This window comes from Siphateles boraxobius, unplaced genomic scaffold, assembly GCF_051911475.1.
Source record: "Siphateles boraxobius isolate OS27281-9 unplaced genomic scaffold, OSU_SipBor_1 19, whole genome shotgun sequence".
Lineage (NCBI taxonomy): Eukaryota > Metazoa > Chordata > Actinopteri > Cypriniformes > Leuciscidae > Siphateles > Siphateles boraxobius.
The window spans coordinates 31593363-31737541 of NW_027508799.1; the positions used below are offsets into that span (position 1 = coordinate 31593363).

At 38.0% G+C, this 144179-nt stretch overlaps 2 protein-coding genes across 3 annotated transcripts; one reads left to right on the top strand and one right to left on the bottom strand.

Annotated features, from left to right (window-relative positions):
• Window positions 1–11017: 11017 nt before the first annotated feature.
• On the bottom strand, window positions 11018–118272 carry dock4b (dedicator of cytokinesis 4b). Of its 2 annotated transcripts, XM_077235019.1 has the most exons (53): window positions 118094–118272; window positions 84332–84415; window positions 81135–81175; window positions 80883–80938; window positions 80053–80149; window positions 79654–79802; window positions 75213–75297; window positions 71880–72031; window positions 68550–68631; window positions 68409–68469; window positions 68187–68319; window positions 67217–67305; window positions 64473–64598; window positions 58890–59014; window positions 58528–58690; window positions 57580–57686; window positions 56337–56490; window positions 55932–56029; window positions 55741–55824; window positions 55556–55656; window positions 53170–53251; window positions 52707–52877; window positions 48699–48891; window positions 48484–48611; window positions 47836–47970; window positions 46832–46930; window positions 46644–46738; window positions 44779–44854; window positions 44574–44674; window positions 44166–44224; window positions 43946–44094; window positions 43745–43830; window positions 43131–43157; window positions 42892–42987; window positions 42558–42618; window positions 42055–42148; window positions 40547–40695; window positions 39754–39840; window positions 39303–39407; window positions 39062–39203; window positions 37737–37903; window positions 31569–31655; window positions 30520–30696; window positions 25430–25513; window positions 24668–24787; window positions 24463–24587; window positions 23336–23456; window positions 22850–22931; window positions 20029–20135; window positions 19275–19347; window positions 18175–18270; window positions 17102–17163; window positions 11018–13842 (listed from the first exon to the last, which is right to left on the bottom strand). In XM_077235019.1, exons 1-53 carry the CDS (start codon window positions 118134–118136, stop codon window positions 13420–13422), a joined length of 5889 nt encoding a protein of 1962 aa, XP_077091134.1. In that variant the 5' UTR covers window positions 118137–118272; the 3' UTR covers window positions 11018–13419. The 2 variants fall into 2 exon arrangements, with proteins under 2 accessions (XP_077091134.1, XP_077091135.1); XM_077235020.1 differs by lacking the exon at window positions 43131–43157.
• A 17145-nt stretch (window positions 118273–135417) lies between these two features.
• Window positions 135418–141594, top strand: ifrd1 (interferon-related developmental regulator 1). Its single transcript, XM_077235027.1, has 12 exons — window positions 135418–135669; window positions 137523–137627; window positions 137735–137813; window positions 137928–138052; window positions 138161–138318; window positions 138426–138476; window positions 139233–139411; window positions 139547–139655; window positions 140536–140670; window positions 140756–140884; window positions 140963–141058; window positions 141171–141594. Exons 1-12 carry the CDS (start codon window positions 135639–135641, stop codon window positions 141255–141257), a joined length of 1284 nt encoding a protein of 427 aa, XP_077091142.1. The 5' UTR covers window positions 135418–135638; the 3' UTR covers window positions 141258–141594.
• The last annotated feature ends 2585 nt before the right edge of the window (window positions 141595–144179 follow it).

Below are 144179 nucleotides of genomic sequence, written 5' to 3' on the forward strand. Positions count from 1 at the left end.
CTCGTCCCTTTTCTCAGTGTATGCCGTGGGCGGGAATTATTTGAATGTGTAATATTGTGACGTGTGTGTTGCCAGAAGAAAACTCAAGACTACAATCGAGGCGTTTCAGGAAGTTCAGAAACGGTGTGCACTGATATAGAGAATAACTGTCTTTGGAGTGACTTTGTCCTTTGTAACTTTGCAGACATTTTTCATGCTCAAACAGCAACATTACACACTAAAGAAAGTTGAAAATGTGTAAAGGCATAATAGGACCCCTTTAACACAATAATACACCAACACTCCCCGCTGTATCTCACCCGTCTCTCATCTGCTCGCTGTAGGACATACGCATTATGGGATCTGATACAGTCCGGACAATTGCACACGTCATCTTTCATTTGCCTGCTAAGAAACATGCCTATATCATCAGTACCAATTGTGCAGTAGGAGTTTTTTTATATGACGTTGTTTATTGTGGCGTGACAGCTCCACTTGAGTGCATTATATTGCTTTCTGCAGACGCAGAGTGAGGCCGACAGCACATGTGACAGACTACATTAGAACTTGCAGTATGTCTGCACCAACAGCCACAAACTCTGCATCTCCATTACTCTAACAGTGCTATCGTAAAGCCAATACCTGCAGTGCGATTCCATAAAAGCCCATTCAATGTGAGAGAGAGACAGATAATGCAATGAGATCATGACAATGACATCATTCCACTTCCTGACACTCATGTATGCAACACTGAACGCACATTATGTGATTTAATATAGCTGTACTGTATATCTTACATGAAACCACTTTAAAGGACAAAAATGAAGTGTCATTTGCTCATTAGGAAGATACTGAGAGACAACACGGATGTTTAGGATGGAAATCTCCGAGCACAATCGATGGACTGCGGGTCTAATTAACATTTGTAAGCACTGATTTTATTGGAAACCCCTCTGCCTGGGATCCTGACCTCGGGAAATCGGTGAACGACACGTCACCTCATCTGTTAAGACAGAAAGGCCGGGCTCCACAGCGTGGAGTTAATCACCTCAATGTGGCGGCAAGCTGAGAGAGTGAATTCAGATCAATTCCTCTCAGATTGGAGGAAGAGACTGTGCTCCAGGTTTTTCCCCCTCCTCCAATAGACCTGCTTTTCCTTTTGCTTTCATTCCCAGTTCAAACAACACTTGAGAGACGTTATCCCAGAGTTAATACCTAGTTATAACCAGGTTATTGTAATTGCTATAATAAGTACATAGTATGTACATGGGGAACAGGACTGTAAAATAAAGTGCTACCACATTTTGTATAAATGACTAAAACACTTTAGTCACTTTAGTGCTTTTACAATAATCTTGAGTGTCTTCTTTAAAAAGTGACCAATCTTCGGTTTGTATTCCAAAGCATTCATGAACGTAAATAATTTATTTTTTACGTCTATGCTTAAGGGGGGAGGGGGGGTTCAACAGGTTAAACTCATGTAAAAATATACTCAATTAATTTCTAATTGATATACGTCACATATCGGAATATTATTTCAAGGCAACTTTTGATGGTCATGAATAGCGAATAGAAAAGTTCTCAAATTGTAAATATACTTATCTATAATGTCTAAAACCTTTTAATTCAGAGTGTTTCTTCAATGACAGTGACATAATATGCCTGCTCTGAAAACCTCTACTTGGTGTTCAGATAACATTAGCAAATGCATGAAAATCATGGAAGAGTGTCGGGCAGCCAAGATGAGTTGATTTATCTAATCTACAACTATTCAAGTAATTGCAGGGTATAGACACAGAAACCGGTGAAGACCATGAAGCAGCGTTCAGTCATCTCACGTGCATCTGTATGTGTGCGCATGTGAAAAGTGGTTAAAACGCCAAATGAATGTCATTGAATTTGTAATTTGGTCATGGTTAGTTTTAACTTCTTTTGGTATAATTCATTGTGATATACCATACTACGCAAACATGCTGAATATACTGCACAAATGTTCATTGAAGGAATCATTTCACCAGATTACATTCACAGGCTTGAACAATGGTTTGAATAAGAAATGAATACATAATTATAAATCAATATTAAATGGCACCTATTATGCCCCTTTTTACAAGATGTAATATTGGTCTCGGGTGTCCCAAGAATGTATTTGTGAAGTTTCAGCACAAAATACCCCAAAATCTATTTATTATAACCATTTGAAAATGTCATTTTTGGGGCCTGTTTTAAAAAGAGCTGTTTTGGTGTGTACCACCTTAAATGTAAATGAGCTGCATATCCCCGCCCAGCCTTTGGATGAGGGCGTAACTTGCAAACCTACGGCAATAATCAGTCGGTAGAAGCAGAATGGCTGAGAATGACAAACCCGCTGTTTTGTATGGCATTCAGCCGTACATCTTGGAACCGGAATCAGACCCAGATGATGAAGAGACTCCGGCAGAAGAAACACAAATGAGAATGGACCAGGACGTCTCGGAATGGTTATTTGATACATGTATGTACTTCTAGAGTTGTAATCGCATCCCCTTTGCAATTATGGATGTGCAACACACACACAGACACACACAAAATGTGATAACGTTGGCGCAATTTTTTGAAACTATAAACACAAATAGCCTACTGTGATAACGTTTGCTACGTACAAACGAAATTACATTTATGCGAGGAACCTGTTGCGTCATGTTTACATTACTTGTCGTACAGGTGCTTATGTGGCAAATGTGAGAAGATGGCTACAGAACAAGAAAATATATGCTGCAGGGAGATAGAGCAGGTATTATTTTTTTTCACATTTGTAATTGTTGCAAAAAATAATACGTGACATAAAACTGTCTGACGCTATTTGTTGTATGGAAGGTTACAAGGCGGATGAAACAGCAATTTTGATGTCTTGTCTTTACAGAAAACATGCACAGTTTTTAATACAATATCTTTAAAAAAATATATTTATAAACGTGTGGTTACACACTATACAAACTATGTTAAAATTATTACACAGACATCCTACGACGACGACAACAACTTTAGACGCATTTGTTGTTGAATTGGCTGACATCGACTGAAATGACTATTTGCTCAAAAATCATAAATACACTTACTTTTACTGGAGGTGACGTTGGATCACGAACAGTAGGCAACGATCCACACTTGAGGATTAACTTTGAAGCAAGACCTGCTTTGAATTGACCCTCGTTCACAAAACAGTCTGTCAGAAAATGATTTGAGCAAACATAAACGTATTTTGGAAGTTTAAGTGGCGCCTTTCCTTCCTAAATAAAATCCATCCACTGCGTATTCAGTGGCTCTGATGTCAGTAAGTGAAAACTACTATGAACATTATTACATCCCACAACAGAACAGTTATGTTTCTTAGGAGACATTTTCGACAAGGCAGCACAAATCGTTAGAACAAACACCGGCTGTCATTGAAACAATGGAGGATGGTGAACAGATCACCGAGGGCCGGGTCTATGCCAAAACCACAGTGTAAATCAAACCACGTCGGTGGGGCTTGCTCAATTCTACGTCACACTGAGCCGAATCTTAGAACAGCTCGTTCTGAGACAGTGCTTATGATTTATTGAGATTGTAAAAAAAACACTGGGTGGATTTTTATCATTCCAGGGTGGTTTTGCTCACATACTGCCAACACACATGTATGTTCAAACACCATGTAAAGGTGAATTTTGCATAATAGTTGCCCTTTAACACTATGAGTTAAATTCAATCAATCAATGCATTTAATTTTCATGGTCAGATCAATGCATTTTATACTCTGCTATTCTGCAACCACTGAACTTCAATCTTTTAAGTCACACAATTCAAAAATGAATGCCCTGAGCAATATTTAAACAGAGTATTCCTGCTGTGGTTCAGATATCCACTGGTCTGGGCCATTAGGACCATCTGTAGAGCCACATCTACCTTTAAGTGCTTTTAAATTCAGACAAGCTGTTTGTGCCGTGAATGTTTTTCCTGAGAAACATCAAGGTAATGTTGTTTACCAAGAAAAGTGCTGACGCGCTTGAGTCAAAGAAATCACTGAATGTTCCCCCACTGCAGCGTCTGATCCTCTTCTTCAAGCCAGTCCTGATGAAAGCCAACAGAGCAGCGAGAACGATCTCCAGCATACAGCAACCCTCTCTCAGTGCCGAAACAGGCCTCGGGCAAGGCCAGAAGAGCTCTATGGTCAGCTTTAAACTATAGCATGAAAACACCCAAAGTATCAGAGGTATTTTCATGCGTCAAAGGAGCTCGGAAACAGTGAAAATACACGACTCCAGGAGTGAATGGCTAGAAAGTGGTGAAACACATACGTACCGAAGGAGTGATGACCGACTGAACAACAGAGTAACTTATTCAACAAGAGGAGAAAGAGGGCACAATAATGATCCCAATATGATAATCACTGTTGTCTCTTATTTTAGCTCGATAAAAGTCTGCCTCAGGAAGGAAAAGATGATAGATTCACTTTGTTTTTATGTGTGCTTTGATGCACTTTCTGTTGTAGGTCAGAAGGATGTGCATCCATTCAACAGTCCTCTTCCATTTACAGAGCTGAAATTATGGTAAATAGACACAGATTGTCATATATCGCCAATTATTGGCACAGATTTTGCTATTAACCAAGTCTGTAAAGCTTTGTTTGATTCTTTATAAGAAATAAACATTAGACAAATACTGTAACGCATCACAAACACAAAAACCGAAATAAAATATTCAACACAGTTTGAGATTGGTTAACATGTATAGTATTGGTGTTTTAAAAGTTTGGCTAAACCACTTTTTTTATTACAGTTGTTTCTAGGTTTAAATCTAACTGCAACCAAAAATTATAGAAAAGGTCACTGAATGATTAAAGGCGGCATGGAACGAAAGTTGCGATAGTCTTTGCTTCCCTTTTGTGATGTATATCCGAGTGACGGCTTCTCAAATGAGAAATAAATGCAAGGCTTTATTTTGCCCATCAGGAATTGTTTAGATTGTTGTGTTTAGCTATTGGTCGATCTCATGTGAGTGACAGGTTACCCCGCCCTCACGCCAGTAAACGTCATCAGAGAAGAGATGTCACTGCAAGAGACGAAGATATTTTAGTTAAAGATTACAAGGGCACATGAATAAAAAAAAAATATTGATGGATACATTTTTTATACGCAATATTCCATTCAAAAAATAGAACCTTTTTGGTGAAAAAGAAAGAATCAAAGTTAGATGAACTAACATCACTACTAATAGAAAGAAGCATTGCAGCAGTTCCTAGTAAAAAATGATCCATTTTAACACAGCGTGGTGTAAATATTTCAAAGAGCACAGTTGGTGGTGGTCAGCGGGAAAGAGTCTCGGCAGCTGGTGCCTGGCAGGGCTCCGCCACGGACGCTTCTTCCTCGTGTAAAGACAGATGGAGGGGGTGAGTGACCCGGCACACAACTTCTAGATAGATATTCATTATTACTAGACTGCCATTAGCAAAACCTGTGGTTATGAACTACTAGCTACACTAAATGCACGTACTGAATTACAAAGTCAAAAAAATACACTTTAAAGTCACCATTAAATATTTTAATTTAATAAAAAAATGTTTTATTAATGTGCCCACATATTATTTAATCAAAATAACTTCCCTCCATCTTCCAGCGACATCTCTTCTCTTCACTGATGATGCGTTTACTGGCGAGAGGGCGGAGCAACCGGTCACTCACATGAGATCGACCAATAGCAAACCACAACCATCTAGTCATTTCGTGATGGGCAAAATCTAATCCCACTCTACATTTCTTCTTGCTTGAGAAGCCGTTTCTCTTAGAAATACATCACAATAGAGTAGAAAAGACTATCACAACTTCCGTTTCCTGACAGCTATTAAAAATGGCTTAATTTGCTCTCCATTTAAATTACAATTCTGTCTAGGATGAACTACTGAGATATCAAGGAAGTATTCTTTCGTACAGGCTCATCTGAGATCGGACGTCCTTACATTAATAATGAAAATATGCCAAAGGGTGCTAAATTTATACTCAACAATAACAAAAAAGAAGGAAAAACTGCCATTTATTTTGTTCCACTGTTCCAAAACAAGACAAAAAAGTTTGAGAAAAAGGAAACCGAAAAAAATACCTCCCATTATAATCATAGCTGAAAGGCGAAGCAAAAATTGCTGCATCCTCATTAAATCACAGTGTCTGTTATTCGGTTAATTTACTGAGAAACATAATTAAGTTTAAAACAAAAAAAAGGCATTTTAAGAGTTTTCTCTACAGTGGTGCACACTAATGAAAGCTCTTCACAGCGAGATTGTCTCATTTGCTCTTTCGTGCCCTAGGAGGGCTGCCAATGGCAAATTGATATCAACACAAATGACATCAAGTTACAAGGCGGCATTGTCCTCGGCAGTCAGACAAACGACAGGGAGGACGGATGGAGTCGCCTCGTGTGAATACGGGATCGATCTTACGGTCACATCGGGGGAGCAAGAGAGGGATAGAGGCAGAGCAGAACGGATTGATTTAGGCTGATGTGTGCTTAATTAAGAAGAGGAATCTTCCACAGACGGGCTTGCGGGTCCTCGCCGACTGCCTGTGTAATTATAAGTCAGCTTCAGTGCTTCCACACCTCCTGTATTCAAGAGCGGGGAAAACAGAGGCAGTATCGACTCAATACAGACAAGACTATCCTCTAATTAGTGAGAGAATTCAAGAAAAGAATAATAAGGCTCAGGTACAGCCGCAGTCACAGCTGCTGGCTGGAATTTACAGGGATAAAAATCTCACGAGGATGGAGGAGGAAAAAAGGCTGTTGACGGGTCATGATTCTGACCACACAACATGGGCCAGAATGCAGAAAATCAATATGAGTGGTGTAGGTGGCTCCCTGAGGTGCTCACAAACACAGATACTCTATAGGCTACCGTGGCAATACCCACGGAGAAATTAATGAAGTCACTGTCTCTGTCAGCAGCTACAGCCAGAGTCACTATTATACAACGACCTTCAGGCAGGAAGACACTTCAATTTGAGCTAAACATGTTTATATTATCAGTGTTGGGAAAGTTCACTTTCTACATGAACTAGTTCAAAGTTCAGTTCACAGATTTTAAAATGAACTAACATTAGTTCAGTTCATACTTTAAAATTTAGAACTAGTTAATCGTTCTTTTTTTTCCATATGTTGATGCAAGCTATTATTTTTCAAAATTATTGCCACAGCCCATATAGAGCCACAGACAGCAATTAGGCTATTTTATTGGCGGGCAAAGTTTGAACAGGAATGTAAGATTTTTCCCATCCTCACCGAAATTGTAATGAAACTTGTTTAAATGATCATACGACGCCTCCTTGCTGCTTTTTGTTTTGATGACGCATGTGGCGGTGCGTCACTGGTGGCTGGTGTTGACAGATTGGGTTTTTTTTCCCGCTACATATTAAGGCCTGAAGCCAGTTGCATAAACATAGCCATTATGTTAAGACTGTTAAGAACTAGGCTATTATGAACAACTCGCATTAGTAGAGAGGTAATCAATAGGTAGGTAGACCAATACGTTTTTATGTCTTGAAACAGTTATGAACGGTCTTAAAGAAAACAATTGATGACTAACTTGTAAGACTAGTCTTAGCAGTTTATGCATTTTAAGTTACAACAGTTTATTTGTTTTAGCCGGGTTTTCGCCTGGAAGGCTCTATAAATCTGGCACCCTATTGAACGAAGTTAAGGCTGATTTATACTTCTGCGTCGGACATACGCCGGAGCCTCTACGCCCTAGACTACGCATTGGTTTTATTTTATACCTCTGCGCAGTTTTCCGATTTGACGCACGCAGAGGGAGCATGTGAAACCCGAGGGAGCGGTTTGAGCAGACCAATCACAGCGCTTGCGTCCGCGTAGAATTGACACGTTGTTAAATTTTTGGAGAGGTGCACGTCAGGGTACGCCAAAGGGTACGCGCGCTACGCACAGCCTACGACGTAGCTACGGCGTAAGTTCGAGGCAGAAGTATAAATTGGGCTTAAGTTCGACGCAGAAGTATAAATTGGGCTATAAACTGAGAAAGCGTGCCGTTCAAAGACACCAGAATGAACAAGTTCACAGTAACGTTCATCAGGCAGTAATACAGTAGGTTCAGTTCACGTTCGCCCAAAATATGAACGCGTTCAGGCACAACGCTGTGTATTATACATTGACTGTGATGGGTGAAAATTTATAACGAATTTTTTACCAACAAACAACATATTAGGCTGATGCTCATAATGTTTTTTCTCATCTGTGTACACTGTATATAATGATGTATATAATACATTATCTTGTATATGTTGAAATATGGCCCAGACAGGTTTAACAGGTTATTTTCTCACATACATTTACTCAAATTTACTTCATCTAATATATTTTAGGAATCCTAATCACACAAATGTGTCATTTTATGTATTTTCTCACTTTTAACTCATTAGCTTTAATCCATGTACACTAAGCAGTCTACTCTAGCTTTGATCTGCTGCTTATTGCCTACAAACAAATTCTGTCTGATAAAGTGTCAGTGCTTTTTTGAGAAAGCAAATCAATTCCTTACAATAGTTTGGTGTTAGCATTTGTTGCTAAGCTAACAATACAATGCAGAAACAAAATATTTAACACACTTCAAATACTGCAAAACAATTTCAAACTATTTACCATTTTCCAACTAAAGGTTATTGTGACAGCATCTAGAATGACCATGTGTACAATTCACTTTTGAACCAAATGATTGTCAGCATATAGTAAAGTGTTATCCATTGTTTGTTTTGAAATGCTTACCGTGAAATCTCTGCTACATGTAGGCCTATGCTATAGCAGAAAGGAGATGCACACTTTCAGTCGCCACGGTAAGAGTATAATTGCAGATAACAGACCCTCTGCACTAACAGTCGGGAAGGAAAAAAAGACTGAGCTAAAGATCCTGCTGTTGAAATAACAATCAAATGCCAGCATGACCGTGGAGGACGTGCTGTTAAGAGTCGGGGTCGCTGACAAGAGCATGCATGCCGTCGAGGTTGCATATGAGCCGCCTAAGGCAAATTGCTTCAACCTTTAGCATTCTCTACCCACAACCACCCACCACTGGCAGTGAAGTACAGATCAACACTTAGGAAGGCAAAAATGCCGACTGTTAAATAGGAGTCCACAACGAAGTGGTGATCTGTCAGGGAAGAGTTGACATCAAAAGAATTGCCATTTTAATGTAGCTTGAGGTAAAACTGAGGAGGGCCATGCAAATGTCTGCATATGCACAACTGGAGGAAGGATGAAGAAGGCCTCTTTAAATTATTGGAATACATAAATGGACCATGACTCGAGTGCCTCAATCTTATATAGCAATTCCTCAATCGATTGCACCATAGTGTCCACATAACTGTAGCATTTCCACTCAGCCTGATGATGGGCAGTTCACTCAAGTGTTTCAATGTCATGGCCTGGTCAGCAGATTTCTCTCTGTCCTTTTTGTCTCCTCGAAACCCGTCAAACTAGTAGGATACAACTGTTAGAATCACATTAAGGGCATTGGAGATGGTCTAAATCATAGTAGGCTACCTATATAGACAGAATCCAAGCTGAAAGAGAATTTCTCTCGACTTGTCAGCCATCTTGGATAAATACAGTGCATTCTGGGATTGTATTTTTTTTTCTTGGAGAGATACATGCTGCTTTATATTTCGCTAAAATGTTGCTGCTTACCATTTGGAACAAACCTTTTGTCTGTAACGTACCTTTGACGCCTGAAACAGCTCACTAGTTTTTGGAACTGAGCCCCATAAAGTACCTACAATATAACATTCGGTGGTCAAACGATAACGCAGGACTTTCAATTGGATTGGTGGTGCTCTAGGATGTTTAAACATTTGTGTTGTATACTATGCAGTTTACCATTTAAAAAAAAACGATGATCTGTGGTGTGGACAGCAGTCGAAGCATCCAAGTTCAAAAACACAGTTCAAATCAAAGGTTCTCACATTGAGGAAGGTATGTGAGATACGGTTGCCTACATCAATCCTTCGTTTGATGTTCTGTGGAAAATCCCCATACGACATCTGCAAGAGTCCTCTACGAGGTCATAACACAGAAAACAACAAACCAACAGAGAGTAAGAGAAGGTGGGTAAAGCCTATGGGCAAATCTCAATCAGCCGAAAGCATAACAGCAGTGATACAGGAAATCAAGGGATAAAACAGGAAATCTATTATCCATAAGCTGTTTGAAATCTGTCTCTGCTGAAGAACCTCAGTCCCAGATGGAAACTCTGTGTTCTTTAGAGTTTCCTGAAGCAGAAAAACACCTTGAGCTTGTGCTATGAAAAGCTCAGCCAAGGTAAGGCAACATTAAGTCCTGCCTTTCTCCTTCCCCAGCCTTTGACCTTGCCAATAAATTTACAATTCCATGGGTGTTTAGCATCTAAATGAGACACACTTTGGTGGAACAGTTTGCAAAAGTCTTGAAGGGAACATAAAAGAATGGAACAGCAAAGGCTTGGAAAATTCACTCTTGCTTGAGCCCTTCATACACGTCAAGATTTCCCTGGTCCGGAAGACTTCCCAATTACAATTACAGTTTTACCTTTCATATAAACTGTGAATTTCCTTGGAAAAATCCTTGGTTCTTCGGGTTCTCAGACTGGGAACAAACTTACCATGACAGCAAGGAGTCTTCAAACATCCCACCACAGCAAGATTGTATTACGTGTGCAAATACAGGTCTTACTGAACAGAGAAAAAACACATGAATAATGCAACCAGCTCACAGCACCTGGAGGAATAACAATGAGCTTCCTACTTTTCTGCCGTTATGATCCTTATTAGAGGTCCAATTGGCTGTCATAGAGCTTAATCTGTAAAATACACATACTTTACATACATATATAAGCTCCATTTACATTTCAAGACTACTGAAGAATATACACAACTTGGTTTGTTAGCATATCCAGCCTGTTAACCTGCACTGAATAAAGGGAAAATGGTTCCATACAGACATGAGTTAACCTTTCGAGAAAGGAACGCAATGAGCTGTTGAATCAAAATGTTGCTGGAAATGTTTATTAGACAGGAAGTCATTAGAATGTAAATGTGTTAGGTGCTTTCTCAACCTCATTTTCCCTACGCTCACAAAATACATAAATATTTGACATTTATCATCTTAATTTGCTGTTCAAACATTCAAAGCTGTAAATTTGTTATAGCTACACTTCTTCGGTTAAAAACATGTTATGTACAATAGACAAGATATTGCATTTGGCATAATTACAACAATTTTGTTATTTAATTTACAATTTTCTTAATAACTGATTTTCGTGAATTCCATCATCATCATCTAGCTTTCACAACAAGCCCGAGTCTCATAAAATGTGACCGTAAAAAGGAGAAAATAAAAATCATACTCAAGTTAATTTAATAATTAATAAGAAAGAGGACATTGTACTGCGTTAGACTATCACATTTTCCACTAAAACAAAACAATAACTGGTCTCTCCACTTCCATATTCGCTGGGATTTCATTTGCAGGGCCGTACAGAATTGTAAACTTGGCAACATGTGGACAACAAATGAAATTAGCATGCAACATTTCTAAACACTTCTGCAGATTTTACACTGCTATGCACCGATCAACTGTGTTGGAATCTACAGAAGCGTTTATACATGTGTAATAATCATTCAAAAAGGTTGTAGATGGTCCCTCTACCTCCATTTCGTACAGGTAAATGAAACATGAGGTCAGGGAAGTTGCAGTCCAGAGGTACCAATCCAGATTCGACTGGAACGCATCAATTCAGATTAAAAGTGGCAGCCCTTATTGCCTGATGGCAGCTTGAGTCTCTGTAATGCCCTAGGTAGATCAAATACCTTTTAAATGAAGCTTTTTACCAGGATATAACACTTTGTCTCACTGTCTTTCAGACAGCCAGCAGCCGTACGGTAACGCAGTGCCGTAAAGTGATCCGGTGCACCGTTGAGTCCTTACAGTGAAGTCTATTACAAAGGATGTCTAACGCTCCATTTGCATCCTAATAAAGCATCTTCGAGTTCAAGACATCCATTTTCCTTACAGCCGACCTGTTCCTTTGGCACAACACTTGGCAAAACTCCACAAAAGTATATCTCCATTTACACTGCGTGGGCATGTGCACTTGTTAGGAATTATTCGGACCACCTACACAGGTTCTAATCATTCAGACCCCAAACTCCAAAGTAACCTAAAGAAACTATCAATGCTTTAGGGCTCCGAAAAGCCCAAATAGACTCGCCCACAACTGCGCTCCAATTACACAAATGGGACGGAGGTACTACTCTTGATTACACTCACATTAATTTCACATTAGTCAATGCAAAGGTGACAGTTCATATGGTGAAAGTTTTCAGATTTGACCATGAGAGCTCTTTGCGTGTGGATTTTGGACTATGGTAACTTGGTAATGGTAACAAAAGCAGAGACCTTTCTAAAGGCCTATTCACACCAAGTGCAAACTTTTTAAACGGAGCAGTTTTTTTTTCTTTCTTCGGACTGCAAAGAAAACTGACCTGTCAATGATACAAGCATTTTGTGTTTCCAGAGCCACCACTGCACCCGCACAGTTTAGCACATTTAGTGAACCGGTGTAATGCTATTGGACATAGGACTAATGTCATCTCTGTACATCTTTGTAAAATGACATACTAGTTCATGAACCCTTTCTACTACAAACATAAACACAGTTTCCTTTGATTGAAAGTCTACTAATAAAATATGTGCATATATAATAAATGTGCATAAACATAAAATCACAGGGCAGACAGAGATTTGTGCAAAAGCGTTGTTTAAATCGTCTCATGCACTATATGCCAATCGATATAATTTCCCCCACATATTATGGACTTAATTTCCAAAGCTTCAGATTCACGAGGCTGTACTTTCTTCTCAACCCACTTTAGTAATGTTCTAATATTTTACCACATATTTTCTCTATCATTTGGTGTGAATAGGCCTTATACTCAAAGGAAAATGTAACCTTGAACATTTTGTGCTAACATTAATATAGAGGACTTCTAGCACCTTTGTCTATTTAAAAGTACAAAGTACTTTTAATTGTGCATTTGTCATTGATAAAAACACTCTTAAGGCAAAACATGTCTTGAATCAACCACTATAAATACACATTAGCATTGATAAATTATGAAAAATCTGAGAAAATACCATAGTACTAAGTTCTGTTTAGAGTTAATTTAGGGGCTTGGGTAATTTGACAAGCGAACTTATAATTTCGAACCTAAAAAGTGCATAAAATGCAGTCATACCCCTGCAAACCCTCTTTCACTCAATATATATTTATATATTAAAAATATTCCACAGTCTATTTATTTTATAACTGGGAGATTAGGGAATAATCGTAAACCCGTAGAGGTTAAGTGTAAAAGTGCAAATGGTGGGGCTGGTGGGAGGGGCACAGCGTTAGAGCTGTGACACTTTCCTAGGAATGGGACGGGGTCTGGGAAACTGGTCGGGTCGGCGTGGTTCAGTATTTTGTCTTCGAATCTGGTGCGGTTTGGGCGGAATGGGTGGCGCGTCAATGCTTGGAGGAATCGACAAGCTTGGTGGAAGCGGGACTTGCCTGCGGGGGTTGTTCCGCTCATGTATGCTGTAAGGAGGCGGGGTCTTGTTCTCCCGTCGAATGAGCTCGTCTGAGCCGCTGGAGGCGGAGTTTGGGAGGGCGTGCTCAGTGGGTGTGTTCTCAGTTCCAGAGGCCTCAGATACACTACAGCGACTGAGAGATGAGATGCCGCTGCTGTAGCTTCCAGAAAGCACCGGAGAATTTGACACCAACCCTGTAGTTTGGCACTCTGTGGGCGAAGGGGTGAATGGAGGTGCAGAGATCTACAAATACAAAACGCATACAGATCAAAAGAGAAAAGTGTAACTGCCACAATACAGTTAGCACAAGATAAGTTGCCTCTATCTAGTAGCAGGAATAAATAAATTCTTATAACAAAGCCATCAGCTACAACAGAAGCAAAAGTCCTGCCTCAAAATCAAATCGGAAGGCCAAAGCACAATATTATGCAATTTTGCCTCTATTATTTTAAGGCAATACAGTCTCTTTTCATTACGAAAATAATTTATAAGCAATTCAATCACAGCTAAGGCTTTAGCTGTTTCTAGGACTTCATTTCACTGAACATAGCATATTTAATCTGATTGTACTCTGGAGAGATCTTCAAACACAACATTTCCGCTAAGATAATTCCGTTTTGTGGAGTCGATAATGGTGGACCTCAGTACAATTAAATTTTTCTTTTTACTGAAAAAGCTACATTTCTTCGGATGACAATATATTGGTAGCAGATTGATTATTGACCAATATTAAAACAGAAAATGTGTTGGTATAATTTGATGTTGGATGTACATTGGATATTTTAATCCCGAATTTCCTTTAAAAAAAACATTTTTTTATCACTGTAAAATGCTAATCTTTAGCAAATCTCAAAATGAATATACTGAATACTGTACATATTAATGTTGTGATGCCTAAATTCACTAATTTTTTTATTTAGGCAATATGGTATAGAATTTTAATATTGGTATGTTATCAGTTAGCAGCGATGATTATAAATAATCAGCAGTTTTACTATAAATGTGTGATTCCACTGTTATCAGATTGCATATATCACCTGCTGAATAAAATATCAAATTGATGCATGTTTCATAGATTTTATACTACTACTACTGGATAACATAAAATAGCCTGGACCAGCATGAAAATTTGTGCTGTTTAAAGCTGGTTTTGCCGGATGTAACTGACTGTGGAATCTATATTCATGTGTGTACTTGGTCATGCTTGTGTGTGATGTGTCACATGGTATAGCTTCAGGCATTAGACTATTTCTGGGGCAAACAACCGTACACAGGTGTTCACGCAGGTTAGGCTTTTGCTTTCTGACCCGCTGACTGCACTTCCTTTAGGAAATTCACCAGCACTAGTGCTGATATCTCCTCCCATCCGAAACTCGCTCTCTGCTTTGTTCTCCTGAGTAGCTTGACAGATTTCAGCATTTCCGATTTCCAGAAGGAGTAATGATTTGATTTCTATGCATTCTCTAAATGAAAACAGAAAGAGTTTGGATTCTAGAGTTTTATAAGATGATTGGAACGCATGTGCTTTGCTGAATACTAGGTGACGAATCGATATGCGGCACGAGACGAGAATTCAAGGAAGTGGCAAGGAATGTCAACAAGATGAGATGAATGAGGCAGCGTCGTATAGGAGTTTCTGAGAAGCCATTATAGCGGTGCTCTGCCTTTAAGGGCTGTTACTTTCAATGAATGAGCTTTTATTTAAAACCTGAATACACTCACTGCAACTTAAAAGAGAAATGGCATAAAGGTACATTGATGACTACAGCTCCAACCTTTTTCAAGGTCTGTGACCCTTTTATACACTATTATACCTTTTGAAAGAAAAATACTGTGGTTTCTGGTACTCTGCAAAATGGACACCTGCATTTTCAGTAAAGCTCCATAATTTAATAATAATAATCTAAAAATTTAAGCTAATACATTAAACGTACAGTATAGTTGGACTGACAGCATGAAGGTAACATGTTTAATATTTTATTATGCACTATTAATAACATACAGGACACTAAAGCTGGTCAATAAGGCATCATAAAACATGCATTATACATTATTTAAAAAAATAATCATGTAAAATATGTAGATTGGATGAGAGATAAAATAGTGGTCAAAAGTGATGCCCGGAGTGGATATTTGATTTTTAAGACCCTACAAGTTCAATTAAACCATTAACATACAAAATATTTAATATTTTTTAAATAGGCCTTGGTTAAGGTATTTATCTGAATATTATTTGGCAAATAAAGGCAAACTACAGCTACAGATTTAATTTTACGATGCAAAAATTAAATAAAATGCATAGAATAACAAAAAAAAAAGCATAGATTGACTTCAACATAATCAGTTATTAAATGTAGCATGTGTCATTGCATTATCACAAATAAACATTTGACTCCATTCACAACTACACAATATGCTTATAAAATCTTTTTTAATTTTTATATTATTTGAATAAAGGGTGAAGATGTCAATCACTTTTGACCTCTAAATATAAATATTCTAAATATATATATATATATATATATATATATATATATATATATATATATATAGTAGTAATTTTAGAGGTTCTTATTTCAGTTAAAATGTCATTATTTAAATGAATGGTTTATGTTGCTTCAAAAAAGCCTGTATAAGAAAATATCGTGAAACATTTATAGTGCATGTTTAACATTTTTGAGCATCGTATATATACAATGCATGGAATAATTGTTTGATATTGTACATAAGCACAGTGTTGGACCCAGAAATAATGATCCAGGGAAATAAAACGAGCGAAATTCGAAAAAAGATATTTTTTTGTTTTAGTTTTTGAAAGAAGTCTCTTATGCTCACTAAGGCTGCATTTATTTGGTAAAACATACAGTAAAAACTGTATGTCTATTGTGTAGTATTACAATTGAACATATCTGTTTTTAGTGTCACATGATCCTTATAAAAACATTCTAATATACTGATTTGAAACTTGAAAACAGTTTCAACATTATGATAAAACAATATTTCTTTCTGGATTCTTTGATGAATAGAAAGTTCAGAAGAAAGTTTATTATTTGAAAAAATAAATCTTTTGTAACAATAAATTGATCATAAGTGACAGGAAAGACATTTTTAATGTGTACTTGGTGAATAAAGTAATTACTTACTGACCCCAAACTTTTGAATGGTAGTGTAAATATTGTGTTGCTTTCCACTGTTGTTACCAGAGTTATCTGATAAACACAATCTTGCAGTAAAATGATTGTGCCACCATTGAGAAGAAAGAGTTTGAGATCGATTAGTGAATTCTGCACTGGATCACTGCCATGCACATGAGCCAACCGTGCTGTTCAGGACTGGAGCGAACACACAAACAGTGTCTCTCTGTCTAATCATGGGCCCAGTTGGATTGACTAGAGCCTGACCCAGTTTAGACATCCTGGATTGAGTCCCGAGACACTACAGTAAACACTGTACATCAAAGGTCACTTCACAAAACACCCTAGACAACAAGAAAAGGTCATACCTTCTGAGGCGAGCGTGATGTCATCACAGGGGACTGTGATCGTGTAGTTTTGGCAGGAGATCCTATTAAAGGACACAAAAAGTCAATCTACTTCACTTGATACAGGAGCTTGGGACAGTATACATGGTCATGAGTGTCTATTAATCAGGGAAACGCTTTGCCAAGGTCGGTCGCTAATGCAAAACAGTTTAACCATTCGGTACCAGTTCTTTTCCAGGACAACACCCTCAATTACAGTCCACTGATGTACACGCGTAAAAGGGTCACTTCATACATTTTTATTATGCAATTTGTTTTCTGAGGTACACTTACAATGTTAGAGAAGTTTGGAGTGCCAAAAATTTAATTTAATTTAATTTAGACTAGTTATAGTTCTGAAAGTTACTTCATACTAACAACAATTAGGTTACATTAAAACAATTTAATAAATTATAAAAGAATAAAAATATATAATAAATACATGACATATATAGTAAATAGTATACAATGTATAGTAAATATATATATATATATATATATATATATATATATATATATATATATATATATATATATAATTTACACACCTAACAAAAATAGTAAATATAGCTATAAAATATAGTAAGCATACTAGTTATAATTATAGTTCTGAAAATAACTTGTTTCATATAAAAATTAATAAAATGTAGAAGAATAAAATAAACATATAACTAATTAAATAAACTAAATAAAAAAATGATATTAGACAATGCAGAAAAGAGAATGCAGACCTATCTAAAAGGTAATGAAGCAGCAATGGTGCAGATTGAGGTTTAAAGAGACGTCATGCAGTTTAAAGAAAGAAATGCAGCGAGAAAGCTCATCAAGAATGATTATAAATAAAAGAGTGTGTGAGAAGGATCCCGCTGCTTTTTTCTCATTATCAAATGATGCGTCCGACCGGCAGCCCTCATGATACAGGGTGATGTAGGAAATAAGATGAGCAAGAAACCAGGAGACTTTAGAGCAGAAGAGTGGAAGATCTGAGAGTTAAAAGGCTCAGGAAACATCTATGTCAGTCTATAGGATCGGGCGATGCAGATTTCTTTCTTTACCTGTGTATGGTGGTCTAGGAGGAACAGGGGGGACCTTTCCATTTAAATCAGAGAGCTGCATGTCTAGACTCCAGCTACTAGGTGCAGGCTTCACCACTTTCACACACAAAACATGCATTTCAGGTATATTCAGTCAGCTCAACTCAAAATACAATGTCCAGTAGCGTTGTATGACTGACTATAGGATATAGCAAATCAGGGTTTGGCAGGACTAGGGTGTAAAAGCATGGACACTGTCCCACTACAACTTCCCGTCACAACAACAGGAAATATGCCAACTGAGGCAGCTATTTTCAATGAATTATACAGAACAAAATATCCAAATATTACATATCCAAAACCTTTCAGACTTTTTTTCCCTCGAAAATTAAACACATTTAAAGGGGAAGTTTACCCAAAATTGAAAATTCTGTCATCATTTACTCACCCTCAAGTTGTTCCAAACATGTATGAGTTTCTTTCTTCTGTTGAACACAAAAGAACATATTTTAAAGAATGTCGGTAATCAGACTGTTGACGGTAGCCATTGACTTCTATAGAATTATTTTTCCTATGGAAGTCAATGTTTTTCCTATGGAAGTCAATGGCTACCATTTGATTACCAACATTCTTTAAAATATCTTCTTTTGTGTTCAACAGAAGAAAGAAACTTGGTTTGGAACAACATGATGTTGTGTAAATGATGACAAAATGTTCATTTTTGGGTAACCTATCCCTTTTATATTGGATATTGCAATATTGCAATAGCTCACTGGGCATTTTTCGGGATGATCAAAACACCCTGTATATATACATTTTGTAAATAAATCACAGGAAGGAAAAACTAAAAGTTGCCAATGTCTTTGCAAGTAGATTTAAATAACTTGGGTGAACATATGATGAAGCCTCCTCAACATATCCCTGTCAATCAGAATAAACATAAGTCGGTTTGTGAAGCTCTTTGGTGGTCCAGTCACAGCTGTCACAACACACAGGAGCGGTGAACTGTCGGTTAGCATCAGATCTAGCGCGCTGACCGCGAGACCCCCGTCATTTCAGACCACCTTCTTCACAGCAGGACGGCAGACTGAAGATTCATACGCTCACATGCACATGCTCACCTTTGTCGGGGGTAGAGATGTTGGGGTCACTGCGAGGTAAGGAGGCATCACCCGCTGGGTGTGGGACCGGCCTCTGTGAAAGACATTCACATCACATCAATGCGCTTGAGATTTCTCAATGAGAAATGTTCAGTGATTACAGTAGGTTACTGAAGGTTTGCTATAGGCTATTGGTTTACAATGAAAATATCTGTTACATTGCTCTCGTTTCTATTTTATATATAAGTATATATATATATATATATTTATACACTTTCGCTATCATTATTTGCCACTTTAACAGTAATAAAAAATGCGTTCTGGGAAAGTCTTCTTCCACCCTGGTGGCCGTGGTTAAATATGAATAAATATATAAACTAAACACAAACTTCTATAGGTGGCATTACAATAAAACAGAGATATGTTTATATTAGACATTAACGTTCATAATAGATACGATTGTGAAAGCTTCTTACCCAGTAAATGCTTAATTTATGATGATTTTACATTAGTATGTAATTTATCTCCCTATTAAAATGTACTGACATGAGTATGAGAAATGAGTCTTCTGCATAGATACTTTACCTCACTTCTCGTTTCTTGACAAATAATATTACTGAGACATTTTCATCTGGTCGTTTTTCAAGTTGTGGTAAACGCAAGTCTTACAATGAAAAGAAGGCTGAGAGAAGTAAACCCACCAGTACACATCAACTGAAGATTGTTTGACATCCGAGGAATATTAAAAACACTGATACTATAATCATCTTCATACCTGTGTGGGATCCAAGGGGTTTGGATATATGGCGCTGCAGGGTCTCTCTCTCGACGAGATGCAGTTCTCTCGGGAATGCTTTTGTTTATCTGACAACTGTGGAGAACCTGCGAAGGGTGAGGAGGTGTAAGCAAGGGTGTGATTTCAGTAACAAACCAATATGAATGCTCAAATATGTGCCCCCACACACACATAAAAAAGACATAGATCTTGCTCTCATTTCTTTGCTAACCAGCCAGCACATGAAATAAAGGCTCCTCCTCGTCTCTCCCTCCTGCTAGGGTGAGAATTGTGCTGTTGGGGTGACAGACAGCTATTTCGAGGGAAGAGATAGACTATCAGGCCTGAACCTGCACAGAACACTAACATCCTCCTCCAGGACAGGACAGAAGGCCATGGCTCCCTTATGATAGCTATCATCAGTCTAGAGTTCTTCACGAAGTATTTTATGCCTTCTGTAATTCTACAGGAGCGCCTCCTGTCTGCCGCTGCTTTATGGGGGTCTCTATGCAAGGCAATAAGGGCTGCCAAGGGGAGACTATAAGATTACATAAATGTCTCCATACATATTCCCATTTTTATGACCTGTGTCCGCAAGTAAACACATGCTGGATGGAGGGAGATAAGTGGCCGAGGAAGAGCGGAGAAGAGAGAGGAAGAGAGGGGAGAGTTCTGCAATATATCAGGACACCAGCTTTCTGTATTCCACAGTAAAACAGCATTAAATGGGCCATAAACTTCACTTCGGTAGCATGTTATTTTTAACTCAGAAATCTGTTTATTATGGAGGCCTGTTTCTGAATCAGAGTAAAAAATAATAAAAAGCAATTGTAAGAAAATGCTTAAAATCAAAGTTAAGAGTCAAAGTTGCAATTATAGCAAATAAGAACAATCATAATTTACCACGATTGAACATACCTTAAATAACATACCAGGACAAAGTCATACATCATAAGAAATCATTCCATTTTATGATATAAAGTCACAAATTTGAGATATCGCATTGTGAAATATGAAGACCCGAGAAATCTAATTTATAAAAAATAGCTAGAAATAAAGAATCAAACAGAAGAAATGAAGTTGCAGAAAAGCAGACGCAATTAAAAGAAATAGTCCAAATTGTGTTTTAAAGGTACAATATGTAAGATTTTTGTAATAAAATATCCTAAAATCACGTGCACAATGTGATATATTTTCTGCAGTTGTGTACTTGCAATATCCCAAAAGTTCCCAAAGATTTTTAATTTCAGAGAAATTCCAATTTTAAATAATGGCTCGTCGTTCATTTTCGCCTGTCAATGACGTTACATCCGCGTTATCCCTGGTTTCCGCTTGTACTGCCATAGTAACCATGGCGACAGACGTGGACAACTGCGTTACATCTAGCAGCACGCTCACACTGTTGTTGTTTCGTTCAAACATTATGGACCATGGCAAGCAGACTTTGGGACAAAAGGAGAAATAAAACGAGGATCAATATCGGCGTGGCGTTTTTGAGATGCCGAGAGCTCCACGTCCGTGACTAACTTCGACTTGACAGAGACACCGCTCTTGCATGTACTTTATTAGATAGGTGAGCAAATGTACATAAAACTAATCGATGTTATATAGCTCAACATGATGAAAACTAATCAATGTTATATAGCTCAACATGATGAAATGTTAGAATATGTAAAGTATGTTATTCTAATGTTGATCTAGCTTACTGCTGGTCTCATACAGCCAACAAACAAACACACAGAATAACATTATAACTTTAAACACACTCAAATGCAGTTTAGTATGATAGTGTAGACCAAGTGAAACAGCGCTGCGTTACCTCACAAGTTTAATTCGTCAAATAAACTGACCTGTGTGATTAGTAATTCAGCACTTGCGGGTAAGTTAGGTAGAATGAAATGTCCTTATTCCTTTATATCCGCGGGACTCGCGTGTGGTGCTGATATCTCTTATTAGCAATCACGCCCTGCTTCATTCCACAGTCATGTTAAAAACATCAATGTATTCACTCATCCATAAACATTATTAGATCCATCGGCATGATGACAAGTTTCATGATTCCGCTTATGCATCATCAACCTACGCCCTTTGTTATTGTAAGAGGTTAGAGACCCCTAGCGGCGAAAACAAATCACATATTGTAGCTTTAAAGTTGCAAATCCAATGTCGCAATCACTCTGTTATGAGAAATGTACATGTACAAGTACATGTAGTAAATTATTATTACTCAGTACATGTATAATGTAACACTGTAACACAGACACCTTAAAATAAAGTGTAACCAAAATTCGCAATTATAAGTCCAAAATCTAAGAAGTCAAAAATGAGAAATAACATGAACATTTTGATATGAAGTTGCAAATATGAATCACACTGTGAAATACGAAGACTCAATTATGAGAAATATGCTTACAATTATGAGTCCAAATTGTAATATAATGTTACAAAAAGGGAGATAATGTTGCATTGTGAAATATAAAGTCTCAAATACTAGAAATAAAGTCACAATTATGATAAATAAAGTCTACTTGTGTACTTATACATTTTTACTTAAGGCATCTTGTAACAAAAAAAATTGTTTTAAATGTACCCTTTCTAACCCTGTCAAAAATGCTTCATGCAAGTATAAAATTAAAGAAAATGATTGGTCAATGCACTGCAAGCACACAGTCCGTTGTACATATTTAACACGTGGTATTGTGCCACATCAAACCTCAGCAGCTTTGCTGTATGAACATTGCAGTATGTCTACATCAAGCTTTTATTTCAAAAGAGCAAAGGTTTGGTATGGCTGCTCTGAGAGTGGACAGACTCTTCTCACCTCTGGCACTGGACGGAGCCGAGCTGGTTACGTTGGGAGAGGCCGAGTGATTGGAGCTGAGACTTGAGCTAGACAGACTTGGCTGAAAAGAGAAGAAAACGTGAGAAACATAAGAAAGAGATCACAATTTTCTATACTTTGTTCATGGTTTATAATATTAACAGGTTGTAAAATAATCATTCGGTCTGGGATAAAAGAAAAAAGTTAAATGATCTGTCCATCCAGTCTATAATTCACCTTCAAATCCGATTCTCACAGTGAGAGAAAAGACAGAGCGAGACAGGAAGGATTAAGTGGGGATGTGTGAGACAGATGAAAACAGAGAGAGGGCAAATAGGAAGGAAAAAGAAGCAAGGAAAAAGAACAAGAAAAAAGAGGGAGATTAGGAGGAAATATGAAAGACAGCGAGAGAGAATAGAGGTTCTGCCGGTGTGTGTGTGTGTGTGTGTGTGTGTGTGTGTGACAGTGGCAGTCCTGTGCACTCACCTGCATGTTGAAGACTTCATCAGAGCTCTCTGATTGGCCTGTGATGTTGCTCACTTCATTGGACGCCTGCGATGACAGCGAGGATGAAGAGTAGCGGTTGACTGCTGGGTAGCTTAGGGGACTAAATAACACAATAAAAACACAATAAGAATGACTTCATAACAAGTAGTATCAATTTCTGGTGACAATTAGAGTAGAATGTACTAGAAGATTAGTAAAGTTCTGATTATTAAAAGCGTAGAAAGAAATTAGTCATCAATCAGCCAATATTCTGACATTATCTACATTTGCTAGTAATCATTATTGAATGACTGGTCGATTAATAGTTTTAATAGTTAATACATTAATAGTTTAAACATTTTCTGCTTTCAAATATCTTGAATAAATTTTGTGTAAACAAAGGTTTAGTTGCAAAACAGTTGTCTGTGTCATCATTATAATAAAATGTTTTATGTAAATATTACAATTGGGGAGTTTAAGAAGACAAAAAATCTAAATAAATTGTCTATTATTACAATTTTTAAATTGGCTTTTTGACATAAAATCATCATTATACTACAAAATATAATAAAATAAAAAATACTCTATCAGTATTTCATTCGTTCATTATAACTATTAGTACTATTAATGAGTAAATAAATAAATAAATAAATAAATAAAGAGGAGTCAGTGGAACAAATACGAGCATATAATACTATCCACAGCAAGTGAGAAAAAAATATTCACAATATATTTTTTTTCCATCTCTAATTATATTACATAAGGACATTATGGCTGCTATTAGCTATTCTGTTCCCTAGATATCAGCACTAACCAATGAAAAAACCCTATTGGTTGACCCGAAAAGGGTTACACTTTATTTTGATGGTCCCCTTTAGACATTCTGTTAACTTTTTGGGGGTGCATTTGCACCTACATGTCAACTAACTCTCATTAGGGTATTAGTAAGATATTAGTAGACTGTTAGGGTTCGGGTTAGTAGAATACATTAATATGTACTTGGAAAATTACTATTAAGCAGACAGTCTAATATTCGAATGAGAGTTAATTAAAGTAGGTGTAATGTTACTTTTAATCAACAGAATATCTAAACGGGGACATCAAAATCCCCAGAAAGAGTTTCTCACCTGCGGCGTGACACCACACGCGCTCCTCCCTCTGGACTCATTATATTGGGCGCTGAGTTTCTTCCAGCTCGAGGGCTTCCATTGGTGAAGTGGATCGGGCTGGCTCGCACATAGGCCGGAAATTCCTTCAGGCCATAAGAGAGAGAGAAAAATTAGCGCACAAGGAACGGCTTGGGAACCCGACTGTAGTTACTCTGATTTGTACCTGTATGCCGAGGCTGGATTTCATGAGATGAAACTGATCCACCAGTTTCTTGTGCAGGGGCCGCATGTCCTGAGGTACAAACTTCTCATGTACTGTCAAACCAAACTCCAGTATGTGAGCCTGATGGAGAAACGATGAGCCTTTAAAGACAATAGTACTCACAATGCATTTAACCTCCGTGATGTGACTCATTTCAGTAAAACAGAATATTTAGTGCTGAATAATGTAGGGAGGAGACTTGACTTTATCCATTATTGGCTAATATTTTTCCCTGCCCATGAACTTGGGCTTTAAACATCAGCAGGATAGTAAAAGTCGCTACATTTTGATTGAAAACTATAAAAATGTTCAACGTTCTTTAAAATAACATACTGACAAATCAAGAGCAATAAGATGAAAGACATTTATTAAAGAAGCAAACAGCATCCATTATTCTTACACGTTGTCTTTAAAACTGCTTGCTTCATAATTAAATGATCAGCAAAATATTTTTCCCCCTTCAGTCTTTAAAAGTTCACTTTCATGCTTGTAACTGGCTTATATCCATGGTTACTGTCTAGACATCAGCATCATGTGCTCAGCTCTGGAGAGTTTCTGGTTACTAAGCAGCACGAGCATGTAGGGAAGAAGTGACACCTACAGAAACCAGGCTTGTGTAGAACGTAACGGCTAAATCCCAAACATGAGTGGAAAATTGATGACAATAAAACATAAATGTGTGTGAAATCTGGTGTAGATTAGATTTGGTTTCTTGAGACAAACCTGCTCAAACATGAGCTCTCGGAGACGACCAATTTTGTCTCCATCTTCGGGGTGATTCATGATGTAGTCCTTCACGAAAAACGCCTGTGAGAAACACAGAATTGCACTGTTTAAACAATGCATTGTGCCTCACCAGCCTCCACATTTTGTGGTGTGAGTTATATTTACCTTCAGCAAACAATATCATGCATGTTTTCACCGATTAGTCAAATTATAACTTGATTAACTTTCTGTTTTTCAGTTAAATGGGGAATAAGAGCTGCAACCAAATAAAAAGCAAAATTTGAGCTTAAAAACATCCATGTCTTCAGATCTTCTAAGAAAAAGGGGGAAGGAGAGAGAACAGACAGTGTATCTGTGTCCGATCTGTTCAAAGGAAGATGTGCGGGTATCTCCAAAGAGACAGTGGGAGAGCAGAGGCTTCAGGAGGGAAACTCTCAGACTTCAAAGATTCCACCATGCAGATTTTCCCATTGCCCTGAACATGACATTTGCCCTTAAGGCCAAGGGAATGCTACCGGCAGATGCACAATGTAATTGCAGATGCACGCTATGCCTGCCGATCACTGAAGGAGTTCACACTGTCAGTGGTTTTTTAGCAACAAAGGGACCAGCATATTTGAGTTATGGGATCTTTTGAGAGAACGTCTGTGAGTTTTTAGGAAGGGAATGAAATAAAATACAAATAAAAAATGGCTTACAAAAGCCAGGCATACACAGTATGATTTTTGATGTCGTACGAGCTTGCAGGCGATTTTTTTTTCTCTGGAGAAATCGCGTGAAAATCGTTGATGCTCGTATGGTCGCGGCTCGCATTGTGTAAGAGAAATTATGACCACCTCCTGAACTCCTGATAATTTTTATACAAATTCAGGGAGTCAGCCCAGTTTTGACCAGTGCATTGGCTGTCTCCTATTGCCAAATCATACACAATCATGTCACATACGCTATATCCATGACTATTATTACAGCCCATGTGGCTGCAACCACAATGTGCGCATACACACACACACACACACACACATCCGAAGATAAAGCATTAATATTGAAAGTGCCAGTGTACCGTGTTTAGCGCGAAATTAGTCGCTAACACACCTCTTGATGTCAGGTTTAAACGAACAGCAATTACTGGCCTACATTACACTCACCCCCCAAACCTCACTCCCATCCGGGTCACGGCACCAACTGTAACTGGTCCTACTCAACCCGCTCCGAGAAGGATTCGAACCGTGGTGCTAACAAGGACACTAAAGACCGCAGCATTTAGCGTCAGTTGCTAGCGTGCCTCTTGAGACCAGAGGAGTGAGGTTTACACCCACATCACTTACTGTCCTATGTTACACGATTGCCTTGCCTTGCCTTGAAGTACAGCCGTGCCGTGTTCCAGCTGCTTTGACATGATTACCATGTTCACTGACTCACAACATGTGCAATGGCTCACGTCCTCCCGAGTGTCTGAAATCGCACAGTGTACGCCAGCAACAACACAAAATTTAACACAAATTTCTCTCTGAACAAAACACCGACCAAACGCTACGGGAAAATGTTATTGTGGCTGCCTGTATTGCTGCAGATTGCCAGTAGACGAACATCATTTGAATTTGATGAGCTCAGGAGCAATTCACCCTTCACAGGGACTTTGATTGACAGGCGATCTGACCAATCATAATCCGCCATCCGCCAAATCCACCATTTTTGTCCGACAAAGCATTCAGGAGAGTTAGTAGATTAACCCTCTGAGGTCTAAGGGGTTTTCGGGGTCCTTGAGGTGACATGCTCTGACATTTGTGCTTTTTTCAGTTATTTATAAACATGTTAATGGAAAAGGTGTAAATTCACTCTATATAGCACAAACGGGGCTACCGTAATATGTGAGCAACATGTATGTACATGTTTGTATTTTTTAGAGAATAATGTTTATGCGTGGTTATTGAAAAAAAATAAAACTTAAAGTGTAAAATAAGGCAACAAAACACATACTAAATATGTGTCCACAAGACTTTTGACTAATGGGTGTTGTTGCCTAGAATTTTTGCTTCAAAATGATCTGAAAATCATCCTGCCTAATCATTTACACAAAACAATACATTGATTTACATTTTATAAGACACCTTTTGTTTGGAAAGGCAATATGCGTGGAGGCGTGTTCACACCTGAGAAGACAAAGGCCGGATAATGTGCCACATACATAATGAGCTGCATATTAATTAGCCCTTTCACACAGGTGTGTCACTGGGTCCCAAAGAATGCAAGGACAAAAGAAATTATCTATATATACATATTTTACAATTAGAAATTGTAACCAATTACAAATAGGTTACAATTACAACAACAATTACAATTTTAACAATATTTCAAGTGTACTTCTTTGTAAAAACTATACATTTTTTCATACGCATTAAAAAAGGTAAGGATTCATTAGTTTGAATATTGGAACAAACACTATAATAACATCTTAGTTGATAATTCAATATACCTACTTTATTTTTGACAAAACATCATACTATAGTATATTTAAATATGAGCAGAAATTGGTGAACAAAAGCGTAACTATTTAATGTGACAGTAGTCTTTTTTTACAGTCAAAACTTTATAATCTATCCAAAACTAATCACAAAATCTTGTCTAAACATTCATATTTAGTCTTTGTTACAAAATTTGTAACATATTGTGTATGATATATTAGCATATACATGTGAATTTGCAGTTTGTTGCTTATACAGACATTTTATTTCAACATATTTCAGTCTATTTTTACTCATCTTAGTAGGCTATAGCAATATAGTTTGGATGTGTTCATGTAAACATAACGTTTACTAATGTAGGTGCGAGAGTTAATGAACGGCACAGAAACGCACTGTATAACTGTAGTAAACAAAGCGCGCACACGCCTGTGCCGTTCATTCATCATTTAGCCTACACACAGACACGCAATTCATATTTAAATAGTCTTTTTGCGGTTTACAGTCAGACACTATTCAATATCGCGATTAGAACAAAGCACTTAAGAATAAATGACTTACTACATCAGCTGGATCCGTTGCTCCGCGAAATGAAACTACCAGCACTTCTGATACATTTTCCAGGGTTATTAGATAGTATTATTCCTCACAGCGTAGGGATACACTGTGTACACAGCTCTAGTAAGATACTTACTGAACACGATGCGTTTTATAATCCAGCAGGTGGGCGTTGGCATGTTTGAATGGCGTGCCTTAGATCATTTGCGTTTGAATACCGCGCGCTCTCCGTGGGCGTGGCACATTAACACGTAATCAGGTATAATGAGCTGGAAAGAAAAAGACTGACATTTCTCTCTTTTCATACAGATTACATAAACTGAGAATACTTGTTTTTTTATATAAATTAATTTATTTAAAAGAAGAGAGTTCAAGCTTCATTATGGAAAAACACTCTTGCCTGTATGACAAGTATTCGCGGAATTACAGTTAATTTTCGGACGTGTTCCAGAATGGACTTAACTGACAGAGAGAAGGCAGAACGCGCATCATGTTTGTTTTTCTTTATTTGGCGACAAGCACAACACTTTATTTTTATTGTGAGTATCCACAAAAAAAATAGACACTTATCAGGATCTAATGATGTACAACACTTAATATGTAAGATCAAAATCAACAGAGTATATTGAGTTTCTTTTGCACTGATAAGAAAAAAAGCGAGACTATCGCGCGCCGACCTCAGAGGGTTAATGTCGGTGGATTTGAAATTGAAATACTGAGTGTACTGATGTCTTTCCGTATTTATTTATCGTTTAAATTTCTTTAAAAAAATGACTAAATTTGAAAGTTGAGACTTTGTTTTATATCAAAAGTAACCTGGTCTGTCCTGTCTGTCAGCACGTTGTACATTTACATTTACATTTATTCATTTAGCTGACGCTTTTATCCAAAGCGACTTACAATTGCTAGATATGTCAGAGGTCGCACGCCTCTGGAGCAACTAGGGGTTAAGTGTCTTGCTCAGGGACACATTGGTGTCTCACAGTGGATTCGAACCTGGGTCTCCCACACCAAAGGCATGTGTCTTATCCACTGCGCCATCACCACCCCCATCTTGTCTTGTCTTGATCTTGTCAGTGTCCTCAGCTCCGCAATGTATTTTTCACTGTGTGAAAACATGGTGTGTGGCGTAAGAGCGGCGTGGCTTGTCGGACATGGCAACAGTAACTAAAGGGGGCGGGTCTTGGCGAACGGTCAATAACAGGTGTACTTGTGAATTGTTTTTGCGATAATTTAAGGAATGGAATACACATACCTCTGCCCTACTAAAACAAATCTTTCCTTGAGCTTCTAAAGAAGACACAGATGTCAAGAAGGTTTAAAAAAACGGTAGGGGATGAGCTAATTAAGAGCTAGATCTTGAAATTGAGAGGAATTTTAGAGTGGAATTTCCTTGAGGGCTGACCTTAAAGTGCAGAAACACAAGCAAATATTAATGCCAACAGCTGGAACGCTCAATAAACAACTAATTGGTAATTCTGTCATGTTTGCGATCCAAAAACATTAACTGCTGCTCATACCATGACCCTTCGCCTCAGGACACTCGGCGAGGGCGGTATCTGAACAGCCTACATGAAAAGAATTTAACGCAAACGTACTTTCTGGAACATGTACAAACACAAACCTTGCATGTATACAGTCGACTATCTTCTTTATAGCTGCTCTACCAGTCTATCAAGGTAAAATCTGCAGTGACACTAAAGCAAGGTTGCTATGCAACAAGCCATTCATACAATCTGGAAAGATCTGTTGTATTCGCACAGCATATGACTTCTTTGAGATTATATAGATTTTTTTTCCAGGGTTTCACAAGGGGAATGATTCTTATTTCAATGCTGCTGTTTCTGTAGTTATGTAAGATATTCCCTTTCGGACAAGCTAAACTCTCAAGGTATTCCAGAATTCCCTTCGGCCATCTGAAGGCTCTGTGTTCTCTGACAGAGGACACCGAGAGACAACCTTGAGAGAGTGTGTATACATTTTTTAAAACGTGAGGTGATCTTACATCAGTGGGGATATGGAATACATATAATATACAGTGAATTAGTGCAATTTAACAAGAAAACAAACCTCCTGATAGCGAGCGAGACCTCCGTTGACAGCGGCGTCGATGACTCCGTTGAGACACATGGTCAAGGGGTTGATGTTCTGCATCTGCCGTGTTTGACACTGCGTAATCAACGTCCGCAACTGCAGGTTCTTGTTCTCGATGACCTCAATAGCGTTCTCTAGCGGACTCACCTCCACCTGTAGCCAAAAAAAAAAAAAACAGGGAAGTTCACCAACAAACTAAGAAACAGTGGTTGAAAAAAACTTTCATTCAATGTTTGGAGAACTTTGGAAGAGCAACAAATTAATTTTGTACAGCTGAAACATACTCTGCTCAAGCATGGGAGTGTAAAAGCTTCTAGTTTAAAAAATATTATTGTGATTGTTATTGATTTCCTTTTTTTTAAATCAGTAATATGCAGAACCAATTTTTTCCATTGGCTTTTTGACACACTACCATTCAAAAATAATAGTTTCAGCAAGGATGCATTAAATTTACTCCACAGGTATACAATATATCAAAAGAAACAACAGAGCCTCTGCTTTAAACAAAAAACAAATATATATTTTATTCTAGCTTCATGCATTATTTTTTTATCATAACTTGAATGTGGGCAAGTTTCATAAAAAAAATATGATGCATTTTAATTGTGATGCAGATTATTATTATTATAGATTAGTAGGAGTAGTAGTGCCATCATTTTAATGAGTAATTTTGTGATCTAATTAAATATGTTTATTTTGCAATACATTAAGTTAAGGTTCTGCTTAGTGACCCACCTAATGGTGTCATTTATTGGTAGAATAATTAATTAATTAGGTTAAAAAGTGTGAATATTGATAAAAATATCATTCAAACAATTAATAGTCTATGTCTACTTTGAAAGTACACTCCCCAGTGTATTGAGTTTTTCTACCAAAAACGCACAATAAGTACATAATACAAGAACACACACACACACACAATCCATTGGCTAAGCATTTGAGTATTTGCTAGAGTTTGTCTCTGACCTAAAGCAGTGAGTGTGAGAACCATACAAAAGGTCAAGTTTAATGGGAGATCTCCTTACCAGTTCCCTCCTCTCCACTTCAAACCAGCGGGAGATTCCTGGGAGACTCTGAACAAGCGTTAATGTCGTTCTTTCTACCCACAGGCTCTGAAATTCAAAAGCAAACGCTCATTGACACACATTGGAGTTCAAACCCGTCAGAGAAAGTCCAAGAGATCCCATAATGCAAAGTGACTACAACATATTCCAAGGAACGGGTGACTTTCCTCCTTCAGTATGTATAATACATATCATTAAATCTACACTTTAAACAGCTCATTCTCAGGAACATAGTCTGTTTATCAACCCACACTGCTCCACATATTAAATTTCACATTCATAAATTCATTTCCCATCCAGCACAGCCTGAGAATTAACCTGAGCTGGCGCATGTATAACGGAGGAAGCTCTGTCAGAACTTCAGATGCTTGATTGTGATATTCAAAACCTCCTCAGTCCAATATAATCGTATCATATGGATAGCGTCTCAGCCGAAGTTTACCTCTAAATGAGATTTTCAGACATTATTACTGGGCGGTAAGTGGACCGGGGTGGTGAGTACCCCCGGTGTCTCTGAAAATATAATATCTGGCAGGCTAAACAGTTTATTTCAAACACGGTAACCACCGGAGGTTGGGGGAAATCTAACCCTGCGGTGGATCGAATCCGCGGCGAGGCTATGATTGTCTGGGCTGGATATATTGAGTGAGAGGGGAAGGGAAATGATATTTGGAAGGAGCGGGTCTCTCAGCTCCTAAAACTTTAATTAGCCTCTCTGGACCGAGGCTGTGAATAATGCAGCATGTGAGAGAACACCTGAGCTCTACACACACACACACAATGGCCACCAGACGCTAGAAGTGAAGGAATGAATACACAAGAGAGAAGAGGAAGAGTGATACGCAAGAGATGAAAACAAAAAGATGGAATAGTCCACCCCAGAATGAAAAACTTGCACATTATTTACTCACCCTCATTACTTTTTTCTACCATCGACACATTTTGAATGTAATGGTCATTTTTGCTCATGCATTTACAATGAACGTAGACAGGAGCATTCAAGCTTCAAATGGACAGCACCATAAAAGTGGTTCATATGACGACTTGTGCACTAAATTACAAACACTAAAAAGTCAAAAAATAGCTTTGTGTAAGAATCAGATGGAAATTTAAGTTGTTATTCACTGAATCGATACTCGGTTACTAACGTAACCTCGGTTCTCTCTAGAGAGGGAACGAGTATTGCGTAAGTTTAGCTTACGCTACGGGAAAGATTCATCTTCTCGAGATACTGAAGCCAAAAAATTATCCTTAATTTTGTATTCCTTGTCAACGCAGTGCAGCAGCTAGCAGACCTAGAGCAGGCCATCTCGTGTGCTCATTGGCTGCCCTGCGGGCAACTGCTGCAGCCTACCAGTGAGCCCGGCGTGACGTCACGCCCAATGAAGGGCGCCCGCGCCTTCATAGCGTCACAGCCCGCCAGAATGGGCGTGGCTTAGCGTATAACACTAGGGGCTGTAGGCTGAATTCCCTGGTTTTCGTCGACTGAAGCGAAGTCGCTCGTGGCGCGAGCACAGCCGGTTACGCAATACTCGTTCCCTCTCTAGAGAGAACCGAGGTTACGTTAGTAACCGAGTATCGTTCTCTTACGAGAGGTTCTCTCGTATTGCGTAAGTTTAGCTTACGCTACGGGAACACTTTGTCAACGCCGTGCGCGCCAAGCATCCACATGAGACCATCCACAGCAGCTGCGCGTCGGTGAGGAGAGGCGGGGGGTGTTGAAGGCTTCGAGTCGAGCCCGCAGGGTCGACAGCGGAATCGCTTCACAGCCGGAAGTGCGAGGCGTCTTAAAAAAGACACTCGCTGCTCTTTTAGAATAGGTTTTAGAATAGGTTTTAGCAAGGTAAAGGATACGTCGCCGGATAGCATAGCTCGCACGGATGGCTGAAGGTGGCGAAGACGGCCGGCTTCCTCAGCGCTCTCCTAAGCTGGCTGTCCGCTGTTCGACGGCGGCGGTGGCTTCTCTCAGATCCAGCGATGCGAAGAGCTCGCTGAAGAGACGAAAATCAGGGAATTCAGCCTACAGCCCCTAGCGTTATACGCTAAGCCACGCCCATTCTGGCGGGCTGTGACGCTATGAAGGCGCGGGCGCCCTTCATTGGGCGTGACGTCACGCCGGGCTCACTGGTAGGCTGCAGCAGTTGCCCGCAGGGCAGCCAATGAGCACGCGAGATGGCCTGCTCTAGGTCTGCTAGCTGCTGCACTGCGTTGACAAGGAATACAAAATTAAGGATAATTTTTTGGCTTCAGTATCTCGAGAAGATGAATCTTTCCCGTAGCGTAAGCTAAACTTACGCAATACGAGAGAACCTCTCGTAAGAGAACTATTTGCAAGCAGCCCAGATTTACTTGGTACATTCTTGAAAGTTCATGTAGTGATGTAAAAAAAAAACAGGTATTAATGAATGAACAAATCAGAATGACCCAGTTCTCAAGTTCAACTCTCTGATTCAACAATCATTCAACAATTTGCTGCAGTTCACTAGAGGTCTGTTTATCACACAAAGCTCTTAAATGACTTCAGAACTATTGGAATATTAGTAGTGTAGAACATTATATAGAAACTGTGTCTATTCCTCGCTTAGTGAGGCCAAACAATAAATCTAGTGTAGGATCTAGCAAAAATCTTATTGTAATTAAACCAGAAAATCTAAATATCAGTGAACAAAAACAATTTCTAAAGCTAGGTCTTCTAAACATTAGATCGCTCACACCTAAGGCGGTTATTGTAAATGAAATGGTCACAGATAATAGTTTCGATGTACTTTGCCTTACTGAAACCTGGCTTAAACCAAATGATTATTTCGGTCTAAATGAGTCTACTCCACCAGGATACTGTTATAAGCATGAGCCCCGTCTGATCGTTCGTGGCGGCGGGGTTGCAACAATCTATAGAGATATTCTTAATGTTACTCAGAAAACAGGTCACAGGTTTAATTCGTTTGAAGTACTTGTGCTAAATGTTACGCTCTTAGATGCAAGAAACAAATCCATATTATCTCTAGCCTTGGCTACCCTATATAGACCTCCAGGGCCCTATGCTGACTTCCTAAAAGAGTTTGCATACTTTCTCTCAGATCTATTGGTCAATGTCGATAAAGCAATAATTGTTGGAGACTTTAACATACACGTAGATAACACAAATGATGCGTTAGGGACTGCGTTTACAGATTTATTAAACTCCTTTGGGGTCACGCAAAACGTCAGCGGTCCCACTCATCGTCTAAATCATACACTAGATTTAATTATATCATATGGAACCAATCCAACTGATATAAATATTATACCGCAAAGTGATGATCTCACTGATCATTACATGGTAACTTGTATAATACGTACTGCTGAAATTTGTCACGTTGCGCCACGTTATAGACCAGGCAGAACAATCCTTCCAACCACTATAGATAGATTCTCAAATAGCTTACCTGATCTATCTCAGCTGCGCAGTGCACCCAAACAAACAGATGAACTAGAGGAAATGACTAGCAGTTTGAGCACCATGTTCTCTAGTACACTAGATATTGTTCCACCAATTAGATTAAAAAAGGTAAGAGAGAAAACTAAAGCACCATGGTACAACAGTGCTACGCATGCAATCAAGAGAGAAACTCGTAACTTAGAGCGTAAATGGAAACAAACTAATTTAGAGGTCTTTAGAATCGCGTGGAAAGACAGTATGTCACGTTATAAAAAGGCTCTAAAAGCAGCAAGGGCTGAGCATCTCCGCAAACTAATAGAAAATAACCAAAATAATCCAAGGTTTTTATTCAACACCGTGGCTAGACTAACAAATAAACAAACATCACCAGAGCAAAATATTCCATTACAATATAGTAGTAATGATTTTATGAATTACTTCAATGAGAAAATAGAAAGCATCCGAAACACAATTGTAAATATACAATCCTCTATGATGTCTTATGATTCAGCCTCAATTATGGCCCCTCTAGAACAACTACACCGATTTACAACTATAGGACAGGAAGAGCTAAATAAACTTATCATTGCATCGAAACCAACAACATGTTTATTAGATCCAATACCCACTAAACTACTGAAAGAAGTGTTACCTGTAGTCGAAGAGCCTCTTCTTAATATTATTAACTCGTCTTTATTTTTAGGTCATGTTCCAAAAATATTCAAGCTGGCAGTAATAAAACCTCTCATTAAGAAACCGCAATTAGATCCAAATAACTTAGCAAATTACAGACCCATCTCAAATCTTCCATTTATGTCTAAAATACTAGAAAAAATTGTGTCCGCTCAATTGTGCTCTTTCTTACAAGAAAATGATATCTATGAAAAATTCCAGTCGGGATTCAGACCGCATCATAGCACAGAAACTGCGCTAGTTAAAATTACAAATGATTTACTTTTAGCTTCTGACCAAGGCTGTATCTCAATACTAGTTCTACTCGATCTAAGCGCTGCGTTCGACACTATCGATCATAAAATACTCCTGGATCGACTACAAAACTACACTGGTGTTCAGGGACAGGCATTAAGCTGGTTTAGATCTTACTTATCAGACCGTTACCATTTTGTCTGTCTAAATGGGGAAAAATCAAAGATAACGTCAGTAGACTATGGAGTGCCGCAAGGATCGGTGTTAGGCCCTCTGCTATTCTCAATATATATGCTGCCACTTGGTAATATTATAAGAAAACATGGAATTAATTTCCACTGTTATGCTGATGACACTCAATTATATATCTCATCACGACCAGATGAAAACACTAACTTATCTAAATTGACAGAGTGTCTAAATGATATAAAATGCTGGATGACGTGTAATTTCCTGCTATTAAATTCAGATAAAACGGAGGTACTACTTATTGGTCCAAAAAACTACCCACAAAATCCCTTACAATACAACTTTAATTTAGAAGGATGTCCTGTTACTTTGTCCACTACAGTAAAAGACCTGGGTGTTATACTAGACCGCAACTTGACTTTCGAAAATCATATTTCATATATTACAAGAACAGCCTTTTTCCACCTTAGAAACATTGCTAAGCTACGCAACATGCTATCTGTTTCTGATGCAGAACAGTTAGTTCATACTTTCATGACCTCGAGACTAGATTACTGTAATGCTTTATTAGCTGGCTGTCCTACATCCTCAATTAACAAGCTACAGTTAGTGCAAAATGCAGCTGCTAGAGTTCTTACTAGATCAAGAAAATATGATCATATAACACCTATTTTATCATCTCTACACTGGTTACCTATTAAGTTACGTATCAATTACAAAGTATTCCTACTGACCTATAAAGCCCTAAATGGTTTAGCTCCTGTGTATTTAACAGACCTTCTATCGCCATACAATCCATCGCGCTCTTTAAGATCACTAAATTCGAGGCTTCTGGTCATTCCTAGGATATCTAAGTCCACTAAAGGAGGGAGGGCGTTCTCGCATTTAGCTCCTAAACTCTGGAATAGCCTTCCTGATATTGTACGAGCCTCAGACTCGCTGTCCCAGTTTAAAACTAGATTAAAGACGCATCTCTTTAACCAAGCATTCACTTAATGCTTAACCTTTGATACTGCTGAATCAGTTCGAATGCATTAACATTATGAACATCAGCTATGCTAATTATTTCCCATCTGCCTTTCTGCTGTTATCTCGGGACGCTAGTCCCGAGGTAAATAGCGTTCGTCAGCTCCAGTTTGTATCCAGCCTCTCACGGAGACTTCAGATGCCCCAACGCCTGTGAAGAGACGACTCGACGCCTGTGAAGAGACGACTCAAAGCCGGCGATATGTTATGCCATAAATTAATACTTGATTAACTAACTGTATTTTTCTATGTACATTTCCGAAATGCAATTTCTGTAAAGCTGCTTTGAGACAATGTGTATTGTGAAAAGCGCTATACAAATAAATTTGAATTGAATTGAATTGAATTGAATATAGTCATATGAGCAACTTTAATGGTACCTTTATGGCAGTTTTGTATCTTATTTCGAAGCTTTATTAAGCATTAATGGAAACTGCATGGAAAACAGCAACCAGCACATTCTTCAAAATGTCTCCTTTTGCGTCCCACAGCAGAAAGACAGCCATACAGATTTATAATGATATAAAGGTTAATAAATTGTGAAAGAACTAAATGATGACAGAACTCACCTTAAACTCGTTCTCTTTGTCTTTGGTGCCCTTGTGAAACGGCCGGTCGTAGCGAAACCTCCAGATGTGGTTGACCTTATAGAAGCTCTTGATGTTGTCGGGAACGCCGTCACGCTGCAGGACGTCCTGGCTGTCTGGGATTGGTGTGACAGCATAGATTTGCAGATCTGCATGAAGGTTGGTCAAGGAACAAGCAACGTGTCGTTTGAACACAAACACATTTGAATAACATTACTATAATGATATGATATAATATATGATGTTTGATTTGAGATAATATACTGTATAACTGTATAAAAATGAAACAGACTTTGCTGTGGTATCACCTATTTCACACCCAGTCCAAATGCAGACAGTACAGTAGGGAATCATCCCCCACAAATGTTTAAATATCCAACATCTTGTGCCTTACAGACATGAGGTCTCATCAGCACATAAATATGAATCAAACAGGCCAGACGTCAAAGAAGACCAATGATTAATCGCTGGCTTGGATAACAAAACGCTGTGCTCGTGTAGTTTGACCGGCCCTGTCTGATCTAATTGTGCTGAAGGGGACGTCACATATTCACTGAGCGCCTGGCCTACAGGTACATGTCTCATCAACTGAACAAACGCTCTCCTGTGACCCGCCGTCTCTACGCCTGATGTGTGTTCTGGGGATCGATTTTCAGCCACGTGGACATGTTTTTAAAGTGGGCAAACTCTGGCCTTGTGCTTGTTCTGAAAAACCTTGTCGTAGTGCTTTCTCTCTGACACTGTTACGGCACTGTATTATAGAAAATAGCACATTGAAAACCACTTTTGTGTATAGAAAAGTGGTTATTACGCTGAATTTTTACTTTTATACATTTTTAATAGTTATCGTTAGTGTGCTATTAAGAATTATTACTAACATCCTCATCATGAAATCTATTTTACACAAGTTAGGGTGTCACATTTGCTAATTTATTTCACCCCAAATGGAATTCAAACCCCAAAATTTCAGCATAAACTGCCTAAATCATCAGGATTCTGCCAGATTTACTGAATGGAAACAGTTTGTGCACACTAAAGTGTAATACTTTGTGTTAGGGGATTGTTCAAATTCGTAACTCTAAATATGTGCAATAGTAATAATGGTGACTAATGCATGCATATAGCTAATAGTAAAATGAGTAAATCAGTTAGTAATGGCAAATGGATGTGACTAACGAGGAATTAGGACAATATCTATACAATGCAAGAGAACGACTCTTCAAAAAAATGTAAGCCTGCAGGTGTAAGACTCTTTGGCATGCTAGTGTTTGAGTGATTGGGAAAGACAAGAGATATCTGGAGGATACACTGGGCTTCAGCCTGGTAGATGGTCTGGTCAGGCTGGTTGGCGTGTTGCATTGCGATGGCATGAGGAAACTCATTGAGCATGCGCTGCTGGAACGCCTCCAGACGCTCGTAGTCATGACCACGGCACACAAACTCCTTATTCTGTACAACACACGTCCTGGTTAATACTGACACCAAGTGGACTTCAGAGTTACTGACAGTGACATCTAATATACTGCAGGATGTCAGGATGACACATACCCGTAGAAAAAAGGGGAATTTCTTGCCGTAGAAGCCCACTCTGAAGAACTCTGGCTCCAGCCGCTGTTGGTCCATTATTTTATCATAAAATGAAGCTTCCATCATCTGTGATTTGAAATCATATTATTAGCAAAAATTACACTATGTAAATATCTGGGTTTTCAGTTAAAAGAGACATATTCTACAAATTTGTGGTGATTAATCAACTGAAAGTGAAAGTTTCTTGCACTAAAAAATGTATTAAATTAATTGTGGATGATTTTCTCAGAAAATTTGAATTGAATACAATTTTGTTGTAACTTTAAGAGTAATGCAAAAAACCTAAAGTTGCCAATTGATATGTAAATGTGGGTGGTCTTATGTTAACGAGACTGATTTCCATGATATGACCCCTTTAAGAACTGGCAAAATGCAAAGAACTGTCATAATCACACAAAGAGTTGTAACTCACCCTCATTTTGCTGAGGTTTCTGTAATCGTAGTAGGATTCGTACTGGTCCGCTAACTCTCTGCACAGGATGATGCCATTCTCCCAACACTTTGGGGGGTGTAGAGAGGTGTTCTTTAATTCACATGCAGTTTGATAATTCAGCAGTAGGAGTCACTACAGCATCATTAACACTTTGAGGACCAAGGCTGGCTGCTTTTCTTCAATGTCTAGCCCAACATTGATCAATTAAATTATATTAAATTTGAAAAAAGTACACAGACACACACACACACACACACACACACACACACACACACACACACACACACACACACACACACACACACACACACACACACACACACACACACACACACACACACACACACACACACACACATATATATATACACACTTTTTAATGTGATGATGCCATGTCTTTTGTATTCATTTATGCTTTTTAACTGCAACATATATCGTCTAAAAAACTGTCAATGTCATCTGTCAAATATCCATGTATTTTTTCTGAGGTATATTGTTTCTAAAGTGGATTCGTTTCAGTCCAATTGCCTTCTAAATCCACCAGTACAACAGATGGCTCCAGCCATGAGGAGAGCAGACAACAAACGCACTGATTTTTATTCTCATCAAATGATTAAGTGATTGAGGTAGCACTTAGTCATAAAGGATAACTACTCAGAATACAATCACCCTTGATAATCTGATAGTGGGCTGAGAGGAGCCACGTGAGGAGAAGCCAAAGGGGCCTGGAAACGTGAAACAAAAAAAGGGGGAGACAGCAGAAAATTCAGACCTTTCCACGGTCGAAGTTCTGGATGATGGTGAGATGCAGATACTCCTTCCTCTGCCACTCGCTCTGCATTGGGTAACTCAGAAACTCCCGCAGTGGTCTCTCGGACCATTCCAGAAGCTCGTCGTACAGAAGAAGTGTATACGAGGCCTCTGCACACACATAAATACGTCAAGAAAATATATCCGATAACCGTAGCCTCAAACTACAGGGCTCCACACTAATATTTGAGAGCAGTGGCACCAGTGCCATGAAGTTCTATAGATGGAAGCGCTGAGGTGAGTGAGTTGTTAATCACAAAGGCAATTTAATCATAAATTACTATTGGTTTGCATTAATAAGTGCAGTTGCTAATAATATTAAGTTTACTTCTTAAAAAATAAACAGTAAAGCACTGAGGTTAAGATAGGGTTTGATAAAAAATTTAACAACAACAAAAAATATTAATATTCTACTCTTATTAAATATACCATTGTTGTTCTGTAGTATCATACTGCACTTCAGTGATTATATAAGGAGTGCTCTTAACTTGCTTTGTGTAATTCTTTGCAATTTTAAGTTCTTGTTTTCCGTGAGACTTCTTGACTTTTCATACTTCAGTACAAAAAGTGCCAAACTTTGACAAAAATGTATTTATTGATTATTTGTTTTATTAAAGGGATTCAATAATATCTAAATATAAATTAAAAGCAAAATATGCGGGAAAAAACTATTAGGGAGTGGAAATGGCTAACAAGTCAATAAGCGCTCCTCTGCTGCCATCTATTGGTTACCATACCATGTATAGTGGTAATCTATAGTGGTCATTTCTAAATTATTAAATAAATAATACCTTTTTCCAATTAAGTGTTTGTTTGACTCGTGTTAGCTTGACTCGTGTTAGCTTTCCTACATCTTGAAATTTTTTGATTGAGAAATGGGGACAATCTTTGATAGATGAACAAATAATGTTTTTGATCATCACATTTAAAATAGCATTTAAATTGGATAATATTTAGAGCTCTGAAGTGCTGGAAAAAGTGTGAAGCACTTGAAAGTCCTTGAAAAGTGCTTAAATTTCACTCTCAAAGGTTGTACAAACCCTAAAATTAATAATTTAAAAACATTCAACTTTTTCTGCCACAAACCCATGGTTACAGTTAGCGTTACTACATTAAATTCATGGAAAATGTTGATGATTTGTGGACTGAAAAGCCTCCTTTGAATTGTCGATCATAGCACAATGTTTCTTCTGGTTTCACATCGGCGCTGTTCGATCTGATATCTATGGTTTATAATTGTCTATTATTGCTTCGAGCTGAAAAACGATCCGCGCAGCACAGCTCAAACAAGTAGCAAAGTTTTGTTTCGCTTTCATTTCGTTTGCCATTTGATGTTTCTCATGCAACTGAAAAGGCAGCTCAGTTGGGCAAATTTGGTTTAGTTGCACTGGAAGGAAAAATTTGGTCTCAAACCATTTGGTCGCAGTCTGGATCCCTGAACTACATCTGGTTCATGTCATGCTCATGTACCTGTGTAATTCTGTGCTTTCAGATGCAGGTCATACAGCTTGTGAATGTAGCGGATGTACATTTCCTCTTTATTCAGCTCCGTTTTGTAGAAGTTCTGCAGAAAAGAGACAAAGAGTGGTGGAGTGTGGATATGAAGTGCTTTAAAGTGCTTTTTTCAGCACTTATTTTAAAGTGTCGTTCTGGTTGCTATGAACGGATTCATACGGCTAAACCACGGAGACTTGGAGAAGAGCAGCAGAATGCAGGAAATCACTTCAGCACTAGGTCGTTCTCAATACAGCCCTCAGCAGTGAAAAGACTTGTGTTTCCGCCATGAATTAAAGTGCTAAATCACTTCTCTTGTTAACACTCCAGTCTTGAACTAAGCACCAAACTGACACTATTCACAAAACAGACCACCAGCTTGTGTAAACCGGCAGGTACAGGGTGAATAATACTGACATGAAGTGACAAAGAATGGTTTATTTAAAAAAAGATTATTTAAAAAAAAATAAAAAACATACCAGGAGACTGACTGTGCAGCCAATTTTTTTCCCATCAACTTCACCCAACTTCATACAGTCTCTGTAAAACAGAAAGAGTGTAATTTTTATCCATATGCCAAAAGTAGTGACTAGAGTAAAAATGCATCATGATCTGACGATAAAGAATTTAATAATTTTAAACGTGGGAAGAACTTTAGGTTAGATCGAAGTTTTTTTCCACAAATATAGCATGAAGAAGTCAATATATTTTGAGCGCTGATATGGGTTTCCACAAATCAATGCGCAGCATTTTCGTTTTGTCTGGCTACAGTCTCCAACTGCTGTGTTTCTGTGTGCATCTGCTCCATGTCACCTGTAGTCCAGCAGTCGCTCCATCAGCCGTGTGACCGTGGCTATGAGGGATATCCCGCTCTCTCTCCACGTCTCCCTTTCGATCTTCTTCAACAGACTGACAGAGAAAACAAAAAAAGCAGACAACGAGTCATACAGCTGCCCACCATATGATCCATCATTCCCTGCACACTCTCACAGCACGCTCTCACATCATGCCCATGTTCTCTCCCGTAGAACAGTGATTACTGATCATCTTACCTAGGATATGGACCGAACAGAGGAATTCTAGTCCAGAGCAGCATAAACAAAACAAATTCATATTAATAGATTAATGTCAACAACAGCCACTCAGACTCAGTTAGTTAATATGGTTAGTAGAAAGCAGAAAAATGAAAAAACTGTTTGATTCTCGATTTTTAGACCAATTATCATAATATGCATAAAATTGTCCCTTCACGAAGTCCCTAAACCTTAAATATTTTTATTCAAAGATGGAAGATAGCAGAATTGCAACTTTAAACACACACAAAAAAAAACACACACCAAACCTATATGTCTATTTTACCACCCCTACCATAATCTTCAATGAAATCAGACCTTATACAATGTTAAAAATGTGCATATGAATTCAGATGAGGGGGAGCAAACACTTTTTCACGGCCAAACACAAACCCAAACACACAGCCAGAAAAACCACACATGAACACAATTACAGGTTGGTCCACTCACTATCACACAGATGAGTGAGATCTGACCTGTATAAATACTTACCGTCTAATTGCTTTGCTCTAATCTCAAATTTTCTCAATAAACTAAAGTTCAGCCCACAAAGGACTGCATCCGTTTATTTGTGTATATGTCCTCTCACTCACATGCTGTTGAAGAGCTCTCTGTATGTTTCATCTCCTTTTCCCTCTGACAACAGGCTGTCCAGCTTGTCGATAAGTTTTGCCTCCACCTATTACAAATAAAAATTATGTCAAATATACTGTATTTCACATGCTATGGAGTCAGATAATTGCATGTACTATAAGTGACCAGAAGGGGGCGCTAGGTGACCTGTTTGAAGTTACCTGTTTGAAGTTGCCGCTTCTGCGCTGCTCCCAGTCCATCATGTCGTGAAAGATCGGGATCATCACGTTCCTCAGGTCTGGCTGAGGCACCAGCGTCACCTCCAGAAACGGGCCGATCATTGCTGGGATGAAGTTCAGCTTGTGTTCTCCTGCAAGACAAGAAACTTTCGTCTCCCATACGAGGAGGAGTAAAGCTTTCGGATAACTGGGAATGTCCTACCTAAATTCTGCCACATGCTGAAAATCTCACATCCCATCATGACACGCATGTCTCCGTACCTAAACACAAACAAAGCGCAAAATGCTGTTTAAATAAGCCGTCCTATGTCAGTTTAGTGTTCGAAATATAACTAAGATATTTGTAGGCTGACTTCCTGAAGAACGTAAACACTGTAGCCACATCTGAAATCATGTACTGTCCGAATATGTACTGCATTTGATGAAGAACTCACTTCTGCACCAGTAATGAAATACGCAAATATCAATTGTAAATGAAACAAACAAAAAATAAAAAATTCAAACCCATAATAGCCTTATGAATTCAGACATACTATTCATTTGACGTACGACTTTTGGCATACTCTATAATAGAGAAGTATGAAAATTCAGAGGGGTTGCAGGAACTCACTTTTCCAGTATTTTCTTCCTCTTTGATGCAGAGAAGGTCTCGAGCTGAAGGCAGGGCTGGTTGATGAAGATAACAGACAGGCAGAAGTATGAATCCCACACCTACAAGGAAACGGAGAGTTTAGAGGCTGCACCACAGAGAAAATAAACAGATCGACTGAGATGTTTTACTGATGAATTCAAACTGAAGTGGACGGAGGACAAACCTTGTAGTCAAACTTATCACTGAGGAAGTTTTTTCTTAAAGCATCTGACAGGTAGAGCACAGTGGTGATGATGATGCTGTAAATCAAACATGATCACACATCAGAACACAATTTCAATACTCTGAAAAGGGCCGTAACCACTACAGACACTGAGGGGGACAAGTCCCCTCCAATAATTAGAAATGGCCAAATTGTCCCCCCAATATTTGAAATTCTTGCTTGCTCTGCTCTACTTCATTACGCAGCGCACTGTTTATTGTTAGGATGACAAAAATATTGAAAAGTAAAATTTTTAGTCTAGTCTGACTCAGCAGTCCAACAACGCTCGTCAATGTCAAAATGATTGAGACGGCCAATTAAATCAAAGTAGGTGGGGTTTACTGTTCCCAGAAGCACAGGCGAATTCCAGCGTGAAGCGCCAGTGTAACATTGAAAGAGAGTGAGGTAAGATGTAAATAGCGAAACATTCTAACTTTTACGATAGAAATGTTAAAGGGGTGGTAAAACACGATTTCACTTTTCTAACTTTAGCTAGTGTTTAATGTTGCTGTTTGAGCATAAACAACATCTGCAAAGTTACAGGGCTCAAAGTTCAAAGCAAAGGGAGATATTTGCTTTTAAAAAATTCAGTTTCTAAGGACTACAGCAAACGACCGTTTTTGGACTACACGACATTCCTCCGGGTTTGCTGACGTCAGCAAATCCCATTATTTACACAATCCCCTCCTCCGAGAATACTTAATAAGTGGGGCGAGGCCATTTTATATTGCTGTTTTGGAGATGAGTTGTCGCAATGCAGTCGAAACACTGCTGTTATTTTCATCCCGGTTGCAGGTCCACTTTGTTCAGCCTTCCGAGGGACGAGGGAGTTAGGGATCAATGGTTACAATTAATTTTTAATACGGTCCCTCATAATTATGACCCAAATCTCGCTCTCTGTGCTGCACATTTTACGGAGGAAAGCTTCCACAATCTTTGCAAGCTCAATGCAGGATTCGCACATCGGTTTGTCCTGAAAGATGGAGCAAATCCAACTTTAAGAACAGAAGCTTTTGTTTACGGGCCACAACCTGTAAGTATGATTTATTTTTCGTCGATGTGTTTTCCTGTAATAGTTCGTATTGTTAATTGTACGTTGTAGCGAGGAAGTAAACAAATGACAACGCTGTTTGGCTCTGCTGGTTTGTTAAATGCTCATTCATACTTAACGTTATCCGACAAACACCTAATGTTACAAACTTTTTTTTAATCTCAACAGCGAACTTGGAATTAGTGTAAATTATTCTTTGATTAGAGCTTTGATGTTTATCTACATGCTTGTTTATCTACAGGCATGCTAAACATGGTTCTGTGTTTGATTTGGCAGCCGATGTTTAGTGTTCGTTTTGGGTTAATAGTTCTGTCGACAAATATTTGTCTACAATCGTTCTAAAAATACAAAAGTAACGGTGGCATACAGTCAGAAATGATCACAAGGAGGGGCAGAGCAGTGTAGAATAAAAGTAAAATATATGAAAAATAATGCAATTTAAAAAAACGAAGCATGAACACATGTTACAGTCCACCCCACAAATACAATCAAGCCTTTGAAAAAATGCGTTTTACCACCCCTTTAAACCACCGACAGTAACATCCAGTGGTGCAAACTACTCTTTTATTAGGCATAGAAATTAAAGTACATGTGTGCATATTTTAATGCAAAAGTATTATTTCTAATAGAATTAGACCTAGAATTTCCTTCACTGTTCTATTTCTTTATGCTCCCTAAAAAATGTGTCCCCCCACTGCCCAATGTTCAAGACATGGTTACGACCTTGACTCTAAAAACCACCATGTAAAATTGGACGAGGAAAGAAGCATCTAACTTGTTGGTGACGAGCCTCATGACCGCCCAGTCTTTGGGGAACATCTCTGGTCTTATCAGGATCCGAAACACAGTGAAGATATGCAGGAGAAAGTCCTGAGAGAGAGAGAGAAGAAGAGGATGTTTCACATGTTTCTTAGTGAGTATAAAGAACTGATGCCAATAAGACAAAGTTGATAATTGACTCACCCGCAGGTCGTCTTTACTGGTGAACCTCTGCAGGAGTTGCTGGTAGTGTCTGTCCTTCATATGCCTCAACAGAGCCAAAAGACACGAGACAAACTCCCCCTGAAAAAGAGACACATTCAACATATGCTATACGTAGGAACAAAAAGAGAAAAAAAACTTAACGTACTTTTACAGAAAAATCAATAAATCCGGTATTTAAAATAGCTATACTCTATTTGAATATATTTTTTCCTGTGATGAATTTCCAGTATCATTTCCAGTATCATTACTCCCGTCTTCTTGCACTGGGGGCCCTTCAAATATTGTCTTTGAAAATTGGAGTCAAAAATTGAGAACCACTGGTTCGGAGAGACTTAATCCTTGATCAAACCGTTTCACACACAGTGAGAAAAGAGATGATCCAGCAAAGTATAGTATGAGAAAATTAAACTGTTTTATGACCTTGGATGAATGTGGGAGACTCCAAAACAAATTAGGAGCCTTTAAAATAGCAGAATAGGGGCACTTTAATGCAACTTGTATATATAAAACTTACATTCAGAATTTTCAACATATATTTTTCCACACAATCAGCACAAAAACATCCAAAAATCAGATTTCATGTTGGTCTAGCTGTACATTGCTCATATAAATTCATTTGTATAACACTAACATTGTCTAAAAAAAAACAGAAAAACAACAAAGAATATTTAATTCCCATATTGATTTGCATCATGAAACCTTTAATAAATCTGAGTATGTGCGAAAATGTGTGAATAAAACGGAGTTGAAATGAGGTACGGCAAGGTTTACATCCACAAAAGCCTTGGGGCGCTGGGGAATACGTCACATCTTGCAGGAATGCTGCCAGAATTCACATGCTGCTTGTGTGGAGAGACTTTGATGTGTAAAACGCTGTGACTGCTGGGCTGTAATTACCTCGCCCTCCGGGCCTGTTTCTGTCTTTTTCTGACACTTTTTTGCACGTTTCACTTTGTAAAGCCTTTTTATTTGTTTCTTCTTACCGTAACGTCTTGAACTTGGGGTCGTAGTGTAGGTCCTGTTGGTTGGGGCCGGTTAGCAACTTCCAGTATGGTCCGCAGTAACACAGCCAAAACACTCTCCACAATCAGATCGACCTCTTCGGATGCGGTCGGCTCCTGCATACACAGGCACATCTGTAAGGGTGCGCCCTTGCAAGAGGTCAACGTGATTTTATGCATACTTTCTGACAGGGTACTAATGGTGAAGCAGTCGTGAAAGTTTCAGCTGTCATTTCAGTTTATACATGTATTGGAGGAAACCAGTGTGGCTGATGCACATTGGTCTTTTTCTGTTTGTGAGAGCCGTCATTTGACTTCTTTAAGGTCAGACAGGATGTCTACATTTAGACCAGCATCAGCATTTTCACAAGACAAGTTTCCCGTGGTCTACTTCAAAGCAGAAGTCAACACAAATTGGGGTTGTGCAAACCTTCTAGGTTGAATTAATGACAAGTCAATCTTCAGGAAGTCTTGCATAATTAGGAACGTTTAGGTTCACATTCTGAGGAATCGTGAGATATTCAACACTTTATTATAGGGTCCAATTCTCAGTTTGTTGGTAATCTCATCCACGCAGTTGGTGGCACATTTTCAGAGCACTGTCCGAGAGTTGTGCGAGTGTTATCTTACCGCGTCGTCCTTCTTGAGGAGAGACAGCATGCAGGTGAGTATGTGAGCACACATGATGAGATCTCGCTGCTCCTGCAGGTGAGCCTGGAGCAAACGCAATACCACTGGGAGCAGAATACATCTAGACTCTGATACAAACACACAAACATTGAACAAACAGACTCTAAAATTAGGTATAGCAATCTTTATTATCATCATCAAGTGAGCGTGTTTACCAGGGTTGATGTAGATTTGGCTCTCTACGGTTTTCGTGATGCAGTGCAGCTTGACGGCCTCTAGGGGACAGTCTGCCTGAGAGGCGGTGGGGAGGCTGCCCAACGTCTCCCGTACAAACGCGGCCACTTCCCTGACCGTAAAGAGCTTCAACAACTCCCCGTACACTGCCGGGAATTGCTGCAGAAACACTGCCTGTGAATTCAAGTGCACAATCAATCACCAATTGATCACATGGATTCAGATTCAGATTATTTTATTTAATGCCATGTCAGCATTCAAAGCTATTTTAATGGCAAAAATTCAATTACAAAAATACAAATATCATTTAAATACAATAAAAACAAATACAAAAACAGTAAGTCATATTATTCAAGATTCTATAAATTAACATATGATAAAAAATCCAAAACAGTTTCAGGCATAATCTTATTAAATATGTCCTTAAGTGAAGTAAATCCACTGTATTGTACTAAGTCCAGGACAATCCAATAAAATATGTTTGACAGATAAGGGAATCTTACAAAACATGCATAAAGTTGGGTCTTCTGATCACATGGAAATATAAAAGGAATATGTGAAAACAAAACTGTAACTTTAAACTCACATACTACATGAAAACCATGAAAACTACAAGTGAGAAAAAAGTGAACTAAAATAAAAAGAAAAGTGCAAACGTGCAAAAAAATACAAATCAGTGGGGATTGCAAATAAACCGAACTAAACTGCCACTATATTAAACTACAAGCAACAACGAAAACCTACCAGTGAACATGTATAAAAAACAAAAACAATGCAAATATAATGTGCAATACAATGATGAAAACCAGTGAAAAACATTTAAATAAAATACAAAACATACTTTTGAGTACAAGAATTAGACAGCAACTATATACAAATGGTTAACTATACTAAAAAAAGGCAAGTATGTAAAAAAGAAAAGAAAAAAGAAAGTCTAAATAAATTACAATGTCAACTTAAACTGTAAATATCGGCAGCCAGTAACCGTTTTTACCACTACTAACCCACGGCCTATGAAGGAATCTCAAACACAAGAAGAACATGGCCTGAAGACTGAAGAGAGAATGGGGCCAACCCTCAACACATAATCCTGCTGTGAGGGGCCAGTGTGGAGTTTATAGAGGGACGGGGGGGATTATGGGGGATTAGAACAGCTCTGGCCTGCATTCTATCACTGCCTTTGTTCTGCTCTCCATGAAGATTAAAACCTCCAAACGGCAGTCAGTCCAACACAGGGTAATGAATCGTGTGAGATGAATATATATCTATAGACATATTCTGCAGTATAATACCCTATTGAGCTCTATTAACTATTCATTTTAAAACAATCCAGAGTGTTAAATGATACTAGCCTTAGATTTATCCTATGGAGCCTACGGCACAATGATGGCTAGAACTAGCTAGAAGTGCCCCTATTATGCTATTTTAAAGGTTTCTACTTTTGTGTTGGAGGTCTCCTTCAATAGGTTTACATTCATCCACGGTCATAAACACTTTAATTTTCTCATAATACACACTGAAAAATCACCTTTTTTTCTCAAAGAGAAAAGTATTTGAAACTATTTGATAAAGGATTCAGTGCATCTAAACTCCTCCTTTCCGCAAAGCTACTCTGCTCTGATTGGTCAAAAGGCCCAGTCTGTTGTGATTGGTCTACCACTTACAGTGCATGTCAGAAACTAAACCTTTCTAGGTTGGTTCGAGCAAGTCTGAGAAAGATGTATCACCAGATTTGTTAAACTTTGTAAGGTTAGTGATATCAAACTTTTACAAAATACTAATACTTGTATTCTAAATTAGTATAAGTATACTGAAATATTAAGCAAGTAAACTAGACATGCATGAGCAGAACTGTATTTTACACTTTGTTGTTGAGTTACATATGTGAAATAATTAGCACGTAATACATTTAAATCAGCAGAACTTCTGCTCACACACATTACCATCAAATTCTTTGGCAAAATAACAGACGGTTGCGACTGACACAGCAGTATAAGTTTACTTTTTTCGCACACCGTGTTATATCATATAACAAAAAAAACGTTGACTGGTTGCTTTACGCATCTTTTAAATAATAATATTTCTGTGTAAGTGCACTGGTCTTGGTCAGGAACAGCTGCCAAGTGGGCCAGACTTTATGCTGATAGTCAAAAGTCTGGGTATGTGAAATTACGAAATAAAGCAGTCTGACGTTTTGAAAGCTGGATTTGCAACCAAAACGTGCAATACATGCCCCATCACTGATGCTGTGGAAAAAAGACCAGTTCTGTCTAGAGTCTTCCCTAGAGTTTCTTATAATCTTGTTGCACCTTTATTATCTCACTTTTTTTCCATCCTAATTAATTCTTTTCATCCTTATCCTCTATATTCATTTAAAATGTTTTTTTTTTCTCTCATTAAATCCCAAAGCAATCCTTTCTTTGGACGTATTGGTCTTTCTCTTTCAAAGGGCGCGTATGGGCTGCCGTCCACAGTCTGAGGCTCTTTGTTGAACACGGCAGAACATCAAAACAAACTCACACCAAGGCTTGAACAAAAGCTAGAGTGACGGGCAATAGAAAACGCTCTCGCATTCAGCTCAGGGAAGTCGGAAATATTTGCGGGAGACTTCAAATGCTCTGCCTGAATTTAGGGGGGAGCATTCAAAACCACCTTTGTACGACATTCTCCATGAAATATGAAAGATCCAACTTTAAAGGGTGAAATGTGTTTCAAAATCATCCTTCCCTCACACTCATTTTTATAATATTTTTTTCTATTTTTAAATGAAAATTTATTTTACTCGCATTGAAAATGTGTTCATACGAAATATGAAGCTCACGTCATATCTGTGTGCAGTCTGCATAGTGACTGACTGATTTTTATTTGAAAAATGTGTGTGTGTGTGTGTGTGTGTGTGTGTGTGTGTGTGTGTGTGTGTGTGTGTGTGTGTGTGTGTGTGTGTGTGTGTGTGTGTGTGTGTGTGTGTGTGTGTGTGTGTGTGTGTGGTTCTATTTGTTCTACAGACTCATGCCTTCATTTGTGTGTGTTTGTTCTGGATCGTGCCAGATTTTTAATTTATTTTTTATATATAAAATATACACAGGTGAAACTCGAAATTTTTGAATATCGTGCAACAGTTCATGTATTTCAGTAATTCAAATTAAAAGGTGAAACTAATATATTTAGTATAAATAACTATATACATATGCATGATTATACTTTTCAGAAGGCCGACATTTCTGTATTTAAAATCCTTTTTTTTTTTATTGATTTCATGCAATATTCTAATTTTCTGAGATTTCGAATTTGGGGTTTTCATAAGCTGTAAGCCATAATCATCAAAATTATAACTTTTTCATGATATTCTAATTTTTCGAGTTTCACCTGTATATAACATGTGCCATATTTTTTTATATATATAACAAATCCTCACATTCCATTCATTCATACGGGGATCAAATTGACCCCTGAGGGTAGGATTCATTACTTTTTTTATTTCAACCACATAAACTCTTTGAATCTAGTCAATGCTTTTTTTTCTATTCCAAGTTCAAGTGTGACAAAAGTCCTAAGGTCTTGCACCACTCAGATGAACACCCAATTTAAAAAAAAAAAAGTGTTAATATTAATTTTAGGTCAAAATGACCCGAGGGTGAGGGTTTAAAGACATTTCTCTAGCAAATAAATGCTTAATACAGCAAATGTGCCTTCTAAACACCTCCTGATTTAAGGAAATGATTTTACTAGAGAATAAAAATAATTGTTTAATTTTTGTTTTAATAAAAATAATAAATATAAAAAAGTAAAAAAGATAATTACATTTTTATTAAAACACAAAATTATTTTATTTAATTATTTTTATGTATCGGTGGAAGAAAAGAATGAGGAATGTTGCGTGCTAGACTCAAACCTGTGTCACCCATATGAGCACCACAGCATGTTACGAACCATCGCTCAACTGTACAATTTAAATAGTTTTTCAATATAAACAGATCGCATTCTCTCACCTGTGTCTGTGTGATTGGCCGCGAGCCCTTGTTCTCCTGCGAGAGGAAGAAGCGGATGGACATGAAAAGCTCATGCATACAGCAACGGAACTCCTCCTCGCTCTGTCCGCCTGTGGCGAGGGCAAACAACCGGCGCGACTGGATAATGTACTTAAAAATATACTCTGTCGCCTAGGAATGCAAGAGAACAGCAGATCTGAGCACAGAACGCAACATAAAAGCAGTGTATTGAAGAATGCATGGGCTCTGTGAACTAATGTGATGTGGAAGTCGTAGCGGCCCAGAGCTAAGCATCACAGAAATTAAATAATCAGTACATTGCGAATATAAATTGTATTTGTGGTTGCACAAAATCAGGAGATGGAGGACAGTAATGACAGACTCTAAATAATCATCATGAAAAGCAGAGAGTTAGAAAAGACGTGTAGTCTGAAGTAGGGAAGGATTTTGCAAGGGCTCTCACCTTTAGCACCTGTTGGATGTGTTCCTGGCGGTCCGCTTCAATAATGCGGTCCACGTACCACTTCAACACCTTGATCAGATCCCTGGCAGAAACACAAAATTGTGCAAAACTAACCATCTACAGTATATAGATCTATTTTGTTTGGTATAATTGAAAGCATTTATGGAGAGATTCATAACCGAAACCAATCGGACCTTTTTCTGAATAAGATTTATAGCGCTATTGGCAAATTAACTAATGTACTAGGTCTACTGTATAACAACTGGGGTTTTTTGCCATTTTTATGGATAAAAAAAGAAAGGAAGTGGTGGCAGAAAATGATTGCAAGCAGAAGTAGGGTGCAATGAGCAAATGTTGCAATCAGGATTCAAACTTGCGTTGTCTGTATGAGCACCGCAGCTCAGTGCAACCACTAAGCCATGGGTCTGATAAGCATCATTCGTGTTTTGTGTCTTTTTTTTTCAAAGCATTAGCATTCTAGACAAGCACTTGGCTTAATTTTTTAATTTTAAATAATTAGTACGTATAGGAACACATAAAATGCTATTTAAAGTGATGCCATAATACTGCAGGAAAATAAAATAAACTTGTGTATCACAGTGTATCGCGTTAGCTTATGTACTGTAACACATTAAAAAAAGTAATGCAATAGAATCATACAGTGGGATCCCTGGTAATTTCCATTGCGATTTCCTAGCATTGCAGTGAGAAGTAGAAAGAAAGTGACGTTCACTGCAGTGGAGCAAATTAAGTACGAGAAGAAAGATCCTGTGCTGATCTTCTATTGTTCTGCAAGTATGCGGTTACATGCTTTTTCAGAGACTAAAAATCACAACAAAAGCAGAACTGAAAATCAGAACGGAAGAAATTTTAAACGAAAGAGCATGACGCAACACATTTGCACCAGTGAGCAAGAAAAAAAGGAATTAAAAGATGCATCTAAAGACCCCATGAAACTGCAGCTTTGTGGGCCATGTCAATTAGCTTTGATGCTAATCTATATAACAAAATTAACTTTTTGCACATAAACATTTGTAAAATGTACGGTCTCATTTTATTTTGTGATCTTATGGCTGTGTTTTATCCTGTCCAGTTTTGAAGTTAATTGGTTGCGTAATATGCATATTGGACAACTGTGTAGGCTGTAATGTTGGCTGATCTCTAACCCAAATGAATGAACATGCAGTAAAATTGAGTGTTTATCGAGTGAAGAATCAGCGCTGTACTGGCTGAGAGTCAGGTTTCAAGAGAGCTGTGAACAAAAGTTCTGTTTTCTGTGTGGACAAAAACAAACTATACAATGACCCTAAAAAATTATTTCGGCTCTTCAGCCACATTTATCAAATATCTTGCATAACCTAACAAAACATTAAACCAAGTGGCAATTGTTTAAATGAAAAACAGCACAAGCACACTTCACAAGCATTTCACAAAAACATGTATGAAATTTTCACATTTTAAGTGTATTTACATAAATTGTGAAGTTTCAATTTCAAATCGATGGCTCTTATTCGGACATCCTGACCAGTATGCATTACAAGTAACATGCATTAAGTAATCAGATAACTTTTTTAATTCTGTTTAATTAACTCTTTCGCTGCCACTGATGGAATTATCCTGGCTTTCCATATTTTACTGTTATATAATAGGGGACGCTATTACGCGTCTTCTGAAAGCCTACTGAATATCCAGATCAAAAGGAGCAGAAATAAGCGATAAAACATTGCATATGCACATTGTAGTCTTTGAAAAAAATAGGATTTTATCAGCTTTTTGTTTAAAATATTGCTTTTTTTATGAAACCTACCCACATTCAAGTGTTGATAAAAAAGTATGCATGAAGCTAGAATAAAACAACATTTTCTTTCTTTTGATATATTGCATGTTTAGATATTCATACAACAAAATATTCTGGGGGCCATGAAATGTTTGTGAAAATGATCAAAAATGCTGGCAGTGGCGGGCAACTTAAAAAAAAAAGTGGTGGGGAAATAGTTAATTTGCTTACACATTTTTTTAAACTACTGTATTAAAATTCTCTTTTCCTCCATAAAAAGTACAAAATAAACGAACACATTACATTCAACTTTCAATAAAAATAGTTGTACAGTAGGTAATATAACCCATAATGTTAAGAGATCTTTAGTATGACATACAAAGCTTTAGGGGAACAGGAAATATTCTAAGTAGACTGTATATAATGTAAAAATACTCTAAATGTGTTTTTTAAAAGAAAATGAAGGTCTATGTTATAGTAGATATATTTTTTAGGGAGTTACACAATATTGTAAAACATAACTTTTTAAATGTAACTTTCCCCAACACTGATCCTGACAGTTTGCTTTAAATTTCTGGACAGAGTGAAACACTGAGTGTTTAATGTTACCTGTATGACAGGGCTCCTGCAAAGTGGCCTTCAATGTAGGTGTCCATGACTGGTTTAAAATGCTGGAACTTGCTATCCTGGAGCAAGTTTATAATGTGCACCTAAAATCAAAAATGCATATGGACAATAAGCAAAATGTAATTTCATTGACCTGTATTGTGCCAGAAATTAGGGTATTTACCTACCAGAGAATCAAACACCTTTAGTGCATATTTCTGTGAGCTCTCGTCCAAAATGCCGAAAAGCGTGTCCAGTGTATCCTGTAAAAACTGATAAAGGATATTTGACTGTATTAGTAAAGTGCACCAATTAGGGCAAATGTTACTATGATTGACATGTTTATTAACCAACAGCATTGCTCTGAAGTGCAGCTGACCTTAACTATTTCTGAGCCATCGATCTCTTTGAGTTTAGAGAGGCTGTCACTGATTCTCTCCGGATGGGCTCTCCACTTCAGTAAGTCCAGCATGTCACCTGCAGGAAAAATTATTATTGTTATGACATGCCTTTTTTTATTTTGTCAGGAAACAGACTTTGCCAAACACTGCTTGCAACAGCCCAAATATTCCCATGTTCTGTGATGAATCAGGTTGGGTGTTGCTAATATCAGCTATTATGCCAAGAAAACTTACAAATAGGCAATAATAAAGTATCCCGAATGGCGAGAGACACACACACACACACACACACACACACACACACACACACACACACACACACACACACACACACACACACACACACACACACACACACACACACACACACACACACACATTACCGTTCTGTGTGAGTTTGGTAGAACAAAGGAATGAAGTGATCCACAGGGATTCCTTAGTGCCTTTCACAGTTTGGTTGTTGCCAGGCAGATTTGATTTCGAGAAGGGCAGTTTGAGGTAGCGAGCACAGTCTTGCAGGTTAGCGTTCTCCTCACACTGTAAAACATGCATGAAAAAAGATACTACTTAGTTCACCTAAAAGGGCAGCTTGAACATTTTGCAAAGCATATTCGTTTTTTGTTCCACAGAAGGCATAAAGTCATAGGGGATTTCAAAAAATTACGACATTAGTTTTATTTTTGGATGGACCATTTCTTTAATTAGCATCATGCAATCGCTCCACATTCAGTCAGCAGTTCTTTTGCCTCTAGCGGAAATGCAAACAGCTGACTTATTATTTCTTTTTTGTATCATTTATCTTACTCAAAGTGCTACACGCAAGTGGTCAGCAGAACTGAAAGCAAATACACAAGGACCGTATGCTGTACATGACCAGTAACACTGCACAGCAGTGATCTCCAGTGTGCTGCATTAAGACTTTTGTGTAAACACTGAAACAAACCGCCCTATTTTAGCATGTGTAAATAGGCCACGAGTAGCTCCTAGTGTCATAGTGGGCCTGTATGTATGGACTAAGCCTCTCAAATATTATTTCATAAATACTCATTTATTACATGTGTTCTACATGGTTAGATTTAAATAGGGCATTTAGAAAATGGGATTTTAATTGCTATTTTTAAATAAAAGATAACATAGACATTACTAAGCTGCAAAAATGAGCTTTTCGGAAATTGTCACATTATCATTATCGTTATAATACATGTCTTTTATTCATTCAGAGGCTTCTTGAATGAATTAATGTTTATAACTACTACTAATGAAGTGTGAGGGGTGAAAGGTACAACATGACACAAATAACAGCATCACTTTGCATGTGCATGTGTGTTTGTGTTTGTGACCTCTTTTAAGGCTGTTAAATGCAGAAACACTTCAACAGTCTGCAATTACCAGAGCTATGCCCGAAGCATGCTCTTAAATTGGGTGTGCCTCAGGGATGTGTGCTCCGACACGGTTATTTAACTCTTACAATTTTTAACAAGGAAGCACCTTTTAAATTCAAAGCTTTTTATTAGCCTCAAAGGAACATGCAGAATGAAATGCATTTCAGTCAGGACAATTTAACATACTGTGGCTCTTGAAATTGCATTTGTTGCAGAAGTCAATGAGACATTTTGACAGCTGTACCTTATGAACTATAAGCTCATGGGTGCCGTCGGGCAGAGTCCGACCGTCTTCCTGCATTAGAGGAACGAATGAGAATCCGAAGAGCTTCTTCTCCCCCTTGTCTTTCGCTGGAGAACACAAACACTGTACATTACATGTCAACTTATTATTTTAAATCATACTCGATGCTCACTAGGGTTGCCAGATTGATGACAGGCAATAGGAACAAGCACAATTGACAATGGAAAGTGACGAGCCTTACACTGTAAGCATACTCACTCACTCACTCACTCACTCGCTCGACCACTCACTCGCTCGCCCACTCACCCGCTCGCTCGCTCGCCCGCCCGCTCACCCGCTCACTTGCTCACTCACTCGCCCGCTCACCCACTCACCCACCCATTCAATCACTCACCCACCCATTCAATCACTCACCCGTTCGCCCACTCGCTCACTAACTCGGCTCCAGTGTATTCTGAATAAGAACCAACTCTTGATTTTAAACCCTACACCAACACCAAAACCAGCATAAACCAGTCTGGAAAGACATGCTGGTCTATCAGCAGGCAAGATCAATAGATTTATTGCAGATGATTTGAGGTGTATTGGTGTACAAGAAGTCTATACATATGATGAATAAAGCACTGGCTCAAGCACATATCTCTATGCTTAACTTGGATGTATTTGCATCAAAAATGTCCCATATTTATCAAAAATACCCCTTGGTGATTATACTTGCCCATTTTAAGGTCCCATTAGTGATCTGACTCACACAGTTCACTGTTATCCTCCTGCACTTTCATTATTCATTTGAAATACAGCTAATTTAACTTCCTCCCTCAAGCTCTGCATCTACTAAGAGTGGGACATACTGTCTTCTCTCAGTCGTATGTATTATGTGAATATCAAAAGCATCATAAACTGAGGAACAAAAAGAACAATGTCTTTTCTCAGCAGACTCGGACTTACTGGAACAGTGGCGGAACTCGAAACGGACGTGAGAGCCGCGGAACATGTCGACAGGGATGGGAAGCTTGATTAGCTCTGCCCATCGCGGGCTGTTGTTGTGGTAAAGCACGAAAGTGTGATACTCGTCTCCGCCCGGCTCACCCGAACCCACGGCCACAAACCCCTGGAGAGAGAGTCAACAGACACGCAGTGAGTAAGGGAGGATACGGAAAACCACAGACCTCTCACCTCAATGGCAGTTTGCTAGAAAACAATCTATGTCAGACTTTGATCAGCTTTTCACTTTATATTACCTGGTCTCCAAGATCATGTCTATGTATACGTAATCAAGAAGAACAAGGAACATTTATCCGCTTAAAAACCTTGAGAATTTGTCCATCGATGTCCAGCGCGTAGGCGGTGACTTCCACGTTTCTCGCCACGCTCTTCCCTCCCTTCTCAAACTCGCCCTTCTCCAGTGTGATGTATAGATCATTTCGCATCTCACCTTTAGGAAAAGAAAAGAAAGAACAGTTTTATGTTGCCATAAACTTACTATTTGTCAGTCTTTACATCTGTACTTTGGATATGCAAATTATTAACCAATGAAAAGTATTACAAAAAAAAAAACATGTGATTAAACCTCGTATCTCCATTGGATCTTCAAACTGTCAGTTAAACCTCATAACTCCACCTGCTTCTATTGTGAATTAAGTGCCACACACAGTTTGGACCGTCTCTGCTTGTTTGCAATGCAAGGGTACACGCATTTCCGAAATTCTCTGTCCAAAAACTTAGTAACTCCGTTTGAGCTTAATTTTGGTAAAATGTAAAGTCGCAATTTTAGACACACAAGGATTCGACAGCGATGACATATATAATTTTTTTTTATAAGAAGTTGAGACAGTTTTTCTAGAGTAACTCTGGGTTAAAGGCTTTGGTCAGTGACTCTCAGTGTCACTTTAACTGGGTTCAAACCTGCAACTGTTCGCAATCTAGATCCCACATAAAGATTTGCGCAAAGAGTGCATTTTCGGCATGGATTTTCAATGTTAAAATGAAACAATGTGTCCCAATGAATGCCTTCACACAGATCTAATGACTTTTTACCATGTACATTGATTTAATGTTGTTTGCTCAGCAGAATAACCCACAGACCAAAAAGCTTTTTCTCATGTTTCTGGAACTCGAATTGATCCTGAAATGAAAATGCTTTTTTGACATCAATTGAATGGAAATGCAAAAACACTTCTCTCCTCAACAAGCAACATGATTTGAGTCGTAGCACAATTGGTGCAGGTTTAATATAACACTTTTTCCTCCGGTTTCACATACAAGGCTTAAGATAGTCCAAGACTAAAATGCATATTTGAGCTGTTTTAACTGAAAGCAACTTGCACTGACACCTAGAATCAGAATCAGAAAGAGCTTTATTGCCAAGTGTGCTTGCACACACAATGAATTTGTTTTGGTACTGAGGCTTCCAGTGGACATATACAAATACAAATACAACAAGAAACATAATACCACAAATTATAAGAATAAAAAATAAAAATATAAATATATGAGAATAAAAGTATCACAGTTGGGTTTAGTCAGAATAGACATTTTCAGATTTACAGATTATGAACATAATTATGGTGTTTTGAATATTATAAATAAATAAATCTACATATAAGTATCACCTGAGTTGTAGGATATTGCACAAAACAGTGGGAGCATTGCACTTAAAGGCATATGCCTTGGGAGGTGTGTTAACTGTTCAGGAGGGAAATGGTCTGTGGGAAGAAACTGTTCCTGTGCCGAGATGTTCTTGTGGCCAGTGATCTGAGTCGCCGTCTTGACGGTAACAGTTCAAACAGGTGGTGTCCAGGGTGAGTGGAGTCTGTGGTGATTTTACCTGCTCTCTTCCTCATTCTGGAAGAGTACAGGTCCTGGAGGTTTGGCAGGGGGGCACCAATGATCCTCTCCGCAGTCCGGACTGTCCGTTGTAGTCTCCTGATGTCTGATTTGGTAGCTGAACCAAACCAGACAGTGATGTAAGTGCATAAGACAGACTCAATGACAGCTGAGTAGAACTGAATCAGCAGCTCCTGTGGCAAGTTGAACTTCCTCAGCTGACGAAGGAAGTACATTCTCTGCTGGGCTTTTTTCACAATGGAGTCTATGTGATTGTCCCACTTCAGGTCATGAGAGATGATAGTGCCCAGGAACCTGAATGACTCCACTGCTTCCACAGTGCTGTTAATGACGGTGAGTGGGGGGAGTGCTGGGCTTTTCCTCCTGAAGTCCACGATCATCTCCACTGTTTTGAGCGTGTTCAGCTCAAGGTTGTTATAACTGCACCAGACAATCAATTGTTCAACCTCCAGTCTGTAAGCAGACTCGTCACCGTTTCGGATGAGGCCAATGACAGTGGTGTTGTCGGCAAATTTCAGGAGCTTGACAGTGGGGTCTTTAGAAGTGCAGTCATTAGTGTACAGGGAGAAGAGCAGTGGGGAGAGAACGCACCCTTGGGGGGCACCAGTGCTGGTGGTGAGAGTCCTGGATGTGAGTTTCCCCAGTCTCACTCGCTGCTGCCGGTCCGTCAGGAAGCTGGTGATCCACTAACAGATCGAGGATGGTATGGAGAGCTGGTTCAATTTGGCTGTGAGAAGACCAGGCATGATAGTATTTTAGGCCGAACTGAAGTCCACAAAGATGATGCTTGCATAAGTCCCTGGTCTGTCGAGATGTTGCAGGATATAATGCAGTCCCATGTTGACTGCATCATCCACAGACCTGTTTGCTCTGTAAGCAAACTGAAAGGGATCCAGCAGGGGTCCGGTGATGTCCTTCAGGTGGGCCAACATCAGTCTTTCAAACGACTTCATGACCACAGACGTGAGAGCGACAGGTCTGTAGTCATTAAGTCCAGTGATTTTGGGTTTTTTGGGGAAAGGAATGATAGTGGAGCGTTTGAAGCAGCAGGGAACTTCACACTGCTCCAATGATCTATTGAAGATCTGCGTGAAGACCGGGGCCAGTTGGTCAGCGCAGGCTTTTAAACAAGCAGATGAGATGCCGTCTGGGCCTGAGGCTTTCCTAGTCTTCTGTTTTTTGAAGACTCTGCTCACGTCCTCCACACAGACCTTAAGCTCAGGTTGGATGGCAGGAGGGGGGAGTAATGGGAGTGCAGGAGGTGATGGTGAATGTGTGAAGTGCAGGTCAGAGCCGGTGTGTGGTGTGAATTAGGGCTTTTCAAACCTGCAATAAAATGAGTTTGAATCATCAGCCAGGTGTTGATTGTCCACAGATCGGGGGGATGGTGACTTGTAGTTGGTGATGTTCCTCAGGCCATTCCAGCCTGATGATGGGTAGTTGGATTTAAACTGGTTTTTCAGTTTTTCAGAGTAGCTTCTTTTAGCAACTCTGATCTCCTTTGTCAGTCTGTTTCAGGCCTGGTTATACAAGATTTTATCCCCACTTCTGTAGGCATCCTCTATGGCATGACGAAGGTGTTTGAGTTTCCCATTAAACCATGGTTTAGCATTAGTAAATGATAAGAATGTCCTGTTAGGAATGCATGTATCCTCACAGAAACTTATATATGATGTTACAGAATCTGTGAGTTCATCCAGATCGTTGGTAGCAGCTTCAAAAATAGTCCAATCAGTGCAATCAAAGCAGGCTTGTAGATTCTGCTCTGCTTCATTAGTACATCTTTTTACAGTCCTTATTACAGGTTTAGCTGATTTCAGTTTCTGCCTGTAGGTCGGTATGACATGAACCAAACAGTGATCAGAGAGCCCCAAAGCTGCTCGTGAGACGGAGTGATACGCATTTTTTATTGTGGTGTAACAGTGGTCCAGTATATTACTGTCTCTGGTGGGACATGTAACGTGCTATCGGTATTGTGGTAGTTCATGGGAAAGATTTGCTTTGTTAAAATCCACAAGAATGATTAAAAGAGAGTCAGGATACCTTTGTTCTGTTTCAGCTATTTGTTCAGCCAGCTGTTGTAGCGCCGCGCTCACGCACGCGTCTGGAGGGATGTATACATTCACGAGAATGAAAGAGGAAAACTCCCGAGGCGAGTAGAAAGGTTTACAGTTTATGAAATGTGCCTCTAAATTAGGAGAGCACATCTTCTTCAGTGTTCTTACATCTGAACACCAACTTTCGTCAACCACCTCTTGTTTTCCCGTTAGCTCCACGATGCGATCCGCTCGGAACAGCTGGAAGCCCGGCAGATGTATTGCGTTGTCCGGTATGGCTTCACTCAGCCAGGTTTCAGTGAAGCACAGAGCAGCAGAGTTTAAAAAATCCTTGTTAGTGCAGGTGAGGAGAAGAAGTTCGTCTGTTTTGTTAGGAAGGGATCGGAAATTTGCGAGATGAATACTGGAGAGTGCAGTGCGCAGGCCGCGCTCGCGGAGTTTAACCAGAGCGCCGGCTCGCTTCCCACGTTTGCGTCTGACCGCGCGTTTAAACAACAACGCTGCCCCTCCGACGAGAATGTCCTGCAAGACGTGCGAATAATCAAAAACTGTAGAAAAGTTATCTGGTGTGTGTTTCCTAATGTCCAGTAGTTCGTCTTTGGTGAAACTGATAGGAAAAGAATGACTAAACGCAGAACAAACTAACAAAAACAACACAATAGCTGGAGAGCCCCACACCGAGGCAGCCGTCTGCGGCGCCATCTTGGATATTTTATGAAGTTCATCCCTCCCAAACATCCTCAGCAGGTGCATCCTGCGACTTGTGGATCAGACTGCTAATGAATGATTACCAAAAACACACATATTCTCTATCACAAAGGAAATGCAACTACATATTTTTACCTTGTCATTTTTCATCGACTGTCTGTGCCTCGACAACCACGTGCATGCACATTTTCACATTTGTAGAAATGCAAATGTTACTGCCAACAGTAGGTCACAACCACATTTCATGATGTACCAGTTCTTATTCAAGAACAAGTACATTTCCTGAAACTCTGTTGGATTATTTTGTGGACCTTAACTCTAGAAAAGGTGCATGATTTGTCCCTGGCAGCGTGGTTTGAAAATGCACAGTGAACTGTGGTACACATTTTAAAGCATTGCAGCTTTTGCAAATAAAGAGGACAAAGAGCTTCCGCCACCTAAACCACCAAGCGGAAGAAGTCGTGGTTCCTGTGTGTGTGTGTGTGTGTGTGTGTGTGTGTGTGTGTGTGTGTGTGTGTGTGTGTGTGTGTGTGTGTGTGTGTGTGTGTGTGTGTGTGTGTGTGTGTGTGTACGTGTAATGCAATTAAGTGTGTGCAGTCCTACTTCAAGACGCAACTTCAAACCAGTAGTCATGCCAACTAATGTCCATATAACAGTTGCTGTGGCAACAATCAGATATATATATATATATATATATATATATATATATATAAAAAATAAAATAAAAATCACAGTGAATTTCCTGGAAGATCAGAAACAGAACTGGTGAATGAGAATGACCTGGAATATGCACAACCACACACACACACAAACACGCAAGCGTGCATGCGCGAAAAAAGAGGGAAGATCAGCCTACAGCAAAGGACTAATAATAAATCCGGCAACCATAAGGCACAGTTACTGCAAGTGATGGCACATTCATCCAGGAGACAGGCTGCTTGTGCAACCAAAACATCTGGGTCAGTTGTGGAAAGACGGAGAGTGAAAAATAGTCTCAGACACATACAGACTGTCTGATGCATGCTGCATAAAACACAGCAAGATCTTCTCAAACTTGCAAGCTATAATCTGATTGGTTGGCTTTGTACAACTTCTGAGAGTCAAGGTGTGTTGAATTTTATCAGTCTGACAAAAAAAGTCACATTTGTCAAAGTACTACGTATGCCAAGAAGAGCAAATCAGCATGCAGGCTAACGTTTGTAGCAAATATTTGAGATTTGTCGCAACAGAGCCTTACTAGAATATAAAGACTAGGTAAGTGAGTTATTGTTTTATTTTCACCTGGCATGATGACATCAGAGAAGCCCAGTTTTTTGGTTATGGACACTCCTCTAGTGAAAAGGACCATATATTCTCTCCGCAGCTGTTCAATGTCGCCGTGCAGCAACTGAAGTGCCACCGCCAGACCTGGATTGAACACACACATCAAATATTCATATTTATTCTTAAACAAAGAGAGCATAGAATGAGATAATTACAGATGATTATTCACAGCTTTCTCAAATTACTTAATTAATGGATCTTCACCCAACAGACTAACGCTGAGAAAACTTCAATACTGCACATAATGAATATTCACAGGTATTCACTGAAGAGGACATGATAAATATTCATTAGAAAGCTCTGGATATAATAATCATCCCACATTCTACTCTCTCAGTTTGACAGGATGTGATGCTAAATGTCAATTTTGTGTTTTTTTTTTTTTTTGGGGAGATTTAGCAAAGTTTCTGTTTCACATTTAAAAGGTTTATATTTCAGTAAACTGAAGTTCTGCTTTTTTGACAATTGTATTGTGAAAGCTATGTGAAAGAATCCAGAATATGCTTTCTGTCACACTTCTAACCACATGAAACAGAAATCGATACATCGCTATCATCGTATCATCATCTCACAAGTCATTTCCAACAACCTATTTTCCTAATTTTCCAAAAGATTACTTGACTTCTCTGTCCAGATTCGAGTTTTACTGAGCTTTGGAGAACTAGACGGCTTAGGATGGAAAACAATCTAATAGCCCATTGGTACATGACAGTACAATGATTAAGCAAACATGTATCAGGCTCTGTGCTATTGCAGCTCTTAATGATGTTCTGAAGCAGTGCCGAGGTTGATCATGAACTGTCTGGCACATACTCAATGGCAATGGCTTTATGCTGTATAATCGCTGTTTGATGGCACAGGGTCAGAGAAGTGCTGTTGGAGAATTATTCAATTACTGAGCTCGCACAAAGTCTCCATTAATCACACAGACATATTCAGATCGTGTACATGGGAATTGAGCCAAACTAAACCTACCCAAATAGAAACATTACCATCAATAACCATCACACACTTTGCAGCGATTAGAAGACTATGATTAATAAAACTTTCCATGCAAATGATTTACATCTGAATGCAGTCACAATATAAGCAAGATTCATTTATGGGTGTCAAGGTTAAACATAAAACGATTGCAAATTTTAAAATAAAATAATAAAAAATAAAAAAACAGGAGTTTGACAAGCACTAGACACCATATTATTTACTGATATGTAATGTAACATAGCATCTTCATTTTAATCCAATTATAGTTTCAAGCCATTATCATAATCACTGTTTAAAAGGGTCTTGATAAAGCGGTTTCTTTGTCCTGTTCAGCATAACTGATGTGGTAGAGATTAATCTTAAATAAAAAAAAAATACATAAAAAAACAGCATGGCTGATGAGTGTGTATCATAGTGAGGATGTGATCTCATCTCTCAGTGCATGAGCAAGCGTTTAACAAACCTGCATTGAATAATTTCATATATTAGAAGAAATCATATCTTCATTGATTCAGATAAAATTTAGCAATATGGTACTTTTGTGAGCATTATTGTTCATTGTCCGTTGTGCTGAAGAACGTGTCGAATAAATTAAATAATTGATGTATTCCCTGGCTTTGCAGTGTGATTACTCAACATCTAACGGATGTGGAGGTGCTGCGTGCAATTACGAGCTCTTCACGGAAAATGCAGAAATCGCAAAAAAAAACTGCAAATCAACCATCTGGATACTTGTGCTTCTTTATGTGCAAATCTTTTTTTTCCCCGTCGAAATGAAATGTATTACCATTTTTGGATAAGCCACCCTGAGGGGCTTTTCATGCGTCTTTAGATCTAAAATTATTAACTTCGAAGTCATCATGCAAATTAGGTTTCTGGGAGAGCCAAGCATCTTTATACCACCGCCAGATATGCTGGCAAACCGCGTACACAAGCATTATGCTGAAAATGTGGTTATTTAATTTAATGGAAAATACACTTTTGAAGATTTTATTTTCCCTAAAGTCAAGTCACCTTCATTTATATAGCACTTTTAACAATATGGACTGTTTCAAATCAGCTCTACAGTGATAAAAGGAAATTAAAGTAACAGAGATTGTTTTGGCTTTACAACAGCTCTAGAATAAAGTTATCAGCTAAAGATAGTTTGGATTGATTCACTTCCGTTGCAAAGATCATTAATTGTTAACTTAGCTAACACGACACCATTCTAACAGAAGACCCTTAACGCGCTCCGGCCCGCTCATTCGCACAACAACAATGCCTAGTTGCTCGAGAATGCAAACCATAAAATAGTATCCATGGTGCAAGCCCTTAAATAAATATATATATATATATATTTTTTTTTTTTAACAAAAGTTCTCAAGTCCATTTATCATGTTTATTAACATTTCTTGCACCAATAACAGTCTTCATTGGAGTTTATGACCATTTTCCAGCCTCTCTCTGACATTTAAAGGCTACTTGTTACTGTACCTTTAAGACCATAATGCAAATGACCTCTGTTATAATTGGCTAACCTATTTTGTATGTATGGTTTTGAGTCCCCAACCAAGTCACTGGATATTAAATTAGGTGTTGATATGCAACCATGGGCAGTCTTATGTTAATGTGGTTGTAATTGTGAGGTCATAACAATGGTGATTTCTGATCAGTTTATGCAGATTGTTTTCAATAAGTGACTTGACTCAATCTCAAGGTTGTGGCAGCTTCATTACCTGTGTTGGAGCCTGAAAGGTTGTATCTGGAGTTGACTTTTTTAATGATGTTGTCGTGAGTTTGACTCCAATCACTCTCTGTGTTGCAACTGCAAAAAACAAAACAACAGAGGACAATCAGCGTACTGGATTCAATCACACAGCCACACAGATATAAAGAACAGCAATCACATTAACAGCTCAAAGGACTGGCCACGAGCCAGCTGATAATGTGTGAGTGTCAACCATCAAAGATCTAGAGCCAAACACATCTGTCTGTGTCTGCCCTCCAAAGTAGGCCACACTATTGCATTTGTATTTCAGGCACCAATTCTTTAGATAAAAATCATTACACTTGTAAATACAAATTTCTCCCAAAACACAGAAAACGTCCTCAAATTTTAATGGGGAATGGCGATATATAATAATATAATTAATATAATATAATAATATAATATAATATAATATAATATAATATAATATAATATAATATAATATAATATAATATAATATAATATAATATAATATAATATAATATAATATAATATAATATTGACTTCTTCAGCAATGTACACGGCTATTTATGTACAGCTTTAACACAGCTAAGACTATTTTCATGTCAAATTCTATAATTGTTAGGCCTGGAAATCAAAATTTTTAAATTCCCTTATAAGTACAGGGTTTTCATTATTGTAGAAATTAATTGGTAGAGCATATTAAAAATGATGGTGACGAGGCAACCTCAACCAATCAGGGAAAAGAGTTGGTCTGAATCCAAGAAGTGAGACTTGGCTGTTTTCACTGTCTTTCGGTGGTATATTGTGTGTGTGTGTGTGTGTGTGTGTGTGTGTGTGTGTGTGTGTGTGTGTGTGTGTGTGTGTGTGTGTGTGTGTGTGTGTGTGTGTGTGTGTGTGTGTGTGTGTGTGTGTGTGTGTGTGTGTGTGTGTGTGTGTGTGTGTGTGTGTGTGTGTGTGTGTGTGTGGTCACTTACGCATAGACTTTCAGCAGGTGGTCGTCTTTGGAGTCAGCAGTGAGGAGATCAGCGATGCTGACCACAGCGCAGCCGAACGGACGCCTGTATTGCACATTACACGTGTTCTTCTTCTCTCCTGCACCCATCCTCCCTACACACACGAAACAATCAGCGCTCATCACATGCCTGCAGGGTCTTTGGCATCAGTAATTATTCTGTGGAGACAATATCGGCTTTTACCAATCCTAATGATGTGTACAACAATATACACGTCTTTTCTCAGGTCGCCGCTCCCCAGATCCTGAATAAAACAAACAAAATTTAATCAACACCGATTACTCCGCATGATTAGTCTGGGAGTGATTTAATCTCAACACTCACCACAAAAAGTGTGCATTGTCTCTCGGTCTTCTCGGGAAACTTGGGCAGACCATTTTTATTTAGTTTAACAAAGAATCTTTCACTGCAAAACAAAGAGAGAGCGAGAGGAATACTTTCAGTTTAAACACTGAGTACATTATATACAAATGCAGTTTAAAAACACAAAGAATTAAATTAAAAGAAAAGAACACAAAGAATTAGATTTTCAAGGACAAAATACAGTGTGTAATATTTTTGGAACCGATTCAAAAATTAAAAAAGGCAAATTCCCTTTGCCTAATCAAATATTTAACAAGCAGATCTCCTACATAAAACGGTTCATCATAACAGATGTTGAACTGTCAATGAAACCAGACAAACTTTCAATACCATGCTTTTGTAACATTGAAATTTTGAACTATGCACTACAATAATACCATGTATACCATGATAATATGTATAAAATGTATGATAAATATGATAAAATGTTTTTTGCATATACAATGGCATTATCCTGATCTTGGTTATGTACAAATAAAATAAAATTCATGGTATTACCACAATAATATCATGTTTTTTTGGAAAAGTACCATGGGGTTTAAACATAAAAAAATTAATTAAAAAAAGGTACAAAACATGTTTAAATGAACCAAAAAAAAAAAAAAACTCAAACACCACCACATTTTTTTTTAATAATAACAATGGTAATACAAAGTTTACTGGACACATACCATGCTAATACTATAGTTGTTTTTTTCCGGGACATCTACCATGGTATCTGATACAACCATGGTGTCACAATAATTTTTTGTAATTAAAATATATATATATATTTGTGTGGTTCCCGAGGTAACACCATCAAGATACTTTATTTTAAGTAACTCCAGTTCTGCTGTGAACATTTGTATCCAGCAAATTAAATAAATGTAGTGCAAACCATGAGGGAATCTGCCAGCTGTCAATACAAGGCAATAATGGGACAGACACATATGTCCGTAACCGACCGACCTCATAAATCCAGTTACATGACTTTCACAGCTTCATGATAAAAAGAAGAGCGGCCCTATAATGTATCCCAACAGGAACAATAGCTGGCAATAGAGATTGAACAAAACTTACGCATACAACTCGCTCAGGAAAATACACGCATTCATACACACACTTGTATAAAACCGGACCTTCACACAAACACCATGTTAATTAACTCAGCATTGTTGCGATCCCAGCGTCCCATCACCAGAGGCAGGAGCACAAAGGCTGTTTTGGCCTTTGACACACAGCTGCAGGGCTGCGATCGCTTTCTGAAGAGGCGTCTGTGGACACTGGGATATTCCTTTCGTCAGACATCACGCCAGTATTTCAATGACACACAGACGGGCGGCTTTCTTTCACTCTCGCCTGGCACATCACAGAGAATTTGATATTTCCTCCCTTGATGCCAGGGATTTTAACACGACAAGTTCAAATGGGACACCGATACGACCCCCACGCCTCCCTCCGGACACGGCTGGATAAATCGACACGGATGGAAACGTGATCCCTGTATGTCTGGCTGGATAAATTAACCATGCCACAAAACGGTCCCATGGGAACGAAGGGGGAGCCGTTACCCAGAAGGCTGTCAATCAGCACTTTGTACACATCCTGTGGCACAAATGAGGAGAAACACAGATAGACTCTCTCTCACACACACACACACACACACACACACGCACAAACAAAAGCTGAACACAAACAGCAACCTCGTCTTTTTGTAACAGTGCTCGCTGTCCGTCCACCACTAGACAAAATGGGCATAACTGGTAACATGAGCTGCCTAACACCAGGACTGATACTGAATCACTCGACTCAAAGAAATGCTGTGGGATCAGTACAAGTTAAGCTACATGAAAAATTAATAAATGAAAAAGAAAGAAAAAAAAAAGAAAAAAAAGAAAAGAATTCCACATTGACCATGTAATAATTACTTTAAATGATGATAATAATAATAATAATAATTATTATTATTATTATTATTATTATTATTATTATCATCATTATTCTGTATGCATATACTGTATTATTATTATTATTATTAAAATAAAAGCATACATTTACATGTGTAATGAAACCATATAGTTAGTTGGCAAGGATTATGCATCCAAAATCATAGTACACCAAAAATAGAATTTCAAAAATTAAACAGTTTGTGATTTTTGACATTTGACAGTGATAATTTTAATTAAAGAAAAATGCCAAAGGATGTATTAAAAAACAAAAACAAAAAAAAACGATTACCGGTAGGTTAAATATGTTAACCAAAAAGTATTATTTAGCAAGATGCTAAATTACAGACACATGTAAAGAAAATATAAGGATAAGTATGCAAAACATGGTAAATCTCCAAATATATTCCTATAGTTTTATTACATACTCAGAAGTGTGTACTTTCTCCATCAACAGCACATTACATTACAGTGTCAAATATTCAAATTGGGATACAGCCCCAGTGATTCCCTATTCACTGCAGTTGTGCGAATCTGGGCAGCAGTGTGATTAAATCCACAGGACCGGTCATTGCTGGGTCAGGATAGTCTGAAAAAAAGTGAGTGCCACCCTTCCATATGGAAACAAATAAAGACAAATAATTAACTGGAAAACAGCCATCTAACCAGGTAGGAAAATCGTTGATGGATCAGGACGACATTAATATTCTCCTTCATAACTATAGAGTGATGGAAAAACTCCAATCAATGAATAGAGGGAAAACACGGAGACAATTTTTGTGAGCAAACGCCACAGCTTTTGAGACGGTTAGAGACTGTACATAACCATTAGATGATATAAACAGGTACACACAAACACACACACACACACACACACACAAACACACACACAAACACACACACAAACACACACACACACACACACAATCTGAAGGCTCTCACAGCCTCAACTGCAGGTGTGTTTCCCTGATGAAAACTGTTTATGTGTTTTTCATCTGTCTGGCAGTGGCCGGGACAAACGCAGGAGGAAGCCTGCGTAATGAGGTTATGATTGAAGAGCACATCCTGGTTCAGGACACAAACAGGACATTTTTTCAACAAAAGGAAGATTTTTCTTTACAACAACGCTCCAAAAACTGCTTCAAATAAATAACTAATACATTTATTTATCAAAGAATCTTGAAGAAAAAATATCATGGTTTCCACAAAAAATATTAAGCAGTGCAACTGATAAGAAATGTTTCTTGAGCAGCAAATCAGTATATTAAAGAAAACATTAAACAATCTTACAAACCCTAAAACTTTTAACGGTAGTGTATGAGCTAACAAATCACACAACCATATAAATGAATAGTTGGATGCTCACCTGAGCGGTTTGTTCTCTCGACTATCATAGATAAAGAAGAAGACCTCCAGTTCTTCACCCAGGTTTGAGCTCATCAGACTCTTCAATTGGACAAACATGTGATGTGTGCTGACAGGAGTCGGAGTTTCTTTCTTCCGGTGCCGATGCTCCATCTATCCATTCCAATACATAGAGATTATTACATGTGATGCAACCATTTTTAATAGAGCAAGAGAGAAAAAAGCATTCACAATGCATGTAAACACCAAATAAAGCTCTAACTTTGCATTATGTCTATTTAATACCCAGAAAAAGCAGGGAAAGCTGTGCATAACATAAGCATAAATGCATTGAATATTCCATTGAATTCCAGTAGCTCCATGTTCACAGCACGGCTCCTTTACAGCCGGCCAAATCTAATTTGCTTCAGTATTTATGCTTCTTTCTTTGCAATGACACCACAGAGAGCAATGTCAAATGTGCGCACACACACACACACACACAAATACACGTGCATGCACATCACTGCACACATGCTCATTTTAAGTGCACATTCACACCGTTGTGGTGTAACAAACACACTCCTCACTTGCGATTGAGTAGTCGTTCGTTGAATCGCACTCTGTGTGAGGACACCGAGGTGTGAACAGGTGATGATGTCAAATATAAAAAGGCCAACGGGGCAGTGCATATGCTCTCTCTGTGATGCTGTGTGTATGCATGAGGACGACATAGATAGACACACTCACTTTAATTTAAAAACGTTTAATACTAATGGTGTAACCTTGAAGCATTCCTCACTTAATTAGCATTGGAAGATTTAAAAGCAATTATTTAAGTAAATAAGCAGTCTATCTTCTTTCTAACTAATAACTAATATTTTTTCTTTCTTTCTGACTTTCTTTGTTTCTTTCTTTCTTTCTATATCTATCTATCCATCTATCTTTCTTTATTTCCAACTAATCTTGATGATCTGTCCATCCATCCATGGTCATGTTAAAACATGCTAAATCATGCTAAATCACGTGTTAAACCATGTGAAATCATGCTAGCAATGTGGTAAACCATACTAGAAACATGGTAAATCATGTTAAACCATGCTAGAACATTTTAAGGCTTTTTCAAGCCAACTTAAAGTTTGTCTAAGAACTTCACAATCTAGTTACAATGAATGTCTCACAAATCATGTTAAAAACAGAATTTATTTTACTTTATTTTAAGGTGACGTAGTTACATTGTACTTACTCAAATAAGTGCAATGTTGTTGTTTTTTTACAGCTGTAGCTACATTAGTAGTTTTTAAATGCATGTACAAAAGTAATCATGCATTTTAAGGTAACGTATTTAGCAAGATGCTAACATGAAATAGTTGTATCTTCACAATACATGGTATGTTAAAATGTTAAAAACTTCAATTGCATCCACAAATTGGGTTTCAATTGATTGTAAGGTGACGTGTGATTTAAAACAGAAGCATTTAAGTACATTTAAGTCACCATGAAATGGGAAAATATTCCATTTTTATGGAATACTGCAGTATTTATTATAAATGATATATCTGTGTACATCATTATTTTTAATTCAGGTGCCCTCATAATGTTTAATCTGAATAACTTCCCCTCACTCTCGCTGTCAGGGTTGTGTTTGTTTTTGATCGGGTTCCCTGTTTTGTTCATGTCTGAGTTTCACAAGTTACTTTGTTCAGTTTCCATGGTTACCGTCCATTACATTATTAGTTCATTGGTTTCAGCTGTGTGTCATTTATTAGCTGTGTTTGCACTGCCTGTTTGCTTGCTTTTGAGTAAGAATTAAACTTATTAGTTTTTTCTGAGAACCTCAATCTTCTGTTTTCGGCTTCCCTGCATGCATTGTTACACTCGCAGCCTCTCGTCTCTGATGACATGTATACTGACGCGAGGCGGAGCAACCTGTCAGTCACATGAGATCGACCAATAGCAAAACATAACCATCCAATCAATTCCCGATGGACAAAAGCCAGTCCAGAGCCCTACATTTTTTTTTTTTCTCGAGAAGCCATTTCACTCGGATATACGTTACAATAGGGGAAAAAAGACTATCACAACTTCCCTTTCATCCCAACTTTAATAAATGAAGAAAGAGAACCAAAGAGAGCAGCATTTCCTCCTTTACAAAAAATTATGTTAACCGAAGCTTTTAATGGGCATGCATAGGCTAAAAAGATAAAGCACTGGAATTTCAATAAAGACTTCATTACCCGTTTGGCAGGTCGAGTCAGATTACGGAAGGTTCTAGACTTCTTAAACCGCTTACTTTCACATCAAGAACTCCAAACAAAGACCACATTTGTCCTGATCAAGCGTGTGTGGGGTAATAATTATCATGAGCAATCAACCAGACCAAACCAAAGAGTAAGGACAAACTCAATGACAATGTGGCATTAAAAAGTGAAGGCAACAATGGTTGTCCAATTTATTGTGTATTCATTGTTCTTGGCTAGGTTTTCCCACTCCCAATCTCCCAGTTTCTTTCACAAACACACACATTTGTGGTAATGTCTAAATCCTCAAGACCAATTAAAGTGTGTGTGGTGAGACTGGGTGACCTGATTCACTCCCACACTATTCATCACAGCACATTGGGTATGTGTCAAGGTAATAAGCTCTGTCTAAACACACACAAAACGCCATCCTGTTGAGCCTGCTATTCAATCACAGCTAAACTAGACCATCATAACACAAAATAAATCAATAACCGTTGCCAAGAACTCATTTAACCCCCCGATTTTAGCTTCGACAGTCATTCATCTAATTTTAAATAAAACCTTAAAGATCTTTTAATAAAGCTGTTACGACTTTTGAGATTCGTGCTCAAATAAATATTTTTTGGGCCGTCAGCAAATTGCATGTTGCAAACATCCACCTTGTGTTTAATCTCACACGCAGCTGATTGCAAAAGTGTGTGTGCCCGCCACATAAACCACAGACAGGGAGCGGTAATGGAGTCCGTCTGGCAGCGGACAGTTATTACATTACATTACACAGTATGGGGACGTTTCAGGTCACATTTAGCCTAAGTAATGCTCCAATGTGCTTCGCATAGCTCAATTATATCACAGCAGAGACTCCCCGCTGTCAACAACCCCTCTGGCTGGCAACCAGATTTCCACATCCATGACGACTGTAATTTTCTGCGGCGTATCTTGTCAGTGCATCTCAGAATTACTGTCATTTTCCCCATAGGGCCTGTTACTCGAGCTGATGGTAGAGCATGAGGCTTTCATCTCGTGCCTCTTACGTTTAATGAAACTTTCTGACACGATAAACTCTTGAGTTTGGAACGTGATCGTATGGTTACGCAGCAAAACAGACGTACCAGTCGATAGAGCTCAGTGACACTGATTTCATCCGGGTCCACCATGCTGAACTCTCTCCTGGGTACCAGGTCCAAACCCAGCTGCCTGTGAAAGGACAGAAACCATACAGCATTAACAGACTGTGTACAACATATTTCTTTGTTAAAGCCTGTTCACATCAAGGACGATAACTGTAACAATAAAGGCCCTGTTTACAGCTGGTATTAAGCATTTAGTGCATTTTGGTCGATCGGACACATTCCCATTTTCTCCTTTGTCCACTTTCAATCACTTATGTCCTTATTTCTTCGAGGGGAGATTCTATGGGCGGGTAAATGTATGGGCTTTTTCAGATCTTTCGATCTAGTGGACAAAATAAGCTCATGCAATTTACATATGAACGTGCAAGGAGACGACGGAAAAACATACGGCGAGCAGCAGCTTTTATTTCTGCTCTGAAAGCAGCAAGACCACGACAAACGCAGTGTGTTAGAAATCAGGAATGGTGAGAGAACAATGTGCTTCGTAAGCTCTTCAAACCAAACTTGGGTCTTCAGCCGACAAAGTTTAAATCCCGTCTGGCTAGCACACTTCCCATAACGTTTACACATAAGGTCAGTAGACGGAGAGTAGACGGCCTTTTGTGGCTGTTCGAACGAATTCGATTACATTAACGTTTACACTATGAAAGCAATCCGGTCAAATCTGTTTTTGACTACCTATGGAAGTAATAGAGAGCGGACAAGCTCAAAACGTTTTAGTCCCCTTTTAAACCTGTTTAGTGTCATCCACTTGTGATCCAATCAACCAAAATGCATCTCAATTCCAGGTGTAAACAGGGTCAAAGATATAGTTTATAGAAGCATAGCAGAGTCCAGACCACAATTATAACAATAATGCCACAGAGAAACAATATCGTTGGAATCATTTTCAGAATGATTTTTTTTCCAACTGATGAACGATAAAAATATTGACACCCGATCAGAATCCATCCTGCTTTAAAGAGCTTGAACATTTAAAAGGCAGACGACAAACCTGCAACACATGCTTATAATAAACAATGAAATTGTGCGTTGGTCACTGGAATAAATTATATATAAACTACATCTTAAAATATAGTACAGTAGAAAACTCGTATTTTAAATTGTAATAAAATAAAAAAAATATTGCTGTTTTTTTATTACTGTTTTTACAGTATATTATTATTTTAATTGTATGCAGCCTTGGTGAGTATAAGAAACTTTAAACAATGTTCAACACTTTTACAGACCCCAAACTTTTGAACAGTAGGGAAATTAATATTGATTTATTAGTATTCATAAAAATATATTACTTTTTTTTTTTTTAAATTATGGTCTCAAAATGTGGGGGGAATTACAATAAGAGAAATTTAAAGCAATTATTTTCTTTATGTAGAATAAAATAGAATATTTTTTTTCATATTTGTGTGAAGGCTGCAAAGCCAACTCCGTGTTACAAGTATGTTAGACCTATCACTTCTGCCAATAAAGATTGCTTTATCAATAATCTTCCTAATCAGTTTCATCGTCTCAGCATCCCAGATAGCTTAGAAGAACTTGATATTGCAACAGAAACTTTTAACTCTCTCCTTTCCAGCACTTTAGACACAGTTGCTCCGTTGCGCTTAAAGAAGATTAAAGAAAATAGTCCAACGCCGTGGTACAACGAGCACACCCGGGCTCTTAAGAGAGCAGCCAGAAAAATGGAGCGCAACTGGAAGAAAACAAAACTAGAGGTATTTCGGATTTCATGGAAGGAGAGTTCGATTGCTTACAGAGAGGCTTTAAAAGCTGCAAGATCTGCTTATTTTTCAACCCTATTAAAAGAAAATAAACATAATCCAAGGTATTTATTTGAAAAAGTGGCTACACTAACAAAAAAGAAAGCTTCAAGCCCAGAAGTTTCCAAGAAACACAGCAGTAATGACTTTATGAACTTCTTCACTTATAAGATTGATAATATTAGGGACAAAATTATAACTATGCAACCGTCTACTACAGCATCACATCAGGGAGTGCATTATAGTCTCCCTGTGGTAAAATTTGATTCATTTGTTGCCATAGGAGAGGAAGAATTTTGCAAACTCATTAATTCATCTAAATCGACAACATGTATGTTAGACCCTATACCACAGAAACTACTGAAAGAGATGCCTCCAGAAGTCATAGATCCTCTTCTTAACATCATTAATTCGTCTTTGTCTCTACGATACGTACCAAAAACCTTTAAGCTGGCTATGATTAAAACCGCTTTTTAAAAAAACGCAACTTGATCCTACAGAATTAGTCAATTACAGGCCGATCTCAAATCTACCTTTTCTGGCAAAGATACTAGAAAAGGCAGTATCCTCACAACTGTGTTCCTTTCTTGAAAGAAATGTTATCTGCGAGGATTTCCAGTCAGGATTTAGACCGCACCATAGCACTCAGACAGCTCTCATTAGAGTCACAAATGATTTGCTCTTTATCATCCGATCGTGGTTGTATCTCTCTATTAGTGTTACTTGATCTTAGTGCTGCATTTGACACCATTGACCACAACATTCTCTTAAATAGATTAGAAAACTATGTTTGCATTAGTGGAATTGCATTAGCATGGTTTAAATCATATTTATCTGACCGCTATCAGTTTGTAGCAGTAAATGAAGAGATGTCTTATCGGTCAAAAGTTCAGTATGGCGTACCACAAGGCTCAGTACTAGGACCGCTGCTGTTCACTCTGTACATGCTACCTTTAGGAGATATCATTAGGAAACATGGAATTAGCTTTCACTGTTATGCTGATGATACTCAGCTCTATATTTCTTCCAAACCTAACGAAACTCACCAATTCACAAAATTATCGGAATGCATAGTTGATATCAAAAATTGGATGACTAGTAATTTCCTACTACTAAATTCTGAAAAAACAGAGATTCTAATTATTGGACAAAAAAATTCCACACGTAATAACCTAGAATACCGTCTAACACTTGATGGCTGCTCTGTCAAGTCTTCGTCGTCAGTTAGGAACCTGGGTATGCTCTTTGATACCAATCTTTCATTTGAAAGTCACGTGTCTAGTGTCTGTAAAACCGCATTTTTCCATCTTAAAAATATATCTAAATTACGTCATATGCTCTCATTGACAAATGCGGAACAACTAGTTCATGCGTTCATGACATCAAGGCTAGATTATTGTAATGCTCTACTGGGTGGTTGCCCTGCACTTTTAAGAAACAAACTACAGCTAGTTCAAAACACAGCCGCTAGAGTTCTTACCAGAACCAGGAAGTACGACCATATTAGCCCGGTTCTGTCAACACTGCATTGGCTCCCTATTAAACATCGTATACATTTTAAAATATTGCTGATTACTTACAAAGCACTAAATGGTTTAGCTCCCCAATACTTGAGCGAGCTCTTAACGCATTATAGTCCTTCACGTCTATTGCGATCTCAAAGTTCTGGCCAGTTGATAATACCTAGAATATCTAAATCGACTGCTGACGGTAGATCCTTTTCCTATTTAGCACCAAAACTTTGGAACAATCTTCCTAACATTGTCCGGGAAGCAGACACAGTCTGTCAGTTCAAAGCTAGACTAAAAACACATCTCTTTGACCTAGCATTCACATAACACTCTATAGACTTCTATAATTCAATATTAGGCTGCTTAGATTAGGTCAGCCGGAACTGGGAACACTTCCCTTAAATCCTGATGTACTCGTTACATCATAAGAAGAATGGCATCTACGCTAATTTTAGTCTTTGTTTATCCCGAGGTTTTCCCGCAGCCTGCTGGATCCAGGCCATTTCCATATCTGACGAAGGACTTTTGCCTGGACCTGATGACAATGCAGTGCTGAAGTGCCAACTAGCCTCTCCCTATGGAGGATCCCTATACCACTCTACAGATAAAGCGTTGTGGAATATTTCGGTTCGCGTACCTACCCAAAGTGATAAGATAAAATAAAATTCTGCATCAAAATTTATAGACAAGACAAGTAGTTTGTTTAGGCATGGTTTGTAAGGAATTACAAACCTGCGCACATATATTCAAACGCACATAACTATAGAATCAATTCTTAATGCGCATGTGAACGCCATCAGCGTCTATCAAAGGTTCACGTTTAAAGTCTGTTTGGAGAGAACGGTGTCGTCTTAGCGGCCCCTAATTTAATAACAAATGATCATTTAGACGGAAGTGAATCAATCAAAACTAACTTTAGCTGGAAAAAACATTTTTCAAGAACCACTATAAAACCAAACCAATCTCTGTTGCCTTAAATGATATGTTTATCTCTGTAAAGCTGCTTTGAAACAATCTACATTGTTAAAAGCGCTATATAAATGAGGATGAGTTGCATTGACTTGAAATATGACTTGAGCATGTTCATGATGGGTGTTTTGAGATTCAACCTGTCGCTTTATTATATCACACAAGAGATGCAGTACTCACTCATTGCCCCAGTCCAGACGTGCAGTGATGTGCTGTTTGACATCCCTCATGCGATCGTGGGTCAGGTGACCCACCAAAACCTGCCGCCTGAGGTCCAAAATCTCATTCATCACATGCCACAGTCTGTGAAACAGATCTCCTTCGTTTTTCTATTAGCGTAAACAAAAGGAAAGGAAAGAGCCACTGAAATGTTGAAGTTGCAGCTTTAATAATGGGCTATATTGATGTAACACTGATATATAATGACCTGGTGTAGAAATAATTCAAATACAGTTTCCCCCGCATCAGCAGCTAAAATTCATATAATATATTCCGCCCATCAGCATCTGCGCACCCAGAGTTCACGTAGGCAGTGTGTGGCTGTGGGCGGACTGCTGTGTTTGCCCAAACAGTATTTACCACAAAGAGCTGCTTCCACATGGCGCCCCAGTCCCTAAGGGTGGACGTCATCTCCGTAATGACAGAGTCTTCAGTCGGCACCACCGTCTCAAACTGCCTGTGAGTCAAATGTGGGCGACAAACAGAGCACAACAGATATGAGATGCACCTCATCTGGTTCTGCGCTTGTTATACTGTTTGTTAATCAAAGGAAAAGGCAGATGTATAGTGGAGCGCTGGCGTTTTCCTTCTGTTCGCCGTCGCTACATTCATTTAACATTATGTTCAGGCAGCCTGGTCTCAGATATCCGTACACCAATAAAAAAAAACGTTTTGACCAAACTTTGCTTATATTGCATGGATGCAGAATACAGAAGTAGGCAAAACAATAACATTGCCAGATATGTATGAATTGCATGAGTTCTCATAGGTTTGATTGCCATTCACTCTGAATTTAACAAGCTAACACAAAGGATTGCACTCATTGCAGTAATCAAGCTAACACACTGTCAATCTAATATGTCACACTGAACGTTTGTGAAAACGGACTGTTTAGTGGAGCAACACAAAAATCATTGGAATTACTTTTTTTGTAGACTGCAAACGGTTCAGGTGGCTTTATTGCAGTAACCAACATGTGTAAATGTGCATGTTTGCACTTTATACAGAGATGCTGGATATCTGCAAGTAGGCAAATGTTATTAATATCACCGAAACTCCAGTTTAAAGTTTCCATAGGGGGAGATTTACTAAAGTAAAGTAAGAGTAAAAACAGAAATGGCAGATTAACCAAGCTGAATTCTCTGCTATTTGGAGGGTCTGAATGTCTGCCATCCTCTCCTTCAACTCACCCCTTATTCTTGATGTGTGCATTCTTTAGATGGATGTAGTTGCCTGGGAAAATGCCCTAAAAAGAAAGAGATAAACAAATCAAAATAAAGTAAATAAGTCTACTAATAATCAGGGAACAAAAAGACAGAAATAAAGAGAGACTGGCTTTGATCCGTGCGTTTCGTCTGACAGTGTCGCTGTGATATTTCAGCAACTGAAAATAGCATCCGACACTGACAGACCTGATAAAAGACAAAGAGACAGTTGCTTACCTTGACATTCGGGTTCTTGAGGATGAATCCTCTGTACCAACCTGAAACACAAAACATTTCTGTGACTTTCATCTTTAATATCGGCCTAATGTGTCTTGACTGAAGCCTTTTCAAAGGACATTATCTAACAAAACACAGTAGGTAATGTTGGAAATGTTCTCTTTGAAAGAAAGGACAACTGCATGTGCAAATGCAGTGAAAATAACATTTAAAATTCTTATTTCCACTGAAAGTCAGATATTGAATATCCCAATCATATTCTGTATCACTGAATACGGCATCTTAAGAAACAAATTGGCAATTGTAGCATTTGTTTTGCTGAAGATTTACCATGTACAATAAACACAACTCTAAACATGTTTTATTATCACATACTGTAGGAACCTGGTGGCATATTTTATTTTATTTACTATACTGAACTTAGTCTCATTTTAAGACCTGTAGATTGTTTGGTTCGTTCCAAAACAGCTTTTTAAAATTGTAACAATGTTGCAATGAGATTTGTTAATACAAGTCACGTGAAAGTAAACCGTCCTCTCATTGGTCAGAGTGCACCGGTTTTTGTTTCCATTCATAGATGTCATGTCATCTGTCAGGATTAAATCAGAAGATTAAAGACTATATTTTGTAGATGCTCCCTAAACACCTGTATTGTTATGTGTTTTGGACCGTAGTTATGAAAAATGTTAGTCAGCCCAAATTTCAATTAGGCATTTAACTTTGTCTTTTAAATCTAGTTGCATCACACACAAAGGGAAACATTTTACAGCAAGTACTGAAGTAATCAGTCATAATCAATCCTAAATATTAAACATGTTTGATATTATCGGGTTGGCCCTGATGTGCTCAGACACATCGGGGCCAACCCGATCATATCAAACATATTTTAGTTTTGATCTGTAAGCGACTCGCATAGATAATCTGGTCTGAACATCGTAACCGCCCAAGGTGCTGGACAATATTCACCCCCAGATGGTCCCACTTTATATTAAGTGGCTTTAAGTACTATGTACTAACATTAAAATTAATAATTTAATACAATGGACTTAATACAATGGACTTAATGAACATACATGTTTTTACGTTGTACTTATATTTTAAAAATACCTGCATGTAATTACATCTGTAATTAATTTATGTAATTACATTTGTAATCACACTGTTGACCCTTCCCTTACACCTTAACCCAGCCTTAGACCTACCCATACCACCACACCTGACCCTAACCTTACCCGTATCACACCTCAATAACAGCAGAAGTAGTTTACAATACAACATGAACCATCATATAAGGAGAAATGTATTAAATGATTGCATAATACGTTCATATTTAACAGGTTATTCTGTGCTCTATTCATAAAATTTAATTATGATTAAAAATTAATTAAAACAAAAATAATTCATTATAATTAAATCCATTAAAGTATCCCATGATGGGAGGCCCTAAAAGGTTCTATATGAAGTGCCTGACAGAATCTTTAAAGTCCCCATGAACCAGAAGTTGCAACCGACTTTTCTCCAGTGCTCTTGACTTAGTCCAAGTGAAAAGGAATATTGAATAGTTTCACTTTAGTGCACCTCCTCTCCATCCCTCGACCATAGAAAACTGGGCATTTGGGGGGGAGTGGTTAAGGATATTTAACCCAAGCTGTCAAACTGACTTCATCAGAACGGGAACACTATTCCAGAGCAGATGCAAATGGTCAGATTATGATTAAAGATTACCACGACAAACTAATTTTTTTCTGTTTATTAATTTGTACAGATTAATTGTTCACCACAAGACTAGTAATGTGCACTAACAAAGTAAATAGGGTAAATTTTGATTTCATGATGACTTTAAGGTTCTATATAGAACCTTTACTTAGTGTATTGACACTAAGTAATGATTTGACCAATAAGTTACTTTCAACACCAGCTTCACTTTGACTCACTGACGGCCAGCACTACCACTGTCATCTAATCATCTCCAGCACCTATTTAACTTCTGCCCATTGCAAACCAGCCCACAAACTACTGTGCTTCCTGGCAAAAAGCCGAGAAAAAAAGGTGTGAAAAACAGGGGGCCTGTATCACCTCGGCACTTACGGTAAAGAGTGTAATAGCTGCTAAATACAGAAACACGACCCCTCATCTGATAATTGTAGCACCTACAGTCAGTCAGGAACTAATGATCATGTAGTTTCATATCTACTGTTTAAGATTCTCCATTACAATGTTACTGGGTGTTCTCCAACTGAAACCGGCTTTCTTACTCAAAAAAACAGGAAACGAGTGCACCCAGAGAACAAAGGAGTGTGTCTTCAAAGGGTGGAAACAGGAAACGAAGGAGTCGAGTGTGGGTCACAAAATAAAGACTGGTTTGAAATCCTCCCGTTTGAGAGGTGGTACAGGTGTTTGTGTCAGCAGTTTATCAAATCAAGCCAACCCTGGTGAAAAGACCATCTTAGACTAGAATGACTTACCACGCTAGTTTATTTTGACTTGTTATAGCTGATTTCTCTATTTGTAACGTTACATACACAAGCCCTCTCATATAAATAGATTTTTATGTAGTTCATTGAAGGTCAGTAAACAGTATTTCCATAAATTGGTTTCACTGCAGTATTATTTTAGGATACAACAGCATACTATTAGAATACAATTACTATATAGGTTTAATTTTATTTCAGTTTAACCTTTAGTTCAGATTTACTACATTTCAGATTAGTCAAAAAACTAAATAATAGTTAGTTTTAGCCCTACTTGGCTTATGAAGCCATTCAACCTGCATGGTTGAGTTCCTGGTAAAGCTAGTTTAAAAAGGAAGTCCTGCTGGTTAAGCGAATTAAGAAGCCTGGTGGGAACACACCATCGTCCAAAACAACACATACTGGTGACCAACATTATCCTCAAGCAGCCCTGCTGAAATGCAAAAACAACCTATACCAGCTAAGCCTAATCAGCTTACATTTCCTGTTAAAACCATCATTCTGAATGACCAGAATAATGTTTGGTTTTGGCACTTTCATGTTGGGCAAGTTAGTCTACCTGTGACAATAACCTCCTTGTGCAAGTAATAGAACAGCATTGTCCATCTTAACCATTTAGCAATTTAAACTGGGCCAATCTGGTGTAAACACTGGGGTTTATACTAATGAAATAATGTAAAAGATGATTTTGAGGACAGTGGCTGGCATCAGCACTCATGTATTCACCTTCACATTTCTCCAGGATCTGCACCGTGTCACCGATCTCCAAAGGCAAGCCATGCTGCACCGTTCCTCGAAAACTGGCCAGCACTGCAACACAACAAAATGACAATCATATATAACGATAACTCATCAGTCTTTTCCACTGTCAGTATTGGGGGTAATGCATTACAAGTAACATTTATGTAATCAGATTACTTTTTAAGCAACGCATTACTTTATAAATTTACACATTTGAGTAACTTTTTTATGAACATTACTTGGGTTAGAAAAGTAACAACCATTAGCCAACTTTTCAATTTCAATATTATTATTTTGCTTAAACATATTTAAAACTACTGAATTAAAATGTATTTAAATATGCACACTTCATGCATACATCGGAACAAACAAAAATAACAAAACATTACTTTCAACTAACTTTTCAAGCAATATACTGTAATTAGTTACATTTTTAGGGAGAAACAGAATTTTGCAATGGATTACTTTCACATTACATTTTCATTTAGTTTAAAGGTGCAGTAAGCGATTTCTGAGAAACACTGTGTAAAGTGGATCGGACCGAGCAGCACAACACACTTGTAACCAATGAACAGTTGGGGAGTGTCTACTCGTGATAGGGGAGGAGAAAGTAAGCCAATCAGCAGTAGGGGGAGTGTCAACTCATGATAGAGGAGGAGAGAGTGAGCCAGTCAGTAGTAGGGGGAGTGTCCACTCATGCTAGGGGAGGAGAGAGTGAGCCAATCAGCAGTAGGGGGAGTGTCCACTCATGATAGAGGAGGAGAGAGTGAGCCAATCAGTAGTAGGGGGAGTGTCAACTCATGATAGAGGAGGAGAGAGTGAGCCAATCAGTAGTAGGGGGAGTGTCCACTCATGATAGAGGAGGAGAGAGTGAGCCAATCAGTAGTAGGGGGAGTGTCAACTCATGATAGAGGAGGAGAGAGTGAGCCAATCAGTAGTAGGGGGAGTGTCAACTCATGATAGAGGAGGAGAGAGTGAGCCAATCAGTAGTAGGGGGAGTGTCCACTCATGATAGGAGAGGAGAGAGTGAGCCAATCAGCAGTAGGGGGAGTGTCCACTCATGCTAGGGGAGGAGAGAGTGAGCCAATCAGCAGTAGGGGGAGTGTCCACTCATGATAGGGTAGGAGAAAGAGTGATCAAGAGGGAGATTTGAAGAAAGACTGTAGAAAGAGAGATGGCTGAGAGACTTTACAAAAGAGAAAGGTGAGAGGAATATTAGGCAATATCTTTAGGACTCATGTATATATTAGAAAACAATGCAGCGGTTGTGTTGTTTCTAGGTATGTAACGATACACTTTCAACCGGTTGAAAATCGATAAAAATGTGTGACGATTCAAGTTGGTTGAAATGTTAAACTAATCGCGATACACGTTTTAAGCAGGGGCGTTTACTGTAGCCTACTGTGAAGTTGTGAACCTCGCTTTACAGGCACAATAGCAACAAGCACACACTGGTGCGAAGCTAGCGAGTGTTTTCACTTCATTCATGGAACTTGAGCTTGTGTGAGCCAAGCTCAACTTCTATAGGAATGGACTGAAAACGCTCGGTTTGCTCCGCTCGCTCCGCGCCAGTGTGTGCCTCACTCGTGTGCACGCGCCGTCAAACACATGGCGACGACAAGCGTAGATATTGACTCATTCAAATCGGAGATGTGGCGGCATTTTGACTTTCCGTAGACTAATAATAATCACCACCGTGAGAAGCACAAGTCACGTCCGTTTTCATGTAAAAGGCATTAATACGACAAGTGCGAGAGCCACGGAGATCACAAGGTGCATCAGTGTTTCCGTGGCAACCAGGTGTTATATTTATTTTACGATCTCTTTCTCTAAATGTGTACATGGATATATATATTTTTTATATATATAATTTATTGATGGTTATGGCATATTTTTCTAAATGTGTGATTTTTTGTTTTACTCTTGCAAGTGTAATGATACAAATTATAACAAAATTAAAACCCCTCTAAATGTGGTACTAATTTTACATAGTCTTTTACTTAGTGTGGGAAGGTACCCGTGTCCACCCTCTTGACCGACAGAAAGACTGATTTTTTTTTAAATTTCAATGTAGTTTTTTTATTTGACAAATATATTTCAAAATGAAAAAGAAATGTGCAGCATTTTGTCTGAGAAATAATAAAAGGGACACTTTTCCATTTATAATTTCTTAAATTAATCACTTGTTAAGAAAATTGTGAGAAAATCGTATCGTGAAACCAGTATAGTGAATCGTATCGCATCGTGAGTTGAGTGAATCGTTACATCCCTAGTTGTTTCTGCTCCATATGTGAGTAACATTGGTTTTTCTGTTCCACAGAACCAGAATCACCCTAGGCAATTAACAACCAACTCTTGCTTCTACTCTTGTGTACTGCATGTTCATTTTATTTCCTTCCTTGTCGTTCGTCCTTCAGCTACGCTTTATTTTTCGTCAAGCATTATTTTGCTTCGCTTCAGCTATGATAAAGAGACATCAGATGCATTGTTTTCATGCATTTTGGGTGGCGGAGCAATGAAGGGAGGGGTGTGTTTGTTTGGGTTGATTTCAAATATTTGTTTACTGCAACTTTAATTTGATGTACTAAAATAACTAAAACTGATATAAAAATATAAAAAACTATATATAGATATATATTTTTTAAAAGTAATAAAAAAATACACTTAAATAAAACTGGTGACATGACATTTCAAAACCATGTCATCATGACATTTATATGATGAATATAATCAAGAGAACACTGAAGAAAACAAACAAAAAAACTGCTCCATTCCCTTCCATCCATACACATTTGATCAGCTATGAACCAAAGCTGTAGTCCGGCAAACACTGTGCTGCAAAATTGCATAGTGCAAAGATATTTGATGTATAGAATTTAAACGTCAGAGATTGACCTTTTTGGCTGAATTCAAAGAGCTCACAAACCCAAAAGCTGTCTTTTTTGCAGTGTTGTGGGGTTTGAAGTAATTTCAGATGTTCAAAGCCTAGCGTGACCACAGCTTAAGCTAATAAGGGCAGGGTTGCCAGATTTACTCTGAAGTTCAGCACCGTGAGAAGGTTTAATAAAAGTAACGTGTCTCTCTTCTTTAAGCACTCAACAGAGAGACTCACCTGAGGAGACTCGCTTTGATGAGCATGTACGCTAAGAGCCTTTGAAGAAGTCAAGGCTCCCTGAGCCAAGAAAAGTAAAGAAATAGAGCAGAAATTAAGAATATGGAGACTAAACGATGGTGAAAGACATACAAGAAGAAAAGAAGAAGTAACAGACTGGAAAATTATGAAAAAGTAATATGTCTTGTAATCAGCGTTCCTCACACAAACAGCCACCATGACAGCTCTCAAATCTTTTACAATGAAGTCATCATTGCCCACTCCACTCACAGAGGATTATGGGATATGTGTGTTAAATCAGGTTATCTCACCTGCCTGAGAAGAATCAGAGATGATTTGTGGGGTGGATTTCATAGTTTTATGGGACATAGGCCAATCTGGGATACTAACAAAGAGGCTCTGACCCATGTGAGAACCTCTGTGTGCGTGATGTAAGACTTTAAAAGATTATACAAAGTCATCCTAAGATGCACAGAGCACCCAGAAAGTCACAAATTCCCAATCAAATCATTATTGGCAGTCAGTTCTTTTTAGAGAAGCAAAAAACAAAGTCAAATCAGTGTGTCCAACTGATTCCAAAAAGAATGACTCCTATGAGTTGAATCTTTTTGGTGAATCAAAAACATTCAGTTTGACCAGTGAAATCCAGCTATTCCCAAAAGAATGACTCCAATGTGTCGATTCTAGCGTATCAAAAACATAGCAATCGGTGCAGTCTCAAAAGAACAACTCTGAGTCGAATCTTGTTAGTGAATCTAAAACATTCAACATGATCATGTAAACTAATCGGCAAATGAGTCTTATAGGTTGGTTGACTTAGTTCTTTTAGTAAATCAAAAGCATAGAGTGCGACCAGTATATATACCAGTGTAACTGATTCCCAAATAAATGAATCCAATGAGTTGATTCTTTTGAGTGAATCAAAAACAAAGGAAATCTAATCTTATGATTGATTGGAATGAGTCTTAGGAGTTTTAGTGTGTGTGTGTGTGTGTGTGTGTGTGTGTGTGTGTGTGTGTGTGTGTGTGTGTGTGTGTGTGTGTGTGTGTGTGTGTGTGTGTGTGTGTGTGTGTGTGTGTGTGTGTGTGTGAATTAAAAAAAGGAACTAATGGGCCACAATTCCTTACAATTCCCATCCTTACACATAACAACCACCCAGAATAACCTAGCAACCGCATCGCAACACCTTGGCAACCACTAAAGAGGAGTTTTGCACAGACAAGCAACACTTATATTTTCCTCTAAAAATGTACAATTACATTTTACATTTCATGCAATTGTAAACTGGTAAACTGAACCACTAAAATTGTAAAACCTGGATCTAACTGAATATTTTTTACCCTAGAACCATCCTTGAGTTCAGTGCATCTCCTTGAAACACTCATTCGATCACAATCCCGATGTCCAAAATTTCTGTTCATCCAAAAAGTTTCACAATTCAAGTTGTCCCTGAGTTTTGAAGGCAGCTGTATCCTATCTGTGTGATTTGACTTTTAAATATGGAAGGCAAAATAACACAGTAGGTCCGTTGAATTAATTATACAGGTTTTCAGCAGCAGCACATTAAATTATTCATCTTGGATGCGGAGTCCTTGACAGAGCTCAAATCCTTCCCCGGTAACCGTACGGCAGCTGTTAACTGAGCTGGAGCATCGCCAAAGAGAACTCAAACCTGTTCAGTGACCGGAAAATACTTTCAGTGTTTTTTAATTACCTGAAGAAAGTAAAAGAACAAGATTGTGAGGAAGAGAGACACCCTCACCTCTCCAAAAAGGTAAACTACCAATTTTAAAAACTTAATGGCAAACATGCTTTCAAAAGTTCAACCACAGTGCTCCCAAAAAGTATTTGGACACACTTAATTTCACTGCATAAAATGTAGATGATTTTCATTGGATGTATGAAGACTTGTTGGTCCAAAACTGATAATTGCCACAGCAATAAATGAGAAAACAAATTATTGCAGTTCTGCTCATGGATAATTAGTTTCCTTGCAACCAAGGGCCTCAAATTAAATAGTATCTTTTTAAAGATTTGATGCCAAACTGTGGCAAATCCAGTGATTATTTCAACCTTAAATAACCCCTTACTTTAACCCAGTATGTTGATGACACAATGTCTTAATTGTAAAACATGAATAATATTTCACAACATTTATAACTAAATCCATATTTATAGTAGATTGCCAGATTTCCAGAGACAGATTAACCCTGGAACTAAATTAAAATCTCATCAGTAATTCTGCACTGAAAATCCTTTTTAGCACTATCCCTAATCGGTGTTTGGGACACTAGCCCATAGTGTCTTGCAAAAAAAATCATCGGTGAATACATTTACACACTACTATTCATTTATACTAATATTTTACTAATATTTCATGTGTAATGTTAATATATTTTATTTATAATACTTCATTATACAGTTGCTCTTGACTCCATCCATTATCTTGGATAAAACATTTTGTGTTGCACTGCATTCTGGGATTGTCTGATAAATGAAATGCTTTGATTTTGTCCTAAAATATATTTTGTTAGGTTGCATAATTTTGCACACTGTCGAAGGAGCCTTTGTGTGCGTGTATGATGCCTAAACATTAGGACAGGGTTGAAAATATTGATTTTAATCAATTTCTCTTTTTGATGAACCGATATCTATTATTATATCCCAAGAATTTTTCTTTTAGTCGATGATGTTTCCTGTTAATGTGTGAACAACACTTCACTTGATTTCACATGATTTGTACCGCCTCTCATCCAATAAACTGCAATAAGCTTTGGGCTTTGATACACTTGATATGAAAAAGTCTTGGCTTTCAAAAATCTGAATTTATTATGAAATTCAAAAAATAAATACCGGTTTGGTGCTCTTTAATGTTGTGTGACAGATTGCTGTAGCCACTTTATGAGCCAATGATCTCTTTCTCTTTACTACTAGTTATAGCACAAAATAAATATAAAATGAACATCAGAAGGTATGTTGAAAGATACAGTACAACTTACAGAAAAGTATCATGTGACATGTAATTGCTCAATCAACGGAAAGACTTCAATAAAACAGCTTGTGAACAATATGTCACGTAACGTTATGTTTACCTCAAGAAAGCTATTCAATGTCTATAGTTTGATGATAAGCTAGAAAAATTAACAATTGACATGTACTGTACATGATCCAAATTAATATATTTTGAATTGATCTGAATCAAAATCAGAATTGAATCGTTAAATGCGTTTCGGTGCCTAGCTCTAATAAAAATCTTTATAAGTTGGCAGCAAAGTCAAAGCAACTTTGATTTTAACTGATGGCATGTGCATTGTGGGAATGTGGCAGAGAAGCAAACACACAGTCCAATCCTCAGCAGGGTGGCATGCTCTCGCATCCTATAATCCCGCTGGGCTGACACAGACCTACGACAGTGAGCCTCATCCCTTTGGCTCAGACATCGAAATAGAGAACTCAACACAAGACACTGTTTGTGCGGATTAACTGCAGATCTCGTTTAGGTCTGCTACTTGGTTTCAGGTCTGCGGAGGGTGTGATGCTACAGTTGGGTAGTCTAAGCTCTTTACAGCACGACATAGAGCTCAGGATGATGGGTTTACCCTCGCCGCTCAAGTTCTGGCCAAGTGACATGTGTATCTGCCTCAGTGCTTCCAGGAAACAGAAACAGAGCTCAGAAGATTGATTGTGTGGAGTGTGGAAGAATCCGATGGTTTGGAGTCTTTTAAACTAAATATTACATGCTAATCAAAAGCAGGCAATTAGGTAATAGCATTACATTTACAACAAGAGTTTCAAAAAGTAGCCTAAACATATTGTAAATGCTCAAAGTAGTCATTTTCAGCAGAAATCCCAATACCTAGACAATATGGTGGCCAATATACTGCTGATATATTAAAAATATCAAATAATATATCAAATGTCGGCGCCAATGGTCTGGTGGGCAGTGCACCGACATATTAGCGCCGTTGCGTTTCGGGCAACCCGAGTTCGACCCCTCTCTCTCCCACCTCATTTCCTGTCCACCCTATGGTGTCCTATCATAATAAAGGCAAAAATCATAAATAAATAAAAATCTTTAAATAATATATAAAATAATATTAATAATATTAATAATAATAATAATAATGACAATAATTTGTATAATCCAAACTACACAAATATAATTAATTTAATTGTCTTTCATTGTAAACTTCATAATTAAACTGAATACAAAATACACAAATACATATTGTACGTATCAAATATTTTTTCTGCCAGAATGAAAATAAAAAACTGCTTTAAGTCAAAATCACTGTAATAAATATACTCAAATATATAATACATTAGCAATTATGAAATCATTTATAGAATATATTACTATTAGAATACTATATATAATAATAGCAATATAAAATATGTTACAATATTTTATAATTTGTTTCTTTAATTATATATCCTATATAATTAATTGTATACAAAATAAACAAACACATTGATAGACATTTAGACCCTACTATAAGAACGCATTAAAACAGCAAAAATAGATATTCGGCCATTAGCCATCATGCACCGAAAAAAAAAAATGATGCTATTCCAACAGTATCAACATGCAGTTCACTAAAAATTGTTTCAAAAGGATCCCCTAACGTGCATTTACCCTCACTTAAAGAACTTTGCCCCTACTGATTTGTGATCCACCCATGAACCTGACAGCTAATCAACCTCTAGATTCATTAATTATTCATTACCACATTAATATGCATATGTACACTGGGTTCTGTGTTGTCCATGACCGTGTTGCCAAATGAGACTGAATTATTAACACAATATTTAGGTCTAAACATTGAGCATCCTGCAGCGAAAAGCAGATAAATTATGCAGAAACTGGGAATATTTAGTTTGTTGGGGATCAAGAAGTAGCAAAACAATTAGTCAAGAGATTGTACTAAAGCATTTAGTACAAGTAAAACCGTTTTCTTCCTGTACAAAAAAGGATTTAGGGCATGTAATCGCCTGTGATACTAACAGGCAATTAAATTCGATACACTCCACGACTTTAGAGACCAAAGATGTGCAATTACAATCCAGAAAATTGAACACAACCCAATATGCCTTTCAACCACAGTAAATGACTTATGATATGGACGTAAATAGCTCTTCCACTCCACATGCAAAATCAAAAACCTTTTCCCTTTCTTAGCAATGCAGAGAATCTCGCCAAAACTATCTCAACGCAGTTAGACTCAACCGCACTGTATGATGTAAAAATCTGAATCTATCGCCAGTCTGTCAGACCAGCAATTCATCTGTGCTTCATAACAGGAGCTCGGGGTTCTTTGGCACGGCTCTTGGTACGCTTGTGCCAAAGCAGCGGCCACTGTGGAAATCATTCATTACCGCAGCTGCTGAAGAGGAAGACGCTGTTGATGGTAATGTGAATGCAAGTGATGGATTCATGTGCTGACAGAGAGCAAGTCTGTTAATTAATGAGCTCATTTAGACATTCCTTAGCCTGGACAGTGACACCAGAACACACTTAACCCTTCGGTCTGCTACGGATCTGAAGGCGCAAGGATAATTGAAAACTACAAGAGGTGGAAATTAAAATGTCAATATCTGAAACAGAGCTACAAGAAGGTTAGCAGATGGAGTAGAGCAGTATGAATAAGGGATGGATGGAGTAGACTAGTTTGAATGATGGATGGATGGAGTAGACTAGTTTGAATGATGGATGGATGGAGTAGACTAGTTTGAATAAGGGATGGATGGAGTAGAATAGTTTGAATAAGGGATGGATGGAGTAGACTAGTTTGAATAAGGGATGGATGGAGTAGACTAGTTTGAATAAGGGATGGATGGAGTAGACTAGTTTGAATAAGGGATGGATGGAGAAGAGCAGTTTGAATAAGGGATGGATGGAGTAGAATAGTTTGAATAATGGATGGATGGAGAAGAGCAGTTTGAATAAGGGATGGATGGAGTAGAATAGTTTGAATAAGGGATGGATGGAGAAGAGTAGTTTGAATAAGGGATGGATGGAGTAGACTAGTTTGAATAAGGGATGGATGGAGTAGACTAGTTTGAATAAGGGATGGATGGAGTAGACTAGTTTGAATGATGGATGGATGGAGTAGACTAGTTTGAATAAGGGATGGATGGAGTAGACTAGTTTGAATAAGGGATGGATGGAGTAGAATAGTTTGAATAAGGGATGGATGGAGAAGAGCAGTTTGAATAAGGGATGGATGGAGTAGACTAGTTTGAATAATGGATGGATGGAGTAGACTAGTTTGAATAAGGGATGGATGGAGTAGACTAGTTTGAATAATGGATGGATGGAGTAGAGCAGTTTGAATAAGGGATGGATGGAGTAGACTAGTTTGAATAAGGGATGGATGGAGTAGACTAGTTTGAATGATGGATGGATGGAGTAGACTAGTTTGAATAAGGGATGGATGGAGTAGACTAGTTTGAATAAGGGATGGATTGAGTAGACTAGTTTGAATAAGGGATGGATGGAGTAGACTAGTTTGAATGATGGATGGATGGAGTAGACTAGTTTGAATAAGGGATGGATGGAGTAGACTAGTTTGAATAAGGGATGGATGAGTAGACTAGTTTGAATAAGGGATGGATGGAGTAGACTAGTTTGAATGATGGATGGATGGAGTAGACTAGTTTGAATAAGGGATGGATGGAGTAGACTAGTTTGAATAAGGGATGGATGGAGTAGACTAGTTTGAATAAGGGATGGATGGAGTAGACTAGTTTGAATGATGGATGGATGGAGTAGACTAGTTTGAATAAGGGATGGATGGAGTAGACTAGTTTGAATAAGGGATGGATGGAGTAGAATAGTTTGAATAAGGGATGGATGGAGAAGAGCAGTTTGAATAAGGGATGGATGGAGTAGACTAGTTTGAATAATGGATGGATGGAGTAGACTAGTTTGAATAAGGGATGGATGGAGTAGACTAGTTTGAATAATGGATGGATGGAGTAGAGCAGTTTGAATAAGGGATGGATGGAGTAGACTAGTTTGAATAAGGGATGGATGGAGTAGACTAGTTTGAATGATGGATGGATGGAGTAGACTAGTTTGAATAATGGATGGATGGAGTAGAGCAGTTTGAATAAGGGATGGATGGAGTAGACTAGTTTGAATAAGGGATGGATGGAGTAGACTAGTTTGAATGATGGATGGATGGAGTAGACTAGTTTGAATAAGGGATGGATGGAGTAGACTAGTTTGAATAAGGGATGGATGGAGTAGACTAGTTTGAATGATGGATGGATGGAGTAGACTAGTTTGAATAAGGGATGGATGGAGTAGACTAGTTTGAATAAGGGATGGATGGAGTAGACTAGTTTGAATAAGGGATGGATGGAGTAGACTAGTTTGAATAATGGATGGATGGAGTAGACTAGTTTGAATAAGGGATAGATGGATGGATGGATATTATACAATAAATAAAAGGAAAATGTAATAAATATAAATAAAAGAAAAATGAAATAAAATGTAATACAATATAAATATGATGAAATTATGTAATAACGAAATAAAGGTAAAATAAAGAGTAAAATAAAACAAATAAATAATAAAAATAAAATATAGATGAAATAAAACGTAATAAAATAAAAAAATAAAATATAATAAAATAAAGGCTCAAATAAAATAATCTAAAAAAATATAATTAAAATAAAATAAAGGCTCAAATAAAATAATCTAAAAATATATAATTAAAATAAAATAAAATAAAATCTCACTGAAAATTTTAATTGAATTAAATCTAATAAAAAATCTGGAGCTTCACAACACTTAAAGTCAGCAGAGCTTGTCTGCCTGTCAGTAGCTCATGTACTGCTTCACAGAATAAAGACAACAGATGCAGACAAAGCCACACACACACACATTTTTTTTATTTAGCAATAATCTGAGTCACAGCCCTCCTGAGACTGCACACTTCTCAGCCCTCCTCCAGACATTAGGTATTTGGCACCTTTGTAAGCTGTGCCTTCACTCAAAAGATTGGCGGGCTTTAAAGAATAGATCTGCTCTGGTGGTTTATCAGAAATAAGTGAAGCCATTTGGTGTTGGCCATTGGCTGAGAATTGCCTGTTATCCGTGTTTCAGATATCTAAAGGTCAGAGAAATATCATTTGGTGTCTCACAAAGAGAATTATCATAGAGTCTCCTCTTTCTTCAAACACAGACGGATGAGGAGAAAAAGTCAAGCGTGAGATGAGCAGTGTTTTGAGCGTATGCGTTGTACCTCTCCAAGCACAGATATCTGAAGACCACCAAGTGCATCATATTATTTTTCTGCCCTGAATGAAATACTTCAAGGAGGAAAAAAATGACAGTCAATCATACAGTATATATATATATATATATATATATATATATATATATATATAAAACATTTTAATCAATTTAAGGCGAGACACGGCAGGCAAAAACATCGGTTTTTTTTCAGTGGTCAATTTTGAGATTTTGGGATATTTGTCTTCAATATCATGTCTTCTTTCAGACTTGTGGTGAAAAAAAGTCCAAAATACACATTTAGGTCTTTATTTTACTACACTTTTTCTGTTTGCGTCTCTAGATTTATCATAAATTCATCAAAAGTTGTCGTTATAAATCATCCCTCTGCTCCGCGATCGTGATCTGCATCCTGTCATCACACACACCGTTAGAAAGCTCTCTCTCTCTCCTGAACAATACAGCCGGATCCAAATATGGTCATTTCCTTTTTATCAGCAACCAATCACAAAAGTAAAAGGGGGGATTTTACTCTAAATGCACGATCTCATTGGCTGATGCTAAATCTTTAAAGCCCGTTTTCTCAAAATGACTTTTCTCTCTCACTCCATGTCCGAAATCTCCAGTATAGTAGCACCTATGTATAGCCTATACACCAAACTTTCCAGTCTTGTACCTAGTTATATTATGAAGACATTTACAGAGGGATTTGTAAATATATTATTCCTAGCCTGATTTATATAACATTTTATTCCAAAAAACATGTCGAAAATCATTTTTTTAAGGCTATTGGCAGTATATTCTGATTTAAAGGATAACAAAAGTAGATATCCCGCTGTAATATTTTTCCCATCTAATATGTAAACACAATGAAAAAATAATTTTGAAACTGTCTTTATCCAATACTCAGATTTCATTTTTTTAAAAATATGCAGATTAGCGCATATTTAATTAGATAATGTTTTTAATTAGATAATGTTCATTTGCATATTTAAACATTCAATTACAGAAAACTTGTAATAAATTTTTTTCTCATCTTAATGTAGGTAGGAGGAGCAGTGAGAGTGTGTTTTAATGGGCTTTACATGGTTGTCCAACATACTTCATGTTCATGCCCTTATAAAGTAATCAACTGGCAAAGTTTCATGGTGATATCTGCTAGTTAAAAAAATACCCTATTCACCTGTATTGTCTCGCCTTAATTAAAACACTGAAGCTTTTAATTCCCTTCCAGCTTTACACGTCTTTCATTCTTGATTCAGGAGAGACGCCCACCTTGCAGAAGCTGTAAAACGTTTGTTTTTCAGTCTATAAGTGCTGTGAAGTAAAGTCTATAAGTGAAGGAGACGAAGCGAGTAGTGTCTCCGCAGGCCAAATCATATATGACTCTGATTAAATGTGAATATAGGTCAGACTTGTTAAGCTGCCCACTTCACCTCATTCTGCGCCATAATCGGCTCTCTGATTCTTGTGTCCCGTGTGCGTGTGTGTGTGTGTGTGTGTGTGTGTGTGTGTGTGTGTGTGTGTGTGTGTGTGTGTGTGTGTGTGTGTGTGTGTGTGTGTGGAGGGATTGCGATGCGATCCGCTGCCGTAATGTTAGATAAAAGCTTTTAAATACTTAGAGCAGGAAAAGCACTGCTGGATAATTCATTCTGATTTCACACTGGAGTTTCTTTGATTCATTTCTAAACTCACTATAACCTATGTAGAATCCTCTGTCATTGTTATGTGTGCTTTTCTCGTGATGTTTAGTCACTGTGCTCTGACAAAGAGCTCAAATAACCAATCCCTCATCAAGCCGTTTTTCTTCGTACAGTTCCTTCAATTGAGGAGCAAATGGTTTCGCTTCTCTATTCTTCTATTTTCCTCAACACTCTCCTAATACTTGTCATCTTTCTTATAAGAGGAATCCAGCCATACGAAACTGATGTCCTCAGACCTGAACTACAGATTTACAGAAAATAAACCGATTTTTGAGCCATATCACCATCTCCAGCACCAGAAATAGAGGACCAGACAGTAAGCAACATGCTTAACACTTCCTCTGTGGACAACAGCTGGAGAAACATACAAACCGTATCTTCATCTTCACAGTTAAGGGATTGTGAGTGATGCTAAATTAAGTACAGTCAAACAGATAAGCACGTCCATTTCCTAAACATTCCCTGAACAGTCAATAAAAAATAATCAATACTTCCTTTCATCAATAGTCTGATTAATCAAAAGGTCCATATTGCATGCAGTAAACAGATTATAAAAAAAAAATTATAGAAAAGTATTGTTATTATTATTGGTACTTTTATACTTTATTTACTTTTTCAGTTCTTTTTTCTACAGCAGATCTCAAAAGGTATACTTATCAATACAAAATTATATAAATAATTATATATATAGTATAATATAAAATAATATAAAAAAATTATAATATATATTTTTTTAAATAAAATAAAAGCATTTGTGACAAGACTGCCAAAATAATGCAAGTTCAACTTCAAACTGTGGCAGCCCGTAGACGAGCAGAAATCTCCCTCAGGGTTTCAGCGTCACACTTTCATCCAGTTGAAAAGGCCACAAACTCCATTTCATACGGTCAGTAGTACTGACAGTCACATGACTTTTCTAGTGTTTACAGACTTTCCGCACCAGACAACAGCTTTTGTTTACCAAGGGAAGGCTAAAAAGTAAAGGTTTAAAGCTTTCATGTGGCCTTCGACATTGGTCAAAACAGTCTTTCTGGCATAATAAATGTTTTACTATGACCAGAAACATTTCCACCACTGTGGTGACCTTGTTTGACACACGTTCATCTATGAACCAGAGCGACAGCCACACCCAAACGGAGAATACAGACCGCATCAGTCGTCTCACTAAATCCCCCACACTGCCTTGAGCTGTTAACACAAACACTAAACAGAGGAAGGAATCCATATATCATCATTTTCATTCACAGTCATTATCAACACCATTTTTATCTTCACATCTGTGCAGCTCTATTATTACAAACATCAGTGACTTGTCTCAACCCAGAGGACTGAAGAACAAATGAATGGCCAATTGCCCATCAGGTTAAAATATCAAGCAAAATGAATTAGGTGACACAACAGAGCTATATGATGATATTGCAAAATATCATATACAGAAAGTAGCTGGATTGCATTTACACCATTCAATGTGGTCAGAATCTGTCCCTAAACCAGCTCTGAAGGTGGTTTCAATCATCTGATAAAATATTTTAAATATAAATAAAATGAAATGTAAAATATATATAAAATTATGTTGAAAAAAAATATTTAAAAATAAAAAAAAAAAATATTGAAAAGTAAAAAAACAAAATAAAATAATTCCTGAGTATCTGAGCATTTGTGTCGAGTGTCTAAAGATATATTTTAGCCTAAAAACACCCTAAAAAAAGGGGGGGAGCGGGGTGGTAATCTAAGGCTATGTTTACACGGAAACGATCTGAAGAGAAAACGCAAAAGCGGCGTTGCCTTATCACTTTTTATTCTGCGTTTAGACTAGCATTATGGGGGGGGGAATCCACGTGCATATGGTGACGCAAAAGTGTGTGAAATTCGATGTAGTATGCACTCCAGGCGGCTAGGTGGCAATGTGAAGCACTGCCACACAACAACAACAATATCTGAGAATATTTTGTACAAATCTGCTGAAAAGACTCTTGTACGTTTATCAGAGCTGCTAGGGCAACTTGAAGGTCCGACGTATGGAAATAATCCGACATGTTGGTTGTTACTTTCCTGTACTGGCGCATGCCTGTGAGGTAAACACGTACGCGACGAGAGCCACCGTGAGCAGATTTGCATTTTTACCCTTTAGACAGGAACACAATGGTTGAGAGTTTTTAAGATATCCACTCTGGAGGGTGGGTAAGCCCCCAAAACGCCATCGGCGTGTAAACGAAAGGCACATCCGATAAAATATTTTTACGTTTTCACCCGGAATCGTTCTCGTTTAAACAGGGCCTAATATGTAGTCACTGTTCAATGCCGAAGTATTTTTTTGCCGCGAGAAATCAATCACTCCTTTACGACTGGCTGACTGCTTATTCACTGAGCTCTCAAGTTGGCTGCTGCAACTTGCGCTCTCTTCACGACTCAACCTCCACGGACAGTTTTTAATGTTTTAGCAGACAATAACTACTAAAGATTTTGCTTTAGTAAAATTTTCGGGACAATCAGGGCCGGATTCGGGACAACATCTTAGATTTCGGGACTGTCCCGAATTTTTCGGACCAGGACACTTAGAGGCCACAAGCTCCCTTTCATATGGTAAATATTGATGGTCACATGACTTTTCTCATGTTAGCTTGCTTTCTACGCCAGACAACATGTTTTTTTCCTAAGGGAAGTCTGAAAGTATTGCATCTTTTGTGTACTTCTATCTGCATTTTAATGTGCTATGAAATAATAATCTGATCAACAAAAACATATAAACAGAAAGTGTAGGGTGATTGCCACAAAAAAATGAAAGAAAAGCGATCAATCTCAAACTAATTATAATACTGTGATGCAACGCACTGTATGAGCCTCAAAATCAGATTTGATTGAGCCAATCAAACTACTCACACAAATGACTGACATGCTATATATCCAATCAGCTGTAAAGTAGAGTGATGTCACTGAAAGGAGAACAGAAAGAGAAAAAAACCTCTGATGAGTGATACAGATTCACTTCACAAACACACACCTGAATCCAGACAAACACACACCACTCGCTTCATAAAGCAGTGCAACACCAAAGGAAAAAGTAGAGTGAGACAGCACTGAACAGCATGTCTGTCTGTCTCTCTCTCTCTCTGTCTCTCTCTCTCTCTGTCTCTCTCTCCCTCTGTCTCTCTCTCTCTCTCTCTCTGTCTCTCTCTCTCTCTCTCTGTCTCTCTCTCTCTCTCTCTCTCTGTCTCTCTCTCTCTGTCTCTCTCTCTCTCTGTCTCTCTCTCTCTCTGTCTCTCTCTCTGTCTCTCTCTCTGTCTCTCTCTCTGTCTCTCTCTCTGTCTCTCTCTCTCTGTCTCTCTCTCTGTCTCTCTCTCTGTCTCTCTCTCTGTCTCTCTCTCTGTCTCTGTCTCTCTGTCTCTGTCTCTCTGTCTCTGTCTCTCTGTCTCTGTCTCTCTGTCTCTGTCTCTCTGTCTCTGTCTCTCTGTCTCTGTCTCTGTCTCTCTCTCTGTCTCTGTCTCTCTCTCTGTCTCTCTCTTTGTCTATGTCTCTGTCTCTCTCTCTGTCTCTGTCTCAGCCCCAGATGGTGGACCACAGCACAAAGTCTTCACAGCGGAGGCCTTGAGACCCGCTGGTGCATGAATCATCAGCGCAAGAAGCCTCCAAACTGAATGAATCTGTGATTATTTTTAAAAAAAGCAATCGTCCATGTTCTTGGACAACAAAACAAGAGACTCTTTACCAAGCCAACGTGGTGCCCAAGTCAGCTCAAATCAAATCCACTACTACTAGTCAGACTCGAGGCTGCTGGTGTGGAACACGGCTGTAACAGGTGAACTCATCAGTCATGTGAAGCGCTCGGCCGTCCATATGTCCAGCAACAGGCCGCACAGCCAGTGTGGTGGTGTGAGGCTGGCGGGCAGCATGTGTTTGGACTGCAACACTGCCAATTACTCGAAGGACAGCTGTCCCGGTTATGGGTCAGAACAAACTATACACTTTCAACGTCAACATGAACCACACTGGAAAAACAAACAGAGCGGCATACTTGCATGCAGACAGACAACAGGTTAAGTAATATAGATTTTTATATTCACTAAAAAAAATTAATTGTGAAGTTGGCCTCAAGAAGCCAATTAATATTACTAAAGTTAGGCTAAATCCCCCAATGCAGTAGAATCTAGACTTGTAATTTTTCTATTGTGACAAAGATGACTCCTGTAAAGGAGGAAGGGAGGCAGAATGAGTGTTTTGTGGTTGGCTGGCAGCTGTAATTTGTGTTATCTGTATATTTTAACTCCAGGCCTTTCCAGAGTGATGATCAGACAGCCGCGTGCTGCTGTTAACCCATCCATGAGCAACAGCGAGAGAGAGGGAAAACATGAAGCATCATCAGTCACGCATCAGCTAGTCTTATTATCACAATGTGATCCGCCCGCTACTGTATGCCCGTTCAGCATTTGTTTGTTTTGGCATTACACGCTCGTTCTGTCAGGAAGAAGTGCAAGTGTCCAGAGCGCAGGCAAAACAGCCGGCTCAAAATGTTTCTGCAGATCGATACGGATCAGAGGACTTTGCTCTGTCCAAACAAGTCACAAAAATACAAACAGAGTGACGTACGGGCATGCAAATTAATAAAAAACAATATACTTACATTTACTGAACACAACAGATGGTAAAAAATGACTAGTTAGTTAGTTAGATAGTTGTATTTCACATGCGATAATGTGTTTCACATAGGGATGTGCCCCAAGCTGAATTCCCAATTCAAAGCCCGTAAAGGGACATGGTTAGGTTAAAGTATAGTAAAGTATAGGTTAAAGGATAGTACATCAGATATCACTTATCATGTGAAGAGAGTAAGGAGAGATGACTGACAGGAGAATGGCAGAAGATTTCTGTCATTAACAAATATCTTATCTTGTAAAATGTGTGATCTATTCGCATCAGCATCTGCCTATACGGCTGTCACAGTTAAAATTATTCACGCTTCGGTTTGTATCACAGTGTAAAAGTCACAAATTCGGTACAGTTTGTGCTATGTTCAGGAGAACCATGTATTATTCACATGCTGTTAGAGACACGGCTTTCTGTGTGTATGCTCCCAATGTGTGCGCCCGTGCGAGTTCTCTTTCGCATCTTCTTGTGCTTGAATGTTTAAATTGGCAAGACTTAGAGTTAATGTTAATTAGACAATAAATTATAAAATTTTGTGATGCATAACGGCCCCGATCGAGACCGTGACAGTCCCATTAACGTTCCTCGGGCCATCAGGCAGTCCTTACTGTTAAGCCCTGCCTTGTGCCTGTCCGAATTAGCATTGAGTGCCTGTTTAAACAGAATGCAGTGTGTGATGTTTCGGTCTCACCTGGGCGATGGCGGCATAAATGACTGGTCAAGTTATAGCATACGGCACTCGCATCGAACAAAGTATTCAAAAAGTGACTGTTTTATCTGTTTTTGACAAACAGTGTTGTAATGTATCGGGAAGCCAGAATGTTCCCAGACAGGAGATTTATATGAGTCTCTATCAAAATATATTAGCGGAACTCTGTCTGCCCGTTTATGCGTTGTTGTTTTTCAACAAGCCATATTATAGATGAATCAGCAGATTTGAGATTAACCGCGATGCAAGTGCATGCCGTACCGTGAGGGTAGAACAGTAGTACGGTTGACTATTTTACCGAGAACTCTTACACTCCTTCTATACACAGAGTACACGTGATTTCGAATTCGAAACCACGCATATTGATATGCCCACAAATTGTATACAATATAATAATGCAGAAGCATTTAAAACATGTTTTCCTCCTATCTCTTCACCGTGTCCCTTTAGGGGCTCCTTAGAATCCGTTATCTCCTTTCCAAAATCGGAATTCGGCTTCGGACACATCCATGTCTAATGATAAATGACACAACTTAGTCTGAAAAGCATCAAATAAAATATGGATAATTTGGATAATTAACTACTTTTTAAATGGTTAGCATAACAATTAGACAGCCCAAAATAATTGTTGTTGTTGTTGTTGTTTATAAAATAATAATAGCTTATTATTATTATTATTATTATATACAAAAATAAAAACATGTATTATGCATATTTTCAAAAAGGCAAAAAAAGGAGGCAGCTGCTTCTGGTATATCTGGGCTAAATATGTAACACTGGGTTTAAGTTTCCAACAAATTCCGAGAGGAACACCACAGTCATCCACAATTGCATTCCGAGGCCGATTTATGTTCAAAACATCTTATTCTTTTCCAAGTTGAGCTGTAAAGAGGAGTGGTGTTAAAAGCATGCCTAATGGACTTCACACACACTCATTTTTTTCCCTTTTGTGGAGAATTTTTCATCCCACATCATCCTAAGCCACTGTCATGCCAGGAGCGACCGGGACATCTGCTTTAGCTTAAGAGAATCAATAACTGCCCCCTTCCAGACTCCTATACGTCATAATATTCCTGAGCTCTCTGGGGCGCAGGAATAATATAACGGGCAAATACAGACATTTCCTGCTGGGTCACTCCAAACAAATCTATCTGATTCAGGATTATGCCTCCATGAAACCCACAGTGTTTGTTTTTCAAACCTTTCCCGAAAGTGGCAGGAAAGAATGAGTCTAAGGTGTATGCAGATGAAAACAAGCTACAGAAATCTCTGCATGTTAAAGCTGACCTCTGAATGATGCACGTGGTTTCAAATTCCACTCAAACTGAGAGATTTGAATGCCTGGTTGTTTTGCCAAGCGCCGTATGCTGTTTATGGATCATGTAGGATTACTGCACAAGGTTGAAGAACGACGCACAGCCTAAGTAAATTGATAACGCTCGTTTTTCCCCTGAGTGACCAAATTTCCTGATTCCATCAGGGAATGAGAGTGTGACAACTCACCCAGGTACTTTTCATAATGTACAATTACAAATTACAATTAAATAGAAACTTAGTCTGCTTTACAAATTTTTTGTGTGTGAAATCCAGTCATTCCAATAGGAATCCACACAATTGTGAGTTTTGGCACGAGGGTGAAAAAGCATCATGTGAATACGCCAGGTTGACCAACAGAAACCTGCTTGGTTTGAAAGTGAATTTATCTTAAACACGCGTTTCTGCAGGCCTAATTTCGACAGTGCCTTCAAATGCAACTAGCTTGACTAATTTATTCATCCTAGCCTTCGTATTAACTGATTTGATAGAGAGGAGCAAATGAAGGCTGAAAAAAAAGTGTCCCAGTTTCTGGCCCGAAGTGGGTCAACAGCAGCCATTTACACCCTATAAACACATCTGTAATTAAATAAAGCTGACAGAAAACACTGTGGAGCCTGACAGGCAAGGTGTGAAGGGTGTAAAAGCTGGCCGATTAATGGAAAAGAGGAAAGAATATATGTGGGGGGGGGGGTGGTCTGTTTTACTCCTCCCCATCACAACAGCAAAGCCTCTTCTGTGCAGGCATTTTCACCTTGCCAGACCTGGTGCATTATGGGAATTAAAGCTTTAGTAAGCTAATGTACTGTGAGTGCACCCAAAACAATGGAGTAAACACACTTGCATAACTAACAGCTGTGGTTGGGCCAGTCTCACAAAGCCAGACCTTTTCCCAGATAGACAGAAAGCCCAACTGTCCCAGAATTCCTCTTGGGCAATGAACTAGAATGCCAAATTAACCTATAGTCCAGTCAGGAAGGCAACTAAAACCAAATACTCCACGTCCAGATGGGAAGATGTGGTTAGTCTCTCCTCTGTAATCCAGTAGGATTTTCCCAGGTAATGCCTGGTAGGGGCCATCCTAAACACAGCTTTCCCTTTGAGGGTATGGGGTGGTCATGGAGCATAATGGTAATGTTCAAAATAAAAATTTGCGTTGAAGAAAATAATATTTTTGTATGCTGTCAATTTTAGTTCTTAGAAAGAAAATCAGAATCAGCTAAAATCTGGAACTGGAATCAACTGTTGCAAATTGCAATCGGTGCATCTCTACTTCTATCTACTTTATTTGTTTACATGCATTGTCAGTCCAAATAAACATTAGCCTCCCACACATTTAGTTATCAGAGTAATATTAATACAAAACTTTGAATATGGCTAAATAAAATATGACACAGCAATTTCGCAGCAGATATAATTGCAGCAAAATAAAGACAATGCTTCCAATTGAGGTGGTCTAAATTTAACAGTTGTTTCAAAGAAAACAAAATACAGTGTGGTTTAGCACCAACTGTTATTTAGAGATGTCAAGCATATGTGACACGCAGCGTGCTCCATTTACATTCAAGTATTTATAGCATCTTTGCTCCAGTGTTAATTTCGTTGACGAAAATAACGACGAAAATTATTCGTCAACGACATTTTTTCACAGACGAAAACGAGACGATAACTAAATAAAACCTAGTTTTGAATGACAAAGACTATGACGAAAATCTATTGACATTTTCGTCAACGAATAAAAACTAGACGCAAATGTTAGATAGTGACGATTTGGGAAGCGATCCGTCAGAACTGATGTCCTGCGTGTGTGGTAGATGCGCACATTTGTAGGCTACTGTAACGTGATCTAGCCTACCCCGCGGTCATAAAACGTTAAAAAATGTGAACGTCTGGGAGAATGAGTAGAGCAGACATATAGATCTCTGAATAAGAGTGACGATGCAAAAAAGAGCTCTATTCGGTGCGGTTTTCTTTGCGCACACACCTAACCCGAAGCGTGCAGTCATGCACAATACACCTACAGCGCGCGAGTAGGCTACTGAATTGAGCTCTCTTTCGTGTCTGAATGGAGAAATACACAACAGTATGTCTAAATGTCCTTTTTGGAGAGTATTCATGTAAACTATGCTGGTTATGTCTTAAACTGTGAGTGTGTCGGATGTGCATCAGTGCAATTGTATCCGCATGTCATTGGACATGATCTGATGTCTTAAAGTAACAGTGGCAATAAACCTAATGCGGTCCGTGTCCTTAATTTTGATCAAGCAACAAAAGAAAAAGAGAAAAGCATTCACTGTTTGTTAATAGCTTTAATAAGGATTAATTATATTTAATTCATACAAATAAATATGTCTGCTTGAAAGAATAAAGAATGATGTGTAAGTAGTTATAAGGAATGAATATATCATTCATTGTAAAGAAGACTGTGTTGTACTTTGGGAAAAGTGGTTTTATTTCATTTTAAGATATTTTTTAAGTAACAGCAGTTAAATCTGTATCTGTATTGCATGTTCAAACTTAAAAATCATTCATATTAATAGGTTAATAGATGTTTTCTCCGGGAGTATATGGGTTTGGAAATTTTAGAGAAATTCTAAATTAATGCATTACAATTGAACTAAACCCATTATATTTTAGTCGACTAAATCTACTGTAGATTTAGTCGACTAAAATGTTGTTGTATTTCGTCGACTAAAACTAGACTAAAACTAAAACAATTCAGATGACTAAAATATGACTAAAACTAAATGGCATTTTAGTCAAAAGACTAAGACTAAAACTAAATCAAAATTTGCTGACAAAATTAACACTGCTTTGCTCATTATGCTAACCCACCACAAAACTCTACCCGAGAGCCCAGACCGGCAGGGAACGAGAGACAAACAATTTAGTGAGCTTCTTTCTTTCTTTCTTTCTTTCTTTAGACAGTGTCATTGTGGACTATCACCTGGAATAATTACCCCTTTGTCATCTTTATAACTAATCTTGTTTTTTTGAAGCAAGATAGTGTACTGTGTTTTAAGGATGGATAAAAGTGTATTCTGAATTGTAATACGCTATAACGTTTTAATTACATTTTTGACAAATACTTCGTAAAATTAATCCACTTTACCCTAAAAACAGAAAGGCTTTTCACACTGTGCTTAACCCCGGGTTAACGTCATTCTAACACCACTTTTAACCCCAGGTAAAAGAACATATCACACTTGTAATTTAGAAGCGGTGTTAGCACCGCTTTTTCCCCCTGGATTAACATTGCGGTGCCAAACTAGTACAGTGTGAAACAATGCTGTGTGAGAATGTGATGTATACTTAGCAACAGACAACCTATCGCGCACTCATGTTTGCGTGCTTTGGACAGTCATGGAAACACTGCACATTGTAGTAAATTTGGTGTTTGAGAGGGAAAACTGTCAAATGCTGACTGAAACCTTTCATTCTTACCTTTATAGTTCAAAAAGTCCATTTAGTAAACACTATAGTACATACGACAATATGAGGACGCGCAATGCTAGAGCTTTTATGTTTTTTATGTTTAGGAATGTACAGTGAGAAACACCAGCTTACAAATACCCAGGGTTAATTGCTAACCTCAGGTAAATTATGAGCAGTGTGAAATGTGAAGCAAGATAACCCAGGATTCCCTTAACCCGGGGTTTAGACCCATGGCTAACCATTTCAAGGGTGAAAAGCCCATTGACTTTGTTTTGATTCATTCTGGTTCTTATCTCTTCTGTACGTGCGGCATAAAACTGTGACACAGCAGAAGTCACGCTGTTACGTTTGAGGCTCCTGTCGTCATTATAAGAGATCTGTCTGCATTTATTGACTGTACATCGTCTCCCAGCGGGTAGGACGAACCCAATTCAGCCGCTTGGCCACACAAAGGAGATCCATTACAGTCGCCCTCGCTGAGTGGCACTTCATTTAAGACTTAATTCACACCCTGAGGGAAGTCAAATAAGGACACCAGGTGGAGAAATACCAGGGGGCGAAGAGCTGCCCCAAATTTGTGGGTCTCCAGCTGATCCAGACTACTTTCCCTAACGGCCAAAAATGATCCCGACACAGATTCTTATGCAACGCCGCTGAGGCAATCTAGCATTGGAATGTGACAAATCGGTGTCATGCAAACATTTTATGACAATATTTCTCTTCAGAATTACAAAGAAAGGCCTCGTTTGTGAAATTAAAGTGTTTAAAGGGCAAAAGAAAGTTTGTGAACACAAAAAAGGGCTTGAAGCAAAGGAGGAAATCCCTGAATGCTCGTAAACTGTGTCGGATGCCGCCATGTGAATGCTAAGCAGACCCCATTCAATCAACGATGAGAAGGAGAAAGGAGAACTTGCCTCTCTGGACGAACTAACTTCAAATAATGAGAAGGGAATGAAAGTGATTTATTGGATTACTTGAAATCCAACAGAATCTCTTTGCATATAAGCAAAGAGCTTCAACAGAGCTAATCATTCAAAAAGGGAATGAATCCCATAAGGAAACACAAGTTAGGGAAACGACACAATTTGCAGTCAGTGAAGGAGTATGTTTGATCAATCAATCATCAATCATTCTATCTATCTATCAATCATCACACCAGCCATACCACAGCAATAAGACACAAGAAACAATGTTACAATTTTACCACTGTGAACTATGAACTATGTATTTTTTTAATAACCATTTTTAATGTGCTACATGTGGTTATTGGCTTCGCAGAATAGATTAACCACATCTGAAGCCAAACAAAATTCAGAGTCAAAACCATCCGCTTTATAAAATGGTATTAAAACCCATGAATATATGGTTTCACGTGATATCATGTTTAAGATATTTACTCTCTCCCAAACCACAAAATAAATGAAATCTCAAAAACCTGAAGTGCATTTATTCATGCAAAACAGGGTTCTGTGGTATCTTCCAATCAGTAACGTACATAAACCAAAGCAATTGCACAAGTTGCTAAGTCTCGAATCAATAAGGTCAATATGGGTCACGTGGAAAGGAAGAGATGCATTAACAATCAGCGGGGTGTTAATTAGCCCTGCTGTCTACTTGTAAGAAGATGTGCATTAAGTATAGGTGGGAAAAAGGGGGTTGCGCTCACATAGCATCCCTGAGAGGGAGTATTACCCTCGTCCTGGCCTTACTATGGGGTAAAGTGATCTAGATATATCAAGTCCATGAGAAACTATGGCAGCTAGTCTAAGCGAGATACATTAAAGCAGAGAATTTGGTGCGGTTGCCTTGACAGCAGCAGTCAGGCGAGGACTTGAATGCTGTATCGCACCGCCTGACAGCTTAGATAACAGCTAATGGCCTCTCAGGTCCACTTTCAGTTCGTTTTCCCCACGGACAGAGCGGAGAAAATCTGTCGAGACATGAACATGTGTGCAAATGTCTGGAACGAAATATCTAAAAAAAAACTTGTCCAATCTGTTTCAATTGGAATAGAAGGAAAGACTGATCGCCTGTTAAAGGAATAGTTCACTCAAAAATAGAGATTTTGACTAGGAATATATACAGCACAAGTCATATGGACAATTTTTTAATGCTTTTTTTGTCCTTTTTGGAGCTTGTCAGACATTGGCAAACTTTCATGAACTTGTGCTGTAGGTGGACAACATCATGGAACAAATAATGCCAATTTAAATTTTTGGGTGAACTATTCCATTAACATCAGACATCGCATATTATCATACATCACCTACACCCACGCAAAAACAGAACACGCATACATATCATTTGACATAAGCCAAAATTACAACATAATGACACCCCAGCACCTCTGTAGCCCATGTTTATGGCACATCGTCTCTCATAAGCGGTTTAACACCAAGGTCAGGGTGAGCAGAGATCACAAAACCATCAGAACGGAGAAAGAACAACCAGTGGGATACAGGAAACTCCAGGCGTCAGCCGTGAGGAAAGCGACTTAATGAGGAGCAACTCAGTGGGTTTGAAGAAGAACACGGAAGAGCTGGAGAAAGCTCGACATCCCGCATCTACACATATGTTTGGTTTGCAAGGACGCCGCCAGGTTTAAAGGCACCTCTGGATATACAACTGGATTTATCATCCTCGAACACACTCTCATACTGAGTGCAGACAACAAAAGTCTTAAACAACAAAGAGAACACAGCATGTTGAATTCTAGATGAACCGATAGTGTGAATTTGGGGAGGGACTACCTGTTTGGCCAAACAATGACAAATGGGGGAGCAAAAGAAGCAGAAAGATATGTAAAAGAAGTATATGAATACGGCCGTGCTTCAAAAAAAAAAAAAAGAATCATAAAAGTGATTAAAATTGCTTTATTAAAAGTCTCCTGAAGGCATATGATTTTACTAATGATTAATTTTTCAATCGATTAACACAGATTATTTTTCGATTAATCGTATAATTTATATGATTCAGTTTGGAACAACAAGAGGGTGAGTAAATGATGCCACTACTTTCATTTTCGGTGATCTAGTCCTTAAACAGATGTCTGTGAAAGATATATCTATAGCGCTGTCTGAGCCAGACACCAGCAGCTCTCATACCCGCCAAAAGCACAGATAACGAACATCCTTCTCTTTACATTCATCTCTCCCTCATGCATGATCCCTATTCTCACAGAAGCCTTTAACCTGCATTAATGAGGCATTCAGCAGCACACTTAATTACATCCACGTTCCAGCCACCAATTGCATATTAATAATCCCCCTGTTTGCGTGCACCCTGAACAGGAGGTCAAAGGTCAGTGGGATTATGAGGTCGGGGGATTGTGCCTAGTTTAGGATCAATAACGGGATTTGTGCAAAGAGCTAGGCTTCGGTTTCAAAGGATGGGGGATTTTGGTTTTTCAGAAAGGATCTTGTCTTTGTGAGTCAGTTCCTTTCCTTATATTGCATATGTATCCATAACCGCAGTTCAGCTCATTAGCTTCCATTTTATAAAGCCTAATAGACCTTAGTCAGGTAGATGGCATATTTTCAATTGGTGGAAATAAAAACAAGGTTGATGGATGTTGCTTAAAAGCTAAAGTAAAAAAAGACTAGAGTCTCTAGGCTCATACTGCTTCTAAAAGGAGTCGTATAAGGATTTTTGACATTTTCAACCTTCATTAGTGCGATGTTGCTGTTTGAGCATGAAAAAGGTCTGCAAATATATAAAGCAAAAAGTCACTCCAAAAGGAGTTATTCTCTGTATCAGCACTGTTTTTGAACTCGCTGAAATGCCTCCATTGTAGTCTTGAGTTTTCTTCCAGGAACGTACACATCAAAATATTCCTCATTTAAATAATTCCCACCCAATGTATACATTAAAAAGGGGCGGGGCCTGGTTGAGTTGAGTCAGTAGTGTTGAAACTTGCGGTTGTGGCAGGGATTCCCAAAGTGTGGTACGCGAGCTGCCCCCAGGGGGTGCACGAGAGGAAAAATGTAATGGCGGTCTGTTTTTTTAAGTGGGATTTTTCCATACAATAAAATAAAAAAAACATGAACAGTAAACAGTAAACATTTCCTTTGTAATCGCTTTTATTTTAAATAAAAAGACTATAATTTATTAGTTTTTGATAGAGACGTAGAAGACAGCTGCTGTCTTCTACGCACTGCTCTGCACTGCAACCGCTAGGCTATAGCCTATGTCACGTGATCAACTTCTCTAAATTCAAATGTGCTTTCGCCCGTTGGCTGGCGCTGAGCCAGTGCTGTCATATATCACAACTATTGAGTGTTTTCAACCACATAATGTTCATTTTAGGTTTCAGACATTTAAATGCACATAAGTACTAGCAAAACAATGATTTTGATATTGCTGATTTCTATGGAAGCGGCAATAATAATCATTTTCATTATAATAAGACGACACGTTTTATTCATATCAGATACACATTGTGTAAGTAGCTTCACATTTTACCCTATTCTTCTCCCAGTTCACCGGCCACTTACTTTCATGCATTTCGTGAGAAGTGGAGGAATTGACGTGTTGTAAATCCAACAGATCCGATTCTCTGAACTGTGGCACAAACTAATATGGCGCCGCCCTTCAGGCATACAGCTCAACTAACGTGATCGTTATAAAGGTGTTTAAACAACAAAACACATCCACTTGCACATATTTGACAATGGAAGATCAGTGTTTCATGCTATAGCTAATACATTTGTGAATATTTTTGATAAAAAAGGAAAAATTACATAAAAGCAGATCATCATTCATTCAGCACTGTGTTGTGGTTGCGCTGTCACGTGACAAGCAATCACGCGTCACAATGGAAACATTAAAGTGACAAGTTCTAAATAACAGTCGCCTTGAAAAACTCACGCTGGGGGGTCAGTTACAATATTTTAAACTTACGTGTGAAAAGGTTAAAAGTGGAAGCTTGTGCGTAGCTTTGTTGCATTATATTGAAACTTTGTTGATGTAGTTATTGTCATGCGTGTTCTGGTTATTTGCGCATGATTAAACATGACCGTTTATATGGCGATAAAACAAAGCTTTGTTGCGTTTTTTTTTTTATTGAGGATTGGGGGTGCGCCAACCTGGTTGGGACATATACCCCTTTTCCACCAAAAAAGAACGGGTTCGGAACTGGTGCTGGTTCAAAGTTAGTTCGGAGTTGGTTCAACTTGCGAACCTTCTCAGAACCGGTTTGTTTTCCCACTGACTAGAGCGCCCAGCGAACGACGTCGTTACGTCACTGTGTACGTCGCCATACAGAAACGCTAGCAAGTACATTATTTTGGGATTATCTCTAACTTGTGTTCCATGAAGGCTTTAAAAACAATTGAAATAAGTAAGTCTTTTAATCTTTTCCTTTGATATGTAATCATTTCTGATTAGTTATGTACCTCTGTCTTGTGTCTTTTTTTCTTTCCGTTTATTTGTTCTATATTTTGACTGTTTTCTTCTTTGCTTACATAATGTTTTCAATAAAAAAATAAAATTTAAAAAAAGCTAGAAACGCTTGCGCCAACTTCAAGCATAATAATTACAATGGTGGACTACATCGTGTTTCTGCAAATGTTTCTCCTGGCTTTGCGGTCATAAAATATGTTTAGGACACATCTAAACCCGCCTCCAGCCCCGCCGTAAGCATGACACGGTGGTAAAAGAACGGTTCTCTGGTTCTAGTCCAGCAAAGAGTTGGTGCCGCTTTGGAACCAGTTTTCCTGGCCGAGAACCGGTTCTTTGGCTGTCGAAACACAAAGAACCGGTTCGCGAGTAGGCACCGGCTCCGAACCGGCTCTCAAAATGCTTTGGTGGAAAAGGGGTAATAGTAGGCGCAGGAAAAAAGTTTGGGAACCGCTGGGTTATGGAAAGGAGTGCAACCTTTTCTAAACACACTCAAAGCACTTCACCAATCACAACACATGGATCCAGCCAACCAATCAGAGCACAGTGTGCTTTTCTGAAGGAGGGGCTTTATTGAGACAAGAACTAAACAGATTGTTACTGACAGACTGGGAAGAGAGGTGCTGCAACAATGTAAAATATGTGAAAAAATGTGTTCTTAAAAGTACCGAGCCAAAAACAAACCCCACAAACAAATTCAAGACTTTGGAAAAGAGAATAATAGGTCCCCTTTAAATTTCACAGGAAAACCTAGGCTAAATTCCAGAACATTAGAAGGAAAAAATTGGAATAAAAGTGTATGTTTTCCACTAGCTAATCCCACAGAAGCTGTGTGTTGGATGTGCTAGTATGTAGCATGAATGCATGTTATTCCAGACCCAGCATGCTCCCCCATCTGGAGCCTGAGTCATGATAGAAATGGGATATAGTGTCCTGGACTCCCTGCGGGTCTTTCTGAATTACTGTCAACTCTTTTGGGGGTGTGGCCCCAAGGCAATTACATGTGATGAGGTGTTGAGGAGCCACGCCCACTCAGATCCCTTGGCTCAGGTCATTACAGAATATTTTCTATAATGAAGGAATGGCTCGCTGCACTTCCACAACAACATCCAAATCCCACAGGGAATCACGTAGGGTGGCCACTTACCCTGGACGCCCCACTTCCACACAGCACTAACCCACATCGCCTGCTCCACTCTCTCAGGGGGATTGGATATTATAGAAAACAATGGCTAGCCCGAGGCCGAACACATACACATCCATGAAAACACACACCAGAACATCCCAGTCAAAGCTCTTCTGGGCTCACTGAGCATTCAAGGGCACTTTAGACAGCACCTCTCTGTTGGCTCTGTTCCAAATCATTCACTATTCACTGGGCTCAACTCAAAAAAAGAAAAGTGATATTAAACACTGCTAAAGAAAATGGGTCACACTTTAGATTAGGGGCCAACTATCACTATTAACTAACTATTTACTATGACTTTTGCCTTAATAAACTCGTAATTACTGCTTATTAATAGTTAGTAAGGTAGTTGTTAAGTTTAGGTATTGGGTAGGATTAAAGGATGTAGAACATCATGGTCATGCAGAATAAGGCATAAGTACTAATAAACAGTCAATATCCTAGTAATATGCATAATAATAAGCAACTGGTTCATAGTGAGATATGGACCCTAAACTAAAGTGTTACCAGAACATTTGTATTATTTTGGGGACTATTAGGACTTTTTTGCATTTCCACCTCCAAAATTCCTGTAATGAAAAAAGTTAACATACTACAGCAATCAAAATTAACCAGCCTGGACTTTTTTCCAGCATTCATTAAATTCTGCACAACAAAAGTATATAACATATAGATATTTTAAATTTAAGTAAAGTATTTGTTTAACAGACATTGTTCTGCACTATGAGAATTTGGATAGGGGGAATGTTAATATTTGTTATTACTATCAATACATACATATATATATATATATATATATATATATATATGTTAATATTTGTTATTACTATCAATACATACATATATATATATATATATATATATATAGTTTTTTTTATATTGCAATTTAATTACAACTAAGATGCACTTGTTGTATATAATATTTACTCAAACTTCACAATTCACACAAAATGTAGTATATTTTTATTCTTTATTCTTACTTTTTATTTTCATACTTTTCATTATAGGATGAATTACGATCCAGACATGTTCTTGAAAGTCAGAAAAATGACTAGAGCATGAAAAACAGTTATTCACACATAAATCTAAGCATTTAAGCAAAAGAAAAATTAGACGTGCACCGTGATGCCTAACAGAAAACATATCAGCTTCAACAATGGTGTGGATCTTTTTAAAAATCAAATGAGGGGGCACAGGGTTTTTTTTAGCAATTCTAAAAATTGCTAAAACTAGGCAGTCTGATTCATAGAAAATATCCACAGAAGCTTAAATAGTTTTAAAAGTTAGTCATATTCCACCCTCTATCTATTTCAGGCTTGCAGTTAATCACATTTGTCTTGCGAAATGAAGACACCAAAGGAAGAAATGCACACAAAAAAAAAGGTTCCGACAAAAATATGGGTATTTCCACCCATTCAGCGTCTGCGTCTGTTTCCTCAAATGCCACGGCTGTCAAAAACAACATTAGGGCAAAAAAGATCATCTCATAGTTCCGGTTAGCAGGTAAAAAAAAACCTTGAAGGAGGGCCATTGAGACTCTTATGGCTTTGCCTTGATTTAATTAGCAGTAATTAATCCAATTGCGGGCTAATTGGCGTCTTATTGCAGTGACTGTGGGGGTTCATTCATATTTCATCAGTGGCCAAGAGTCATTCTTCATTACTCGACATAAAAGCACCACTCGCCAATTAAACACTAAAACATGGATTTTGTTTCTGGAAAAAGATCAAAAGCAAAAAGTACGAAGCCACTGGATATAAAATCCAAAATCCCTGTTGGGAGGAGAGTCCCACTTTAAAGTAACGGACGTAGCAAAATGACAAAATCCTCAGAGAAATCACTATAACCCAAGACAAGATACATGAAGAGAAAACATTTGGCCTCACTCGAACAAGCATTATTTGCCCACAGATTTGGGTCTCATTGCTCAGCTTTGAATACGTTTATCACACTGATGAATTCCTTCAACCAGCTGGCAAATAACCAACAGGACACAGATAGCCTGGTGACTAAACTTGATAACTAACCTCCCTTAAGGCACAATCTAACATATCAGATTAAAATCAAATGATCATTATCATCACTCAAGAGAATTGAATGGCATGAAATGACAGAGAAAGTCCAATCATTTTACAGCTTCTCTGGAGCTGTCTCCTTCACAGTTTCAAAGTACAGATAGACTGATACCAATACTTTATTTTATTTTACTTAATCAGTTAAAGAATTACATATCCATGCAGACACTTGCCTTGATTCTCAATGCATACCCATTTAAGCCTGTTTTATGCTTCTGCGTCGAATCGACGGCGTACCCCCGCAGACCCCTCTGCGTCGCCGCGAACCCCTCCGCCGTAGCTCGACGTGCACCTCCAAAAAATTTTAACTACGGGTCGAGGCGACGCAGACCACAAGGGCTGTGATTGGTCAGATGCACCACGATGCAACTCAACCTGACGCAGAACCATAAAACGGCCACGACGCCGTAGGAGTGACGGCGTAGCTAAGCCGTGGAGTTGACGCAGAAGCATAATGATGCCTTTAAGCTTTGCTTACAAGAGAAAAAAAATAATACATCCATCCTTATCATCAACAACAACATGAAGTGCATTAAATATTACGTCAAGGTTTCCCTGGGGTTCACGATGGAACTGCAGTGGGTTTGTGAGTTTAATGAAAAGAGAATTAAATCACACAATTTGTTTTAAAAAATAACAAATCAAAGTAAAACATAAAAAGGTATTATTATTTGTTTACCTGCCTGTCATGTGACCATTAGAACCATGAACTTAATTTTATTATTTAATTTTATTATTTTATTAACTTAAAATCTCAGGGCGTACTTCAGCTGACAAAAAAAAAGTTGGGGAATCCCTGCATTGCATATAAATATGAAATAAATATGTACATTTTAATGTGTTTGAAAGACAAATGACTCACTGAGTGATAATTAAAATAATAATCAATGTGTTTGTCACGAGCTGATTAGATGCAATGTTGAGAAAACACTCAAAAGATTTCTGTAAATCCAGTGATTAAAAACTGTGTGGGTCTCAGTTTTCAGTGGCTGGCCTGCGTGTGCATGTGCAATTCCACAAACATGGAAGACCTTCTGAACGTATACAAGCAGTAGACTTTTTTTTAGAAAGGACAATTTGAAAGAAAAAAGAAAGGAGAATCAATGATTTTATCTGCCATTGTGAGGATAAAATGTAGTCATGTAATCAAAAAAGTAACTGTATGAGTACGAGCATTTTAAAACGTAATTTAATCTAATTCTTTTTTTTTTTACAATATTAATTTTTGGAATCTGATGACATGTAATCTGAATTACGTAATCAGATTCCAAAAGTTAATAGATTGTAAAAAAAAAAAAAACAGTGCTTATTACCCAGCACTATGCAATCTATACTTCTCTTTATATAACTATCTTCATCAAGATTGTCAATGGAGCAAACCCTTATTTGACCTAATCTCACCAATACAGTGAGCATGCATTACTTGATATGCTATATAAAACGCAGAAATCTCAGCAGAGCAATAGGCTACTTCACGAAACTCAAATCATGCTGCCATAATTGTCATAGGATAACACATGATTCATTTCACATATGTTCTAACTTGAATGACAGCACAGACCACACATTCACATTCTCAGAGTTGTTGTATTGCACTCACAAGAGTCTGAATTGTTAAATAGAAGTGTAAATGGTGAACACGTTAAATCTAGCAGAGGAAATGCAATATACAGGACATGACTACTGTATGATCAAAAGCGTTCATTTCCACTCAACAACACACTGCGTTAAACAACATAAAATCAGTTAACCTACTCAAGGAAAGTAGCGAAGCACTTGTTTCTTTACCCAACATGTATAAATAAAAGCAGTAAACAAAGCACGCAGACTCCGCATCAGAAACAAAAACAAACAAACAAACAGTGTATGTGGTACACTGATTCAATAGTAACAGATGCTCAGAGTCGCGTGAAGAATTACACAGCAAACTTACCGACTCCGTATTTCTCGTGTTCTGTAGGAATCCACATATTCATTGTGTTTGTTTTGAAAAAAACGTATGAAACAGTGCAATTTGCAGTATTGGCGTTAAATCACACATTTCTCCAGTTTCGCATCATCCTCTCGCGCAGTCATTGTTCAGACCGCTCGAGCGAACTGCGCTGCACGAGATGAGAACGCGGCGGCGCGCTTTTCTATAAACCAGTGCGCGGCCACTGTGGCACTCGGTAGCATGATGGGAAACGTAGTTTCGTGACGTGCGCGGAACACAACAGTGGTGATGTCATTATAGCTGATAGGTTTAATGATTTAAAAGTCATAGGTTTTAAACAAAATTAAATATTTAATTATTGTATGACCTATGTTTTCTTTTTTTATATATTTAAAATTTAAATGTGTAAAATGTAAAATGTATTTATTTATTTGTGTTTTTATTTCATGAGAACAATGTAATTACACCGTAATCAGTAAGTGAGGTTCCAGACAGTATTTATGATGTTTACCTTTTTTATTTTGTGTTTTATGAAATATTTTATGTTATTTATTACTTTGTATATCTATATGTATGTATAGACTACATTTTTATTGTATTGAATTGAATTGTAGGGGTTTTGTCATGAACTTTTAATTGTTTTTATCTGAATTAAACCTTTTTTATACAGCATTCATTTAATAAATAAATAAATAAATAAATAGTAAAAATAATCAGACTTTTCAAACAGGTTTACCACATTTTCATACCACCCCTTGCACACATTCAAAGACATCAAGAACCTGGCATAATTGAAAAATCTCTTTACAGGCTCAGCAAAAATAATTCATAATTTGTTGCCTGCACACATGATGCAAGACAATATGCAAAATAAAATGCATAATGTCTTTAATGTCTCCATCCACAAGAGAGGTGTAATCTCACTTATACAGACACATATTCAGTCATAACCTTTCTCTCATACAGAGTATTGTCTGTATTATGAATGTGTGTGCATGAGAGAGAAAGGGTTTTGGTAAATGAGCACTGAGTCTGATGTAGATTTTATCTGAATTTCCAATCTAATAATCTGCACTAATCCAATGTTGCAACCTGCTTCTGTTTCCTGTATGAAAAATCTAAGTGTACAGAGCATCAGGAAATGAGTCAACTGATCTTTTCAGAAAGGCAGATACATACATTGAGAATGAAATTCAGTCTTGCTTGGAAAAAAAGAATTGTAAATCGATAACAGCTCAGGATGTACAGCATCTATCATCACATAACAGCTGTTATGGAAAGATGGAAGGATAAAAGGTCATCGATGGTCAGTCAATGACAGTGTTTTTAATGCTGTATGTTCTTTGTCACTGCCAAGGTGGAAATGCCTTCTTTGGTTATATCCAGCTCACTGTAAACAAATCAACCAGTCCAATACTAACACAACCCCAGTCACATATTTAGTAACATACATTAATTCCACATATAAGGGCAAGATTAAAAACATGAGAAGTGCTGGTTAAACCATTGATATAAGACACAAAAAGGGAAAAAAGAGAATAAAATAGGATGAGAGTGAGGACAAAGGCTTTGTGTGAAGGTGTTAGAGTCCAGGGCTTTTACAATTGTTTTTTGATGCCACAAACCCCCAAATACGATCATCCTTTAAAAGGCATATATATTTTCATGCAATAAGACTCAATTGTAAATGAGTAAAATATTATTTGGAAAATAATTAGATAGTTTCTATTACTTTATATTATTATGTATTTTATGTCACTATTGTACTATACTGTTAGGTGTATTATTTATTCAAATAATGTATTTCGTTTAGAGAATAATATTTTTAATATAAAAAATATTATTCTCTAAACTTTTCACTTACAATGGTTGAAGGATTCATCGACTCACTCATAAAGACAGTCACTTACTTTTCCCTGAATGAATCATTGCTTCGAACAAATCGGTTGAGTGAATGATTCAATGACTCTTTCTTAAAGATGGGCTGCATTCAAAATCCAATACTTCCCAACTATAGTATGCGAAAAACAATACGGCAACAAAGTAGCATGTCCGAATACATCGTTTTTGAAAAACAGTATGTTGAAAAGTACCCGGATGACCTACTAGTGACTACATCCGCCGAGATTCTGGAGAGCGCATTCGATGGACATGAAGCCACAGGAGAGGATTTGTGAATGGCAGAAAGCGACGCAACTGTAACATATTACGTAGGTCAAATGACAGTGACAACATGGCGAATGAAGTACATACACATTTTATTCATTCTTATATTCATACTATATAGAATATACTTTTTTTTTTAAATCGGCAATAAGTTTCAAACCAAATGTAGTACCTACTTTACAGTATGCAATTTCGGATGTTCACTTGCTTTCATTCTTGAATGAATCAGGGCTTGATAGGTTGATTATATGATTTAATGCATCACTGATTAAAACACTTCTGCTGGCATAACAATGCAACCTACACAAAGACTCACTGAAAAATGAATCCCAACCATTAATGCACAGACGGACACAAACACAGAAAAGCAGCTTAGCCAATCAAATTCAAGGAGAGAAATTACATGTTGTATAAAATATAAATGTGCCCCACAGAACAACTGTGACATGATAGGTGTTACGTGTGGGTTTTTGTTGTGTCTTGTATATCACGTTATCCCTTGTTTGTCATGTGATCCTGCCATGTGTCTTGTCTTTTGTTTGTTGTTGCTCAGTGTCCACAGGTGTTCCTCATCTACGTTTATTAGTCTCCCCAGGTGTTTCTTATTAACCACGCCCCCTTGTTATCTTGTTTAGCTTGTTTGTCTGTGTATTTAAACCCCAGTTGTTGGCTGTCGGTTGTTGTTTTATGTTACTCCTGTCCTGTTCTGAGTTCCCTGGATTTCCTGTTTTTGTATTTGGTTAATTAAATGTGCTTGCGATTGGATTCACTCTCCGTTTCATTCCTGACTGGATGTAACAATTGGTGTGTAGCCTTGTTTCTGAATCCTCAAATACACGGTCAAAGTTGGACTGAGATACCTGGAGTGCTCGTATTGGCCGTGTGGACAATGATAAAGGATGTTTCTATTGGTCTGAAAGCAGAGATTGTGCGTCTTTGTCACAGTCAGAAGAGACCACCATGCAATCCAAGAAACAGAGTCTGACCAGCCGTGCATACTAAACACATGAGGAGCTTTAAAGTCTGCTCCTGTCTCAGCAGGACTCGCTCTCTCGCACAGCAACATTACAAGTGTCCTACACCACGGCCGGATGGTTAAGGCACAATTTAAGATACAATTGCCGTAGATCGCTCAATAGTGCTTGACTGGATGATTACCTTGCTTAAAAAAAAAAGCTGTAAAATAGTTGATAAACATTGCTGTCATTGATTTAATTGTATTGTAATGGGTGTCGGTGTAAAGTCCAGGCTCAGAAAATAAAAGTCCTCCTTGGTATTTTGTTCCAAAAACCTGGATTTGCTAACTAGCACAGGAGAACTAATTAGTTAAATCAGCTGGCTGAGTTCATGGGTGGAAAAAAACAATTAACATATGGAAGGACTTTTACTTTCTGACCCCTCGACTTTACACCTCTGGTAATGGTCATTATCTCATTGGGTTAAGGGAACAAATAAATAATACAGAAGGAATAATATAAACGAAGAAATCACCATTGCCATTATTTCTGTCACAGAATAAATAAATAATATGATATTAAACATTAAAATATTTATAGTTATATTATTTATATAGTTAAAGTCACCAGTAAATACTTAATTGCCATTATTTCAGTGCCAATCAATCAATCAATCAAATCAAATAAATCAAATAAATCAAATCAATCAAATCAATCAAACAATCAAACAATCAATCAATCAAATAATCAATCAAATCAATCAATCAATCAATCAATCAACTAAGCAATCATTATACCAATCAATCAATAGACAAATCAATCAAACAATCAATCATGATGAGAAAGACATAAGAGCTAACATTTCAATGCGGCATTTACGCATATTTATCTAGTGGCACTGAAATAATGGCACTGAAATAATGAACTCAGAGAAGTATACTGTGTTGTATACACACTTCCACTGGACTGAAAATGGTATGTGATGTGTGCAGCCCTTTGTTAAGCTGGAAGATCTCCAGGATCTCCATATTCTCAGAGACACAGCACATCCGCATGAGGCTGAGTAAGGAAGATGAGAGGAGTAGCTATCTTTGTTCTTTCCTCCTTTCATGCATCCATGAAAACATGTGGCGAACATGCCAGAGACCCTCGGCACATCTGAAGCACGCCATGTAAAATCTTATCTTAGAGGAACAAAATCTTCAATTTTATTTCTATAAAGGGTTTGTTTTACAACTTGTAGCGCAGCATTACCATGTTTTTGGACAGAAATTTTGATAGTGACAGACACTAGAGACTGGGGTCTTTTGTGTCCTTGTTACGCTTCCCAAGCCAGAAACGTTTGAGTCCCGCTCGGAGCAGGACGAGGGGATAACATGGTATCAATTTTAGACATGTACCATTGTATCACCATGGCTTTTTTTTTAACATTTACTATAGTACTACCATGTTTTTTTAGCATGTTATATGCTATTACCATTTTTTATGGTACTATGGCGATAGGATGTTTTCTTAGTAATTCCAGTACCATGGTATATTTCAAAGTGCCGTAGTATTACCACAGTGCTTTTGTTACCATGTATGGTAATACCATATTTTTTGGCCATAGTACTAAAATAATACAGTCTCTAAATGAGAATCACAAAGTGAGAGACTGAAACCAAAACAGTTTATTTTTACATTTCCAAATCTGTATGCACTGACAAAATAATCATTACTAGCTGGTATTTCACCTATTGGTGATTATGAACTACACTAAAGAGTATACCGGCCTCTTTAAAACCACAACACATTCTCGCAAAAGAAAAAGAGCTCACACACCACTCAGTTCTAATAATACCTGTATAACCAGCCTATCAGTGAATTATAAAGCATGAGCTTCGTCAGTGCAAACAAGTCATTACAAGTCATTAGTCATTATAATTCATAAACAGCCCTATGCTTGCAGAAAATACAGACAATCATCACACTCACTGGACTAGTGCCACAAACAGAGATGGCCTTATTTCAGTATGTAAATAAACAAATAAATATTTTAGATAAATACATTATTAATGACTTTATTGACAATATATCAATTAAATAAATAAATATTTTTAATAAAGGCACCAGTAAAAGATAAATGCACCATTATTGACTTTATTGTCATATATCAGTTTGTAAATAAATGAATTGAATTGAATAAATTGTTATTTGAGAAATTTAAACATGGGAAGCAAATAATGGGTATGCAGTAGAAAAAGCACAAGAAATCTCTAACAAAATCATGGCAAATTTTGACATGTCAACATCAGTGTCAAAGGTTATTTGCAGTGGAATTGAGTATACGTCAATCTGCCTTTCCCAGTGAGTGAGATGCTGCATGTTTGAGTTATTGGTGAGAATGAGCTAGGCTGAGTAGGAGGAAGTAGGAGGTTTTCTCCAAAAATATTGACTGTCAGGCATGTCCAAACATGCACTTTATTTTTTGAGTGTTGAGGTGTGTGGTGACGGTTTCTCGGGTCATAAACAACAATGATAAAAATAGCATCAGTGAGTGAGATGTATATGGCGACATGGCTCATGACCTCACAAACCCGCTCTAACAAAGGTGCAGACAGCTTCTGGAACCGTGCTCACATAGCCCGCCAAAGAGACCGTAAATAATTGTGACTGGCTTAATTTGTTTTCCTCATGGTGTATGAAAACGTTGCTCTATCTGCTCTTCAGAGTGGAAAATTGCTTCCCTCCTCGATATAAATAGAAAAAACACTCTTTTCTTCATTTCTGTGGCACCTTGATGGTAGCGTGTCCTGTAGAGAGGCAGCAGACCATACAGACTGACTTTCACATATCTACGCACGTATCTGACATCACAGCTCTAGTGGCATAACCTTCAGGATCCTCGTGGCTCCCAGCAGCTGACGGGTCTATTTTTTGCCAGTGCCAGGTTTGACTGCTGGATGTGCACTCTACATCAGCTTTAATGTGAGGCTTATAGGTCCTTTACATGCAGCTGCAAGCAATCGCTTGATGCTGATTGGCCTCTGCTGATCCTGCAGCCAATGAGATTGCTTGCTCAGCATTTAAATAGTCTGGTTTATTGTTTGCTGTAAGCAAGTCCTGCAGCACTCAGAGTTCCTCTGAAACTCTGAAAATATATCCATACTTGCACAACAACAACAACAACAACAACAACAACAACAACAACAACAACAACAACAACATTAGATCTAGTCCACCCAGACAAAATACATTAACATTGCCATATTCAATAACGTGCTAAAACTATTCTGAGAGTTGATAGATAGATAGATAGATAGATAGATAGATAGATAGATAGATAGATAGATAGATAGATAGATAGATAGATAGATAGATAGATAGATAGATAGATAGATAGATAGATAGATAGATAGATAGATAGATAGATAGATAGATAGATAGATAGATGCTAGGTTAAGAACTACTTTCATTTCCTTGTTTTTTGTGTTTGACTTGTTTTTGTGGTTGGATTTGAAACTAAAGAACTTCAAAGATGTAATTTCCATTGTAAACTACAAATGCACAATCCTAAAAATAAAAAAAAGAACAAACTGACATCTATGATGGTGTATTGTCACATACTGCTTATTATGAATGGCTGAAGGTCACTTGATTGTTCCTTTACATACATAAACACACACACAGCTGCAAGGAGGAAAGGGACTCCATAAGCATTGTGCCTGTGTGAAAAGTAAATAGGTCGTTTAAGCTTTGAGGAGGAAGCCTCACAGACGCAGGACGCCTACAGCAGATCCACATCCATAGGTCCTGAAGCCGGGAGATTGGCACAGGTGCTCCGGCGGATCACATACTCAATGGGGTTCTTGTTCTATTTTCAGCTTGCTTTTCAAAGACATAAATAAAAAACAGCTGCATTTCGAGAGGAAGTCCGGAATCCTGTGCATGAGGTGCGCAGGATTTGGTGTGCATGGATACAAGAAAGTGTTTGATTATGATGGTAGAAGGGAAATACATATAATATGCCTTTAGGAAATGCACATATGAGCAGAAATCATACAATTTTATTTTATTCTATGATTTTATTCAAGTTATCTGTGTGTTTCACTGTCACACTAACCCACAGTTATTGATGCTTTGTTCTCAACACACACAGGGATGGATCTTCAGACATGCCAACAAGATTCCCTGGATCATTTAAAAACATCTATATAACCAATACGTTGAAATGAACAACATATAATTCACATGAGCAGGAACGTTGTTGTTCAAATTTAAATGGTAAATTAGTTGTTTAAATTAAGTGAATGATTCAATGACTCAAAAATTAAAGAACAAAGACAAGCGGTTTCAAACAATCAGCAGAGCTGCCAACTTTTGAGTTTAGCTTGGCGTGACACTTCTCCAACTCTGGGTGTCTGCACACGCAAGGTCTCTCGCTCGCTTACGTCTCTGCCGTGCGCGCGCGCGGTTTGAAGCACAATATCTGTCTCGGATGCACGCTCGCTCTAGATAGATTACGGGATATTTTAACTAATTTGCGGTATAACTAGTTGATCACGAGTGGCTTAACAGGTAGATATATAGATAAACTCATCTTTCAGGCATTGTATCATTCCAATGAAGTTAGAAGCTCTGAAAAACAAAACATAAAATGTTTTGTACAAAAATGAGCACCAGAGGGCTACTTTGGCAATACAGATGTAATATTTGCCATGCCAATAAGAAAGCAAAAGTGGAAAAGAAATACAATTAACTGGGTCAAACATCTTAGATCCCTAAGTAAAATAACCTAGTTTTGCAAGTAAAAACACTCAGAAAATAAGGTCTTCCTTGTCCTTTTCACTTTACTATATTCATTATGTGTATATTACATTTGGTTTCCAGGATAATTCTGCATTACTCAATTCATTTATTTTTACTGCGTGAGATGTTGTATTTACATCACTTTTATCAGCTATAATGAAGAGAGCGATAGAGAGATTTTCTAACATTTCTTGCTAATTCATGTTTGAATGGATGGATGTCCTTAGTTATTGTTTTTTTCCATATTAAATGTTAAATCAGGTTGCCAGGCAACACAGAGGCCTAGAGAAAACCAACATTCCCACAAAAGCTTCTCACATAACAAATATTGAAACGAATAATTGAAAAGAAGCACACAATTGAACAAGCTCTTCTCCGTTATTACTGCTGTTTAGTAACTGAATCAATTAACAGTTATTGCGTCCCTGCTGCTATTTCTTCCAGACGTCACTGCCTGAGAGAAGCAGAACAGAAACTAGAAGCATCACATCCGTCCAACAGCTCACAGATTCTTGTGAATTTTTTGGTTTCCAAAATGGATATCCCCAAATACAAATGAAAATGCTATAAACATCAATCCCCGCCTATCACATTGATTTCTTAAACACTGACTCAGAGGTGAAGTAGAATATTTTTAGAGACGTCTTCTGGATGTAAAACAGCCACAACTAAGCATTTCTTTATGGTTTCTGTAGTGAGACACAAGCTCTGTTTCAAAACCTAGTGAGCTGCCCACCTAGGTAACATGAATTGGCTGGTCAAAACAGCTAGGCAAAATATGATGTCTTATAAGGGGTCATATTCACACAGGAACATTGTTTTGTTTAAAAACAGCAAGACTAAAGGCCCGTTCACACCAAGAATGATAACTCTAAAGATAACTATTACGATATTATCGTCCACACCAGTGGACAACGACGTTCTGTTTATATAAGTACACACTGAGTATTTTCGTCTGCCACTTTAAACGCGTGAGCTCTTTAAAGCAGAATGGATTCTGATTGGATGTCAGAGTTCCTCTGAAACTCTGAAAATATATCCATACTTGCTCTGAGATGTTGATTCTCAAAAACGCATTGCTTATTGCTTATCAGCTGGAAAAAATCGTTCTGTAAGCGATTCCAACGATACCGTTTCTCTGCCGTTATCATTATAGTTGTGGTGTGTAGGCTTCTGCTATGCTTTTATATTTAGAATCATTTTTAGATCTATATCTTTATCTGTAAGTAGAGAGTCCGAATGAAAGTAAAGTGCACCCCCCTTCTCTAACAGAATGTATTATTTAAGGCAGTCTTGGCGAGCGCTTTAAAAATGGATGCACATTGTGATGGGCTACAGGGGCATCAAGTCAATGAAGAAGACACAGACCTGCTCTGAATGAACGCAGAAATCTTGTGGTCTACTTGGTGGCACTGTTTACAGACAGGCGGTCTTGTCAGATGTAATAACCTGATGTGGTATTCAAAGAAATGGAAAGAAACATACAGATTCGACAGGGCCAGACCACTTCATGTTGCTGAAAATGTCCATAATGTGTGTGGAATACTGTTTTTACAAGCACATGTGTTTTTAAGATCTGCGTAATTTTTATTTTCATCATGTTGTTTCGGGGAACATGATCGCATAGTGGCTGAGATTTGTGGTTATTCTGCAAGATCAATCAGTCTGCCTTTTTCCTTCTCTCACTCCAAAGATAAACCTCCCTTTTCTGTGGGTCAGCAGGAAGACATGACAAGGGCAGCAACGAGAAAAAAGAGAGAAGTGCATGACATGCTGAACTGCACCAGATGACGGTAGTCACGCAATCCAGAGCAGTCAAAGCAAGGTAACCTTGGCCCTCAGCAACGAGACAGGAGACGGCCCAGGCTGTACTCAGCCGAATCAATGAGCAAATTCATAATAGCATGGTGAAGTCACATGATACATGCACATTCTCCAAGGCAAGGCATCTATTTCTCAGACTATAAGTTTATCTACACCAAACTTAAGTGTTTCAGTAATGAAGAATCCCATTAGTGGTCTTTGCTATTTCTATCAATTTTAAGCTTTACTACTCAAGCATTATTTCTATACATACAATATTGTAAAAATATGTACACGCCAATAAAAGCAGTGAAATAAATAAATATACTGTAGGGCTGCTGAAATTCAGAAAAAATTAATAACATAAATGTATAAATAAGTTTTAAAAAAGTAATAATGTAAATACTGGGAATAATACTATAAAAACTGGGATCTTGGGTGATGTTTTCTACTATTAATAATAATATTTTTTTTTCCAGTGATTAAAATATTATAGACTTGGAGGTAGGCTCTTTCATTTGGGCCAGAAAGTAACAAGGTTATTATAGTTAAATAAAACTAAAAAAAAAAAAAACATTTAGTTTGAAATAAAAACAAAAATAAAACAAACTAAAATGAAAGAATATGTTTAATAATATATAAAATATTAAAAATTATTGTATTTGGTTGAAACTTGCTATACTAAAAGTATACTTATAATTATATATAAGTAAAATAAACTTTTATATATGTGTGTGTGTGTGTGTGTGTGTGTGTGTGTGTGTGTGTGTGTGTGTGTGTGTGTGTGTGTGTGTGTGTGTGTGTATTTATATAATATTATATATTAAATTATATATTTTTTTATAAATTTTTTTGTTTAAATAATTTTATTTTTTATATATAGACTTATTAAAAAAACAAAAACTAGTAGAAATGACAACAACCACACATCAAAATAAAACCAAAAACATTCAAATTAAAATGAAAACGGTGAGAAAATTGCCAACCACTTCTTTCAGGAGTTTGAGGAGAACAGGTCACATGATCTCGGTTAATCTGATTTAGTGTTGGCACTGAGATCAGCATATTTGCTTTTCAAGAAAATGAGAATGTATAATTTAATCCAAACCCCCAAAACTCGAAGTACATCTGATAAAGTAAACCTGCTTCCTGGTTTGCTGATATAAAGTTTGACATTTGTGACCCTTGTGGCTGAATAAACTCTTCTGGAAGAAGTCTTAACGCATTTAGAGACCAAACTTGGCAACATGTTCCAAACGTACATCAAGGCATCAACGGAGAATGGGGAAAAATGTGAGAGGAGGAGGAAATGAAATTCATTCAATTGTCCATCCCAAAGTTTTAAGTGTCTAAATGCCAGGAAAAACAGCATGAGGAGTGGGAACCTGGAAAATGATCGGGAAAATGCTGCCAAGACTCACCTTCTGCCAAGACAACATTTTGTACTCTCATCAACAAAACAAAAAGCAGACAATGAAAATGTTAATGCTACCGCCTCGCATGCAGACAGCACAAGAAGCAGCCGGTCTTTATTTATTTCATCACGGCCCCCTAGTGATGAAATATAAAGCATAAGAGAATAAAAATCTCACTGGCCTCTATTTTATTTCTTGAACGACAATAGCAGATTTAAAATTGAAATACCACACATTCAGCTTTTGCCAAAAGTCAGGGTACATAACTCCAGAGTATTCGACATGTAAAGACCTGCTTGATGTATTTTTATTTAGTGTAATCAGGTTGTCAGAACATTATGGTTTAATTTTTGCTGGAATCAGGGTGGGGAGAAATTATGGAGCCCCTAAATGGACATGGTGAAGGAACTATGAGATATGACATGAGAAATATTTACTTGTCAACACTTTTGCGTTCTCTCGCAAATGTTTTGCATTCCCCCAAGAAACTTTGCATTTGCTCACAAATTACAGAAAACTTCTGCATTCGCTCGCAAAACGTTTGTGTTCTTTGTGAGCGAACGCAAAGTTTCTCAAACTTTGAATTCAACGTGAATGAAAAACATTTGCAAGATGACGCAAAAGCATTGAAATAAACTTTCCCCTCTCATCTCATATATTTTTTCCATCACTGGGGACTAATAATTAATGATTTAACAGCAGAAGAATGAACAGAAAACAAAACATTTATTGTGTAAAATAGTCACGAAAATAGTCTTCACGTCTCAGATCAAACCCCTATATAGGGGTTTATTTTAAAGTCAGCATGAAATGGAAGACTTTTCTTACCTCTTGTGCCATATATCCAAGAAAAACTGTAGGGCGGGACTTGATTTTTTCCATTATAATTGATTGGTGGCTTGCTATTGGTCGATCTCATGTGAGTGACAGGTTACTCCGCCCTCATGCCAGTAAACGCATCATCAGAGAAGAGATGTCACTGGAAGAAGGAGGGTAAGTTGTTTTGATTAACAATTACGAGTGCACATGAATTTAAAAAATAATAATAATGATGATGCACGGATAAATCATTCATAATAAACTATCAATGTTAATTTCATGGTGACTTTAAGAAACATAAACCAATTGTTACACCATGACCTTTCAAAAGCGATTCGACCATCCAGTGATGCAGCAAGTTTTATAAAGCATTTTGATACACAGTAATGTCAAAATATTAATTTGATAAGGGCCTAAAAGCATGAAAGGTTGATATATGGGTCTTCAGCTCATTTTGAAACACCTAACCTATGCGGATGTGTGAGACTTTCACACACCACTGAATTGGCAAACACCTCGGGCAATCTGTTCTTTCCTTTCACCTCATGCTCATTATGTATTCTGGTAAGTAAGCATACCGGTTGCTAATATCATCTGTGAAATAATAAATACAGTTAGGAAATCAAAGCAAAAGATAATCTACATCACACTGCTTTTGACCTAACATCCTTTTAAAAAGAACAAGAACAGCTAACTGTTGTTTTAAAAGCAGAGGAAAATCCATTAAGAACTTATTCTTTAGTTCTAATTATTTAAATATAGAATTAACTGAAAGTATATTTGCCTTGTAAATATTGCATTACCAGCCTGCTGAGATGCCTTCAAGTACACCTGACTTAAAATGATTTTAATGACCATAAAAAAGCACTACAAAAAAACCCCATCAAACCAGCTGCTTGTTGAGTTACTGAGCCATCTTTTGATTTCTAACAGCAGTGTGTTATTCACTGACCCCCTGCGCAGCCCCTCAGGGTGTGTTATCAATTATTCAACAGACTTTGCATATGGGATGAATATATATTTAGACCCAACACCCATTCATAACTAATTTCTTTTTTCAGTTCCTTTCTGTGGTGAACTAACAAAAATGTGTTCTAAGAACGATTTGCTAACTTGCTGGTTTCTGAACTTTCAAAACTTTTCTTGGTTAATGCAAATGTTGAGGAAACATACCATTTTATAATTATGAGGACGTTACTTTTGAATGAGCATTCTGAAAAAAGTATATACAACCTAGTAACATATATACTTATAAACATAAGTAAATATAGTAACATTAAAAAATATCAGATGAACCTCCATGAATGAGTGGAGGTTTATGTGCTAATGTTTTGAGAACATAATTAATAAATTTGAAAGATCATTCTAATGTTAGCAGAAGTATGTTTGTTTATAACCTTGAGAGATCCTTGATATTATAGCCATCTGTAAAATACAGTATTTTAAAATATAAACTTTTTACACAATGTTAATCTAATTCCCAGGAAGTCTCGATTTCAGTGGGATTGCGTTCTATAAAGTGTCACCTAAATTTGATTTGACTGATCTTGAATCATCAAAAGAATCCCTTTATACATAATGCAACAATATCAGACCACTCTAAAGTGTTATTGTGCGCAATTATTTTGAAAGAGCACCCTCTAGTGGTATCCTTTCTTTGAGTCCCTATTAAAGTCCCCATGAAATCAAAAATGCTTTTAGTATGAATATGATAGCCTTACTATTATCTATAGGCTAGTGTGCTCCAAAATAATGACATAATTCACATTTAGAAGAAATAAGCATTCAGAGCTTACACAGTCTCTCACTTCAGACCGATATAGATAAATGATTTTAATGACATCACACTGCACTTCAGGTTCTCATCAGATTTTCTGTCCAATCAAATGCTCTCTAGAATCTGAAGCTCCGCCCCCTACATTATAAATAGATGCTGAAGCTGCGGCTAAAATCGGTAACTTCTTCACACATTTACTATTTTCTACATGTTGAATGTTCATAGTGCGCTGTTGAGGCAAATTAAGTCTGGTGTCACGTTAGTATCACGTGAAGCGCCGCAGCTCCGGCCCAGAGACACGATAGCACAGAGCGGATCATATGTGCGAGTCGCCGCCGACTAGAGGGCTGCATTGGGATTGAGTCCCGCGGGAGCCAACGCAAATCTCGCAGGAGCGGGCGGTTTGAACTTTGCTGCGGGCGGGAATGGGCGGCTAAAAAAAAACCTGCGGGATCGGGAGGTATAGTTCACATGATGGAGAATGAGATGTCAATAAATCACGTGGAAAAGAACCTCAAACCAGGTATTTACGGCATAAAATGTAAGCAAGGCAAGTCTGACATTTGGAGAAGTTTCTCAATTGTTTCTGACAATGAGGAAAGGAAAGGAACTGGACTTTGTTCATTGTGACAAATGTATATAGGATATATTGACATTGACAATTGATGTATTATCACTGATTCCGACTTGTCAATTACAGCGATGTTTTTGAATGTTTTGTATACTGTATTTTCTTGTGGTAGCCTATATTTGTTTCCCTCTCGGGGTGTTGTTTTGCTTTGCGGCATCATATTTGCTGTGATAGGTCCACAACAGTGTGTTTTTAAATGTCCTTTTCATTATTTAAATTATTGTAGAAAGATGTAGACAGTGGTACACCTGCATTAACTTCACTGCTGTTGACATTTTCCCAGAAAACGACGGCTCATTCATTTAAGAAAGAAGTTGAAGAGGGACCCTCAAAAGATCTGCAATCATGTATTTATTTAAATATATTTATCAAAATGTATTAGAAGATGTAGAAGAATAGCTAGAAAAACAGCAAATAAATAAAAAATAAATAAATACATTTAAATTAAAAAAATCAATTAAATAAAAATGCATTTAGATAAATAGATTTAAATAAATACAAATACATGATTGTATTTGATCCTAAGATACGACTATCTTTTAATGATCAGTGCGTCAGATGCAGGCCAGGGAAACGAAACAAACAACCCCATGAAGCTCTTTAATAATAGCAATACAAATACGTGTTTTTTCCTGCGGGACAGGAGAAGACACAAAATCAATGCATCTCTATTATTGTGCGGGAATAAATTCTCAGTGTTTTGCGGGTGCGGGCGGGAGTGGAATTACATATTGCGGGAGCGGGCGGGAGTGTAACACATACGTTGCGGGAGCGGGCGGTAATGGTCAGAAAATCGGCGGGCGCGGGCGGGCACGGGATGAAGAAAACAGTCCCGCGCAGGGGTCTACCGCAGACCATAAAACGTATTGGACCCATTTCGATTCTGCACTGAATGATATTTTAAAGCAATATGGAGGAGATTAGAAGGAAACAGCAGATTTACCGAGCTTAACAGCTCTGGCTGAGCTGTGATATAAAACGCTATTGGCTATTTTTAAAAAGGGGAGGAGCACTTCCACATGTCCCGCCCTGTCTTCCTGTTTCAAGGCACTTCAGTGAGCCTTTAAAGATCCTGCTTGGATTTTATACATTCTATTTAAGGAAATTATTTAGTAGTGCTTGCATCAAAAAAACATCAAGGTGGGGCAAGTAAATGTAAACACTAATATAATATATTTCATATTTTTAAAGTCAGAATGAAACCGAAGTTGCAATAGTCTTTTCTTCCCTATAGACCTTATGTAGCCACGCCCCTTTTCAGCGCTGAGCTCGTTTTCTTTTGACTTCCGGTCTGTTATGAATGAACGGGTTGTTTAAAAATATTCCAAGGTCCATTTGTTAAGACATATGCTTTACAATGCTTATGATAAACATTACAATGCTCATGATAACTTTCGTTAACTCTACAATTAGTAAATCAACTTCACCAGCTAATTACTCCTGGACAGCGATGCCATAGAAATATACAGAGCGGCGCAAAAACGGAAGTTCAAAGACAATATTCTAAAGATGGCGGCACCCTCGTTTCTCTAGTGCATAAGGTCTATAGAGTGCCGAAGTTATGACGTCACTTTGTAGGCCAAAACGCAGAAGTGAGTTAGCATTTTAGCACTCCCGGTTCCCTCACCCTAAAGTCTATGGGTTTTTTGAATGGGTTTTTGCTAAATCGCCTGAAATAAGGTCTGTGGTTAACAAAGCCTCTAAATATTTTCACGTTTAGATCTATGACATAAAACACACCAGTTATAACCTGCTTGTGGTTTTTTAAACTTTAGCTCAAAATGTATACATTTTGGATTAACTTGTAAAGACTATCTTGATAGACAAAACGTGTAAGGGTCACAACTCTTTGTTGAACACAGATCTTATTTTTTGCGATTTTCCAAAAGTCTATGGGGAAAATGCATAGCTTTTTGATCAAGGGAACCCATGCGCCGCTAACTTCCGAGTTGTCCTACAAAGTGACGTCATAACTTCGGCACTCTATTGTGATGTATATCTGACTGAAACGGTTTCTGTAACAAGAAAAATGTAGGGTGGGACTTGGATTTTGTCCATCGGGAATTGATTGGATCGTTGGATCATTGTGGTTTGCCATTGGTTGGTCTCATGTGAGCGACAGGTTGTCCCACCCTCATGACAGTAAAAAATAATAATGATGATGCATATAGTTAATTTTTTTTTAATAAAAACAGCAAAATTCCATAAAAAATAGGAATTGTCCATTTCGAATTGAATTATGTAATGACTTATCTTAACAATGTTTTATAGACATGCAGGTCATGTGCTTTTGCCAGCCAGCTATAGTCAAAATGTCAGAGTTGCCTTGAGTCACCTGTTGCTCTGTTAACCCATGTGCAGCAAAACACTTCATCCGTTGCACGTGGTTAGAGGAGTCTTTACTGATGAAAAATACCTCTTCAATCAGTATTCATTTTCTTCATGACTTTCATCCAGCACATGCACTACAGAAATGTTATAGGCTACATAGATTTTTCTTCAACTATGGGCACTTTTGGTCCTGTGAACTTAACCTAAATAAACTCTTAAACTCATCTTTTGCAATGATCTCACTAAGTTAATCACAACGTTAAAATCAATTGTATATTTGATTTGTCTGGTAAAATCAAATTTTTTACAGTCTATTGTAAAATGCCAAATAGTTGATATACATGCATCAACAGAGGATTTATCATTATATTTGAATTTGGGACAAGGTAAAAACAATAAAATCTGTTTAAAAAAACAAAACAAAAAACAATTGAAGACATATAATAATAATAATCCGCCATTACATGTGTTGTATTCTGTGTAACGTGCACACGTGAACCCGCATGAGGACGTGACAGCACAAACCAACCAATACAAACCAGGCGGAAGTCTGTGTTGGGGGGACGTCGGCGTATACTGTAATGTGATTGGCCCTACTGTATCCAGGTCCACGTTAGGTCACGCCTTATTATGTACGTCACAACTGGTGGTATAAAAATGTTTCGCGGCAGCGCGCTGACGCAGCCCTACTTTGTCAGGGAAAATGTATCGCTCGCGCTCCAAGTGTAACACCGGAATCGCTTTTAATTCTTTCCTTTTCACTGTGCCACTGGAATATACTCAACTGAAAAGACATTATAGTAAAAACTGGTCGTGTATTGGTTGATTTTTCAGCTGCGGAACAACTCATTTAAGCAAGATGCCACGGGCCAAGAAAAGGAGCGGCAGAGGTAAGTAGGGTGGGAATGTCTGCAAATGACCGGTTGTTTTTTGTGGCCTGCTGCGCGAAAAGGATTTTGGGATTTGTAGTTCTTTACGCGTCGAATCGCAATGAAATTGGAGGAAGAGAACTACAATCTCCATGACTACACAGCCGGGTTTGGTTGACAGCCAGGAGGGTCTTTCTTTTGATACAAACAAAAGAATAATACAGTGTGAGCCATGGACGGTCGAAAATGTACGTTTCTGTTTTTAAATGTTTGTTTTTAAAGTAATGTTTAGTTTTAAATAATTGGTTTATATACACCGCTTGTCTATTAATGGCATTTATAAAACGATTCGAAAAGATTAACAGATGCAACTAAGATTATAGATATAACGTTACGGTACACTATGATTAATTAATAACAAAATAATCTAACCGGATGATTCAACTCAAATATGATTGATTGTGCTTAAGGTCAATAAATTGAATTGATATTTGTTATGAAATGTTAAATAGGAAAACGCAACTGTAATGTTTGTTTAATCTCTCAGATGTCAGTGTGTGTTTGAGGTTATTTCAGGCCATGCTGTCACACTTATATAACTCAGGCCTGCTTTGGGACCAAATAGAGAGGACAGGAAGAAACCAGGAACATGAAGCCCACATTTTTCAGCTGTAGACGTCTTTAAATCAGTCTGTTATTAGATGTTCTCAGCCCATCTGCTCGCTGGATTTGCACAAGCCTTTGAGAAGAAAGAGACTGTGTGTTCTGGCACCCTGCTGTACTCCTCCCCACCATCCCACACTTTGTTCTGTCTGTATACATGCTGTTCACTTCTATATCTCCTAAACATATTTACTTTTGTCTGAGAAATCTCAAAGAGGGCCTGTTTTGTTTGCATACGTGTCCTCTGACCTTGCCGACCAACCGCACGAGAAACTTTGTACCTTCTGCAGATATCTGCGTTTTGCAGGACTGATAACACTTGCTGGATGTGACTGAATTCACTATACACATTTAAAGACTTGATCGTTCTTTAAGGTCAAACTGACCTCCACCCACAACATCTTATCACCTGAAATTATTTGGAAAACACACTTCTCTGTAAGTGTCATTACAGGGTTGGTCAACATTTAAGGGCTCCTAAAGTGAGAAATAATTTGTTTTTTCTAAAGAATGAGGAAAATATATATATGTGTGTGTGTATTAAATAAAGATGGTAAACCTCTGATGTAATTGCAGTAAATACTGTATAAGACTATAGAACAATTAAACAATAGTGGATATAACACAAATTTTTTCTTAAAACATTTTTTACATTTGTTTTACTTCTCCCTTTAAATATTTTGGACCGTTCAAGAGTCATTTATGCAATTGTATATCAAAAGAGTAGTTTCCTGTCTTTTCTGGTATTGTTCAACTGTTTGAGGTTTAAATAATATATATATATATATATATATATATATATGAAATGATTAATTGAATATTACAATATATATACATATATATTTATATATATTGTAATATTCAAGTAATCATTTTTAGAGAGTGTAATTAGTACAGTAATCTAATTACACTGTCTAAGATGTAATTTGTAGCTAGTAATTAATAACTTTTTTAGAGTAACTTGGCCAACACTGTCATTTATTTACATGTCAACACCAAATAAACCGTGTAAACTCCCATCATATCCCTGCATTAGAATACAGTGCATAAATAAATGATCCCTGATTATTTTAGTCTGACTAGCTGTTTTATTGGCACATGTTCAGCATTAAACCGAAACTCTCACTATGTGATGCAACTATGCAAAAGGGTTTTTATTAAAGAATAAGGCGACGTCAACAAAGGTTAAAGTTTGGTGTCTGTTTTTGCAGGGGGACAACAGGGAAATGCCCAGCCGTTCAGTGATGAAGACTCCTCTATCGAGACCCTCAGTCACTGCAGCAGCCTCAGTGAAAGAACCAGTGCAGCAGAGGAAGGTGCGTATTTACAGTCTCCTTAGATTTCTGCTTTGGCTCTTGTGGACTGCTTTGTGGCATGATATTAGAGATGAACATTTATGATTATCACTCGTCCTATTTGACAGCTGGTGAAAGTGAAGAAATGGCTCAAGAGGACTTCCAGTACAAACTGAAGGTGTACATCGACAGCACAGTGGACAAGAGGTATGTGTTCATTCAGATTTCAGAATCGCACTTGTAGTTGATTTGTTCCAAATAATCGATGTCATTTCTGCTTCCTGCTGCGGTCTGAACGGAGTAATTATCCTCCCCTTCTAGTGCCAAGACCAGACAAGGTGCCCTTGATGGACTAAAGACTGCCATGGCAACCAAAATCCTCTACGAGTTCATTTCCGAGAGAAGGATGACCATCACGGATGGCATTGAGCGCTGCTTGAAGAAAGGTTGGTTTAATTTGTGATTTTGAATAATTGGAAATAAACCGTTTTCTTCAGATGTTGCCATGACATCAGTGCTGAAAGTTGAGCTGGCTGTTTGCGTCTGCAAACCAGGTAAAGGAGTGGAGCAGTGCGCCGCAGCCTCGCTGGCGTGTCTTCTGTGCATCCAGCTGGGTTCTGGGATTGAGAGCGAAGAGGTTTTTAAAACCCTTAAACCTGTATTTAAGACTATCCTCAATGATGGAGCTGCTAACATCCAAGCCAGACAAGCGGTAAACCGTCGTGTTCCTTTACTGCGCCTTTATGGGGAATAAAATGATTCTGCAATTCAGAAAATATGAGACTGTAACAATCTGTTGATCTTTACTCTGTGTTCCAGTGTGCAACAAGTCTAGGCCTCTGCACTCTTGTAGCAGAAGATGATATCATGGTAAGCGTTCAAATGCAAGTTGGCAATAAAAGCCTTAGGGCATGTTTACCAGACAACAATCTACTAAAAACTGAAACTCTTTTCCTTTGTTTTTTTTGCATACAGACAACAACGTTGTCAAACTCTCCCCATTCACATAGATCTGCGAAAATTGACTAAAACGCTGTATTATGCAAGGTCACTTTTTAAAGAAAAATTACGCTCCTATAGCTTGAACGCATAAAATGCATGTGCATGAAGTCACTGTTTTGACAAATTTGAGTTTTTGTAGTTTACATGGAGACATTAACGGTATAATTTTCAAAAACTTTTTCAAATGTTTCTGTTTTCAGGCCCCCAAAACGCTGTTGACATGTTGATAAACGGCCAAACCGCATAAAAAGTTTTTAGTTGAAAACGTTGTTGTGTAAACAGCCCAAAGTATGGTCTTTTAAATTCAAGTACATTGTTTTACCTTAAGATTTTCTTTTTCGTCTTTTTGCAGATGTCTGTTAATATAAATATAAAATATCATGAAAACCTATCAGTGAGCTGAACTTGAGAACCACATAATTTGTGAACTTTTCAAGTTTTGAGGCAATAATTTTCATTCATCTGGTTGACAAATCCAATTGATACTCATTCTGGAATCGGACTAATCTGGTTGAAAATGTCAGTTTGTTGATTTAATGATCAAGTGAAAGTGGTTCCGGAGTTAACCGTAAACATGTTTTGAGTACGTTGAGTTGACTCAAACCTGCTGATTGTCACCTTCAGGATGTGTATGCCACTATGGAGTGCTTTGAGAGCCTCTTCACCCACTCGTACGTCAGAGAAGATGGAAGCCGACCTTCTGTGAATCCTCAGACCACACAGCTCCACACGAATGCTCTCTTGTCCTGGGCTCTACTGCTCACCATCTGCACCAGCAGCCACATCAGAGACATTGCACAAAAGTAAGTGCTGGAAAACACTGTTTTATGCCTTCACTCCTTCATGGTACTGGTCTTTCAGGAGACTTTGAGACCTACAACTACGATACAACCTCTTTCCAACTTTTATTCTTACAAGCATATGCTTCTGTTTTTCAGACATCTGGCTAAACTTCCACGTCTGTTGGAGAATGACAACGTCAACATGAGGATTGCTGCCGGGGAGACCATCGCCCTCCTGTTTGAGCTCAGCAGAGATGTTGACCCTGTAAGTTGTCTAATTATTTAAATAATTAACAGTGATGATGATATAAATTTGCTTTAATAAAATTTATTAAAAATATTTATTTTATTAAATTAGTAAATAAGATTTATTAGGGCTGTAACAGTTAAAATTGATCACAAATAAATAATAATAATATTGATAAGTTATTTACCTTTAAAAATGTTGGTTTTTGTACGGTTCAGTATGTGCTATGTTCAGGACCAATAGGACTTCTGTCGATTAAAACTAAAGAAAATAAGAACAAATAATCACTACATAGCTAGTAATCGCACAAATACAATAAGCAAAGATACAAATGAAACAATCAGTGTGTTTACATCAAATGTAAAATATTGCATATAATCTTTACTGTATAAATTAAATGAAGATAAATTCTTAAAATGACTGAAGTTATTAATTATTTGGTCTTTTGTCGTTTGATTAACATTAAAAACCGATAGCATCAGGAATATTAGGCTGCAATCACTTTAAAACATAATGCACAGATCCAATATACTGATACTGTTCTGACATGGCACTAAATAAAACAATCTGAATCTACTGATACTGTTTACATTCACTTAAGACATAATCGACTGTTTACTGGGATACTCTGACAAAGTTGCAAAAAAATTATGCAAACATGGCGTTTAAGGGCAAGAAGACTTAAAAGAGAACTCAATTTAGCATTCACTCGCTGCCTGCCTTCCGTGTGCACGCTTCGGATAACTTCTCACACAGCGTGCATTATTATTATTCTAATGAATAAAATATGTAATATTTTAAATTAATACATTTGAATAATTTACTTATTTTAATAGTTCAGTAAATTAAATAATTTGTTTGAATTAAAGGTATTGGTCTCATTTCTTTACCTTCACAGGAGTTTGATCATGACGACTGGGAGTCGTTGTGTGAGAAGCTGAATGCATTAGCCACTGACTGCAACAAACATCGAGCCAAGAATGATAAGAGGAAGCAAAGATCTGTCTTTAGAGATGTCCTCAAGGCAGTAGAGGTGAGACAGGAACTGAATAGTTCTGAATAGGTGACCCGTGGGTGCTGTAGTTCAGACTCTGACGTCTCTTCTGTGTCGGGAACAGGAAGGGGATTTTCAGAGCGAGACAATCCGCTTCGGCACCGAGCGAATGTTGATCGACAGCTGGGTGAGGAAGAGGACTTATGACACCTTCAGAGAGTTTGTAGGCTCCGGGATGAACTACCATCTACAGGTAAAGCTCTCAGATGTTGAATGCATCCAAAAAAAAAAATGTAAAAGTGATTTTCGAAGTGTAATCTTCTGACCGCAGGCCAACGAGTTCATACGAGATGTGTTTGAACTGGGACCACCGATGTTGATCGATTCTGCCGCTCTGAAAGCCATGAAGAGCTCCAGACTGGAGAGAGTAAGCAAACTGTTTCTGTTCCACATGTAGCTGATTTTCAATGTACTGTGGTTTTAAGATTTATTTATTTTTTCTTGTGGTGTAAATTATATGCCTTTTTTATTTTTTATAGCACCTCTACAACGCAGCAGCATTTAAAGCTCGAACGAAGGCCAGGAACAAGTTTCGGGACAAAAGGGTGGATGTTGGGGAGTTTTAGGAAGTTTTGTAAAGCACATCATTTTTTTTTTCCTTTCTTTTTAAGTGTTTCTATTCTTCACATTCCTTACATAAGTCTTTTTTATATATATAAATCTACATTAAATGTTAATATTTGCTATCCATAAATTCACTAATTCATCCTAGACTCTAATTTATGTCTGTATTTAAGTGGTGTTTGTTCACTAACGCTTTTGCGTCCTTGTAGGTTATGTATTGTACAGTATTTATGACTCTTTTATGTTGATGTCACAATGGGCTGTACTGTAGTTGCAGGGCTGTGCATTAAAAAACAAAGATGAATAAAGTTAGATCAAGTTGATTTCCCCAATTCAAAAGTCCTGGTTTGTCTTCAGTATGTTATGATAGATGAATCATTTTAATAAGATGAGACACCTTGAACTCTCTCAAAGAAGGTTAAATTAGACATCCTGAACCTCCCATGCACTTTCTGCTGTTTGCTTTATTCACAGTTGTCATGGACACCAATCCACTCAAGCTGATATATAACCAGTGATGTTTTGTAAGAAAGCATACATGTCAGCACCACATCACACGCTGACATGGACATGAGGACACTGTATTGCTGTGTTCACGCCATGTCGTAATTACCATAATCTGGAGATGACAACACGTGACGTTTATGTTTGGAACTGTTTCTTGTTTCTTTGGCAACACTATCAATGCCTAAATTAATCCGCAGAGGTCAGGTGGTACAAGTAGGAGCTCTCAGAAAATTCCCATTTTACGAGCTCTACGAAGACATGAACGCTTTTTACAAGTTGAAATTGTAATTGCTGTGATTACATAGTGTTAACTCATTATCACCCAAAAACTATTTTCCATGATTATGAATGACTAATAGATCATATGCTATTCTGAACATAAAGTAAAACATGCACTTACGATTGCATTGCAATTTGGGAGATATAGTGATGTATTGTCTATATTTACATTACAAGCAGTGTTATTTTTTTTATTTCATATTGTAGCACTTAAACTAAATGAGAAATGTTGCCATGACAACTAGCTTAAAGTATTTTATTTCAGTTAATGTTTATTTCATTTTAAGTAATTAAAATATATTTTATGATTTTTAGTCTTAGTTAACGATAATAACCCTGAGTCAATGGCCTTTACAAGACATGAAAACTTAATGCCAGGCCATTCTGTTTTTATTATTGAGCTGATGTTTTGTTAATTAGAGGCAAAGACTACTGGAAAAGATTATGTTTGCTCCTCTGACACATTTTTCTTTTTTTATGATTTCAGATCTATGAATTTATTTATTTTTTCAGTTTCACTGGTTAATTTTGATATTTGATTATAGCGGTTACCGGCCCACGTGATCCTTCTTTGCATTCACACTAATTGTACGTTGAATTTGGAATAGCATACTGCATATTAGTTAATGGAATAAACAGTAAGAGTATGCAAGTATGCTTTTCCAAATTCTTTTTTTCAGAAGGAAATACTAGCTTAGGCTACTACCAGGTTTTTACAGGTAACTTAACTAAAACTAAATAAATAAAATAATCAACCCTTTCATGCATGCATTATAAACCACAGTTAGGATTTTCCCCCTTAAACTGCAGTGGAAAAACAAACAGAGCCAAAGTAAAGTAAGCTGAAACGAGCACCATGGGCCAGTTGTTCAAAGGTAAATGATTGGATTTTGGTTATCGGATTGGATCAATTCTTGAAAATGGGTTGTTCAAAAGGTATTTCCATTACACGAGAGTAGATATTAAAACTTTATGTTGATTTGTACTCGGCTTTCGCCAAGATAAGCACCAACTAAGACATAGCTTTACAGTAACCTATGCTTCTCCATCCATTTACGCTTCTTTCCATATGGTGATGTAAATCTCCTGTCTAGTGTTAACACGCGTCAGCACACACAATGGCTGCAACCACAGTGCGGTCCCCCCATGACAACCGTCTGGATTGAGCGGAGTAAAGGACATCTCTAGGGTCTTCAAGTGGGCACCTTCCGTCCTCAGTGTTTCGTCGACTAGCCCACGACACCTCAAGAGGGCTCGACAGTGACTCTGGCGTCCCAGAGTCACCCCCCTCCGTCCCCCACTCAACTCAGCCCAGCTTACTGACCTCTACATCCCTCCTGCTGCTGAGACCTATCCACAATCTCTCCGCAACCCAACCATACGCGCCAACCTGTTTGACTAAGGCTGTCGAGCCCCACTGGTGCGTTAATATGCAGTTTCAGTGGCAACGGTTCCGTATGGCATACCACCTACCTCAAAACACAATATCTGCCCAACCACCCGTCATTCACGCAATATACACAGGAACGTTATGACTGTAAATACTATACAACCTATACAAATAAACCAACAGCCTCTTCAAGTTTTCAAGAATTCTACGAAACCGTAGCATGGCGGCCTGTACACAGCCAGCCACTGAATCCGACGTCTCTGAGGAACCGGGTTGTAGAGTGTGCCACAAAACCTCAACAACCCACTTCCACTGGATAAACCTGGACTCTCCATCCTCGCTGTTCTGCTTCAGTGGCCAGATGAGCATACCGCAGTTTCTTCCTCTCACATGCCTCATCTACAGCATCCTCCCATGGCACTGTTAACTCTATCAGTTGAACAATGCGTGCTGATCCAGACCACAAAACAATATCTGGTCGTAGGTTAGTGGTGGCAATCTCAGGTGGAAAAATAAGCCGTTGATCAAGATCAGCCAGCATCTTCCAGTCCCTAGCAGCTTCCAGTTGTCCTGTCCTGTTAGCACCTTTTCTTGGTGGTTGCTCGCCTGTGCGGAGGAATATTGTCTTCTGCGTGTAATGTTTTGCTAGAACAGGCGGCAACTTATTGGTCATACTACGCTTGCCTTCCAATGCTAAAGCCAAACATCACAATACTTGGTCATGGCGCCAAGTAAACCGACCTTGGCT

Bases quoted from the DNA above. Each gene is read 5' to 3' on its own strand.
- dock4b (XM_077235019.1), bottom strand. From the start codon at position 118,136: ATGAATATGTGGATTCCTACAGAACACGAGAAATACGGAGTCG. The intron at 68,470-68,549 runs GTGAGTGTTGAG...TGTTTTATTCAG, and splicing joins GACAATGCACACTTTTTGTG to GATCTGGGGAGCGGCGACCT. The intron at 56,491-57,579 runs GTACAGCTGTCA...CATGTTTTACAG, and splicing joins ATGAGCTTATAGTTCATAAG to TGTGAGGAGAACGCTAACCT.
- ifrd1 (XM_077235027.1), top strand. From the start codon at position 135,639: ATGCCACGGGCCAAGAAAAGGAGCGGCAGAG. The intron at 138,319-138,425 runs GTAAACCGTCGT...TCTGTGTTCCAG, and splicing joins ACATCCAAGCCAGACAAGCG to TGTGCAACAAGTCTAGGCCT. The intron at 140,885-140,962 runs GTAAAGCTCTCA...TTCTGACCGCAG, and splicing joins GGATGAACTACCATCTACAG to GCCAACGAGTTCATACGAGA.